Source organism: Polistes fuscatus, unplaced genomic scaffold, assembly GCF_010416935.1.
Source record: "Polistes fuscatus isolate 324 unplaced genomic scaffold, CU_Pfus_HIC Scaffold4, whole genome shotgun sequence".
In the NCBI taxonomy this organism is placed as follows: Eukaryota; Metazoa; Arthropoda; class Insecta; order Hymenoptera; family Vespidae; genus Polistes; species Polistes fuscatus.
This window is the reverse complement of record NW_025113118.1, coordinates 7,336,710-7,460,887: the sequence shown is the minus strand read 5'-3', so window position 1 is coordinate 7,460,887 and position 124,178 is coordinate 7,336,710. Positions and strand designations below refer to the sequence as shown.

The window sequence follows — 124,178 nt, the reverse complement described above, 5'->3', positions numbered from 1 at the left end:
GAGTTAAATTTCGTTTTGCTTAAGAATTTTTCCTTGAGAAAAAGAATGCTCGTATATATAGTACATATTTATCGTTTATAACAGAGAGAATATTTACATCGATTTACTTACGACCGATCGTTTTTTAATCTACACGAATTTAAAATCGACATCTTCGATGAGACGATGAAAAGATTAAAATTTGCGACACGTTTTTCATTCCCAATTTTTTGTTTGTTCCTTGTCATTTGAATTCTTTTGTTCCTTATTTTGGTATCCTAGTGAAAGGAATACGTTGTAACACACAAGCATAGGTTACAGACTCGTTATTTCAGAGTCCCGCTTTGTTACGCTTTATTACGGTGTCCCAGTTTTCCCGGGTACACGCGAGTTCACGAGTTGCGGTCGCGATCCCGTCATATTATGCCCGCGAGTCTTGACAAATGAATTCGTTCCCTTCACTCCAGATTTTCCCCTCGCTACTTTCCCCTGTTTCATATAATACACCAGCAGTCTCGTATCGCGTGCAGGGCAACGCTCGAGGGTTAATTCGTTAACTTTCTAAAGATATAACGACGTTTATGCTATTTATTTTATCGTCAATGATTAAATAAATGAACCGTTATACATGTATATCAAATTATTTTCAATTCGCGAAATTCCTCCTTTCACGAGAGTGAAAATATTTCATATAGAATTATTCCTAATTCAAAAATTTCCTATATATTTAAATAACAATACGTTAAATCCCTTTTTTTGAATATATTTTGCGTAACGTAGTTTGATTGTTATCGAATTAGAACGTTTCATCGATACGTAATATCTCTTTATGTAATAATATTCATGTTCGATAATAACGACACAGTGAAAAAAAAAAAAGAAAAAGCATCATTTATAATACATTAATGCATTTATTAATTCACGGATTATTTAATATGCATTCATCGATGGTCGGAGGTCATAAATTATGTAAAATATTATCCCATATTTTCAATTTCAATTTACGATTTATGAATATAGGTAATAATAGGTCATCGTTTGCGAAAAAGCTTTAAAATAAATATCAATTAACGTTACTTTCGTTTTCACACGTTTTCACATATCCCTGTTTATTTCATTACAAGTTATAAATATATACATACGAGAAAAAAGAAAAAAAAGTTCATTAGTAAAAATAACGAAAAAGAACTAATTATCGTTAATCCTGTTTCCTTACCCCTCCCTTCCGGAAAACTTTAGAACATTTATCGTACTATCGTGTAAAATATTCGTAGTTCTTTGTCTGCCATAGGCAGACACGATTATTATTATTTTAATGGCGGCTTAACTCAAGGCCCGGAGGACAAAGGGAGGGGGCGGGGGCGGGGGTGGGGGTGGGATGAACAGAGAATTCGAAAATCGTTGGTAGACGATCGGTTACGAGGCGTCGATAGCAGCGGTACGAATATATATAATCGAAATATGTCCTCCCTTAGCCTTTATGCGCACGCATGCATCCACGCACGAACTCGCTTATTCGAAAGAGAGAAAGAGAGAGAGAGAGGGAGAGAGAGAGAGAGAATGAAGAGAGTGTGCGAACGAGGATGGTCATGTCCAGCCGGTGTCCACACATTCTGAAAGCAGTTCATTGTGCGGACGTTCGACCCGTCCGTTATTGCCGAGTCACCCTCGCTGAAATCCTATCGTACTCTCCGTTTTCTCTCCTGTATCTGCAAATTTCTACATATGTCCTATACATGTATGTACCATAGATATGTATATATATGCATACATATAACGTCATTCGTATAAAGCTATTCTGTTGGCATAATATGTACAGAGAAACACGAAGAGTGTCTTTATTCGTAGAGAAAACTTATTCACCTATGTCTCCTCGCTCGCAGACTTATACTACTTGCTTTTATGAGTAATACACACAAACGTATCTTCATTCAATATGTAGTATAATATGTATACGTATATACGTTGGTCTCATTGTTCCGTATATCTGTACTGCTGCTATCATACATTCAGACGGAGCGTATCTCACTATTCGTACAAGTACCTATCTGTATATACATAGGTGTATATATATCTGCATCCGTAGAATTATATTAAGCTATCTCTTCACAGACGATATATGTAGATCAAGTGTGTGTGTGTGTGTTTGTGTGTGTGTTGGTTGGTTAGTTGGCGACGTTGACGAGTCCTCCCGAGAGTCCACAATTATCAGCGAGAAAAAATAACTTCAGACGAGAATAGAGTTTCGTGTCTGGATAGGAAATTATCGAAATTTCTAGGAATCTGTTTTGGACAGCGAGCAGGGAGCAGGACTCACATTGGTTGAAATCTTTTCGGTGAAATTTTAGTTAGGGTTTTGTGCCGACTAGGAACTCTTCTTATTCTTCTTCTTCTTCTTAATGATTTACGCCGAGTGGGCCGAGTAGGACGCGAAAGGAAAAATGATCGTTCGTTTAACGTGGAAACGTGCTTTGGAACTCTCAAGCCGGATGAAAAATTTCGACTTGTCGGCGCAGTGAAATAACTGCAGTTATCGCGCGCCCTGTTTTGTCACATAAAACATTTTACGGGTAAAGCGTTTTCCCTCTCACGAAAGTGGATATGATGTATCGCCGTGCGAGATAGAGATAGACGATTGAAATTTTGTCGTCTGAAAAATTTCCTACCGCTAGCTACCTCGTAAGAGGAACTCTCGTTTATTGACGTGCCACGGAATTATTTGGATGCGGAATCGTTACCATCCAGGAGGAACGTTTATTGCCGAACGAAACGACCGAACCGTTATTTCGTATTCGATCGATAAATGAAAAGTGTTTCGATTTGTTTAAGTAACACGTTGTTTCGTATAACGACATCTACGTCTTTTAATATTTTACATATATCTAAAATAGATCTTTGTTCTCTCTTATTTTTTTCTTTTTTTTTTTAATTTCTTTCATTCGATGAATATTACGTCAATCAAAAATTCACACACACACATACACACACGCGAATCTGTTACTTTACTTCCCATCGCAAAATTGAAGTAATTTAATACGCGTTTTCTTTCCATCGATAAGATTTCTCTTTTCTATTTGTAAGATAGTTGAGGAAGACGCTTAAAGATCTTCCGACGTTCTCGTCAAATATCAAGACGAACGTTTGGTAAATTTAATCCCTTGCGAAGAAAGCCGATGCTTGAACGTGTTCACGCGTCTCCTTGTCTCGTTAAATTCATTAACGATCGAGCATCGCGTCTTTGCCGTCGTTGTTGCGCCTGGTTCCTTCCTGAATTTCATTTTCTCTATAGGAAGGAAGGAAGGAAGGAAGGAATGAAGCAAACCGTGGATTTTCCTCGTCGTTACTTATAAATTCTTCTCCTCTTACCTATCCACTCGTTGTTTCTAACTATCTTCTCTTTCGCGCGACACATTTGACACTTCTCGTTGTCGACTTAAACGAACTAAAACGGCTCTTCTTCTTCAAAATTAACATTTCATTTAGAAAATCTCTGACAACAAATATAATATAATCGTAATACGTGGCACGCGTTTTTCCCCGTGACGATCTACTAATAAAAGAAAAAGAAAAAAAGGAATTATTTATTTCATACGATAAATACGCAAATAAATGGAGATATGCGTTTATTATACTAATTGAATAATCCATTAAGTGAAAAGTACAGTGAGAACAAAGTTTGCGGTGAATTTAAATCGAAGTTTCATAGGAAAACCTCAATAACCGATGAACCGTAAGTTCTTTCCTAGCTAGAATCGATATTAATAGTACATTTGAGAAACTAACGAGAGCCAAAGCTTCTATAAAGCACTCACGGTACTTAATTATCGTTGTAGGAAATTTACGGTGATTAGTTAGAAGAGAGAGAGAGAGAGAGAGGGAGAGGGTGGGGGGGGGACTATAAGAGAAGGGTTAAGTTTCGGTGGGAGTATGAGAGAAGAAGGGAAGGTGATGATTAGTACGGAAGAACGTTCGCACACGTTGTTCATCGATCATTTCTTCTATGCATATTGTAAGACCATATAACATTTAGAAATGTCTTATGCAGAAAAGGATATTATCTAGTCATTAACAGCTTCCTACTACTATATAATTTTTTTTTCTTTCTTTCTTTCTTTCTTTCGTTTTTACTCCATTTATTTTTATGTTCAATAATGGACGTATTCCGATACCTATTTAAAAAGAATGGAATCACGGTAAGATACCAGGGTATCTCATTTTAGAAACGATCTGAGCAAATACGTATCTTCGATTCCATTGGTTTTACGAGAGTGAGAGAGAGAGAGAGAATAAACGTTTCAAATTAAAATAATTAGCTTAATTATGAGAGGATATATAATATTTATTGCAATTATTTTTATACAGACAAATATTCAAATCGAGATAAAGAAAGTAATAACAATTTTTGTTGTTATAAATGACAATCGCGGTGTTTTTTTTTTCTTTTTTTTTTGTTCTTTTTTAATCTAATAAAAATTATAAAGAATATTAATGCGCGAATTCGACGATTATACCTTTAATCAATATTTCATCGAGTTACGGTATCCCGATATGTTTAACGAATTGTTTAATTGCTACAATATTCTTCATGACAGCTAAAGGATATCGCGCTTCAAATGATTATGACGTGAAAAATGTGTTAGAATAAAAATAAAATAATAAAAAAAAAGAAACAAATACAAAAGCAAAAAGAAAATAAAAAGAAAAAAAGGCAAAATGATTGATGAATTCATTGGTTTATCAGATATTTATAGAAAACTTGATGATATTGTTGCGATAACGCAGTTCGTTCAAATTTATAACATTTCTATAACTTTTATTGGACTTAAAATATCGATTTTTATCGATATAAAATTCATACCATTTTCCCCCCATTACAAACTTTTGTTTATCAAACCAATAAGGTTAAAGATATTAAAATAAGACATTTTGTATATGTATATCGAGAAAAATAAAGAATGAAAGAGAGAGAAAGAGAGAGTGAGAGTGAGATCCAAGATTTCTTTTCACAGCATTCGTACGAAGAAAACGAATCGAAAAGAGAGAGAGAGAGAGAGAGAGAGAGGAACAGGAAGGCAAATGGTGAATACTTCCAGACAAGTTCTCGCTAATTTTAATAACAGAGGTTTTCAAGGAATCATTAACGAATTCGCTGAGTGCGTCTTGTTAGAGCAAATGCCAAGTAGGAAAAAGAGAAAGAGAGAGCGAGAGAGCGAGAGGGAGAGAAAGCGAATAGGAAGTTAAAGAAGGATGGTGTTAGGGGGGATTGGAGAGGTGCAAATGGGGTGGTTGCCTGGGCCAGCAGCTTCATCGTCCAGACAACGTAGATGTGACGATGGTGCGGGCTGCCAGAGGCTTGGTTCCATTGTGCGAACTCACAATCAGTTTAGGTTTTGTGCTCTCGCATTCTTATATTCCCGGGGACCTCCGTTGTGTATAGCTTCAGATTTGCCGATACGGTACAATGGCGTCGTTAGCACGACATCGACAGCAACTATATATATATATATATATATATATATATACACGTATATACACTTCTATATACGTATACAAAGTATGTATATATCCTCTGAGAGAAAGATAGAGAGAGAGAGAGAGAGAGAGAGAGAGAAAGGTTTTGAATCGTGGTGGAACAATTATAACGAGCTCGGTGGGAAAAGTCTTGTCTGGAAATTATCGAGTTATATTTTTATACCGGGAGGAATATCGCGAATATCGTTATCCTCACGGTTTATAAAAATACTCGTTAAGAAAAGAATTTCTTCTTATAATACTCTCTCCCTCATTCTCTCTCTTTTTAACTTTATTTGTCTTTTTTGTTTTTGTTGTATTTTAATCGAGACTCCTTGAATCAAATACGTATGTGTGTGTTTGTTTGTGTATATGTATGCGAGTATAATATGTGGCAATAAGATAGAGGAAATATTTAGTTCTTATATCGATCGATAATGGTTTTTAGGTGAAGCGATATATCTCGTAGCGGCGCGGAATGTGACACTCGCCGAAAAGTGGCTCTAATGGTTTGCCGTCGTAAAATCGGTCGGTCGGTCCTCGGTTCGTTAGCTGTAGCTCGTTTCGGTCGAAAATCTGGTCGTTTATTGCGCCCTCTTAGAAGCAACGAACCTGAACGTGCCACCAACGTCCACACCGAGTAGTAATGCTAGAAGTAGTAGTAGTAGTGGTAGTAGGGTTACTTCCTTTTCTTTCTATTAGCCATCGAAAGTTTTCTTGGACGATCCTCGATAGTACGTACACTGCGGACTTAGAGATAAAGAAAGAAAGAGAGAGAGAGAGGGAATTATATATTTTTTGTTTCTAACACTTTAACGACTTAATACCCGACGTTTGTCTTTTTTAAACTTCTTTAACACTTCGTCACGTAATGGCGGAAAGCTCTGGGCATTCGATGTTGGAATTTGTTGTCTTACGTTGAAAGACAATAATTAATTGTACCCGAGTTGCAATTAATTCGAGTAAATGACCCAACCCAATGATAGCAATTTGTTCGAAAATATAAAACTCGTTGAATTCTCGCATCGGTTGCTTATACCCCTTCCCCCACTCTCCTCCGTTGAAAATCCACGCTTTTCGTTTTATCATCGAATCGAGAAATTATTCCGGGATCTCTTAACGTTTTTCCTTTTACTTCTTCTTCTTCTTCTACTTTTTCTTCTTCTTCCGTTTCTTTATTTCTTTTTTATTCAACTGTTTCTCCTCTCTCTTTCTTTCTTTCTTTCATACTTTTGAATATTATTGAAAGGAGGAGCTTTATGGCCGTTGGAACAATAGTATTTGATTCCACCTTGATGAGACCACCGTTACCGATATTTTCTTTTTTTTTTTTTTTTCAAAAAGGGATGGAAAAGTAATCTATCCTTTTTTCCTTTTTCTTTTTCATTATTTTTCTTTCTCTCTTTCATTCTTGTTGCGAGCATAGCCGATGTATAAATTTTATCAGGCATAATAAATAAAAAAAAAAAAAGAAAAGAAGGGAAAGGATTTTTTTGATTAAACCACGAAAAGTTATATCTTTTTTCTTTTCTTTTTACCCCTCTTCATTTATATAGTTTCCAGTTTTCTATGCGATAGGAGAAATATTATTTTATAGCTTTGTGCATACGTATAATAATATATCTTGGGATTTACACAAAATATCTGTTTTTTTTTTCCTCTCGAAAAATAAGATAAAATAAAAGTTATTATTCAAGTTAAAAATAAAACAAGAAAGAAGGGGAAGAGAGGAAATAGATATAGATAAAAATGGAATAGTAAAAATATGGTAAACAAAGTCGACGTCTGAAAGTTACAGGGAAAAGGGGGGAGGAGGAGGAGGAGGAGGATAAGGAGGTGGGTAGGTATGTACGATTCTTTTAAATTTGGAAGCTTTCTAACGTCAACAGAATCAAGCGATATTTGCGTTTCGACTTGAAAAATCTTGATTCGGATCCATCGAGTGTGTTCCGTTTAAATTTTCACCTAGACGGGCCCGTTCTCATATGTGAATTCTTGCAAATCAACGATGTTCTAAAGTTTCTTCCTATTCCTTTTTCTTTTTACTCCTTTTGATTCGATCGATTTTTGGGGAAACATGCTCTCTTTCTCGAATAATAAATTAAAATTATATCATCTGCCAAATATATTAAAATAATACGACGAACGAAGATTCCAGATATTTTTTGTTGTTGTTTTCTGCAAATATTTAAACAAAAATCTCTTCGAATTATTCTCATAGATTTGTGTTAAACTGATCTAGCTCGTAAAAAAAAAAAAAAAGAAACAAAAAGAAAAAAGGATTGAAAAGTTTCCTCGACGTATACAGGAGTGGGTGGGGAGTTAAATCCCACTTTCTCACTTCTTTTATTTCCCTCTCATTCTTTCTTTACCCTACTCTTTTCTCGCGGATTTAAGAGGACATTGAAATATAACGATGGTTTGCCTCGGGTGCGCATTAAAACGGGACAAATTCGCGATAAGAAGAAAACTCCCCCGTTTACCTCTCGAACTTTCAATCGTCATCGACTTTGTTGCCACCCCCATCCCTTCCACTCTCTGGAAACTTTATCGTTTCTCGGCTAAGATTCTGATAGAATGAAGGAGGATTCTCGGGGGACACTAACGAAGGGTCAAGTACGAAAAAGGGAAGTCTCTCTCTCTCTCTCTTTCTCTGCTCTCTTTTATCGATGAACCAATTATTCCGAATCTTCGCATCATTATTAATTTTCACGACGATTATTATTTTGTTCATCCTATAACCTTATTTTCTTTCTTATCTTTCGCATTTAAAACAAAATAGTAAACTTTTGTTCAATCGTCAATATTAAACCCCAATCGTATCAACAATTTTCTAACTAACGATTGCACATCGTGTGGTCACGATTTCAAACCCCGATACCTACCAGCAAAAAGAGTTTACTAGGACTCCTGACCGAAATTCTTCAGCTGGTTAGATTAATGGTTTACTCTTCTCTCACTTCTCATACTGAACTCGATTTGAAATCTCTCTCTCTCTTTCCCTCTTTTGTGCTGGTTCAGTGAACTCGCTACGCGAGTGAACATTTATTTGCTTAAGTATCTTTAGACTTTGATGGTGTTTGGTAAAATTGTGAAAAAGTAACAAATAAAAAAGACGAGAAGGATTTTTTCCTTTGCGAAAGTTAGTGAATATCCAGCAAGTATCTAGCTGTAGGTATATACTTTATATATATATATATATATGTACATCGTACTAGGACTCTTGGGATCATTAATATGGGGTAACTTTGGTCAGGTGTCCTTCTCTCTCACTTTTCTAGCTCTTATTTTGCGGAGTGGACGTGGTCATCTCCACTCTTGCGACCATTCTGGAACTCGTCGACAAGCTTTGCGGTTTCTCTGCACCGCACTATAGAATTCTAACCTTTATCTACTTCCCACGAGAAAGACAGTGATAAAAGAATGAAAATTCTCTCTCTCTCTCTCTTTCTCTCTATCTCTACTTCTGTTTTTTTTTGTTTTTGTTTTTCCCTGTGACGACTACGGTGGATATCTTTTCACGCATTTGCCAAGACGAATAACTCCCTCGGCGTGTTTCATCGTGCAATCTCCGCAAAACACGCAAAATCATTTGACGCAGTATCACATCCGAGTAGTAGGGATGTTAGCTTCTTCGTACTTTATACGAATAATAAAATTCCAATTTGTGAAGAAAAAAAAAGAAATCAATTGAAATGCGAGAAAAAATTCGTCGCGTAAGTAAAACGATTCGACTCTTGCTTGTTTCTTTTCCTTTTTTTTTTTTCGTCAAGATCACTATTACGGAAAACAAAGTACCATAATCGTGGTTTAAAAGTTAGTCGTTTTACTCGTTGGTAGAAACCGACTACTACTCACCTTTTACGAACTTTCGGAGAACAACGTCAATACGGAAGGGATTCGTTGAAAGTAGAAGAAAGTTCGTAACTTTTCACTTTATACCAAAGAGACACGACGATCTCGTTAAACGACTAACGTAAGAACAAAGAAATCAAGAGACCGAACAGGCTGGAAAGAGACGACACGAAGAAAAGACAAAGAAAATAAAAGCAAATGGATGATTCTTGGTGGCACGCAACCCTGAAAATCGAGCTTTTCTCAACAACTTCTCTTTCGCGTATTCCATTGTCGAGAGATGCGCGAGAAACAATGTTGCACTTTCAAACGACTTCGTTTGCCATGTTGAAAAGACACTATTATTTTTTTTTCTATCGTTTATTAAACTAAACCAAGTAAGAAGTAACGTGATATTCAACGACTCGATGATACTAATCTCCATGTAAATTTTAATAATAATATTCTCAATGTATTCCTTAAATAACAGAATAATACTTTGTATAAGTAACTTTTAGAAACTTTTTATTCTCGAGTTTATTCATTAATATAAATGTAAACGCGCGTATATACGTAAAAAAAAAAAAAAAAAGAAAGAAAACTTTGAAAATATTCTCGTTGAAAGTAGGAAAACTGTCTTTTATTACACGCGTATCGGTTATAATAAACATTTTCTTTAGCTTGCTTTTAGTATTCGTCGACCTCGCTAATGTTTACTTTTTGTTTTTATTCGAACGATTTAACTTCTTCTATGTTTAGTTCGTTTCCAACCGTCTAACAGTGTACAAGGATAGAACATCAGCTGCTGAATATTATCGACAACGATTTTTTCGTAATATTATACATTTTTATCTAAAATGAAATATTTTTAATCGTACTATGCGTTAGATTAAGTTTGACGTTTAAAGAAGGAGTAGAAGGGGGGGGGTGGTTTACGAATAATACTTTTCGAATCGTTTCTTCATTTCAATCTTGAAAAGCTAGCGTCGTAATCACTCGTAAGCCTTTCCCGGCACACACATACACATTTTGTAGTTTTGTTCCTTTTGAGGAGGAGGAGGAGGAGAAGGAGTGTACCGGTGCTCTTTTCTCATCCCTGCTTGCTCGTCGGTTGGTTCATCATTCAACGAGGTACAAAGAAGTCGAGCAGCAGATGCAGAGGAAAAGAGAGAAAACCGTTTTCCAGGAGAAACGGTAGCTTTCAAGTGGCAGTTAGGTAAATGGGATCGCGCATTGAGAGTGGTTGCTTTGTGAATGGAAACGGACTTTTGAAAGGTAGCGATATCTAGGGCCCATACACGAGTAGACGAGTGTCGTTGTTGGGGTGGCATCGATGGCTACAACGACAACGACAACGACAACGACAACGAAGAAGAGGATAAGGATGAAGGAACCACTACTATCATACACGTCACCAAAGCTTTACCTTGAAAAACTTTTGTCCTATTTCTATCCGTCCGTCTGCTTGTCCATTTCATCTTGGTTACTACGATCTCGTCATCGGTAACGATTCCTCATGGAAACTCACCTTTTGCATTCCTTTTTAGGTAACAATAAGATTTATTTCTTTATTCTTCTTTATTCAATTTGTATCGATACTCGAATGATATTTAAAAGTGCGTTAACAAAATTTTTCCTCTATTCATTGTTACGATTTGATTTTTAGATTTTTCCTATTTATTCTTTCATATTTTATTTATTTAATTTATTTTATTTTTGTTCTCTCTCTCTCTCGTGTATCGTTACGTTTCTATAAAATAACCGAATCATCTTGATCTCGTTCCGAATAACCGAATACACGAATGAGTATTAAAATATTGATTCCTTCATGAATTCGTAAATAACTTACAAGGCGATGAAAGATCGAAAGTTACGTTGTTTTTTTTCTTCTTTTTCGACCGATAAAAAAATTGTTTTTTTTTCCTCTCTCTCTCTCTCTCTCTCTCTCCTTTTATTTGCTGAAATTACATTTTATCGAAATTAATTATTTAAACCGATAAACAAGCGCCTGGTTGCAAACGTGAGATAAATTTCTGATGAAAGTCTTGCCGAGGAGGAGGGAAAAGAAGAAAAAGAAAAAGAAAAAGAAGAAGAAGAAGAAGAAGAAGGAGAGAGAACGATTAATTAGTTTCATCGAGGTTTTCGACGATTCTCTCGGAATGAAAGTTTCAGCGTTCTCGTCTTTAGCCGAGAGAGAAAGAGAGAAAGAGAGGATTGGAGGTAAAATTATCAAAATATTCGGCGTTGCGAGTAATCGGTGAGATTGCAAGAGGACGGAAGGAAAGTTTATGTTAGGAAAACGGCATGCGAGTAAGAGAGAATTAGTCGTAATTAGCATCCAACTGGAACAGGGGCGTATCAATTAAGAACTGCGTCTCTGACTTATTCACTTGCACTCACTTTGCCGCCCCCCCCCTTGGCCCCAACCCCCTTCTATTTCTCATCTCACAGTGTCGGTCGATCTCACCCTTGCTATTCCTTGAGAAAAGCATCAGACGCTTTTGTGAAAGTAGAAGGAAGCGAGTTTTCTTGCTTTTGTCCATTAAAACGTAGCTGAACATCGTCTTCTCTGGAGAAGAGAGAGGTTTCGAGACTAAAACGTATTGAATATAAGAGGAAAAGGAGAACAGACTCGTCGTCCCTTGAAACCGGCTTAAAGAAAAAGCTTTTTCCTTTTTCTTTCTTTCTTTCTTTCTATCTTTCTTTCTTTCTTGCTTTCTCTTCTTCTTCTTCTACCCTTTTTCTCGTTCTTTTCTACAAGAGAGGTAAAGACAAATGATGCGTGTGCGTGATTTGTTTCGTGGCTGGTGCATGTAAAAGATATTCCCGTGCTATTTCGTTAACGTCGGTGCATTAAACTGAAAGAACGAAAATGTTGGTAAGGAAAAACAAACTTTTACAATATAAAATATATTTTTCCTTGGCTTACAATATAAGAAAGAATATTTTTCATTGTATAAATTCTTACCGAGAGTTTTTGTATGGTCGAAAATTTTTCCCCGCGGATGATATTACGTGGGGAAACGTAAGTGGGGGGGGGTGGTGGTGGAAAGAATAAAAAAAAAATAAAACAAAATAAAAAAATAAAAAACGTCGCGGAAAATAATAGAGAAAAATAAGAATGTAACGTAGCCTTTTTCTTATCGCTAGATCCCGTTGGAACGTATCGAAAAAGACCATAGGAGCATATGTGACATTGAGAAATATTACGCGCGTAGGTTACTCGCGTAAAACAGGGAAACACGGTTTCCTATCCGACAATGGCTATCGATTCTACGCTTTACTATCTCGTCGTAAAATATATCGATACTCTCTTCTCGCGAATATGTGGATACTATCAGGATAGATATGTAACCGGGACGAATACGTCGTCGTAGAGAGGAAGAAAGAAAGTTGCATGTTCTGGGGGAAAAAAAAAGAGAGAGAGGGAGAGAGTGGGTAAAGAGATGACATCGTTTTTCGAGTCCACCTTCGAACGCGTGGTATAAGAACGTTTCTTTTTTCTTTTTTTTTTTTATTAACCTACAAATATAAAAACCGTTACCTTTTTCCATCCTCTCGTGTCGTCGACACAAATTTTATTGCAAACTTTTCAACTTTTCATTCGCGCTTTACTACGACTTTAAAACCCCGGGTTTCTTTTTTCCATTGCTTGTTTTTCCGTTCCAAAAGAAAACGAAATTTTTCATATATATACTTATATATATATATATTTTTTTTTTTCCTCTTTCTTTCTTTTACTTCGCAATTTATATATACGTAATATTTATTTTAAATAAGTGTTACGGCATCTGTGTATACGGCAGAAAAATTAATTTTACATATTACACCCCCCCCCTCCCCCATGTTTATATAATATAGAATGAACATTTGTTACGATTTAAAAAAATGATCATGATCTTTCTCGTCGTTTGTTTGATTTCTTTTTTAAATGACATATCGTAAGTACTTTACAGTCCCATATTATTATCACCTGGGGGTATGTTAATTCTTCGGGTACGTGTCAGGTACAGTCAAGCGAGATCGATCGAATGAGTAAATCGAAACGCGAGGACGTTGACAGCTCGTAATCGCCATTCAGATTTTAGCGAGCTTTTCGCGACGTGCCATTTCGAATAAAATCTCGCCTCGCCAGTTATTTATTATATACCGTACACTCTGGGTCCGCTTGCGGTACCACTTCGGTGTACCCTCTCTCGAACTCATCGTTCCGCGCGGAAAACGTCAACGTTAAATATGCACGTGTTTGCAGAAAAAGAGAGAGAGAGAGAGAGAGAGGATAGTAAAAGAGTAACGCACGATACATTTAGGAAGTCAAAGCGAGAATTTCGACTGTCTAATCAACATGCGTGTCTACCGAAACATTAACATCCGTTCCATCCATTCGTTTATGTTTCATTCGGTTCATCTCGTAACAGGATGCACTTTAAACGAGACTTTACGAGATTAAAGATTAATTAGAGAAGAATTGATATATGTATTATAAATGAAAAATATATAATATTCATTAAACACGTTCGTTTGTTTAAAACAACATTTTGCTTTGAGTGTACTTAATTCTATATATATATATATATATATATATATATATATATATATTTGTGATTTAATATTAAATATTCATTTAAATTAATTGATAAAACAATTCAACTGAAAGAAAGAACGTGTTAATGATAATGTCACATATGTTTTATCATTATTATTATTATTATTATTTTATATTTTTCACTTTCATATTATAAAGTACTTTTATATATTATTATCATCGATAATATATGTATAGAAGAGTTGATTTTATTCAAATGCGTATCTTCGATGCAGAAGAGACTCTAAAGTCATTTCAGGAGGGGTATAATTTGTTCGAGAATTGCAGGCATTGTCTCTTCTCATTCTGGTGATAGTAACCACCAACAGTAGTAGTACTAGTAGTAGTAGTAGTAGTAGTAGTAGTAGTAGTAGTATCACTAGTACCACTACCAACCAACCAACCACCATAACCAACAACAGCACATACCGCAATAGAACGCGAGGGCCTCTTGGAATAATTTCACCACAGATTTATCCTAGATTCTCAGAGATTCACTCTAATCGTTTATCGCTGCGAACCTTTCGATGGTTACTCGAAAGACTAGTAGCCAGCCAGCCAGCCAGTCAGACTGGTTTACGAGCGTTCCTAGCAGATTTAGTCCATTCGACCTGGCCCGGAAAAGGGTCTCGAGTGGAAACGTTACAGAAGATAGAAACAGAGAGAAAGACCTTCTTCTTCTTCCACGAACTGTGTGTATGTCTGTGTGTCTGTGTGTTATTTTCAGATTCGTGTTGGTGCCCTTAATTTATTACGAGCCGCGCGTGCCGTTTCGCATAAGGTTGTGAATTGCTTTCCTCTTGCGACGATTCTTCGTCTAACGATCGTAGGCTCGAGAAGAAAGAAAAGTGAGGTGAAAGAGCGTCGAGAGAGAAACCCCAGAGAGAGAGAGAGAGAGAGAGAGGGAAAGAAAGAGGAGAAGTACTTCGGAAAATGGGAAAACGTCGTTAACGTGTTTTCTTACCTTCTCGTTGTTTCTTCTCGACTGCCAGGACGAAGAAAATTGAATGCCCGTGAGCTTGCAAGAAAATGGCGAAGCTCGGCCTTTTAACACTTTCTCTCTCCCTCTCTCTCTCTCTCTTTTTCTGTCTTTTTCCCCCTCTCCTATTTTTTTTCTATTTCTTTCTCCTCTTTACAATATATCTTCCGTCAGGTTGGATAATGTTGCTTTTTTTGTGTTTCACAGTGTATAGTCTGAGATACTGGCGATATCGTTCGATTCTTTTCCATTCGACGACACAAACGAAACAACACCGTTGTCTTTTAAGTAACTTTCCTCCTCTCCTTTCTTATATCTGTGTGTTAGTATTTCTCTTTCCGTTTGCTTTCTTTCTATGTGTATATGTGTGTGTGTGTGCTTTCGTATATATATTGCTTTTTACAGTTTCGTTTTTCTTTGAGTTAAGTTTTCTTTTCGTTTCGAAAAATTGTACTTTATTTTTCTTCGAAACGGTCTCCTTCGTAAAATTTTTGCTTTCAGGCACGGAGATCGTACAAACAAAGTCTACGATGAAAAGCACAGTCCAATTTGTGCTTTACGTACGGTCAAACAAAGTGAATCGTTTGTATAACCGGAATTGATCGCTATTCTATTCGTAGTAGAGACATATGTGTGTGTGTGTGTCTGTATATACGTATACACGTGATCCCCGTTTTTTCATATTTACTCGTTTCGTTTTGTTGTATTGGTGAGAGGGATGGACGGAAGCGAAGAGAAGGGAAGAGGGGGAGGGAACAGCAAAAGGTAGAAAAAGAAATGTCGCGTATATCGATATATCAAAAGTAATTCTTTATTTCAAAACTGGAAACAAATAAATGCATTCAAATTTGTAAAGTTGACTATTTCTATAGGATAGATAGACAATGAGAAATAATTGATATCAATTACGTATGCAATATGCGATAGACTATAACAATATATATATATATTAACAATCATAATAATTGGATGCACGTGCATCGATTTATTGGAATTCTTTTTTACGCGACACACAGAAATACGGTTCAGAACGTTGAAAACAATTACCGAGGGTCATACCGAGGTTTTCAACTTTAGAATATGCGAGTTCTTTCAACGATCTTAATCGAATTATCTCATTTTCACCCTTGTTTTTTCTTCTTTTTTATTTTATTATCCCTATAAAAGTATTAAATGTATTTTGTTTTATTGCATAAATCGTTGTTTATTCCATTTAACTGAATTATTTTAAATGCGGCTTTAGAATATTGAAATTAATTTGTAAATACGATGATGAATAAAACAGAAAAGTTTCTCTCTCTCTCTCTCTCTCTTCGGGGAAATAAATAGCGATTTCGCTCGACAAAACATGTGCTATCGTAAGAGAACCGTTAAATAATAGTCAAGCGATGTATTCCCTCGGCGGTTGTATCTTTTAATCCGCTTAAAAATTGACAGCTTTGGTGCTGTTAAAAAGAATGAGGTAGTACTACTACGAGTTTGCATCGAATTATACCCTTTAAAATTATACCACAAAGTTGAAGAGGATCGTTCATTTAGATTGAAAATTCACTCTTAAATGAGATTACTCGAGGGTATACCAGCGTAAATTCCGTTCTTTCTTGCTTATTTCCCTCACTTTCTCCCTCTCTCTTTCTCTTTGTTTTTTCTTTTTCTTTTGTATTATCCTGTTTTAGTCGATAGGTCAAATTTAAATTTGAAAATAAATTTCTCAGCCGATCGAAAAACCGAGAGAGCCCATTATAGCGAAGGTTAAAAAGGCTACTAGGGGGAGAGAGGATTGCTTTTACATTTTAACATGGCTCTTTAAACACAACACGGATATTTCATAATCAGATTGAATATTCTATCTCGCTTAGAAGTTTAGTCAACCAACGGTTATATGTATACATATACATATATATATATATACAGGTAGAAACGTTCGAAATCAATTACGGATGTTGGCTTACTTTAACCGAAACGCTCGTTACTCGAACGGCTGATTCTCTGTACGAGCTGAATGTCTGTTTTGGTGTCGCGTTTAATGCATGTAAATTGTAATCAGCCAACGCGAGGCTATCGTTCAGACCACTGATACGTCGATAATGACTATGAAATGGTCGATACTTGTCGGTACTTCCTAGCTGAGTGCTGTAATTCTGCATGAAAGGGCGTGGAAGAACTGTATAAGGCTACGCGTAATCCACGTAAACGACGTTTCTGAAATTTCATCGAACGAGATCGCTGGATCGATCGTTTGACGCTGTTTTTGTTTTTTTTCCGAATGAATTTTTTTCTAACGATATAGTATAAAATAAAATTGTTATAGAAACAAGGAGAATTAGAAATTGCCGTTAGTCAAACGTTTGTTAATAGACCGAGAGGATTTTTCGTCAACGCCATCCGCGGTGTTTGTTGCAACAGTTTACGCAACTTAAAAAACATTTTGATCGAGCCTAAACGTTCACTTTGCTTTGATCCACGTAGATTGACAACAAAACCCAGTCTACTATGCCCCAACCCACGCGTTTGTTTATCCCCCTATTTCGAAAATAACGTTATTTCGAATGGCAGTAGAGTTTATCGTGTATCAATGTAAAAATAATGGAATAACAAGGATGAAAATTGTGCAACGATTCGCGCGTTACCGTTACCGATGATATAAACCGAACGATTTTATACGTCGAGATGTACATTTTGTTTTATTTTTCCAGCTCGGTTTTTTTTTTTTTAAATTGTTTTCTTTCAACGATCGATGACGATATAACGAACTAATTTTTTATTATTTTCTTTCCTTTTTTGCTTTTTCTGCCAAATATATATATCCCTCTTTATCAGTTTTGATTTGTAACACTTGGCGCGTACAATTAATAATTACCGATATTACTTATCCCCATCGTTTCCATCGAAATGTAGAAAATTCTTCAGTGGTTTTCACTAAGGAGCTTAGATTTATTACGAAATTCTTACGTGCACGAGAGAAACATTCCACGAACCAGCCTCGAGCGTTTCACGTGAATTACGATTCGTCGTGTTGCAACGAACACCGATATTAAGAATCTTTTAAAAAGCACGAACGTATATACACGTATAGACGTATTCTATTTTGTTGACGATACGTGATAGCTCGATCAGGAAAATAATAATACGAGTTCATTCAGTCCTGTTGATATTGCAGTTCATTTATCATCAAATAAACATTTATTCAAACTTTTTATTTTTCTTTTTATTTTATTTTTAAACGCAACTCTCTTTTTTTTTATTTTAATACAAATTTGAGATAAAATATTTGGTACAATTTGCAGATCGTATAATTGTTTAATTTTTCGCCAAAAAAGTAATCTCCGAATGGTATTATTTTCAAACGACTTGTTGGGATTGAATTTTAGGATTAAAAGATATAACAGAGTTAACTTCGTAACATCGATTGTCTTAACAAAGCAGAATTTTCAGGAAACGGTAGAAGTTTAGCGATAGTTAGCTTATTATACGTAGAATGTAGCTAATCGGTATACCGAATTGATCCTTGCATTCAGTACAGGGTAGCATCCCTTTTCTTGCAGAAGCACGAAAGGACCATTTAGCATAGGTTAAGTGCGTTTACTTAGGAGCATCTTAGGTTATTGTAGTAAACATTAGAATATCGTAATACTTAGGTACGCTTTTAGACCATTAAATGTTCGCAGCTAAAGTGAAATTTGGCGAACTGAGCGCAAAATGTGTGTGTGTGTGTGTGTGTAGCGAGAGAGAATCGTTTGATTATTAAATGAAATAGAATTAACCTGTCATTAACCGTTCCGATCGTTGACTCTTAATGACAACGATAATACAATTGATTTTATTAATGGGCAAAAATAATGAAGAGATAAACTTTTCACAAATGGGCATTTAATTGAATCCATTTAAATTCGATAAAATTATGCAGAAATGTGAATGAAGAAGAAAAAAAAAAAAAAACTCGATTCGTCTCTTTCAGTTCGATCAAAACGTTTGAGATCGTTGTCATTCTAATAATCGAATTTCTAATAAATATTTCCAGCCAATTGCACGAGAGCTCTTCCCCCCCCCCTCATCCTCCCACCTTCTCTGCACTTGACTTCATTTCGATGTATAAACGCGCGTCAAATTGTTATTAATAACAATGAAATTTTATGTTAAAAGCAATACCCATAGCGTCGTCGATAACCGCGATAATAATTAATACGCGTTAAAACAATTGGAAACACACGTACGTACGTACAATAAACATTATCATCTACGTGTTTGCTTTATCATTCACCGAGTTGTAGATCCAAGTTGGGAAAACTTGCAATTTCGTTTTGTTCCCGTATCAATCGTTTAGGAATAATAAAGAATAAAAAGAAATAATAATAATAATAATATTAATAATGAAACAAGGGGGATAAAAACAAGAAGTCGTGAAAGCCCTCCTCCTGTACCACCACCACCCATTCTTCGCGGCTAGATAAATCACGGAGAAAATGAATTCGAACGTTTCCTCCTCGCGATGTTCTCTTTTCTCTCTTCCTAGCATCATCGTGTCGATCCATCATAGGATTCGCGACACACGTAACAGCAGCAGCAGCAGCAGCATAGCAATCTACTCTCTCTCAGCGTGTGAAACAAAGTTCGAGGGAAAAGATGAAAGAGAATGTCGATAACATGTAGAGAAAGAGAAAGAGTAATATGTATGTATATATAGGTATACATATATAGGTATACATATATATAGGTATACGTTCAACATGGAATTTTCATTCAGGCTTAGAATACGTTCTTTTTTTCTTTTTGTCGATATTTTCACTTTAATAATCAGTGAGATTTATATATATATATATCCTATTAATCAACGACTATTATCTTACCTGTCTATAAACAACAATTTTCCAACGACTTGTCAATCTTGAAAATTTGTAAACCCCCACCATTCGTTTCAATTAATCAACGATATCGCATTTGTCGCGCAGGTAGAATATTCAAACGGGACGATCACAGGATTCTCTTTTGCCAAAGTTGCCGAGAGAATGAAGAGGAATAGGAAAAGGGGGGGGGTTTCGTTGGGGGAGAATTTGAAGGTGGCAGAGAGGCGGGGAGGGGAGGGGAGGGGGAGTATGGGATTTTAGTTGGTAATTTAACGAGGCAACTGATAGAAAGGGAGAGGAGTTGCCCGCCGATGATGCGTTTGTCTGCGTGGATGCGTTTCTGTCTGGGTGGTTAAAAGGGATACTGCAAGCGTCCCACGGTGTTTTCGACCAATCGCAAGCGAAAGGCAGTCCTAGGTCGGCGTGAAAATTGATTTCTACCTCCTCTCTTTTTATTTCTTTTTTTTTTTTTTTACTTTCTATCAGGGATACTCGCCATTTCGCGTGTAACGCTCCTCCCCCCCTCTCACTCTCTCCCCCCTCTCTCTATTTACTTCTATTTACATATATATATATCTTTCTATCTCTTTCTATCCTCTATCTATCCATCTCGTCAATAAACCTACCATCAGCCGCAGGTGATGAAAACGAGCAAACTCCGAACGCAAACCGTGACCACTTGGTTGCGCGTATTCCGACGAATGCCTACGCATACGACGCGGAATTCGAATCGATTTGTCATAAATCTCTTTTGCCCTGACGTTGTCCGTTGATGATAATTATCCAACGTGTGCAGCTCGACAAAGCGTGGAAAAGAGAAAGAGAGTACGCATACCTATACACACACACACACACATCTATATATATTTGTTGGTGAGGTAAATGTAAAGTGGGTGGGAATGTGGTTAAAAGAGAAAGATGAAACGAGAAATACGAGACGAGTAAAATGCCTTTAGAATTCGTAGCGTAGAACTAGTACCACCTCCTACCTTTGGAGAAAATTAAAGTCACGATATCGAAGGTAATCAATTAATAGAGAGATTAATTGGCCCTCGAGGAATACCCCGATCAACGGGAGGAAAAGAAGTGGGGGTGGGGGTGGGTAATAGAAATCGAATAGGGTTTCGTTAATGGAATCTTAAACATTTCCTTTTCCGATAATGATATCATCTTCCACGTACCTACTTTTTTTTTTTAAATGTACGTACAGATTTTCCTCATACACGTACCTATTTATTCACTTCGTTCTCACATTTTCTTTCTCATTTGATCTTTATTGCGTTTCGTTAGATATCAGGGGGCGGCATACATTATAATGTCGTCGGTTGGAACATATTTTTATAATGTTCGTAGTAACTGCGAAAAAAATGTCTTTCGTCTGATTACGCTTCTCCATTAACCCAATTTTGTTGGGGGGACAGGAAGGCAGGGAGAGGGGTGGGGTGGGCGAAGGGAAATTCATGCGCAATGTTGCGCGCTCGTTTCTCTCGTTAAAGTCGGCATCGCCACGGGCTACGCTCGTCGGGATAGATCCTTTATCCTTGGAACAAAAAAAGAAGTGAAATAGGGGGAAAGAGAGAGAGAGAGAGAGAGAGAAGAGGACGGAGTGGTGGTGGTGGGTGGAAAAAAAAAGGTGATTCGGGGCGATAGCCATTCATTATGTTACCGAATTAACGCTTTTCATGGTAGCAACGAGTTTACGCTAAAAACGGGGCGAGAGAAAGAGAGAGAAAGAGAGAGAAAGAGAGAGAGAGTATTTTCTATCTTTTTCTTTTTCCAACTTTGTCTCTCTCTCTCTCTCTCTCTCTCTTTCGTTACAGATACAACGTTAAAGGATCAATATTTATTTCCGAACGAGCGTGTACGATGTGTGTTTTTACAAAGCGTACGTTCTCCGTATTTTCTTTTCGTTTATCCGACCGCGAGATCCAATAAATTTGAAACGACTGGCAATACCAAAGAGAGAGAGAGGGAGAGAGAGAGGGAAAGAGGGAGAGGAATAGTGAAAATCTACAAACAAGCCGAATCTCTCGATGCCTCTTGAGTTTATAGCTAGGCGGCAAGTAAGTTACCGATTGACGTTAATTGGTTAAATTTGATCAGGTGGAAAAAGCCGGCCGGTACGATGCAACTGCTGCCAATTCCACATCCTCGCTAACTATCGTGTAACAGTTTGTTCTTTTCCCTCTCTCTCTCTCTCTCTTTCTTTCTCTCTTTCTTTCACTTTATTTCTCTCTACATTTCTCTTATACTCACTTATAGAATTCTACCTTTCTCGAAAGCATACTAGAAAACAACCATTCTACCATTTTCTATGTTCGTATTTCGTTCAATACCATTTCGCGTTGATACGCGTTTGCTTTTATTTTTCGAAGTCCTGAAAAGGTGAACCGCGAGAGAGTACCGATGCGTTTCGAATGAAGTCGCGCCCGGATGCACGTTCCACCGAGTCTAGCTAGAGCTTATACAAAGCCTGTCCAAACGGTATCTCTTTATATTCTTTTTTTTATTTTTTTCTATTTTTTTTTTTTATTTTTCCTCTTTCTCTCTCTAAGGCTTTTGTTATAGTTTTATTTTGATGCTTCTATGCGAACAAGAAATCGACGCAGAAAGCTTCAGGGAAGTTCGATCGCGACCTGTCGTGTCTTCTATTGGCTGGGGGGAGGTAAGGGGGCGGGTCGTTGACCCGTAACTTAAGTTTTCTATTAGATTGATCGATGATGAAAAATAATTAAAGGATTAATTTAAAAGTTCGCGAACGTAAGATTTGTTTTGTTTTTTTTTTAAGTATGACGATTAATTGATTCATTTGAACGAGTTCATTTGGAAATTATTTCGATACGATTGCATATTATTCGTTAATAAAAGTAATAAAATTGTTCGAGATAAACGCGAACATGGATTAATGGTGGTGGTATAGTAAGTCATATTTTTAATAGTGTTGTTGGTAGTATATTTTTGTCAACGATAGGGAATCCTCTCTCTCTCTCTCTCTCTCTCATCGGTGTCGCAACAAAGTGGAACTAGCAAAACGTCTAGCAATCTTCCTTAGACGAAATTCCGTCATCTTTCTTCCGACGACGATTCCATTTGCAAGAATTTCAATCGAAGAAAATCGGTTACCTTTATAGTTGGTCCAGATCTTGAAAATTTTTCTTTTATAAGATATTTTGTCGAAAAATCATCGGAACGGATGCGAATTCGTTGGTGGTGGTGGAGTTGCGTCTCGGAGCTGAGGTACGGGGGTGGTTGACAACCGATAGAAATATTTATTCGAGAAATTTCCGTCAGAATAACAGCCTTCGTCGTCGTCTACTGGTATTCTTTCCTCTCTCTCTCACTCTCTCTCTCTCTCTCTCTCACTCTCGTCACTCACTTGCCTTCCTTCGTCCGTTTTCATTGTGAAGTACTAGCTGACTTCGTCGATAAACTTTATGACGGAGGATTTCGTGCTTTCACGTTCTTCCTTTTCCTTTTTTTTTTTTTTTTTTTTTCTTTTAAACGTGTACGTAAGGAAAAAGGAAAACTATGACAGCGATTTATTTCTAACGTAGATATGAATGTGTCTGATAGATTGGAAGAGAAAGAGAGAAAGAGAGAGAAAGAGAGAATAAAGTCTTAAAAAATAATCTATTCTCGTATACCATGGAAAAACATCGTTGAAATAACGCGAAGCGTTCTATCTCTCTCTCTCTCTCTCTCTCTTTCACTCTTTCACTCTATTTTTATTTCTTATCTTTTCTCGTTCGTTCATAAACTCTATAATGATTCGCCGCGAGAGTTTCTAATCCCAGCTTTTATGCATGCAATTTTCTAGTCTCGTTTAGATATTTTCTTTTTTTTTTCATCTTCTTCTTCTTCTTCTTCTTCTTCTTCTTCTTCTTCTTCGTAATATTACGTTTATCTTTGGATAGATGTAACGAAGCTATTTCTCGTTAGTCGATTCATCGATATTAGGAGGCATTTTGAAAGATAACGTTCCAAATTTACGTTAGAAATTTCTTAAAGATAGAAGAAGAATTGTACAAAGCGTATACTTAGAAAAACGTGGAAATATTTTTCGAAACTCTAACTCTAACTTTTCGTCGTCGAGAATTGACGCAACGATAGGTGAACGATAGATTTTAGAAAATATTATTTTCATTCTTTATCACTCTCTTTTTTTTATACCACGAGTTTCGAATCACTTCTAATACGAACACTTTCTCAAACTTATCCTACATTATCCAAAAATTCGTATCTTTTATTCGAAGTCAACAGCACAATTGTATGTTTTTTTTTTTTTTATGGTGCCCATAATTACCGAGACGTAGGAGAAGAGAGGAAAATTAATAATTCAACTTAGCCAAGTTGTTAACGACTTTAGAAAATATCCTTTATTCGTCAAAGAAACAAAAGTAAAAGAAAAGAAAAAGAAAATAAGAAAAATGGTAGAGGAAAAAAAAGGGTAATCGAGGGGTGGGGGGGCTAGAGAGAAAAGAAGAAAGCTTAAATTCTTGACGAGTAATTCGTCGTTATATCGCCGGTACCGTGTCATTAATTATGGCTGTCGTCTCGGCGTGTTAGGGTAGATACTTTCCTAGGAGAGAACAAGGATGACTCGTGTCCTCGGTGATTTGACAGATGTTTTCATTAAATTTATTAGCAGCCTCGATGTTGTCTAACGAGCGTCGCCGTTGCACGGACACGAGCCTAATGTATTCCTTCTTGATTAATTTGTTTCCTTGTGCCTCGAGGAGAACAAAGAAAGAGAGAGAGAGAGAGAGAAAGAAGGAAAGAAAAGGTAGAATGCAGTTTCGTAATAAAATACTTGCTTGTATTATCTCAGTTATAATTGTGAACTCTTAATTAATCATCGGAAAAATCTCGACTCTCGAAGACGTACAATTTCATTATTTTATTATTATTATTATTATTGTTATTGTTATTGTTATGTAGTGACTGGATGCTCGACTGGTGCGGTGTTTCCTATTATCCCAACTCAATTAGCAACGAGAATGCCACTCTAAAATTGCCACTCGCTTAATCTTTTCTTTTTTTATTTTCAATTTGATGTTAATAATTATTCGTATTGTCAGCTACGTTTTTTAACGATCTTATTAATAACTTGTTTGAAGTGTCATCGTAGATATTGGCTAGCTTTCGTAATAAAACGAATATCGTTATCGTTTATATTCGTTGTTTTGTACATGTTTTACGTTGTATTTATTTATTTTCATTCGTTTGATTAACGTTTAATTCAATTTGTTTTATAAATAGACGTAATGTAACACGTAATTGTAGATTGTGACGTGTTGAATTTATCACGTTTATAGTAGATTTAGTTGATTAGAAGTCTATTTGCTAGTTAAAAGCGAATAATAGAATTGAACGGGGAACGGGGTGAACAACGATTTCCGTGGAGATGCATTGTGAACATAAATCGAATGTGGTCTAAGATGACAGGACTATTCTGTTTCTCTCTACGAACGGAAATAACCACGTAACGCGTAGCGTCATACTACTGTTGTACGATTTCCGTATAAATTACTGCGGTAAATTTAACGACATGAACTAAAATAAGAGTTTATTAAGGCAACACGATTAAAAACAATGTATACTTACTCCTATAATTTATGTTAAATCTATTTATCTTATTATTTCTTACGGTTTCTAACAATTATCTTTCATCTTCTCGTAATAATGATTACGGTTCTTTATCGAATTACCATAAAATATTCATTTGAAATATTTTACTTTTTAGATATTTTATTATCTCAGCGATGTAGACGAGAGAGAGAGAGAGAGAGAGAGAGATTGCAATTAGTTTATTTAGTTTAAAACAAGTACAAACCAATCTAGGAAAATGAAGTTTGTTTATAACATATTGTTTTATCTTTTATCATACTTCGACTAGGAGAGAAAATCGAGTACTATATCTTTTAGGTAGTACGGGAAACTACATACTTATTCGAGAACGGGACCGCAAGCTTGCTACACCAGTTCCATCAGTTTCCAGGATAATCTAGTTTTATGTTAGGAAGACAAGATTCGCTTTTCCTTTACCATCTCGAGCTAGCAGTTTCAATACGGCGTTATCGTTAGGTCTTCCAGTAATTTCACCCTATTCCGTGCTTTTCTCCACCTAACCTTCCCCCCCTTCTTCCCCATCCTCCTTTCAAAATGAGTATTACGCTAATGAGAGTTTCCACATTTTATTATTTTCTTTTGATATTGCGGCAAATTAAAGTGTCTGCTTGGTTGCTTGTTTGCTTACTTGCTTGCTTGCTTGCATTTGCTTTCATTTCTTTTCTTCTTTTCTCTTTTCTTTTCTTCTTTGGGGTTCTTCGTTAAAGAAATTATACGCGAAATTACGTTTCTTTGTTTCTTCTTTCACGACTATCTCGTTTTACAAGAGCGTACACGTATCGAAGAAAAAAGTGTATCTCTCTATGTCTCTGTACGCGTGTGTGCACGCGTATTTATAATTAAAATACAAATCCTCTGTTCATTATTACATTATTCCTTCTGAAAGTCATATTAATAATATTCAATAAAAGAATTTTCATAGAGAACAACGTGCCAGTCTCAAGGTGAATTTCGAAGGGGACGGTGCTCCGAACGTATACTCGGTGCTTCTAAATTGCAATACACATTTTTTTTCTATTAATTAATAATTATTTTAATACTCTAATGCACTGTACTTATCTTTCAGATTTTTTTAAACATATATGCATTCGTTTAAATATTATATACTTATTAACGTACTTTTAATATTAAATAACTTCGATCTGATGTTTTATTAGATGAAAATTGTATTCCACCTCTTCGAAGTCATCATTGCGCAAGAACATTAAAATAAATATACATTTATCGAAAGAATTACATACAAATGATAAAAATACTAAAATCAGAACGTTATAATATTAAATTCTATTAATTAGGTGGATTATTCCCTTTATACACATGCGCAACGTTCGAGAGGTCACATAAACAACTTTGAATAAAAGCATTTACGCAGAGGACAATGTTTCATTTCAACGGTGGATTTCGAAGAGGACGGATGCTCCAAACATATACTCGGTGTTTTTCAAGTACGATACACATTTCCTTCGATTAATTAACAATTATTTTAGTTACGTTGGACACTCTAATGTATTTTATTCATATTTTTTATTGTTTTGTTCATACTAATATACATTTCTTTAAACATTCGTATATAATAGTGATTTCTAGTTGAAAATTTTCATCTATTGAAATATCAAATTCAAATTATTTAATATTCACCAAGTATTATTAATAGATATTTAATTTTGTAATTATTCTTATTTTAATAATTTAAATAACAGATAAAACATAGGATGACCAACCAATCGTTAAACATACAAAAATCGGATTTTCTCTTTCCTTTTGTATTTTACCAACGAGTCTTCGAGGAAAACAATCTAATAAGTTTTAACTGATTGTACTTACTTTTTTTTATTATCATTATTGTCGTCTTATTCTAGATAATTTGAAGATTTTCCGTCGTTTATAGAAAAGTGGAATGGTTGTACGTATACGCACAACGAGCTGCATTATTTCGTTTAAACATAAATGTGATTTGTGTTTTTTATTTCGCTTTAACGAATTCATAGCGGTTTATGCGGATACGAGATGAATGCTTATAACGAGGAAATTTTACTTTTCCCCCATTTCTAACTCTTTTTCCTCTCTTTTTTCCTCTACTCTAATATTTCTTTGTTTCTCTTGATATAAAACGTTAATGTAAAAGAAAAGTATATTTGAGAGAGAGAGAAGAACTTTCGAAGAAAGAATAAAATGAAAGAACGGAGTAAAAGAGAATGGAAGAAGAGGAGGGGCGGGGTAGAACATAGTTAGAAACATAGACGTGTGTCGTTTCATGCAATTTCGTTGCATCAAGATTTTCTTTTATACCCGGTGCACTCGAATTCTCAACCACTTGCCCCATAACATTCTCCTCTTGCTTATTCTGCCGTTAGTTTCGACTAACGTTTTATTCTCTATCAAACAACAAAATCTCACCTTTTCTATTTCATCTAAGAATATATAATTGAGAATAAAATTTTCTAATAATCTTTCTACATTCATTAATTGATTTTTTTTTCCAGACAGATATGCATTTTTTAATAATAATAATAATATATATATAATATATTTTATATTTTAATAATAAAATATATATTTAATATATATTTATTATATATATATATTTATTATATAAATAAAAATATATATTAAATATAATATATATATTTAATAATAAATTATATTTTAATAATAATAATAATAATATATATATATAATATTGTCAATATGCTCAGCGTCAAAAATTATTATAACATATTTTATTTTTGTTTAAGATGCCATCATAATGATTTGTTTGAATTTATTAACAATTATTATTAATATTATAATTATAATTATATTTATTTATAGTTATATTTATTTAGTTATATAGTTATATTTATTATAGTTATATTTATAGTTATATAACAATTATAATTATTATTTAATTAATAATTATATTAAATAACAAAAGGTGCATCGATAAGCCGGTTATGCGAATAGGATTTGAAAAGTTGTTAAAAACGTTGCGTCGTTGAACATTGTCAATGACAGTTCAGACAGAAACAATAAAGAAATAATAAAAAAAAAGAAAATGTAAAGAAAGTTTACAGGTGTTCGCGAATAAAAGCATTAACGTGAACCACGTGCACGTAATTTCCTCTCGGATAACTCAGAATTCTTTCGGAATCAATCGAAGAGACATCAAGAAACACGGCTCTTACCATTTGGGAAATGGTGGAAGGACGATAAAGGAAAAGAGTAAAGGAGAATTTCATCGATGGACGGGTCGTTGCTTGTCAACGACGTTTTATCCATTTTTCTTCAAGAAACTGGCACGTAGCCGAGACTTTTTGTTATTTCTTTCTCTCTCTCTCTCTCTCTTTCTTTCTTTTTCTATAACGCGTGGTTTTGTTACGATCTTCTATACGAACAGGTACAACACACACACACACACACACATAATATATACATATACAGAAAAGAAAAAATTCGTGGGTTTTTATTCACAATAAAAATGTAACTGTAGGAGTATTTTCATCTGTACGAAAAGCCAAAGTGACTCGAACTGGGATCTGGCCGCTTACCGTCGAGGGTGGCAAGTTGCTCGTTTGTATCAAAAGGGCTGGGTTGCCCTTATATAGAAAGGATCTCCGATAGTACTCTCCTTCGAGAAAAGTGGAACTGTTGGGGCTTTTCTTAAACGGTGTCGTTATTTCAAATACACGTCTTGCATAAATTAGAAAAGGGTCTCCTTACTCCATCTTCATTCACGATCTATTCGAATATGAGGGAAGAAAATACGACTTCGAATTGATATAGAATCATTTTAAAACCATTATAGTCGAATCGTAAGATCGAGATTGAACGTTGCCATCGCGAGATTTAATAAATCACGTTCGATATTTGATGCCACCAAAGTCGGTACTCCCACGAGGACATTGAATTCCGTTTGAAAATATTCCGACGCGTTTAATCCTCCCTCCCCCCCCCCTACTTCCCACCTACTCTTCCTTCATTTTTTTTTATACGAGATATTAAAGGAACGAATTAGATATTTCTTATCTTCTGTTACGCCTCGTAAATGGTTTTCTCTCTCTCTCTCTCTCTCTTTCTTAAATGTTTTCTTTTTTTCTTAAGGTCTTAATCACGTGAAACGATCGTTTTTCATGTTACGTTGATCGTAATGACGGTGTCCTTAGGTAGGGGGAAACATTTTCTAGGCGATTTAGCACGCCCGTATCAACGGTTATAGCACATTTTGGCAATCACGGTCTATCTTTCTCTCTCTCTCTCTCTCTCTCTCTCTCTCTTTTGTTCATACAACTATCCACCTCATCAGCATTGCCACCAGAGACTCGTTCGAATTTTCGTTTCAATGAAAATCATCGATATTGTTATCGTACCAGGAAGATATGTAATTTCGTAGCATCGCTGATGAAAATGGATTAAATGCACTCGGCGCGCTCGTAAAATTATTCATTCTACTGTTGCAGGTAAATACCCGTTGCCTACTGTATACGTATATTACATACACATATATGTATATGTATATTTATATATAATATATATATATGTATATAGACTTTCAGAAAGGTTTTTAGGTAAATATAATATTTCGTGGTGTGTCGTGCTCGGGATTGCTAAACCATGTCCGAGTTATTAAAGCGTAGTTGAGCGTTACGACAAATTTTTTCGATGGCATGCCATGAGGTGAGAAAACGTACGACTCGCGCATAACTTTAATAAAGTCTGACGTTCTTTCGTATCCTTTTCAAATATAGTTGAGAATATACGGTGATATAATATATCGGTAAAATCAAGATATATATTACTTATGATATATTATATATATATATATGTGTGTATGTATTTGTGCAAGTACGTTCTTTAGAAATTGAATAGTTTCATATATCGATTCTTTGGTAGATTAAAATGGCGTTGAAGATAAAATCAATGGAACGAGTTAGAGACAGAGAAAATTAATCGTAATAGAAATCTTAGAAAAATGCGGTTTAGTTCGAATACAAATCGTATCGATTATTAATAGGAATCAACGTTTAAACGAATAAAGTTAATTAGCATGATAAATTATCGAAAAACCTTGGCTCGGTTCTGCTTTCGTGCGAATGACTTTAATGAATTGTCGTATTACTTCGTAAACGACGAGAAATCGGCATTGAACTAACGCACACTCACGCATCCACGCACGCATCCACGCACGAACGAATAAAGCAATAAACGTTGCTCGATTAAAATTAATAATTAATGTTGTTATCCGTGCACACGTGATATCGTAAAGGGAATACCGATTTACTTTGCGTTTCCCGAACGCCAGAAGCGTCGAAGATTTATCGGATTATCATTCGTTATTATTACGGGTCACGATTGTTTAACTTGAACGAAGCCATCGAAATGGGTAACCGTTGAATTGTTGGTGATGGTGGCGATGGTGGTGGTGGTAGTAGTGCAAGCAACTACGAGAGTACTAGAACATACTGGTATTAATTATATTTTGCAAAATTTTCGATTTTCTCTGCGTCTCCGCGCGTGCCACAAGCACCGGTTTCTCTCTCTCTCTCTCTTTCAGTTATACTCATTTCCCAATGGATAATCGCGGGAGTAAATATTAATTATTATACGCCATTGGTAAAATTCCTATAGTAATGCGTTAGAGCTCGGCAGTTTTTAAACGATAATAAATAACCAACTAGTGTTGCGTTGTGTCGTATCTCTTTTTCTACGACATATTTTGTATTTTTTTTTTATTTGTACAAACAAACGAACGTACGAAAGATGAAAAATTGTTTCAACCGATTTTATTCGGTTCTTTTTTTTTCTTTTTTTTTTTGTCATATACGCGTATTTGTTTAATATTTCGACGAAGAAAATATTGCATTTTACGTGCTAAACCTGTCCGAGTTGAATATAAAAGATTATGGTTTTTGACTATTCGATCGTGTATTCATATCAATTTGATAAATTTAACAGCGTAAAATGTTATACACATTTGCAATTTTGTCTTCTTGTTGATTTCAACCGTACTCATTTGAGCGTGTGCGTATATATATAAATAAAAAAATATACGGAATGTGTTTTCGTGAGAAATCGATCGATCGTTGTCATCTAGGTGGTATTTCGATATTTGAGGATAATGGGATCGAGATGATGATTTATGTTGAATAAAAGCTTGAGTAGGTGGCATGAAGGAGTAGTTTCCATCGGTTCTTTTTGATTCCGGATCGGTTCCTCTTACGCAAGAATGCCTCTATCGTCGTCTTTTCACGATTCCTCGCTTCTAAAACATTTTCCTCGTCCCCGTGAGGATCAAGACGAAAGAGAAAATGGAATCATTCCAAATGAGATTACGACTTGCGCGGGAGCATTTCAAGGATCGTTCTTCCTATCCCATTTCATCTTCTCTCGATGGACACTGATTTTCTAGCTTTACAAGGGATGAGTTACGTGCCTTACCGTTAAGTGCCATTTGTCGAAATACTTTCTCGAAAAAAGATCTTTCCGAACGGAGGGAAAATATTCGACACGTTTCTCGCGAATCTTTCAAGTATTTCGTAATCATTGGGAAACATGGGACAATAATTTTCCATCCTTGCGTTAGATTTTTTCATATTGATTAATGATAATTTCGGAACAATTATAATTAATCGTTTATAAACGTACAAAGTTTTACACCCTTTTCATTATTTTTTTTCTTATATCAAAAAAAAAAAATATTTCTAACAGAAGGGGATTTAAATTCGTTTTCAAAATAAGTGGAACGTCTTAGGATGGTAATAAATCTTGTTTAGATTTATATTTAGGCTCATAAATTTGTCGAGAATCGGGTTATACGTCGGCTTAAGTAAAAACGTACAGTTCCATTTAAAAAAAAAAAATAAAAAAAGAACACGGGTTCACGGATGGAAATGTTGGAGGCACGTAGTACCTACACTTGGAAAAGATTTGTTAGCCATTCCTGTTGAATGTCCTAGTTCGAAATAAAGTAAGTTATATATTTTGAATAAGGAATAATTCATGAGATAATTGTATGTAAAATTTTCTACGGTAGAGGATACTTTTTCTTGTTCTTATTTTTCTTCTTCCTCCACCGTGTCACGTTAGTTTGAGAAACTAGTCGCTAATTGGATCCTTGCGATTATTTCTATTTTCTTTTTTTTTTTTCCACTCTCTTCTCGAAGTATTTAATTTTGTTTTTCTCGTCGTTTGTCTCGTTCTTTCTTAGGATAAAGTTATCGCGCCCAATCGTTTCTTGCGAAACGTGAAAATGTACTACTACCACTACTACTACTAGCTTTTTAAGCGAGGACATTCCGTGGAAGTTTTAGGAACGTCAGACATCGCGAAAAGGGAATAGTCGAGAAGTCGTTGAGACGGTGGAAGGAAAGTGTGTAGTGCAAGGAAAAACGTAGAACTCGGTTGCTCGCATAATTTCCCAGTCCGCAAGTGCATTGCTCGAGCATGGTAAGCAACCTTTCTCGTACCTCTTGTATACCCTACCCTTGTGAAATTCAACGTACATTATCCTCGTGTTCGTGAATACACATGAGAAAATAGAAAGAGAGAGAGAATGGGAGAGAGAGAATGAGAGAGAATATTCGGTAGGTAGACTCCTTCAACGAAGTCGGAAGACAAGGAACAAGCAAGCTATACAAAGATGAAAAACGAAAGAGAGAGAGAGAGAGAGAGAGAGTGAATAAGAGAACCTATACATATAACTGTAGGTGCAGATACGGACTCTAATAAAATTGCTTCTACACCGAGCTTTCTTCAGCTGTAAAGTACCAGCTATAACTACAACCCCACCTCGGCAATCACCCTACTATTTTATTTCACGATGTACAAACACCGATGCTTCGTAGAAAATATAAACCTACCAACACGTTTATGTTATCTACTAAACAACAACACGTATAGGTTATTCACATATATGCACGCACTTATTTTCTTTTTTTTTAGAACGATAAATTAGTTGTTGTTTTTTTATTAATAATAATTTTAATATAATATATATATGTATGTTTATGGAAAAGAATTGGCAATATTGTGCGCGAGTTAGAAAATATTAATAAATTAATTCATTCGGAATAGAGTCGACGGGACTCGAACGTAGTCTTATCAACGTAGTCAAACAAGTTTAATTGATTTAGGCGAATTGCAATATGAATAGGAAGATTACGGAAATCCTTTATGCAATTCAATATAGAGATCTTATAGTTGAATAAACTGTGGAAGCACGAGTTAGATTTTGATAATAAAGTGTTTTCGTTGTGTGTATGCGCGAGAGGAATAATATTAAATATTAATATTTCGAAATGTAATTGGAAAAAAATTATTCTCAATTTTATTTATTTTTCTTTAGATTTATTTTTTCTTCCGGAGAAATTTGTTAAATGTAAGGAAGAAGAAAAAAATCAGAGTGAAGTAGAAATATTGGAAAATATTGGAAAACATTTAGACTCGAGTCTGTCATAAATTTTTTTCCCCATGGCAATGTGACAGTCACGTTTTTCTGTTACTCGTCAAAACCTTTTGTCTTGTCTAACTTGTCAATCAGGGTTTAACTGTCAGATCTTATCGGAGTACACACAGTTGTATCATATTGAAGCCTAACAAAACGTTTTACGATAATTTTATATTTTCTCTTTCCATTTTAAATAAAAAATATAATATTAAATATCCAGGATTTTGTTTAATCATTTTTACGATGACATATTACAGTTATACAGATGACAATCAGTTCGGAATAAAACGAATAGGATTTTCAACTGTATTTAATTGAATTTAATTCGTTATTAGTAGACCCATATACGAGTCATCCATGCAAAAGGGTCCGTTTGTGCATCCAACCGGCCTATATAAGGGTCGTACCATGCAACGATGCAAATATTTATCTGATTTTTGAGTGAACTTCGAATATTGAAAAAAAAAAAGAAAAAAGAAAAAAGAAACATATTGAATTATTCCTTTGTAAATACATTTAATATATATATATTTAATTTTGATTTTAATTAAAATTCTTATACAATTAGTATAAACTCAGAAATTTAATAATCAAATTGGATATAAAAATGCAACGAAGAAAGAGGTAGGATACAAGAAAAATTATCATCATATTCTCTTTCTTATGAAACTATTTAAAGTTTTAACCGTTTTATACGATAAAAAATAAGATTGGAGAGAAGACGAGAGAGAGAGAGAGAGAGAGAGAGGAGAAGACGGAGGGTGGGGAAAGGAAATGGTATCTTTCTTCCTTTGTTCCTATGGACTATTTCATGTAATTGCTAATTTTCGTCGATTGAGTCGAGCGTTTAATTACGAAATAACAGAAACGAGCCGTTCCAACGAAACGCTCGTACTTCTGGATTACGAGGGGGAACACTTATTTCCCCCCCTCTCTCTCTCTCTGCCTTTTCCTCCATTTTCCCTTTCACCCTTTCCCTTCGCCATTCTCTCATTCTCTATCTTCACCTCGACGGCACGCGACAGTCTGAGTCGGAGCCCCACGGAATTAATTACGACTTGTAATTGCAACCACGGGTGCACACTGCTACTACGCCGAGTGTTCCTTCCTTCCTTCCTTCCTTCCTTCTTTCCGGGGCTTCGCGAAATGCTGCATGCTTTATGCAACGAGGAAATCCACCACTTTGGAAACTTCACTAAAAAGGAAAGAAAGAAAAAAAAAAAGGAAAACAAGAAAAAAGAAAAAATTCAAAAGAATTTTCTCCTACCTAGAAGATCGAGTAATTAACGGTTATTTACTTTGGCTACGTTCATAAGTCGTCGTCGTCGTCATCCTCCTCCTCCTCTTCCTTGAATTTCAAATAATTAACGTGTCGCGATACGTAAATTGTAATTTTAATCCTATTTTCATTAAAAATAATATTTTTATTAAATAATAATTGATATTTCTCTCTTTAAGCGTTGCAATCGTTTATTCGAATGATAATTTTTCGACAAAATATTTATTAAACGTGCATAGATTACTTTTTTTTTTGTTTTAAAGATATTACTTACCTCGATCATGTTTCCCATCGACGATCATGACGTTACTGTCTCTCATGTAATATATTTAAAATTTCATAACGCATTCTCTCTAGAACATCGTAGATAGCAAGGGTTAATTTTGTTCTATACGTGATAGATCGAAACTGATTGACGCTGAGGGATAGAATCTATCGACCCCAAGTTAATTACGAGACCTAAGCGAGACCTCAAGTTCGGCTTTAAGCTTTAGGTCCGGCTAAGCTTTCATTATAATTAATTAATTAGTTGTCCGAGACGGCTCAACGGGATTGCTGCCAATTCGTTTGGAAATTTCATTTGCTTTCTGAACGGTGAACGGGCTAAATGTTAAACGTTTTATCGATAATGTATTTTGGTTTAGAAACGTAAAGTACTCGTAGAAGTAACTATAGTTATCTCTCTCTCTCTCTCTCTTTCGATGATTCTAAGTTTCGATTATGGACAACTTTCATGAATATGTTTGTTTTTTGTTTAATTATTATTTATTATTTTCGTTGTCGATATTTGTTGTCCTGAAAAATCAAAGCACATATTTTTCGTTATCATTTTTAGCGATAGGTGGTATTTAAATAAAAGTATACAATAGTAATAGATAGTTTTGACGAATTTTTATTAACCGAAAGTCTAGACTATAATAAAGAATTGTTAAGTGTATACATATTCTCTATCTATATACAATATACCGATTCTTCGTAACGCTTTCGTACACAGTCAACAGTTTTGGCAATTGATTACATTTTGTCTCTTACTATTTCTTTTTCTTTCTTTCTTTCTTTCTTTCTTTTTCGTTTGGCAGGAATCACACATGAACTTCGGTAATTCGTTTTAATGCTAAAGAGTTTTGTCCGTGTGTCCGGAACCGGAGATATTACCTTCGTTATTTTCGCCGTTAGTGCTGTTCGTAAGAACTATCGTTACGAGTAAGTGTTAATATTGCTTTCGCAGCACTATGTGGAAACGGAATTTCTTCTTACATATTTATTTATTTATTTATTTATTTATTTATTTGTTAGTTAGTTAGTTAGCTTTTTTTTATTATTTATTTATTTATTTTATTTTTTTTTTTTCCTTATATTTTTCTTTTTCGTTTAGATATATGCGTTTATTACGAAGAATCATTAATTCACATCTTTCTTTTTCATATTTCTTATTTTTCATTATTATTTATCATTTTATTTTTCATTAGATTTTATTTACAATGATTTTCATTTCCGCATTACCGTACAATACAACACCTTACGTGGATTTCAAATCGTAAGACGGGGGCAAGTATATGGGTATTTATGGATAATCGAATAATGGGAACCGCTTTTTTAAAAAATCAGTCTTCGCGCGCGATTCGAAGTTTCACGGATGTCGTTGCGTTGTTGTTCGGTAAGTTGATTAACTTGATCGTTTGTTAAATATTATCGCCTCTTATTTATTAAAAAAAAAACACAAAAAAAGAATGTTTTTATTGTAAAGTTTTTACTCGTTGGTAGATCCTCTCGACGGATCTCTCGTAGGATTGAAAAAGGGAAAGAGATTCGAAGTTGTAGCAAAGTTTCCGATCTCCTTTTTGGCACAGTTAGTTTTAACCAGACATCGTCCGAGTTGGCGGGTGTAAAAAAAAAAAAAATAGAAAATACGAAAGGGAGAGAAAGAGAGAAGAAGAAGGAGAAGAAGAAGAAGAAGAAGAACTTTTACGAGGGTCGTAGGAGTCTTCTGTGGTGATAAACCGTTTATGGTTTCTACGTTGACTTTCACGTAGATGAGAAAGTTCGATATCCGACTCGAATTTATCGACGAGTTCGGAAAAACGAACGTTTGGAGACACTTCGAACTGACATACGAAGTAACTTACGTACTCGTAAACGTTTTTATTTATTTTCATATTTTTTCATATACCCGTGGCGTATGAGAAAAGAACGTCCATTTGGTTTGATTTTGTATGCACCGATCATAAGAAGTAGAAGAAGTAGAATAAGAAGAATAATAATAAGAAGAAGACTCATGCCGAGGATTCGTTCCTTGACTATTCGTCGTTCGACGTTTGGACGGTCGTCGTTGTGTTCATTCGAAAACGAACGAACTAACCAAAGATACCCGTGTAAGTCGAAACGTTCTTCATTTCGATATCGTGCTCGCATGGTTCGCGTTTGCGAGACTCTTTTGGCTTGTGCTACGAGTTTAAGGGGGTGGTACCGATGTTGCTGATAAAGCTGGGACAAGGGTTCTCCGCTCGGTCGCCGCTTTGCAAGGAAAAGTGCCTGTAGGACATATACTCCGGTGGGTTAGAGGTTATCGGTTGATCCCTTTTAACGGCAGCTCTTTGCTTCTTCATTTTCATGTAACCCAATACTGAGATTAGCACTATAAAGACAACGAATCCCATGCAGCTACCGACTATCAAGCCCAAACGCCTCGTTAGAATATTGGTGAGACCTCCTCTATCGTTCATGGTACCATCGCCTACTATCGAGTCTGGTGCATCCAGTGTTCTAACCTCGGTGCATCGGCTCGTTGGCGAGTCGATCATGGCCGGTAACGTTGATCCTTCGATTAAATCATCATGAGAGGAATTCCATTGCCAGGCACCTATATCCTCCGGGATTGGTGCACCCCAACTGCCGAGACCTAATACGCAGATCAGGTATCTGGTGTCCGATGACAGCTTTGTCAATCTCACCGAGCGTGCTTTTGGATCTAATCGCTTACCGCGTACCTGTAATTCAACGATTAACCTTCGAATTCTATCGCAAATTTTCAATTAGAAATTTGTCTTCTTTTTCGTTTTTTAGTTTCAATCGATTTACCAAAAGGAAACACTAACACTCACCTCGGCGACGTTATCCAACGCGTGATAGGCCACTTGATAACCGTGAAGTCCCGAATGATTTCTACTCTGCCAGGATACCAATACCGAGAACGGTTGTATGTCCTGGATTGCGAGTTTCAGGACAAGAGGTGCAGAGCAGAAAGCGTGAGGATCCAAATCGAGAAAGACGAGTCCACGGAGCTCCGGTGGTTGCTCGCATTTCAGTAAACCACCCTCAACTTCGCCCACTCCTACACCGTTCCTTCCACGACGGTGACCACGACCTACACCACCGACCAACTTTTGATGATCCCTCAACCATTCCCACAATTCCTGCGATTCGCAGCCACAATGCAAGGGATTTTCTGTGAACGTTCAAATCAATTTACAATTTATCGTATTCGTTTCAATGAATTCTTAGATCGATAGGCAAAGATTGAAAACATTTAAAAACAAAAAAACAAATCGTGGATCATTCGTCGAGTTAGTTGTCGTCGGGTATTTGATAATGTCGCCTAAGAGAGATTATAGGAAACGTCTGTCAGGTCTTAAAGCACGGAACGGAAGATTAGCCGGCAAACTTTGATAAGAGGATGGAACAGGTCAGTAAAGCTGAGGCTTGTTTGATTGTCGTAATACTGGCTATCGATTCAAGACGACGGTTCGTGACTTGCGATATGATTGGATTGTGAATAAAACCGGTAACAAACTTTGTACGGATCGATAGTTGAATTCATACATACAAATGTACTGGAGAACTAAAGTTTAATAGAAATTCGTGAGAAATTTGGATTCGAGAATTAAATTGGGAAAATATTAAAATATGATTATCCTTAAACTGAACCAATTACGGTTGATCGAGTTCTCATTCGTAAATGATAAAAATAGGTACTCGTTAATTATTTATGCAGACATTTGTTTTTACAAATTTGTGTGAATTAAAATATTTGAGAAACGACACCGAGGAGTACTATTACTAATACTACTACTACTACTGTATAGATGTTAATTTATAAAACCTCAAATTACCTTCGGCACGAAGGCTTCTTATTTGTGTCTCAAGTGGCCGAAAAGCGTTGAGAGGAAGGTTCTCCAAATAATTTCTGCTTAGATCAAGAAGCCGTAGTTTCTTCAAAGGCTTGAATGCTTCACTGGAAATCGCGTTTATCCAGTTACCATAGAGATGCAACTCGACCAGGCTAATTAAATTCTTGAATGTCACTTTGCCGACGATACCGATCTGGTTGTAGGACAGGTCCAGTACTTGAAGTGACTTAAGATCCTTTGGAAATTCCTCGAGTTCCTTTAATCGGTTGTGCGTGAGATTTAACACTCTCAAATGCTCCATACCTTGGAGCCTCTCTTTCGGCAAAATCTCTAGGCTGTTCATTCCTAGATGTAGGGTCAATAGATTTGGTAAACTTCGGAATGCTCCTGGCGATACTCTTAGGATACAGTTCTGACCTAGAAAGAGATGTTGAAGAGCCGGGAAAGCTTCGAAATCTTGAGACGTGACGATGCTCAAATTGGTACCGGATATGTGAATCTCTTGTAGGATCGGATACATAGCCTCGGATGGTAAATCGTGGATTCTATTGAGAGGATTTCTCGTTAGGTTCAGCCAGGCGAGACCGGGAAGATTTTGTCCCGAGAGGGCGACCGCGGGTATTTGTCGGAATTTATTTTCCGATAGATCGACGCGCCTTAACATAGACGAATGGGCGAAGAAGTTGGCGGGTAAAGCGTTCAAGTAATTGTGACTTAGATCGACGAAGACCAATCGGGACAGATTGGCTATGGCAAAGCCAGACATCGTGTCTATCCGATTATGGCTTAAGTCCAATTCTCTCAAATACTTTAAACTAACAAAACTGGCCACGTCGACGTTAACTATCTCATTGTTGGATAATGTCAGTACTTCGAGGTTGAGGGCGTTTGCCAAGGCGGAATAGGGAATGTCCAGAAATCGGTTGCGATCTAAACGAATTTCACGAAGGGATAACAATCTGTCGAATATGCCAGGTGGTAAGGCTCGTAGAAGATTCCGATTGAGATGCAGTCGTGCCAAATTTGGATTAACAATGAAAATGTTTTGGGGTAATTTCGATATCTGGGCGTCGTCTAGGAATAGCTCTTGAAGGGATGGCAACCCGTTAAGACTTCGTTCCATGATGTGACTGAAATTATTCCCGGAGGCAACCAACGTTCGAAGTCCTGGCACGCGGAGACGAATAAGTGCGCCGGCGGTTAACAAATTATCTTCCAAATTGAGGTAAGACAAATTTAATAGACCAATGAAAACGCCGCTCTCTACGCTCGTTATAGAACAATTCTTCAAATTGAGCATTTCTATTGGTAGATCCTCTTGAAACATGGTATCTTTCAATACGTCCAAACGATTATTCGCCAAATCCAAGACTCGTAGTTTTTTCAGAGCGGTCAAAGCGTAAGGATCCAATCTGCGCAATCCATTATCCTGAAGATACAATTCCTCGAGCTTGTGGAGTTCGGAGAAGGTCCGTGCGGTCACGTGACCGAGCTTATTCATGCTCAACTCGAGAAATTTCAGAGCTTGCATCGGTTGGAACGCGGAATCTTCGATCTTTGATATAGAATTATTCGTCAAATATAGTCGTTCGACCAAGAGCAAGTCACGAAATAGTGGTGCTTGCAAGTGTGTCAATTTATTATGACCTAGCCACATGATTCTAACGGATGCTTGTCCGCGTAAAGAATCGTTGTGCAATACGGCCAATGCATTGCTGTCCAATTGAATCGACACCAGTGAACTCCCACCGGATGAAGATTCCGAGGCGGATAATTGAAATACGTCGCCTAACATCGTCAGTTGATTTCCTTGCAAGTTAACGTGCTGAAGACTGTTCAACGTTCTCAACGCGCCAGTTTCCATATCCGTGATCGCGTTGTTCTGCAGATGAAGTTCGAGCAAAGCCGGTAAAGGTGAAAACACTCCTCTCTTGACTTCGGTTATTTGATTGTCCTGAAGTCTCAATTCCCTCAATTGATGCAACTTAACGAAAGTACCCGGCTGCAGTTCTCGAATTTTGTTCCCGTCCAGGGACAACGAGGAGAGATTTTCGCAATGTTCGAAAAAATCTAGCGGCACCTTCTCGATGTAATTGTTGCTCAGATGTAATTGGATTAACTGTGTCAGACTGGCTAAGCCTTTTGCATCGATTCTCCTGATAGCATTTTGTTGCAGATAGACCACTGCGAGACCGACGCTACCGGCAAACGCGTCACCGGGAATTTCAAGAATATTATTTTCCGCGAGATAAAGTTCTCTCAATTCCGGTAACAACGCGAATACTCCCCCGATGTAATGGATATGATTATGGCTGAGATCTATCGTTCTGAGTCTCTCGTTTCCTCGAAAAGTAGTCACGTCTAGGAATACTATTTTATTGTGACTGAGGTCTATCGATTCCAAATCCTTCAACGATATAAAAGCATCCTTGTCGATATTTTCAATGGAGTTGTAATAAAGGGATAGCGTGTGTAATATCGGGCAAGGTCTGAAACAATTTTCCGACAATTTTTCAAAATTATTACTACTTAAATCGAGAATCAATAAGGAACTTAATAAACTGTAACCATCGTTCGGTAATTCGGAAATTTCGTTAAACGAAAGTCTAAGGGAGGCCAAACTTTCGAGTCTTCTAAGCGGTGCCATCGGAAATAACTTGAGTTTATTTTCGGCCAGGTCTAAATCGCTCAGACTATCCTCCAATCCGGCGAACGCGTATTCCGATATCTTGACAATTTGGTTACTCTTTAAACTCAATTTTAATAATTTTAAACCATAAAAACAATACGAAGATAAATCTTGTATCAAATTCGATTCCAGGTGAAGTGCATCGAGTTTTTTCAAATCCGACAACGCTTTTTGCGGTACTTGGGTCAAACGTCCGGACAACAGTGCCAAGGATTCTAAACTATTTCTCAGATTAGAAAATGCGTCCTCGTTGATCTCTTTCAGCGACGAATGTGATATTTGCAGATGCCTTATTTGCGTTTCCGCCGGGAAACAGCCTTTCTTCAATATCTCGATATTTTTATCCAACTCGTAGAAATTCAACGATTGTATTATCGTATCTGCTCCTGAAAATGTTTGTACAAAAAAGAAATTCGTTTTTTTTTTCTTTTTCTATTCAACTGCGACGAGAGGAAAAAAAAATTGATTGATATATTTTGTGATTTTTAATTCGGAAAATTCGTCAAGAAAAGGGGTCTCGTTTTTCGTAACACGATTAGGTCACATAATTAAATTACGTCCTTACCGCTGGCAGTTAGAACAGCTTGCAAAGTGCTCCGTAGAGTCTCCTCTGTGGCGCCATCGCATTCGAGGAATAAACCGTCCTGAAAATTATAGCAGGAACAACCTGGAATGGATTCCGTTGGGGGACATTCCGATGTTTGTCCTACTGCTCTTAAAATGCTCAGATTTTGTATTAACAGTGCCTGAATTATAATAGTCAGGCTTCGCCGACGCGCACCACCTTCTTGTTTCCGTCTTTGCGGATTTTGCATCATCGTATCGTCATATCCGTGATCGCAGTTTCTTTTATTCTCTCGTGTTTACGAGTTTCACCTGTAAAAAAAAAAAGAAAGAAGAAGAACAAAAAAAATCGCAAGCCGTTCGATTAAAATGCTTCTCCGGTAATCCCTTTTTTTCGCAAATAAAAATACCTCTTTCTTTCCCCCTCCCCCTCCCCAAACAAATTTCACTTTGAAATTAATCGCAATGTATAAAGCAATTATAACATATATTATTACATTTAATTAAATTTCATTTAAAATCATATTATTATAATTCGTTAAACGCGTAATAAAAAAAATAACATTATCAAGAGATATTATTTAAATTTAAATATTATAGTATAATACAATATCTCGTGAATATTTTTCATAAATAAATTAGTTCAATGTTTATCAAGCATTTAACGCTTCGAGGAAAAGGGGTATAAAATTATACAAATTAATCTAATCAAGCATACTTTCTCGTTTAAACTAAAACGTTTTGCATGGAAATTTTGTTTGAAGTTTATCGTACCTTTCGAAGTATACAGAGAGGAATAAAGAGAAAGAGAGAGAAATAAAGAAACAGGAGAGGGTTTCGGTTAAATGTAAAGATCACCTAAAGATAAAGAGAGAAAGAGATATATCGTTGGTTATAATTAAGCGAGTAAATAAGAAAGGGACGAAGGGTGGCAGGAAGGGCAAGAGGGGGAGACAGATAAAGAGAGAGAGACAGATAGATAAAGAGAGAGGAGGGGGGGGAGAGTCTTGAGCGTGCATTTCCATTATATTCTCGGGAGGGAAGATATACATACGCGTCGTTTATTTAATCTCACGGGGAAACACCCTATGGGGGAGGATGTTCGTTGAATAGTCACCCGCGGCGACATTGCTAACGTTGTAGACGTTAACTGTTCCCCGTCTGCGTAACGTCCGGTTTTGATGCAACGGAAACGTATAGCGTAACACCCTCCCTTTCCGTCCTCTCTCTCTCTCTCTTTCTCTCACACATACACTTTCTCTGTGTCTATCTATCTCGCTTTATCTATCTCTGTCTCAGTCAGCAAGCATGCAGCAATGAGTTTCGCGCCAGAGGCACATTAATTTAACTTTATTCTTGCCACTTCCGTACACGTATAAATATATATAGAGAGATAGAGAGAGAGAGAGAGATAGAAAGAGAACATGAACAACTGATACAATACGATGATTAGGATTATTCGTTATCAGTTAAGAGAAATATTATGGAACGGAATATCTGTGTTTTATTTATACGTTTTGATCATCGTTTTATTCGTTACCTATATATTAGTTGATCTTTTTTTAAATAGTTTTCTCTACTTTATTATTCTTTCTTTTTATTTCTTCGTAGTATAATGGAATTTTGTTAATAACCATAATGAAATAATTCCAACGTTATTATCGTGTCTTTTTATTATGTAGGAAAAAATTTTTCTTTTTTATTTCAGGAAGGAATGCGTTGATTATAAATGGTGGTGGTGGTGGTGGTGATGGTAGTACGCGAATAAAATAAAATATATAAAAATGAAAGATAAAATCTATATAAAAATTAATTAAAAAAAAAAAAAAAAAAAAAAAAAATATTGCAAATAACTAAATAACAATGTAAAATAGAAAGACAATTCTCTAATAACAATAGCAATGTTATTCAGCGATCCGTGATAATAAAACTTACAAAATTTCATGCGCAAGGTATTAAAAATATTTCTTTTTTTTTTGTTTTTTTTTTCTAGATAAGCGAAAGGAAAAAGTCAAGGGAAAATACACGGTCCGATAGTTTTTCGTTTGATCATTTTTCTCTATTTTTCGATTCTATTCACAGATCGCCGTAGTCCGGCGAGTTATAACATTGCGAGCAGTCAACTCGAAAAAGCTTTGAAGAAAGCACAGAAAGAGAGAGAGAGAGAAAGTGAAAAAGAGAGAAGCTTTAAAGTTCGATACACGTGCAAGTACAGTCAGTTTTCTCTCATGGTAAAATGTTTCGTACTTTCCTCGTGTCAGCTTCACATTTTTCGTTGGAGAAGAAGCATATTTACGGGCTCACCTCGTAAAGTATCTACGTAATGCTTCGATGTTTCTAGCGAAACGCGTACGAAAGGCGTTAAGCTCGTCTTCGGTAACGATATATATATATATATGTATATGTATGTGTATATATATAACGGGTGTAGTCGAGGGAAGAAGGCAGCTTCTCTCGGAAATCCGATTAGCGTGCATAAAGTTGATCCAACATCCTGGTATCATTCGCACCATGTCGTTTAGTTGATTTAAAGTGTTCCCCTATTTCGCGTTAAAATTATTTTTTCTCTTTTTTTTTTCTTTATCGGTTAAAAACGTCAAAAGGTGGTACGATTTTAATTATATTTTCTTTTAGGATCGTAAAACTCTTGTTTTGTATAAGTTTAATGCGATCGTATATGTAAAGGATTATTTAATTGATTTTTTTGATTCTCGTTCAACAGTTTCGAATTGTTGCAAGTTCGATCGATTACACGGAAAAAAAGGTTGGTTAACAAAAAAATAAAAGAAACGTGTTCGTTGACAAAAAGAAAGAAAGAAAAAAAAGGAAACAAAAATTCGCGCAGTGCCATTCGATAAGAGTAGATAGAATTAATTTAGGTATATGGCGGAAGAAAATCTCGGGGTGGACAAGTTCGACGTGGCCACATTTCTCGTGGGGGTTGGGGTGGGGAAAGGGCGTTTCCCATTAATTCGTGGATATTCGCCGTCAGTATAAATTCTCGGAATCGCGATCTCTCCAGAACGGAATATCCCGTCGCAACGATAGAAGCACGTAGAAAGTTGCAAGAGAGAGGATAGTGTGTGTGTGTGAGAGAGAGAGAGAGAGAGAGAGGAGAGAGAACCATTTTAAAAAAAGGGGTTAGTTCGTACTTTCTTCGTATGTTACCGCAACTCGGGAAGTCACCTTTTGTTGTGAAAAACTTCGCCATTTTGAATTCAGTTTGCAGAATATTTTATGGTTAGTGGGTATAGGTTTATATATAGCGGTCTCGCTCGATTTAATTCACCTTAACGTAGGAGAACAAAAGAAAAAAAAAGAAAAAAAAGAGCAAGAGAGAGAGAGAGAGAGAGAGAAGGGGGGAGGTGGGATGGAGTATGCAAATTTTTTTTATCGATTCAACGGAGGCTTTTTATGAGTCTCTCTTTTCCTAATTTGATAACGGACGGTGCGTTAATAAATTTTCGAGTAGGGTAAAAGTTTTTCCAAAAAAGAAAAAAAAAAAAAAAGGTAAGAAAGGGGTCGTAAAAGTTTCTTCCGTTCCCCCTTAGGATGGAAAGAAGGACATCATTCGAATGATGTAGTCACTTTCAAATTCTATTCTTTTCCTATCGTTTTACGACCGAGGGATATAAAATAGCATGAACTTTTAGCCCTTTTTACATAGGATTTACGAGTTCTTAAAGATACGGCAAGTATAATATATTTTATTTGATTCTAGTTATATCACTCGGATGGTTCATTAAATTCTTTTATTACACGACGATCGTTACAGACCACTTTTTCAAAGTCACTGTTCCGTGATTCCCTATTTTTATTCTCTACCCCCTTTTTATCACTTTTTATTTCTCCTTTCTCGTTCATTTTGCACGCCTCGAACGTATTGATCTTTTTATCTCAATTAATTTGCCTCCCATTGTTTTTTTTTTCTCTGGTTTATTTTTTTCTTTCTTTCTATATTTAATTTTATACCTATCCCATCGTTTAATTCGCGTTTTAATCCTATTAAAATTTATTTTTTTCATCTTATTGATGCTCGCTTCACATACGAAGGTGTAATAAAATTTTAGAATATTTTTCAATTACGTTACGTACTCGGTGGAAAAGAAGGAGAAGAAGAAAAAAGAGGGAGAAAAAAAAGGAATTTATTTCCCCCCTCCCCCCCACCGGTCGATATGATTTTTGTTAACGTTTTATAAAATAAATTAAACCACGATGAATCATTTTAAACGAAAACCTGTGTGTCTGTGTGTCTATATCGTCTATCTCTATATATATAAATATCGTTTTTAACAAGGAATATTTACTGAAGAGGACGAGAAAAGAAAAAAAACTCGACAAAAATTAGTTATTACTCCTGGGAATAGAAATATATCAGCATGGTGGGACGTTATGAGGCGAGAATTAAAATGCATCGAGAGAAAGAAGTGGTTAAGAATTCATCTTCCTTCCTTTCTCTCTCTCTCTCTCTTTATTTCTCTCTCTGTCTATTTCTCTCCTTCTCTGGCTCTTCTTCCCCCACGTGATAAGTGCACTTTACGAGGCAGACATCATTTTGATCTAAACGCGTGCACGGTAATACGTTCCTCGAGTGCAACGACCGGCCCTGTAAATTTTCTTGCGTATATACGTGTGCAAGCTCAGACTTTCTCACGCAATAGCTCGTGTGGTAATAAAACGAGGAAACGTTTTGCTTTTACGTGAAACGATTTTAACGTAGCGTCGAAAGGAACCCGGTTCTTATACATATATACAAAACAAACATACACATATACATGTACATATGTATATATTTTTCTTGGTATTTGCAATATTATATATATATGTGTGTGTTTATGTGTGTGTGTGTATATATTAATATGCACTCCATTTATATACAAGGATAAGTTGAAAAGTTTTGAGTTTATTTTTGTTACTAAAACTTTTGAGACTGTGCCGAAAATAAAGTTAATCTGATCGAAAAATACATTGTTTCTATGTTAAGATCAAAACTTTTCAACCTAACCCCATATTATATTATATATATATATCTAATTAAAAAATAATAATTAAATTATGCACTCTTTTGAGACGACGAAAAATGCCGATTCGTAAATTCGCGTGTTTACATTTTATCAACTCGGGTAGGTTTCGTAGATTTGAAAGAGCTGTAAAGTGGAACGCGGACAACTCTAATTCGTTAGAAATGATATAAACGAAAAAAAAAAAATGTATTTTGTCTGTGTTATGATTTATACCGAGATTTACTTTGATATATATTTTTTTTTACATATTATATACGCGTACGTTCAAACAAACATTCGTTTTAGAACAAAGGAAAATTGCAATAGAACGTTCTGTCGTTTCTTTTTCTTTTTTTTTTTTGTTTTTTTTCGTTTCTTCTCATGTGTGACATTTCATAAAACACTCGTTGCATGATATATATATATATATATATGTATACTTATACCTATAAGTATCTAAAAGCTCGGTTGTATTCGCAATACAAGTTTTCTTTATTTCTTTATTTCTTTTCCTCCCTTGTGAATCCTGACTGCACCATGAAAGATTATCCACCCTTTCCCCTACCCCCCTATCCACTAGGTATCTTCTTAACGTCCTCTTCGAGCTATCGCTTATGTGAACTGCCAAGGTTCTCTTTTCTTTTATCCTTGGCGTAACTTTGTACCTCGTGATATATCGCAACGATAATGTATCGTCGTCGACAAATGATCCTACCTTTCTCAGGATAATGAAGTACATCATTTATAAATATAACTCAATAAGTTCTTAATGATTAATATATTTTAATCTACCTAATATAATAAGAGAGAAAGAACACTTCTTACCTGCGCTATATATCGGTCAAAAGTTTTTAATTGCTATTGCAAAATTCCGAGAAAAACTGAATTATAAGGAAAAGAAAAAAAAATTTCTCTCCGAGTAATAATACAGTGAAGAATAAACGTGAATGTTAATTAAAGAATTTTCGTTGAACGTAAACGATAAGTAAAATATCTGTTCGGATAATAAGATTTAAATAAAAAAAAAAAAAAACATTAATTATGATTTACGTAAGATAGAAAGACGAATCAACTTTTACGAGGAAGAGATGTCTTTATATCTCATTTTGATCTTTTCTTTTCTTTTTTTTTTTTCTTTCTTTTTCTTCTTCCTTTCATTCGGAATCCTCCCAGTGCTTGAAAAATCCAGTAGCTCGCGGGTTATTGGCTTCTTTTTCTTTCTCTCTCTCTCTCTTTCTCTCCTTTTCTCTTTCTGTCTATGCATCGGCTTTTAAACGGTTTACCTTGTTCCATCTATAGCAAAGAGAAAGAAGAAACTTCCAATTTCCGCAAAGCCTATCCCCGTTTCTCAAACGTTTTCGCCCCCGGAGATCGCGAACGGAAGTGGCTCGAGAGAGGCTCCTTAGACCAAAGCTTCGAGTGAATCCATAGTGTCCCAGTTTGGATTACCGTCGACCCTACTTTTTCATCTTTTTTTGTCTTTACTACTACACTTGGCTTAAAAAAAGATGGTATAGAACAGTGGTTCTTAAAGCTTGCCTTTCGATTCTTACATTTCCAAAATTGCAACCTTTTTTTAATCTTCTGTTCTTGTTGTTGTTCTTCTTCTTCTTCTACATTTTTTACATATCACTAATCAAAATTATTATGCATAGTTAATAACGTTATTATTAATTGTTTCTTTTTTTTCCCCTATATATAAAATTCTTTTTACTTGTTGTTGTTGTTGTTCTTCTTCTAAATTTTCTACGTACCACGAATGCAAATTTTTACTTATAATTGATAATGTTATTAATAATAATTGTTTATTATTTTTACCTTTACATAAAATTCTTTTCATAATGAAATCAATTTTATTTCTATTTTTTGTTTGTTTCTTACGATTGTTCGTAACAGATTTTGTCAAAAATGATTTATTACATTTATACAATGTAGTTTATGTATACATATATATATATATTTTTTGCTATATCGGTGGTGCGGAGGGGAAAATCGTTGGAAATTTATAAATTTAAAATCGCGAAGGAAAGAAGTTTAAGAACCACTGGTATACAGGTTAAGGGGGGTAAGGAGAAGTCTTGTGAGAAAGAAAGTGTGATAGATAGTGATAGATGAAAAGACTGGGAAGAATACACCGAGAGAGAGAGAGAGAGAGAGAGAGAGAGAGAGAAGCGAACGAATAAAGATAGAAATGGAATCAAGAATATATTAAGAAAAAGGATAGAATAAGAAAGAGAAAAAGAGAAAGAGAGAGAGAGAGAGAAAGAAAAAAAAAAAGAAAATGAATCTTCCTCGATTTATCTTCGGTTCCTTCGTCAATCAAGGAATCGATCTTCCACAATGCAATCCAATCAAACTTACTCGTGATTCGTTACCGTCAAATGTATATATATATATATATATATATATATATATATAAAATATCTTTTCTATAAATGGAACCTATCAACGAAATTAGCTATTCATCTGTGATTTCGAATAAAGTACATATAGAGATTAGGTGAATGAAGTCAAGAATAACACGTTCTACCTAGCAAGAATTTCCGTTAGTCGATGACATGTGAGCATGAGAAATAGAGAGAGAGAGAGAGAGAGAGAGAGACTTGTCCTATGAAATGTCTGTCGTTTGAATTAGCTTAGACAGTAATACATTTTGTGAATTCCTTCGTGTATGCGACATCCGTCTGAAATATCTCGATTTAAAGGACGTCATGACGAGTGCGAACGTGATTTGAATGTTTCCTGTCTATTCAATCTTATTTATAAGATAGAGTGAAAGAGGAAGGAAGGAAGGAAGGAAGAAAGAAAAATAAAATGAGACGGTAGAAAATTCATATAATTTTGATTACACGCGACTTCTCGTGAATTTTTCTTATCCAATGTTTTATGGCATCGTATTAATATAAATGAAAATAAAAACGTGAGAGAGTAACGTTTTAACGTTTACACGTATCTATGTTATTTAATTATTGATTAATTATTAAAATATTTATTTATTTTAATTTGAAGATTTTGGTTCCCTTTAGCAGTGATTTTAAAACGGAAAAAGGAGAGCGTACGAGAATAAGAATAAAAAGAAGAAGAAGAAGAAGAGGAAGAGGAGGGAAAGAAAAAAGAAAAAAGAAGAAGCCCGTAACTTTTCTCTCGAAGACCAATCGTACGGCGGGAAAACAAATGCGAGGTATTTTGGTAGAAAAGAGGTAGCTTTCGATCAACGAAAGTACTTTCTTTTCTGTACCAACTGCAAACCTTTTCTGCGTAGCGAGAAAGAAACAGCGTTTCTGTTAAGTTTACGTATACATACATGTATATATATATATACACGCGAAGATTTATATGTTCAATGATCCTAACACGTGTATAGGTGTGCTGGTGGAAAATGAGCAGTCTCCGATTCTCGGATTCCAAGAGTATTGGCACATACGTAATCTCGTTTCGGCCTCGTTCACCGGAAATCGCTGATCTTCCAGCCGGCCATTCCTCCTCTGACATCGTTTTACCTAACTCAAGGACTCTTTCGAGTCCTTACGTGGAATAGTTTCGACCTGCTTCGACGTGATAGCTTCTAGAAAATTTACTGCTCTCGTTGTACGTGCAGTAACTTAGGCTAGGCTATCGCGAAAGGGATAAAAGGGAAGGGAAAGGAAGGAAGGGCAATACCTTCTCTTGGTTACGGCCGACTTAAAGTTCCAATAGTTTTCGGCTGACCAATCTCCTTTACCAAAGTTTATCTTCTTTCGAGATAAAGTTATCTCTACGTTAGGATCCTTATATACTATATTTTTCGTTGTTAAACTGATTTAAACGTAAATGAATATTATTTATTAATTCATTTATGCATTCGGTATTATCCCTATTAAAACTGTCATCGTGATACACATAAAAAGAGGTAGAGGAAGATCGTTTTAGTGGACATCGGCAAAGTGAGTACTCTTGTTATACGCATCCAACGTTAATAAACGACATTCCCCATTCATCGGCGTGGATCGTTGAAATATCAATTAGCCTTTTAAACGTAAAAATGGTACCGAGAATTATTTCGATGAAAGCACACTTTGGTAAACGTAACCGCGAGTGCCCGATGTGAAACGAGCTTTAAAGTTCGCGCATTTCGTTTGGCAATCGAGAAAAGTTTGACGGGCTAGCCGCACGCTAGCCGGTAATTCCACTTCTATCGAAACGCAGGTGATTTATAATTGCTCTCTCTCTCTCTCTCTCCTCTCTCGCAGTTTGTTCGTTGGATTCATTTTGCGAACGTGTGTGTGTGTGTGTGTGGTTGTTACACAACCGCGCTAACGTGGCTACATATTTTATGAAGTGAACGAAAAAACAAACCTTGTTCCTTTTTTTTTTTTTCTTTTTTTATTTTCTCCCACCACTACCCTTCCCACCCCCACCCCACCGTTACCCGACATTTTCGAAACGTTCGACATTTATCGATAAATTTAAGTATATTCGGATTCGAGTTAAATTATACGGAGACAATAAATTTCACGAGGTTTATGGTGTATCGTAATGAGGTCGAACCATCTCTCCTTCCTTCTTTTTTCCCCCTTTCCCCTTTCCCCCTTGTTCAAAATGGAATTTCAACTTGGCAATTTTTCCCGAGAAACGCGAGGTAGGTGGCCGGATGTAAGCACGAGTCCTCGGAATCGGTCACGACCCGATTCGGAGAGACGATTTCCTGTCCGGGATGTATCTGGATACGTCCGTGATCGGAAAATTTCTGTGACATTGGCAGATTCCCATTCAGTCGACCATATGCTTCGATTTCCTACCGTTGGCTCCTGGCTTAACACTGAAACTCTCTCTCTCTTTCTCTTTCTCTTTCTCTCTTTCGTGGATGACCCAAAATACGATACCCCCATCCGGTACTTTTTGATAGATTTCCAAATTGCGAATTTCTATCGGCGTAAAATTCAAATCAACGAAACGTTGAATTTTTAGAATCAGCTCTTTATTTCATTGTTCGATTATATTTCACGATTTATATTTCATAAGTCGTAAGCGTATAATCGAGCTTTCTCTTTTTAAACGTGACTTCGTTGAATAATATTTCTTTTCTCTTTTTGGAAATCGTTGTACTACTTTCTTTTTACTTTTTTTTTTTTTTTCCATTAACATTAAGATCGAAGAGCGAGCTTCCGCTATGGGCAAAGCTGTTGCAAATGGACAGAAACAATAGATGAACTGAAGCTCGAAGTATCGATTTGAGTGGTGCTTGAAAATTACTCTCGGGATTTGTTATAGAAAGTAGCCCCGATGCACACACACTCCTCACACACACACACGCTTGACGATAATAATCATTTATAATATCGGGTGCAGGGTTTAATCTTGGAACGACGAAGCGAGCACGATTCTCATACATCGACCTTTCCCTTCACGCCCCCCCACCCCCTTTCCCCTTCCTCTTTCCACCCCACCCCGACCTAATTTGAAGGTAAACGCCGAGGAAGCGTAAAATATTTTTACGCTTATATATACGCGTTGCCATCTAACCTTCGTGGAGATAGCTTTCCTCCTCCCCTCCCCTCCCCTCCACCCCTCTGCCCTATTGGTGTTTGGTATTCTCGCGAAATATTTTTTCATATTTTCTCGTTGACGGTATTTTCTCAATTACCGATTTTGAAAATCCCTTATTATTTCCTTCTTCCTTTCTTTCCACCATTCACGTTTTTCCTCGTAGAGAACTTTTCAAAGTTGAAATGAAATTATAAAATATTTTTTGTTCCCCTCTTGGAAGGAGAATTCATACGTGCACGAATAATAATATTCCTGACAAGAAAATTAAAAATCAGTGTAGGTAGGTAGGTAGGTAGGTAGGTAGGTAGTTAGGAGAAAAACGTAGTTTTTATTATTCGGACATGGAGTACGTTCCTTTATCTGATTCTAAAACTGAGAATATAGCGCTTCCCTCTTTCCAGTGCACATACATTATGCCCCTTTTCCTTCCTGCGTGAAAACCTTCATACACTGCATTTTCATTTTCGCTTTTCTTCCCCCGTTCCTTTCTCCGCGTTTCTCTTTCTTTCTATCTTTCTTTCTTCGTTTCAATGTCCTATTCTCTCTCTCTCTCTCTCTCTCTCTCTCTCTCTCTTTCTCTCTTTACGCGAGATCATGCATTTCTTTGTCGTCATCTTTTTTCGTCCTCTTCGTTACTCTTTTTTCTTCTTTTTTCCTTCTTTTTGCTGAAACAATTCTTAGAACAAACTCCGTTGAATAAAACCTTTTCGGTGTTGGGTGGGGTAAGGATGAAAGGGTTTTTTTTTCTCGAATTTATATCGTCGAAGATGGACGAGCGAATATTTCTTTTCACGATTTTTATCTTTCCCAAATACGAATACGTAGAAAAGGTGGCGAGTAATATACTAATAATAATAATAATAATAATAATAAGAATAATTTATAAATATAAATTAAAAGCCAAAATTGGAGATAATTTGGTTGTTTTTCTGGACGAAATCCAGTAATCGCATAGACGTGCACGCTGCTGGGTCATCACGAAATTCCACGGCAAAAGGGATTCTACTTAGCGGATCGGTTTATGTCTGTTGGATTAGTTGGGTTTACGCCAAGCGGACGAAAATGTGCTTTAAAAGGAAAAAAAAAACGAACAACGAATTTATATATATTTGTCCGTGTGTATATACATGTGTGTGTGTGTGTGTGTGTGTGTGTTATTATTTATATATTATAATTATTATCATTAGTGATTACGTGCCGGTTGATTAAGATTAATGACGATAATTTTTTTGAAATGTCGAATCGAAACATAAGAGAATTCTCGTCAAATCCCTGAAGTATCATTTGCATTTTACTTTTTACTATGAACCCGGACTATTTTTTTTCTTATTTTCTTTCCCTTTAAACATTATTTCTTATTAACTCGAGTCGGAAGGCACAGGTATACAGATGGATAATCACAAAGAAAAAGGGTTCAAACAAGTTGCGCCGCTACTCGAGGCTAACAAAGCATTCGTATGAATAAAAAATGCAATTACACCGCAAATAATGCTTGTAATCATTCGAATGTCGTTACTAAACAATGGGGAAATACGGTTTTTATGATAAAGGATTGTAAAAAAACATATTCAATTCTAACGTATTTTTTTTTTTTAATTTAACTTTCGATCAAAAGTATCAAGATGAACATACGCACGCAAGTGCGTACAAAGTCTACGTTAAATTAATAAAAAAAAATTATTATACGCGCGTTCATGTAAAAATAAAAGAACAAAGAGGAAGAGGCATGGATGGAAAAAGGGAAGAAACTAATAAAGGAAAAGGTTAAAGGAGGGAATAGTTAAAACGATCTGTCCAATAAAACTCGTGAAATTTCTTTTTTTCATTTGAGAGTATAATTAATGTTCATACGTTGTTGACTGTACGATGACTCAGTCTCTGAACTTATCCTCTATCTAACGCTCATCTTGTTCGTTCCGCTAGCTGTTCCTACGCTTTGTGGATTTTCATACTTTAATCAGAGAAAAACAGAGGGCTTAGCCCTTTGCGAAAGCTACACACACCCTTGATGTAACTTGTAGTTACGTATCCTGCTCAATAACCTCTGTGATATCCTATGGAAAGATAAATGGAAAGAGAGAACGAGAGGGAGAAAGAAGGAGCGGCGGGGAAGAGCGAGAAGGGGGGGTTGGGGGGAGGGGGGAGTTTAGTATACACACGTAGGAAAATTTAATGCCCAGTATTTCCTTGGTTAAAGCATCAAAGCTCAGGGCCATCGGGGGTATAAACGTCAAAATGTTTCTGCCGTTGGTTTCCACTAACGAAAACGCATGTTCGTTTCTCCTCTCCATTCGAACTAAACCCCCCTCCCCCTTCTCCTTCATCTCCCTCGTCTGGGCTGGGTGTTGCCGCCAGTTCACCATACCATTACTTTTATTTCCATCCCCACCCCCCTTTTTTTTCCTTTTTTATTTTTTCCTCGTTCACTTTGAAGCAATCTTCCCTGGATAGAATAGGCCGTCTAATCTTTGCCCGGGATTCGATTTTCACCCGCATCTTCTCTTTCTTTCTTTCTTTCTCTCTGTGTGTATTTCTTCTCCGTCTCCTTTTATTCCCCCTTTTCTCTTTTGGAAATTTTTAGGAGGAAGAAGAAACCTCCCGGTCCCTTTTCTTTATTTAACGATACTTCCCAGAACCATGAAATTAACCGGATGGTATACACACACAGACACATATAAACGAGTCGTTTAACTTTATCAACCATGTACACATTATATTTCTCTCTGCTAACATGAATGCGTTGGCATCGTTTTAACGAAAATAAATATCTCAGTTATTAGTGTTTTTTTTTTCTTTTACTTTTCAAATAGTACATCTTTCATTTTTGTCGTGCAATTTTATTAGCAATGATTTCTTCTTTTCTTTTTAATAGGATAAAATCATAAATGACGTATATTCAAAATATATGATTACGATCGAATACGAATGATCGGTGTTTTGCAATGTTCTCGATATTTCGATTAGTAAGTTAGTTCGTTATATTATTCGTTAAATCAAGATTGAGAGCAATTCTACGTTGATTTGTCTAATAAAGAAGAAAACTGGTGCGATGCCTAGTAGAGCGTAATGAGAATGCTTTTGTCTTGTAGGAACGGAACGAGTTTATTGCATGCGAATCGATAAAGCTAGCTAGCTAGCTGATGTCCGTTCGTAAGCAATAGGCAGCTATTTTACCGTGAAATCAACTTCCAGGATTTGATGTGCCGTTCTCGTATTGTTAGGGAAAGTGAAAGAGAAGGAAAGACAGACAGAGACATACGAATGAACCCACAGACGAATGGAAGGACAAAGGTGCATATATACATGTATGTGTGTAAAGAGAGTCAGTGAATGAGTAAGCGAGCGAGTGAGTGAGTGAGTGAGAGAGAACAAGGCCGATACTCTCGGTGCATTCAAAGAGACCGATGCCGGCGACTAATCGCGCTAAATTATTGTTACTGCGGTGCACTGTGGCTTACCACGTACTTCAGTTAGAATGGCGAATTGTATCGCAACGTTTACGTTGCCCTACGTACCTACCAACGACGAGCACAAATTCTCATCGTGATATTCCCCTTCGTTGCTTGAGTTACGTTCGCATAGAACATCAAGGGGTCTTTGTTTGAAAAAGAAAAAAGTCTACTGTTCTTAAATGTTTCATCAAAATCTAATTATGTTAGTCGCAGAATCGTAAGTTATATCAGAAAAGATGAATAAATAAATTTGTGATAAATTTAAAAAGCGTGTAGGTTTATATGTATATTTAAAATGTTACTGGCAGTATTATAGTTCGAGATACTGTCATCTTCTCAGTATACTCGAAGACAAGTCGGTGTGTGTGTGTGTGTGTGTAATGGTAAAACGTTAAAAGACAATAATAGACGAGGGGAAAGTGTTGAGTAGTTTAAGATTGAAATGATAATAGGAATAGGAACTTTAGAATAATAGACAACAGAAGGGTAGAAAAGGGAAAGTTTTGGGTAGGTTAAGGTAAAGATGACAGAGGAAGTAAGAGAGTTATAATAATAGAGATAGATTAGTTGAGAATGAGTTAATAAAAGAAATATTAATGTTAGGATGATTGTTAGTCTCTTTGGAAGGGGAATAATATATGAATAAAATATTGATTAAGTTAAGCCAGTTGTCGCGTGTGTAACAATTGTCGAGAATTCATTAAAACATTCTCGATATTATTTTCTATTATTTTGTAATAATTTGTTCAACTATGTAAATCGATATATTCGTAGGTGGGTTGAAAAGTTTCGAATCTAACATGGGAACGAATTATTTTGTCGGTCAAATACTCACAAAAGTCTGCCAATTTGTTCGACCTACTTTTCGAAATACTTTCTCCATGATATTTTTGTTTAAATAATAAATGAGTATAACTTTCTCGTCGGGTTATTCGACGATAATATTTTAGGAAAAATGTCGAAAGAAAAAAAGCAATGTTTATAAAATGCAAGCCCAATGGGTTTTAATGAAAATCCATTCGGAGAAATAATCGTTACACGGTCATCGAGCCGAAACTGTGCAGCACGTGCGAATTCCAGTCATGCGGGTCCGATCGATGCTATCGATTTCAGTTTTCGGCTACGAAATTGAAGCAAACTGCTTCGGCACCGTGAGCCTGCAGTTTCGAAGTTCAGCCACGTGCAACCGATAGTCGAAGTTTCGGATTTGCGAAAACAGCCGCGCATATTCGACAAACCGCCCGAACTTCCTATTATCAGAATACTGTATAACGTTCTCTGTTTTGCTTCAGGAGGAGGAAAAGGAAGAATATCCGAACGTTGTACCATGGTAACGATATTCCACGGAAATATAAACGTTTTCCGAGTACTATAATAATGGTCAAGGGAATACGATAGTTAATCGTAACTCGATAAACAAGATTTGTTGTTCTTCGTATTTATTAATTTAGAAAGTTGATATTTGACGAACGTAAGATATATAGAAAAATATTCCAATTGTTTGTAATTTCAAGTATTTCAATATCGCCAGTAGAATTGGAGCTTTAATGAAAAAGTAAAGAAAACGGGGTATCTTAAAAATAATTTTTAGAAGAGATCGTAAGACAAAGGAAATAAAAAATCTAGGTTCGATCGACAAGCTCTTTCCTTTTATCAACTTCGAGGCCTTTCAGAATCACGTTGAAGAGGGTTCTCTCTTGGATACCCAATGCAGACCTTCGGCAAATATACGACGTCACTTTGTACCTTGCCACGCATCTACTCACTCGTATATACCTACTACCTTCAAAACTTTAGTACCACCTGAGATCTTATCCGTTGTAAAAGAGTACAGGGTCAAGAGAAAGAGAGAACAATCGAGTACAAAAGAATTTTTCCAATCTCCGTATCCACTTGTATATCGAGCCCCGCGTATATATACTCCCCCACCCCATCCCTCCTCCCTGAATTTCCGTTGGTTTATTTTTCAAAAAGGAAAATGACCTTTTTCAAAGAATCGTCGTCTTCTACAAATTTCAAACTATTTTCGATAGAAAATATTTGAAAATGATCGACCGAAATAAAGAAATAAAGAGAAAGATAAGAACGGTTCGAGCGAATGCACAAGCAACTATTTGGTTAAACGCGAAGAAGTTGAAAATAAATAGTACAAAAATTCTCGAAAAGAATATACAAATACGTAAAATATAATTTCGCGTATATACGTACGGATATAAGTAAAAAGAGAAAAATCGTAATATTCCCGGAGTGTTTTTCTTTTTTTTTTTTTTCATTCGAAGAAAATCGAAGAAAAGAAATTTGTCGGTAAGAGGTAAGGAGAAAAAAAAGGGAAAGGAAAAAGTCTCATCGAAAATCTAATACGATGGTAATCAGGAAAAAAGGGCGCGGAGAAAGAGAAAGAGAGTCTTCTTCGATTCTTCTTCTTCTTCTTCTTCTTCCCCTCCCCCTCCCCTTTTACCAACTATATTCGTCGAAGATCCTTAGGTTGGCAAGTATTGAAAATTTATTAGTGCTCGTCCTCTTCCTTCATAGTTCTTACAAATCATCTGCCTTGGCTTTTCGATATTTTAATAATCCCTGCTGCTATTCTACTTGCCCTTTTCATATTCGTCCTTCTCTGTCAAATCACAATGCATTTGTCCTACATTCTGCATCATATCCACCCCCTCCCCCGAATCGGTCATTTTTGAAATATTAAAAATATTTACACAAATACAAATTTTAATCACTCGCGTAAATTTGCTCTTCGTTTTTTCTCGAGGAAACAATATTCGGTGTACGACGTTGATTATTCTTATCGATCGTTGTATGTTTCCTCCTCCTCCTCCTCCACCTTCTCCTCCTCCACGTTGGTCAGCAGAAAATAAAAATTATACAATTTTCCTCGGTTAATTTGGATTCTTTGCTTTTCTAGTCGTCGTTGACGTTTACCTCGACAGTTGGGGGAGGGGGGAAAAAAAAGGAGAACGGAATCTGCATAACGCGAAGAATACGAATATTTCTCTCCCTTTCTCTCTTTATCTCACTTTTTGTTCTTGCTTTTTTTTTATCTTTTTTTGCTAATGAAATCGCGCGTCGCAATGCGATACCGCAAAGAAAAAAAAAATACCTCGGAGCCAGAGGAACCCCACGCGTCTTGTTTTCTTCTTCGATCTTCTCCCTTCTCTTCGAAAATAATCTTCGCAAGAGAAAAAAACACAGGGGGAAACGAAATAGGGATAAAGATAGGAGAAAAGATTCGGTTCGATCTCCTTCATAAAGAAAAATAACAAGAAAATCAAGTATAAATATTTTCAGATATATATCCTCCCCCCCTCCACCCTCCCCACCCACCGTTGGTTTACTTATTTTATTTCTCATCGTTAATTTATCTCGTCGTTTACGTATTAATTAATACATCTTTTTCGTAAAAACTTTTTCGTAAGGAAAAAATTGATAATCGATAAATGACAAAAATTTCGTAAAATTATTTTCGATTGAAATTAAAATACGATTATTGTTAAAAAAATATTGTTTAAAAATTGTCGATAAAATATTAGTTTATTATAGTTTCGCATTAGAATACGAGACGAATAAAATTGTGTCAACGTAAAAGATCAAAGATAGGAACGGGAATAGGATGAAGTATAGATAACATTCGCAGATGAGTAAAGTGAAAAAGCCCTCGCATCTTCCCCCCTCCCCCACCGTTGGTTCACTTATTTTATTTCTCATCGTTAATTTATCTCGTCGTTTACGTATTAATTAATACATCTTTTTCGTAAAAACTTTTTCGTAAAGGAAAAAATTGATAATCGATAAATGACAAAAATTTCGTAAAATTATTTTCGATTGAAATTAAAATACGATTATTGTTAAAAAATATTGTTTAAAAATTGTCGATAAAATATTTGTTTATTATAGTTTCGCATTAGAATACGAGACGAATAAAATTGTGTCAACGTCAAAGATCAAAGATAGGAACGGGAATAGGATGAAGTATAGATAACATTCGCAGATGAGTAAAGTGAAAAAGCCCTCGCATCTTCCCCCCTCCCCCACCGTTGGTTCACTTATTTTATTTCTCATCGTTAATTTATCTCGTCGTTTACGTATCAATTAATACATTTTTTCGTAAAAACTTTTTCGTAAGGAAAAAATTGATAATCGATAAATAAAAAAAATTTCGTAAAATTATTTTCGATTGAAATTAAAATACGATTATTGTTAAAAAAATATTGTTTAAAAATTGTCGATAAATATTAGTTTATTATAGTTTCGCATTAGAATACGAGACGAATAAAATTGTGTCAACGTAAAAGATCAAAGATAGGAACGGGAATAGGATGAAGTATAGATAACATTCGCAGATGAGTAAAGTGAAAGAGCCCTCGCATCTTGACTTTCGTTTCGTTCGTGGAAAGAATGCGATAAGAACGTATTTCTTGTAGATAGGAGGTTCCGCTTTTTGAGATCGTACAGAGAGAGAGAGAGATAGAGAGAGAGAAAGAGAAGGAGAGAGCTGTTAGACGAAAGGAATGCAACCGTCTTGAACATTTGAAAGGCCGGTCACGTTTTGCAAGAGATAGAAACGAAAAGAAACACGAAGGATATCGTTCGTGACCGGTCGGGAAGCTTTCGTAATGTTAATCAAAGGAGTCATTATACTTAACGCGTATATATTATAATAACATGGTTTAACCTTTGACATTTTACTTTGCGAATTTTTAACAACGCGTATGAGAAAGAAAGAGAGAGAGAGAAAGAACAAAAAAAAATAAACCAGAAAGAAATTAAGTATAAAATAATGATAAACGTACGTTGTTTCGTTTTTCAAACGAGTTTTCTTTTTTCCCGCAGCTTCTTCTTCTTCTTCTTCTTCTTTTGTACGAGTACATTTAGCTATCACACGTGTCACCATTGTCCAACGAAAATGTTCTCATTACCTAGCGACGAATTTTTTTTTTAATTGGTATGGTTACCCAATGCATACATGCACGTCGCATAGTTTCGAATAATAGTCATTTCGTTGGTGAAAAAGAAAAAAAAAAAAAGATATTTTCTTTTAGCCACGAAAAAGCATCCAACGTCATATATACATTAATAGAAGCAAGCACGTCGCGTTGTCGTATTATCGTACAAAAGTGTGTATTCCACTAGACGATGGGGAATTTCGAGAGAAATATTTATTTAAAAAGATCTAACTATATATATCTATATCCTCTTATTTTTTTTTGTCCCCTCCCACATTCTCCAACAAATGTTGTTGCATAGGAAGATATAAATATTAATATATTCTATTACATATAATAATAATAATAATAATAATAATAATAATAACGATGTAAACGTAGTTTCTTCTGTAAATATACTATTTTATATCTATTCGAAACGATCAACGAAACATACGGAGTATACGTAAAGAAGGAAGTTGTATAATATAATATAATACATATATATATATATGTATATGTATATGTGTGTTGGTGCAGTCTTGTTTCATAGGTGGAGTTTCGTTGCGTTATCAGAAACAGAGCGTTCGGTGATCGGAATTAATATCGTCGTTTATTTAGACCATACAGGGTGGATGGCGGGATGGGGGGGGGTTTAAGGGGAGGAACAATTTAAGGGTAGATCCGTATTCGAGGGCGTTCGGCCGGCACGTCGTTTTCGTAAGTTGGAAACTGCAATGGCAAGTGGAGCGACTCTATGAACGAGACTTTGTTACTCCGGTCACGCCAATGCCTGGAGTTTCTCATTACGATTCCGTTGGCGTCAGCAATTGCAGTAAGTTGTATGGTTTCTCTCTCTCTCTCTCTCTCTTGCTCTCTTGCTCTCTTGCTCTCTTTCTCTCTTTTTATCTTTTAGATATATATCGCGATACTTTATTACTATTTGGTTGGAACTTGTAACTCTCGATCTAGTTCCAACAATTTTTTTTACTTTTTTTTCCTCCTTCTCCTCCCCCCACCCACCTACCCTCCTATCTAATTCCATCGAAATAATCTTTTTACTATTCGATAGTATTTCTTCCGTTTCTCTTTTTTTTTTTTAATCCAAAATACGCGACGTCGACGATCGTTGAATTTTAATTGAAACATTTCCTTTTTTTCCTCTTTTTTTTTTCTTTTCCAAATATATTTAGAAATCTATCGTAATTCAACTTTTGTTCCATTCATGGATCCATGGATTTAAAAATGATGACATTTTCTTAGATATAAAATCATTGCTCTCACGCGCGTTTACGTACGTAAGTAATATATCACACGTTTTTTTACCAACGTCCAGCGTATAATTTAATATTAATATTTAAAAAGAAACGAGAGAGAGAGAGAGAGAGATAAAAAAAAAAAATTGCGCGTCTCATACAAAATATAATATAAATAAACGACGATTGAATTAATCTAACATAAAGGAGAAAATGAAAGCGAGAAAAAAAGGCGTCGAGATTATAAAAGGGGGACGACGCTAAAAAGAGATATATATGTTTGAAAAGGTGGGTTTGCTAGGGGGGAGGGGAGTCTTTTAAGCTTGCGGCGAGCGTGAGTTTGCAATTAGCTTTCGGCTTTTCGTTTTGATACGCACGAACGATGCGCGAACGACGACAACGAGGAGAAAAAAGAGGATGAAGAAGATAGAGAAGTAGGAATAGGTAGGTGGTTGGTGGTGGTGCTGAAGGAATTGAGGTGGGACTGTAGGAGGGGGGTGGGCAGAAGGGGGCGAGATAAAACGGGTGACGGCAATGAAAATGGCCTCGGATTTGTATTGTTCCTACGGTTGGTAATGATGCCCTCGAGCACGGGAGAGAAACGTTTCGTCGAGTTTCCTGAGAACGAACGAACGAACGAACGGGTTTGCTGTTGCTGCTGCCTAACGCAACGCGTTCCCGAGTTTTCTCTCTCTCTCTGTGACCTGGAGAAAAAAAAGAAAAAAAAAATAGAAAGAAAGGAAAAAGAAGAAGCGTCAGCCAAGGTGTGCTAGGGTGAGGTGGGGGGCAGGTGGGCAGATGCGAATCCTCTTTTTCCACTCTCTTTTTTAATATTTTTTTTTTTCTTTCTTTCTTTCCCTTTTCTTTCTCTCTTTCTCCTTATTGGTACCAGGGGTGGTTCTGACAATAGCTGGCCGATTCACTCGTCACCTAGAAAAGAAGATATCGCTTATTGCTGAAAAGCAGCGACGCGTTAGAAAAGTGCCAGAGCTCTTTCCTCGCGCCGGTAACGAGGTATAATATCAAACCCTTAACCCCCAATCCCCAACCCTCCCCCCACCCCCACTCTTCATGACTCCTCTAACTCTTTCTCTTTCTATTATTTCTTTCTTTTATTTCTTCTTTCTACTTCGTGAAAAATCCCTGCAATGTGCTCGATCGCCCAACGAAACTTTACTCTCGTCTTACCCTCCCCCATCATTTTTTTCCCCTCTTCTTCTTCTTCCTCTTCTTCTTCTTCTTCTTTACTCGCGATTGCTTTTATTTGTCTTTTACTTTTCCTTCCTCTTCCGCTTTTATTTTTTTTGCTTTCTTTTCTTCTTTCTTTCTTTCTTTCTTTTTTTTTCGTTACATGTTATATGGCGTTCTCCATAGGATCCATTTTGTCCTATCGTTTTTCATCATTCATGCGAGAAAAATGGGCGCAGCAACGTCGTTACGAATCGATGGAATGGAAAAAGAGAGAAAGTTTCCTAGGCAATCTCGCGATGGTTACTTCAAAAATCATTTTATGTCATATATATATATATAGCAATTCGTTTTAAGTGTTATATCGTAACGAGGAAAATGGTCAGAACCGATGACTGAAAAAGATTCGCAAAATCGAATCTCGTTCGTTCGTTCGCTAGCTCGCTCGCCCGCTACTCGTCAACGAAGTTTTCTTTTTTTTTTTTTTCTTTCGAACGATAAAAGTTCGAAACGTAGTACGCTCTACGGTGCAAATTACTATCCTTCACGGTTCGTATTCTTCCGTTGTATGTTGAACGGGGGAGGAGTGCAAGTTAAACGTTAACTTTTGGAAAGTAAGTGCATCGTTAACGAAGTCAATTTTAAAGTTAGCGCGCTTGAAAAGTATATCCTTTCATCCTCTTGTCTATTTTCCACCTACTCTCTCATTTTCTATAAGGTTGGTAGGTACCCTCTCACCCCGTGCTGCCCCCCACCCCCAACCCCCAGCCAGGAGAGTTTCAGTTTTAATAACTTAATGACGAGAGCACCTTTTTCGCTTTATTAATTAATTTGCTCGTCGTCGTTGATCGTGGTTGGTCGGTCGGTCGGTCGTCCTACGATCTTTGAGTTTTAGAAATTTCTTCGAATAATCTCTCCCACACTCTTTTCGTCTTATTTGACGAACGATATGATGATAGAAATAAAGATAAAGTGAGAATGGAAAAAGGAAGAGAGTAAAATAGCTGTATCCTGCGAATTATCTTTTACGTTGACGCGAACAGTAAGAGAAGACTCTTCGTGAAGTGTCGCGTCATAGTACTCGATGACTCCCAAGGTCTAAAGCTGATCGAGAGAACGATTTGCCGGAGCTATAAATTATTTCGAGTGGAGGACGATCAATCTCCCTTCGTTGCAATCTACGAAGAGTCTTCCCCACCCCACCCCCCCCCGTCATCGTCGTCGACGAAATTGATGCCAAGGGCGATTTTAAGTTTAACTTCTTCTTTGGTCGACGATATAGGTAACGTATCTACCTCGAATCATTTTCATCATCGCAAAATAATCACGCGAAACAATATCTCGATAAACAACGACGACGACGACGACAAGAAAAAGTTTCATTCGAAGGAAAACACGATCGATATGATTTTTGTTTGTTTATTAAATGAGATTAAAAAGAAGAAAAGAACAAGAAAAACGGAAAATCAGATCCTTGGAATTGTTAATCAGTAAGAAGAAGAAGAAGTTGTAATTGGTTACGTTAAATGATATCAGTGTCGAAGATAATTAATAACTCAATTATTAATTAGAAATGTTACAATGTTATTGTGCAGTTTAATTAACGTTATTTTGTTTCTCCATTATCCTTTTTTCTTCCAACCCGACGAATGAGAAAAAAGATGAGGAAAAGGGAAAGAAAACGAGGTAGGTGGTATATTTAACTCGTCGATATTTTCATTTCTTTTTCTTTTTTATATATATATCATCGAAAAGGATAGTAGTAGTCACTTGTATTGAGTGTAGATGCAATTATGATGTACACTATGTTATTAGTCTTAGTTTTATTATTACGTTGGAACGAATCGATCGTGCGTGGGTAGTAATACCATGACTGGGATAGATAATTGATTCGGTTGGGACGCAATTAATTAACGCGAGTCGTCGGCATTGTAGACCCATTGTTATTCCTCGTTAATACGTTTACCTTCTATTCACTATGTAACATATATAAACGTTATACGAATGATTGACCGTTGCATCAGTGAAATTCCATTTCTCCTGGGTATTAAGCAGTACGCGAAATTCTTCGAGGAAAAGACGTGGATAATCGAAATCGATTTATCGAACGAACGATCGATCGATCGATAGTTTGACAATGATGTAACACGTGTTGCAAGATCATAGATGATATCATATCTCTGGTTCCTTTCATCGAACATTTATCGTTATTTCGAATTTATCGCTTACCTCTGAACGCGGTTGTGTGTGTGTGTGTGTGTACGTGTATTGGTATGAGGAGAACACAATATCTCCATAGAATATTCAAAGGATTTCGTTCCGCCGATAATACGATAATTCTCGCGGTGTTCGCATTAACACTACCGTTGCATACAATGAATGCATTAGTGTGAAACTACGTACATATATTAAACGACGTATAACTCTATGGTTAAAATATTCAATGATCATTAATCGTTCGAATGAACAATACGGTGGTGATGCTTTCAAAAGGATCAAAGAATAAAATGTCATATTAAATTGCGATCATTATTATTATCATCGTTATTATTTTCATCGTAATGCGTAATATTAAATACCTTGACGCGGAATGAGGGGAGGGGAGGGGATGGAAGGCAGTTTGTCTCGTAACGCGAAAAAAGTAAAAAAAAGAAAATGACATTTCAGTAGTAGGGCAATAATAAAACATTTGATTTTTCTCGGTGTAGTTTTTTGCGGGAATTACACAACGGGCGCTTAATTTTCGCATAGAAGGAAGCTTCGTTGCGTGTAGAACATGAATATGAGGAGGGAAATATATAGCAGACGGAAGGATTTTCACGTAGGAACGTCGCATCTGGCGTGGTGCGTTATTTCGGAAAGGTTATATCTATGTTTCCCTCTCGCGTTCGTGTCGTTTCACGACGCAACTGTGGAACGTTCGTGCTCGTGATGCGCGCGTTGGCCCAGCTGTTAATGAGAACAAGGATGGTCCATTTCAAGGAGAGAAAGAGAGAGAGAGAGAGAGAGAGATATTACCTCCAGAGTACAAACACACACCGATAATTCCCTCTACTCGTCGTCTACAATTTTTCGTATCCTTCTTTCCCTTTACTTTTGCCGTTGAATTGATTTTTTCCGAAGCCCGTACACGGTGTCGCCAACACACGTATTTTTCACTCTCGTTATTTGCGATCGCGAATCGCGATCGTTGAATATTCCGCTTTTCGATTTTGAAAAAAGAGAGTATTTTTTTTTTTTGTCCTCTTTTATTCTCTCTCCTCTTTTCTTTTTTTTTCTTTTTCATCCTATTTTTATACACTTTTTCTTGCAACTCTCACCGACGACACGTATTGTCATCACTCTCGTGTATCCACCATCCCTTGTCGATCTCGTTTTTTTCTCGATTTGTCATCGCCATGACACGCATTTCCGATATTTGTCGTTGCGAGGAATAGGACGTTAGAGGAAGTTGTTAACGCTCAGGAAATATTTGTTCGTTTTCCCGAAGTTTACCCCTTAAGTGACTATCGATTCTAAAACGCAAAATCGTTTTTGCTTACATTCGCCGTTTTATTCGTTTACGTTGCAAATAAATACACGCATTTATCTGTCAACCATAGTGGATACAACAACCAAGCGAGAAATGTTTTATCGAAGTTTCCGATGCAAATAAACGTAATTCGCGTGAGCTGCGTTAAAGTTTGTCCGTGACGGCTTTAACTTGAAGAGAGAGAGAGAGAGGAGAGGAGAGTAGAGAAAAGGTCTCGTTTGGATTAAATCTAGGAAGCTGTAAACCGAAAGTAAATTCGTCATTGCTAGCAACCGGTAAGAGTAAAGTTTCACGGGAAGAATAAATTGTGTTTAACTTTTATTTTTCCTTCTCCCCCCTTCACCCCCGATGCTAGGAAATTGGCCGTTCTAATTTTGTTTGAATTTTTCCAGCAAAAGTTTACTCGCGGAGTCGGTATTCTGCATACATATATATATATATACTACTGTATATATGTGTATAGTTGATGGTCACTCGGACAACTCTTGTCTATCTCTAAGGACCCTCAATATCAAGTATATTCGAATACTCCGGAGAATAAACTACGTTTCTCGTGATACTTTCAATTCTTAAACGTATCGAATATTTCTAAGAGATTAGAATTATTAAGAAGATTGTATGTGCATGTATGTGTGTATGTTCGACAAACCAATTATTTTTATTTTTCGTAAGAGAAACAAATTCTAGATAAAATTCTAGATAAAAGAATTGATTATTATTTGACGTTTCTTTGAAAGCAGCTCTCGTAACCACGTTTGACACCTTTAACATATCAAGTAGAATTTCCAATCGAATAACACATCAAGAATCGATTCTGTTAATTTGCCAAACTTGCTTCCTGTTTCTCGGAAATTCTCTCCCACTCTCTCTCTCTCTCTTGTTTCTCTCTTCTTGTTTATTCTCCTGTAACTATAGGATTGTACTCTGCGACACGATAGTCGGTACCGTCATTGAGACAGAAACTACCTTGTGTTCCTTAACGCGATAAGTGGTGGAACCTAGGAGACGAAACGTTGCAGGAATATGTACACGGTCGAACGAGTTTTCGAGAGAAGATATCGATTCTGTGGATATGCTTGGTTAACGTGCTAAATTTCCGAGTTTGTTTGATCAAAGGCTACCCATCGTGTTAAATGAATAGTTAATACCACAAACATTTCATTCTATCTTCTCTTTGTTTTAAGACATTTTCTCTATACTAGTTTTATTCTAAATAAATCTATGAGTTTCTCTATGATATTTACAAGAATAGAGAAATTCATTTTAACGATTTAAATGGGTTATGCTAAGAACACGTACATAATATATCTCCAAATCCTCTCTTGTGAATATTAAAATAAACGTGTATATGTATATATAATATATGTATGTGTATATGTGCAGAGATTGTAGGAACACTCGAAGACAAAGAGAAATAACGTGCAAAGAGAGCCTGAGGGTAATCGAGGACATCGGATTAGCTGTCATGCGCTGCCCATGGTATTCCCTGTTTCCAACTGCAGTTGCATTCGTCCCTCTTGCTACATTATACCGCGTAACACTGCGGGATGCGCCATTATTCTATGCTTATCTCAACCAGTAAGCCGAGATTACGTTTGGTATACCTGTGTGACTCGCAATCATTTTAATTAATTCTTTCTTTGTACTCTCGTAATTCCTTTCTCGCTATTTCCCTCCTCCTCCTCCTCCTCCTCCTCCTCCAACACTCCCCTTCCTACCACCCTCTCTCTTTCTCTATTTCTTTTTTTCTTCCGCTTTGTTTTTCGCGTCGAATTAAATTACACATTACCGAATTTTAAACGAACCTCTTCTGCGTTTACCGATGTTACTCAATTTATTTTTTCTTTTTCCCCATATATAATCGCGAATAATTTAAGCAACAGGTTATAAAATTGTCTATCTTATTCTTTTTTTTTTTTTGGTTTTTATTGTTATCTTTTTTTTACTCTCTTTCTTACTTTCTTTCTTTCTTTCATTCACAGCCGACAACTATAATATTTGACAAGGTTAACTCTCATTCGTGGGATGTAACAATGACGGTATATTAATTGAATAAATCACAGATTTAGCGTTCTTTGTAAGACAAATATGGAAAGGGTGAAAGGGTGAGATAATAAATTTTCAAATTCAACCGAGAAAAATTTACGATCAATATCGAGTACCGTTCGCATCAGAGCCCAGTAGTTGGCAATTTGTCATTCTTCGTTCTTCTCCCTGACCCCCACCACCCATTACCCCCTCTTTTCTTCCTCCTTCTTCTTCTACTTTTTCTTCTCTTCTCTTTATTTTTTTTATTTTTATCTTATTATTATTTTTATTACATTATTTAACGAGATAAAAAATGAGATTAATCGAACGTGACCTATGATTAAACGTTACATCGTAAAAATATGGGCGGGGGGGGGGTGCCTCAGAGGGGGTGTAAAAGAAAAAGAATAATTACGAGAGGACGGTGTCGTCAATTACTTTGTTTCTTTTATCAAATTTTCTTTTCTCTTTTATGAAAATTCACGCTTTGGGAGAAAAATAAAATCGAGAGAGAGGAGAGAGAGAGAGAAAGTGAGGAGAGGAATAACGTTGATAGAGTACAAAAGCGTTTTTTCCTTCCTTCCTACCTTCCTACCTTTGTACCTTTTTATTATTTTGTTTTTTTTTCTTCTTTTTTCTTGCATCCTAGGATCGGTCGAGCGATGAGTTATTATCGTGGTTATTTTGCTAGGAACGAGAAAAGGATCGCGAAGGAAAGCTTGTTCAGTCGTCGGATAAAGTTCTGGGTAAAGAGAGAAATAGAAAGAGAGAGAGAGAGAAAGAGAGAGAGAGAGAGAGAGCTTAACGTCTAGCATCAGCGTTAACAGGGTAGTCTCTGACTTTACCTAAGTGATCTTTTTTTCTTACATTTTGTACCTTTTTTCTTTCCTCCCCTTCGTGACAACGAGAATACTTTTCAGTGCATCGCTTATTCTTTTCTTTTTTTATTTTATTTCTTTTTTTTTAATTCCACGAAAGTCAACACTTGTGGCTCAACCGTGTGAGGATTGTCGTGTCGCGTATGTTAATTCAAAAATATATATGTACGACGATATATTATTATATTTTGTTACGTATAACGCGATATTATAAGAACGTAGAAAAGTACTGCGATGTTAAAGTAATAAATAAAAATGAAATTTTTGTTCATAGAATATAAACGCGTGCGCGACGATGGATATTAACTTTCTGAAGAAATAATTTATATTTCTTTTGTTTTTTGTTGTTGTTATACACGTTATGGGAGAATAACGTTAAATGAAATAGAAAAATGTTGTTTTTAATATAACGTTCAAATAGATAAATTATTATAATGCAATGACATTAATATTGGCTGTTTTATATTTGAATTTTGATTAAAAATAAAATTCACTTTTTACGTTAGGGGTAATAAATATGCAAAAAGAATAGAAAATAAGAATATCGTCGTTCCTTCTTTTTTGTGTTTTTTTTTTTCTTTTCTTTTTTCTTTTCAGAGTGGATCGTATTTCGCCTATAACGCAATGCGTTTTATATCCCGCTTTGATTCAAACCCTGGATGGTGTTGTTATGGTAAACCTATTTTCTTTTTTTTTGATCTAATCGTACCGTAGGGAAAAGAAAAGTAAAATCCTTCGTTGGGAAATCGCTTTTAGGTGGATATGTTTCGGGAATATTACGAGAAAAGCTTTCTTTTAGCTTTAGATCGGATATATCGATCATCCTAAAATTTGACACATCCTATTCGAAGTTAGGGAAAACTTTCGGAGCTAGAGAGATAGGTAACCATCAAAAAGTTATTTACGTTTCGCAATTTAATGAATAAATAATGATGCAATGTGAGAGCGATGAAGAAGGAAGAAGGGGGTGGGGGACTGATCGATCACCATTAACGATCAAATAATCAAAATTGATTTAAAACTGAATGAATGATGCCATTGCAGTATACTGTTAAGTCTTTGTATAAAAATAAAAATGAAAAACAAGAATTTCACACACACTCACTCTCTCTCTCTCTCTCCAGGTTTCTATGAAAAAGTAATAGGGCTCTATAATCATAGGATTCGTCGACATTGTCTTTCTATTTGCGTTCGCAATATCGATAAGGTTCAAAGAGTAGAAAGAATCTCGCGCGCGTGTCTATGTGTATGTGTGTGTATACGTACGAAGTTCTTTCTTTTTCCCCCCGTCTCTCTTTTTCCTTGGGTTTCTCCTAGCAATTCTCAATCCGCTATTCGCATTCGACCAGAATTTTCAATTTCCCGCGTATTATCCGGGATTAGCGGGCAGACACGGCATTTTTTGGGATTCTCCCGTAATTCCCAATAGAAATGGGGTGGGGTGGGGCTAGGGGTAGCAGTCGAAGAGGATTAATTCGAGTGCCACGTTACGGGTATGACGTGTCCGTCACACTTGCGAGCCTGAATACCGGGCCAGCCACCACCTGTGCCGTATTCCACGAATTCGGATAAATAGTCCGAAAGCTTTTTTCATAGATGGTACGTTCGCGAGCACGCTTGTTATACTACCTTCCCCGAAAGCTTTAGGTTTGGAATGGAAAAAATGGCAGAGCTTGCTAGACGGATCTTTTATTTCTCTCTCTGACTCTCTCTTTCTCTCTCTCACACACTCTCGTTTTCTTTCTCTCTATATTTTTTCCCATCGATAGATGCCGAACAGACGAGAAGGGTAAATACCCTTGATCCCTCTCGATTATTACCCATCGTGCTATGAGCTTTCGTTGCTAATAGTTCCATCTTCCTTCCTCTCGCGTTTCGTCATTCGATCGACACTCTCCCCACCCCCACCCCCACCCCCCCGTCCCTACACCCTGCTCTGCTATCTTGTTATTTACGAGAAACGTTTATTATATGCTTCCGCCCCTTTTTCCTCTGATTTTTCTTCCCCGTTGTAACTTTATTCCCATATTTTCCGATCAAAATCCTCGATATTTTGTGTTGGATGATTATCAACGAGAATAATGGATGTATACTTAGATTTCAATTCTACCAGAAAATTGACTTTTATTATTTTTATTATTTTTTTTCCTTAAACTCGTTCATTTATTTCCTAGCATCGATAATTCGAAACGCGTATTTTAATTCGATCGTTTAATCGTTTCAAACGAAATGTATACTTTTCCTTTATCGCTACTACACCTCCGATAGAAATATTTTTACTGCTTTCTTCGTTTTCTATCGTTTTTTTCTTTTTTTTTTTTTTTTTTTTTTTTCGATAAAATACTTTCGAGACACGTTCGCAAAGGTGATAAAAAAGAAATGAAAAGAAAAAAATAAAAAAGGTTTTTCCTCTTTCGCTTCGGGAAATGATATTTGTCGCACAAATTTACCTAAGGTTTTCTACGATTTTCTCGCTCGGCAGATTTCTAGACGATGATAAGTCGAGTGAATCTCTCTCTCTTTCTCTTTCTCTCTTTCTTTTTCTCAAAGCAAGTCTTTCATCAAGCGTGGTGCGTATCCTTTTAGTGCGTATCTTCTTTTTCCCTTTTGCTTTATATCGGAACGTATTGGAGGGTCGAATGATACTGACAGATGCTTCAATAAACTCTTTATATCAACCAATAACATAGTAGTCAGACCAAATTACCAACTAAATATGGTAGAAGCTACTTTTTGATATTACATGCTCGTTTCACATCATATTATTGACATGCAAACATCAAAACTCGAGTCAAGACCTATATTCGAACGAATCTCGTTTAATTTTTATATCTCGATGGTTTGCATTCGAAAAGTTTGCTATTTTAACATTACGCGTTGTTAGCTACTTGCTCTTAACTATTATTTGACCATTTTTTAATAGATTTGGTATTTCGAAAATTATTGCAAATTGTCAAATATATATATATATTCCAACTATGTTACCCCTCATTAATTTCATTTTACGTTACAAACAATGCTTTCCTATAGAACAAATAATATGCTTAAAGCACATTGCAGTATATACCGAAACAACTTGTATATACAATAGACTATCGTATAATATTGTTACATTATGCTAATATAGATTGTGTATACATTTGAAAATTACGTATTTACTAAAGAAATGATATGAGAACCAAAAAAATCTGGGTTGCAAATATTGAAGATGCGATAGATAAACATTTAAGAAACGAACACAATATAATATTACAAATTATAAATTATTCAAACTCAAAGTTAATGAACGGAGTAAAGAAAACCTTCTACAAATTACGTAACTATTATTCATAGTTGTTATTTCTGATATAGGTGAGAAGATTTATGCGTTTAGAATGCACATCCGTGATAAATTGCATTGTTGTTTTTATTGCAAAAGGAAGTAAGCATCGACAGTGATTTTAATGCGATTAATATTTAACAAAAAAAAAAAGAAAGAAAAGAAAAACCTTATGGACTCGATTTCAACGAAAAAAGGAAAACGCGAAATGACCGCGAGTAGAAGAAAGTCGAGTCGGTGGGTGACTGGGTGGGGGTGAGGGTGGGGGGGATGGGGGAATGCAGATTTAATTAGAAAAGAAAAACGCGAGTCCCCCGGAGGTTTCTTTCATTTTAGTTGAAACAACGGCAGGATGAATTTAAACGTGCCGAATCTTCTTTGATTTCGTTCCTCGTCTTCTTCCTTTTTTTCCCGTTTCTTTGTTCATATTCCTTAATTTTTTATTTCATTTTATTTTTCTTTTCGCCAACGTTCGGGATTACGAGTCCGTTATAAATAATAGAAAAAAAATGAAAAAAAATGAAAAAAAAAAGAACGTAGTACTCCTATCCCCGTTAAAATTTCTTGCTTTATGAATCGTTTTTCTAAAGGCGGTTAAAAAGTTCCGTTTTCTGGTGTTCGCCAGAGATAAAGAGAGATAGATAGAAATAGAAATAGAAAAAAGGAAAGAAAAAGATCAAATCTTAAAGAAACATCTTTCCCATTATGTTTTTCATCGTTTCATCTTACTCCACTTATCCCCCACCCTTGTTTCTTCGCCACCCTTTTATCTATCCCAGAACACTGGATGCTCATTTTGTTTACCATCTACTTCGCTTCATTCATTTATTCATTCATTCGTTCGTTCGTTCGTTCGTTCGTTCGTTCATTGTTTATTCGATCGTACGGTTTCCGATTAACTGTCCATTTTCATTCGTTCTTGATTGCAATCGCAATAGTTTTTTATCATCAGGACGTACTAGCGAACTTCTCTCTCTCTCTCTCTCTCTTTCTGTGATTCATTGAAATTTTCGTGTATTCAGAGAAAAATCGAGTGAATTGCACGCACGGACTGAAAGAGAGAGAGAGAGAGAGAGAACCGCGCGTGCGTCCTAATGAAATCAAGTAGCTACAATAGACCGATGATTGTATCGTCTACGGGTAGGTAGAGGAAAGGGGGGCTTGGGGGAGGAGGGGGGGAGAGGGGGGTGAGGGGTTTCCGGTATATAGAAAACAGGACACGCGCATCGAAATACCAATTTCTATTTTCCGAGTGTAAAAGAGAAATTGATCGAAGGTGGTATACAGTGTACTTGTTTACGCGATATTTTCCTTTTTTTTTTTTTCTTTTTCATTTTTTTCTACGAGTAATTTTTCCCCTTTTCTTTTCATTCTTTTCATTGTGTTCGATTCGTTTCAATTTTCTTTTTTTTTTCTCTTTTTCTTTGAATAAATTGCACCGTGTCTCATCGAATTCTTCGTAACCCTCGTTTCGTTCATTATTTTGTCTCTCTCTCTCTCTTTCTTTTTTTTCTTGTTTTTGATTATTTATCATCAACCCGGGTCAACAATTTCCTTTTAGAGAAAAGAAATTAATTATGTTCGATGCGATAAAGCCGTAGTTAAACGCGCATTAATTATGGCCCGTAAGCAGGCGCGCGAGTTCGTTATTTTATCCTCGTTAGGTGCCGTCTCGTTGAGATTTTCTCTCTCTCTCCTTCGCCAAAGAAAAGAGAGAGAGAGAGAGAGCTTAGTATTTTTACGTCGTCATTTTTATTCCCCTTTTTTTCTCCTCGTTGTCTCCCCCGGTACGACGACGATGACGACGACGACGTGAAAAAGGTGGTGAGAAAAATTAAAAGGGTGGGGGGGGGGAGAGAGAAAGAAAAAAACAAAAAAATAAAGGAAGATCACGAGAAGAAGGTGAGTTGTGGAGATGGCAGGGGGGATCGAAAGGTATCAGAATTTGTATCCTCCAAAGTGAATATTGTCTAAGTTGATTAGCCGAACTCTCGATGGTTGGGTTTATTGAATTATGGTCGATCCTTGGTTTGGAGCGGACCACAAGGAGAGAAATACGGAAATTCCCTCGTTTGGGGGTTATAAATGAACTTAGGAGGAAAACTATGATACGATATATAGGTATATAGAATTTTTTCGATAAAGTTATATACTTCGGAATCTCTTCGTGGTATATATATATATGTAATTCTAATTATCATTCGAGTTTTTAATTATCTTCGTTATCTTTTATATCTTTTTCTTTTTTTTATATCTACTTTCGAGAGACCCCAACGAGAAATCTTTTTTGCACATAAAAAATGAATACACACACATACACACGCACACGCACACACATACACACGAAGAAATCTTCGAATTCCCGGACTTTTCCTATTTCCCTTTACGAGTTTCTTCTTCTTTTTTATTTTTTTAGTTAAAATTGCTGTTGAGGGAGAATGGTTTAATCCAAGTTTTCCAAAACTTTACACAAAAGTGTCCAGTAGATCGAGGATGAATTAGACTTTCTCCGTTAGAGATGTGTACGTGTATATCTATGTACGCAACATTGTCATCGTTGTTGGTTGGTTGTTGTTGTTCTTGTTGTTGTTGTTATAATTTCTGGTGAATATGAAAAGTCTTTCCACGAGTGATACGACGTAGGTATAAACTAGCAACGTATATTACGATTTATGATCCATAGAAAAGTTTTTCTTCCTCCGCGATTTCCATGGAAATCGTGAATGAATTTGCCCTCTGTCTCCCTGTCTCGCTAGAACGAAGAGATATCGTCCGGTTGGTGCTAGGTTCCCGTGCGTTATTATTGTTTACACCGCGTATATATGTCCAGTGCGTATACAAATACATGGAAAAATAGAAAAGAAAAGAGAGAAAGAGAGAAAGAAACGAAAGCTTGAGAGAGAGAGAGAGAGAGAGAGAGAGAATGAAATTGGAGGAAGAGTACGAAGATTCGTAAAAGTGAACGAGAAAAAAAATACATGGGGATACCTGTGTAAGCGAAGTCAGGATTATAGTTTAGATCATATATCACGCATATCAATCGATTTTCGAAGCGTAGCAAGCTTTCAATTTAAACGGGAGTTTTCTCCACCCTCCCCCCTCCCTCCCCCTCCCACCCCCCCTCACAACGAGAAATGGATTTTACGAAGAAGAAAGAGAGCGTTCACCGATAGGAAAATTGAGACTCGTGAACACATCCTGGAGATGTTTCTCTGCGAGGTGAAACGAAGTTTCGTTATTTCCCAGTTAAATTCTTTTTCTTTATTTCTGTCTTCCCTTTTTTTTTTTTTTAATCGAACGCTACGTATCCGCAGTCGAATAATTGAAGTCGGAATCGAAGTAAATTCATCGAATTTATTTACGATTCTCCGTAGGGGTTTTTGAAAATGTTTTCAACCGCTAATCACGATTAAGAGTACGCAACATTCCAAATTGGGAACACATGCGATACTGTAAAGTGGTAAAATGGATCGCGAGATTAGTGTAATTGTGGAATTAAATGAAAGATATATATATATATATATATAAATCGAATTGATGTCGTTGTAATTAAAAATCAATTAGACGTGATCGTATTTAAACGAGGAAACTCGGTTTATTTCTGAAATTTGTTTAAGCCGATTTTTCAAATACGTTTCATACATTTTGATTGATAGAAAAAAAGTGACAGAGAGAGAGAGAGAGAGAGAGAGAGATATTATCGAATATATAATTAATAAATTATTGAAATATAAATATATACGAGAATGATTATTAAAAGATATAACTCGTACGTAAGATAAAATCGAACCATTCTTTCTTAATATTTTATTTCCTTCAACGCACACGAAATCGAGTTTGGATTAGTAGAAAAACCAAGAAACAAATGTAAAAAAAAAAAAGGAAAGCAAAGGCCATTATCGAGGGATCTGGAAATGTTTGCGATGTTTCCGTGCCGAAAAGGCTTCGTTGCATTTGCAGTGAATGGGGAAAGTCCGTGGGTGGGAACAAAGAAACGATAGAGGAAAATAACGAGAACGATTGATCGAGTCGTTAGGAAAAGTGTTACGGTGGAATGATGGAAGCGGCAGTGGCATTGGTGATGGTGGTGGTGGTGGTGGTGGTGGCGATGAACGAAGGAAGGAAGCTGGATGCATTAAGTTTTTGCATCGGTGCTCGGAAATCGTCTGCAACACGGTACATGAAGAAATACTACCAGAAAGATTTCTTTCCTCTTCTTCTTTTCCCGGCCAGTTCGTTACTCTCACCTTCTTTTTCTTCTTCTTCTTCTTCTTCTTCTTCTTCATTTTACGTTTTTCCATTCATCTCGCGTTCAACGAGTTTGGAGGAGTATTCGTCTCTTCTCTGCGAGTTTATTGCAAAAAGAAATTCTTTCTTAACTTCTTCTTACCTAACCCGACCCCTTCCCCTCCCCCCCCACTCCTCCGGACGAAATACTTTTTCTCAATTTTTCTTCGAGTCATTAATTCCGTGTTTTTCTCTATAATATATTTTTTTGTCTCCTTCTCTCTCTTTTTCGGTACGTTTATTTTCTTCTTACTCAAAAAAAAAAAAATAAAAAAACAAAAAATAGAAACACCGACATAGATTAGAATTTTTCTAAGAGAAATAGAGAGACCGATTATAAACTCGTCGAGTAACGGCCAAAGAAGTTGTTGTTTTGTTTTTTCTTGTTTAACTCTTACGAGAATTATCGGATAAAACGTATGTATGTATATATGTATGTATGTGTTTCCCTTTTTTATTCTGCGTTCATTCTCAATGAAGGGTCGTCAGCGTCGAGAAACTCGAAACGATACGCCGTTAATGGAAGCCGCGTTATCAGATGAGAGGGCGGTGTGTTAAGTACTTTTGTAGCTGGGCTGCTCGAGAAACACCCCGTAAAAAGGGAGAGAGAGAGAGACAAGAAATAATTAGTCCGGTCGGTTGGTCGCTTGCTTCATTTTCTCTCACTCTCTCTCTCTCTCTCTCTCACTCTCTATCTCATTCTCTCTCTTTCTCTCTGTGCGAAACGAGTAAAACTGAGCGAACGAATGAATGAGAGAGACAGAGGAAATCCCTTAGCGTAACGCAAGCTCAATTTTTGCACAGAAATTCAAGCGAAACAGGGTGTGTCCTCGTGTCTCTGTCTTCTTTCCCCCCTCCCTCCCCTCTGACCCTTCTTCTTTTTCTTTTTTCTCTTTTGGTTATCAACCTATCTCCACCACTGGCTTCCCTTTTTACGCGTTACCTGTTTGCCATTTTTGTTTCCCTCTCCCGAGAGATGTGTGTATAGAGAGAGAGATAAAAAATAAAAAAGGAGAAAGAAAAATTTTGGATTTTGTGTTTTAATTTGGAACTTGTAAAGAGTAAAAAATAAAGTATAACACCTTAGATGATTAATATTTAATTGCTACGAAGAGAAGTAACTTTGTATAATAATACATAAATTAGGATTATTTGGAATGTTTCAAAGTTTGTTCGATAAGTAACAAGAGAGAGAGAGAGAGAGAGAGAGAGCGAGTAAGCGTGTTCTAGAGGCGTGAAAATTTATTCGCGATTTTATTTTAATTTTCTAACTTTTCACGATAAAACGAAGCACTTTTTCGATGAACGATATTTAAACTCTTCGCACGCTGTTGGACAATTCGATTGCTGGGACAATTGCGAATATTTTTGTTGTATGATTTTTCTTCAAAGCGCGTTACTTTTATAATATTCGAACGTAAATTATAGATAATGGTTAAAAGAAAAACGCGCATAGCGTGGAAAATAACTTTCTATCATAATATCTATCTACATTACGAGCGTGTAGAACGTTTCAAAGTTTATTCATTACGCAAAGAGTAACAGAAAGAGAGAGAGAGAGAGAGAGAGATTAAAGATAAAGTGTGTAGAAACGTTAAAGCATCATAAACGTTTGTTCACAATTTTATTTTATAATTTCAAGCTAATAAGTTGTTAAAAAAACAAAAAACAAAAAAGTATAGAAATAACACATTAGACGATCGATAAACGTATATAATTACGATTAATATATTAACATACAGTGAAAATAAATGAATACGTAAAACGAAATATATTATTAGCATAATAGTACGCTTATAGGAAAATTATTCGAACGTTTATAGAAATAATTTTTCTACCCGATCGTTAAACGTAACAAGCAAGAAACCACCGAGGAATTTCTCGTGTGCGCAGGGGTAGAATATTCGAGGTTTATTTGTTGGGAGAGAAATCGGAGGATGATGACGACGAGGAGGAGGAGGATGACGAGGATGACGACGACGACGACGACGACGACGACGACGAAGAAGATGAGTAGTACGTAGTCAAGGCTTTTTGTCCATAAAATCACATTAGAGCGGTGGAGTTTGGTTTATGGTAAGCTCGAATGGGAATTACCATGCGGACCTTCTCTCTGGCATGTATTCCTCGCGCGTGAGAGAGCAACAACGGCAGCTGATCGGACGGAACGAAATGCCGTATATTTGCGGGCTCGTTGCTGACACGCCGAAAACGAGGCCGCGTACGTTCATCCCCTGCAACTGCAACCTGCAACTGTGTGTAACCTCTTCCCCCAACACACTTACACACACGCGCACACACATATACGTACACCAACTCTGTGTGGTTAGAGGCAGTATTCTACGTTGGTAACTCCGTTGTTTGATTTGAGTTACTGTTTTCATCTCCGCGCATCTCCGATACCACCACCACCACCACTACCACCACGAGTACCACCACCACCACCACCACCACCACCTCTTTCACCCTCTCCTACTCATCTTCCTCTTCCTCCTCTTTCACGTTTATACTTGCAGCATCCTCCGCAGCTGCGTAGCCCGTGGGCTAAATCCCTGAAAGCAAGCTAATGCTGGATTCTCTACTTCGTTATCCCTATTGGATCATCCCTGAGCTCAGGACAACGTAAATTCTCCAAGTCAACGTATACACGCACACACATACACAGGGTTATTTACTGAATTTCATACCACCCATTGTCTTTTTATTATTTATACCATCTCCTTTTTCATTCTTGTCAGATTTTTTTCTCCTCGCATAAATCTGATTTTTGTAATCTCGCTTTTACGGAATATCGCGTATTTTCAAATGTTGCGAGAGAAATTTTTCGATCATTACACATTTTTTCCATCGAGAAGATATACCTTCTTGATATTTATTCGATGATATTTTTCTTCGTATAATCCTTGGTTAGAATTGTAAGAATACGAGAGGGGAGGAGGATACTAATTTGCATGTATACCACAAGGTAAGCTATAAAAACGAATGGTATATATCTTTTATTCGTTACGTAGAAAACACAAATCGCGATGAAGTTTGAAAGGAGTTCTTTGTTTCTCTCTCTCTCTCTCTTTCTCTTTTTCTCGAAACTAAAAGCAAGCACAGTCGCGAAATCTAAAATCTCTTGGTAACAACCTCGAAGAGTTTCCAAAGGATTTTTCTTATTTCTCTTCTCCTGTGTTTCTCTTTCTCTTTCTCTCAATTTCTGATCTTTGCCTATTTCTCTTTCTTTCTTTCTTTCTTTCTTCTCGAAGAGTGTCGTCTAATTTAATTCCAATAAACTGCCGCGGTTTAATGGGATCGTCTTTGTTTCGGTTCAAACTTCAACCGAGGAGCAACTAGTTATATAAGTGGGATAGAAGTACACTTTTCTTTTTCCATTTCTTCTTTTTTTTCTTGCTTTATTTCTTCGCTAAAACGAGGAGAGAGAGAGAGTGAGTAAAATAAAAAGTATTCTTCGTACGTACTCAAACACAAAGTACTCGAAAGTCAAAGCGAAGATTTCGTTCTAACGCGCTTTATTTGACGAATTTTAAATTAAACTTCATCCCCTTTTATCTGTATTCTTCGATTTTCGTGATTATAACATCGAAGTTATAGGACGCTTTCACTCGGCAATCGATCGAATTGCTTTTATTTTTGATAAAAAGAAAATAAATCTCAAATTTATGGAGAAAGGATTAAAATAAGATCGAATAATTAAAAGAATAAAGTAAATAATATTATACAGTGATATACACGCGTATCATTTGATATCCATTAAATTCATGATATAATTAGGAAAAACCCCGTGAAATAATTCTATTTATTTGTTAAAATAAAAAAATGAAAATTTGATCCGTAGATTAAATCCGATAGAACAGCTGCGGCTAGCTGGCTGGTATCACGGAATATTGGGTTTTCGAAATAACAGGAAGAAATATAAGAACGAATAACTATGCGAGAGCATTGTTTCATAAAGAAAAATAGATTTGAAAATAGATATCCAATTTCAATCTGATACCTTAAACTACTTATTGCCACTTCGCGAATACACATATTTTATCTAATTATTATCTTAATAAATAATTTCGAATGTATAATATAATTGAAAAATGTTTTACCTACAAATCTTTATTATTATTATTTCGCGTGAACTCTGAGGTTTTATATCGCGATTGTTTTAAATATAAATGTTTGTAATAAAGTTTATTCGAACACACGAATATTTGTATTTCGCTAATAGCATTTGGTGGTGACAGCAAAGCTCGGAGAGTAAAAGAACTTCTCGATACGAAAGGATACGTTTTCGATGATGTGCTATAACGTGTAGATAGATAGGTATACGATCAAACAGTGCTAGCTAGTACTACTCGACAATGTTCTACTCGAACAAAGAGTGTACGAGCGCTAAACTCGTGCCATTGTGCCGATGTTTGCTCGTAGAAACGTTCGATGGAGGCTAACACGGTGCTTGCCCAGAGCGAAGAGAGAAACATGGATGATAGGTCGGATAGTCCGTTGTTTCCGGTGAGAACACACTGAGCAAAGAAGAACCGGATTCTCTCTCATTGGGGGTTTCTTTGTGCAATTTTAAACGAGAGACATATACCGAGAGTATGTTTCCCACTTGTATAATTACTTTGTCTTTTTTCTTTTCTCTCTCTCTCTCTCTCTTTCTCTTGCTTTGAGGTATTAAGTCAACGTTGTGAGTAGTATAGTCGTTCTTCGAACGTTTACTTGATTCACTATCATTTTTTCCCCCTCTCCTCTTCACCGAGTTGGTACGTTTAATTCTTTTTGAATAAGAAAGGAATGACGATAACGTTACGGTCAAATTTCTATTATTTGAAAACCCGTTATACGATACTTCTATTATACGAATGAGTGTGTTCTTCTTACGGTACTATAATTGAATACAAATATTATTTATCCATTGTCGAAGACAATCATTTTACAAACTATTCTATTTCAAAATGACGTATGAAACGTATGAAATCCTATTGTCTTAAATATTTTATCAATCGTAAAATATATATCGAAAAAATATTTCGCGAAAATAGAAGTCAGGGTGTTGTGATTCATCCCTTACACAATAGGCCGAAATGTGTTAAAAAAAAAAAAGAGAAAAAAATAGGAAGCGGAACGTCATTCGAGAGGATAACAACAGTTCGAGGATGCTGCGAAGGAGAAGGAGGAAGATATAGTTGAGGGATGATATGTGTTGGGTGAAAAAAAAAAGAAAAGAGAAAAAAGGAAGACGATGGGAGGTTTGCGCGTGCCTTTTTAAAAGTTCACCAAGAAAGAACACGTTATAACGTGTCTTCTGCTTCAGCGAGTCACCGTTACCGTATGTGGCTTACACGTTCCAAAGCTTCTCTCTCTCTTCATCCACTTCCTCTTCCACCTCCTCCTCCTCCTCCTCCTCGTCATCCTTCTCATTCACCCTATCCTTCCTCCTTTTAACACCCTACACTCTACAAGAGATATAAAAGTGCATTCGAGACTCGGCACAGCCCGTAGGCGTTCTGCTAGACCATGGAAATACATACGAGAGTCTTGTAAAAGAACCTACGAGGAAAACTACCCTCCTCCCCTCCTCCCCCCTCTTTTCTTCCCTATCTTCGCCTCTCTCTTTCTCTCTTTCTCTTCTTACCTATTCGGTATGTATATACATGTATGTGTATATCTCATTGTTCATTGGTATTCGGTTTATATATGCATCTCTTTTCTTCTCTCACTTTCTCACTATCTCTTTCTCTCTCTCTCTCTCTCTCTTCTTGACTTTTCTTTTCTCTCGCCCGAGCATTGGTACGCGGTATTCGACGTAACCGAAGATTTATGATTCACTCGAGGCTCCTTCGAGACGAAGATACCCGCGAGAAAGAAAATTACTGCAAAACGCACGAATTCGAGAGAACTCTTTGAAGAAACTTCCTATCGATTCCTCTCTCTCTCTCTCTCTCTCTCTCTTTTTTTCTTTCTCACTTACTCTTTTTTCCTATTTCTTTTTCTTTCTTTTGACTCGGCCCGTATGTTTTTCTATCTCGTCGACTCTGAACGAAATGTTCTTCGCTTAATATCAAGACGATGACGACAACGACGACGACGAGAAACTATCTTTCGAGAGTTTGTCTCTCTCTCTCTCTCTTTCTCATCTTTCTCTCTTCATTTTTACAAGATACCTCGGAGCTATCGCTCGTACGTCACGTGGAAATTTTTATCACGGATAAATTTTATCGAAGAGAGGAAGGAAGATCTTTTCGAACGAATGAATTTCCACGAGCAACCAAACGCTTCACACTACTACTTCTACTATTACTACTACTACTACTATCTACGTAGTAACGTTGCTTTATTTTCTGGATTATTAAACCATTTTAATGTTTCTTTTAACCTTTTTTTTTTTTATATACCCCACCTCTTATCTTTTTTATTTTTTTTTCTGTCTACCTTACTCCGTTTCTTTCTGTTTCCATTCCTATTCATTTCTTTTTCTTCCTCAGTATTCTCGGATTGTACGATAACACGAATTTTGTACGCCGACTGAAGCTTTTTTGCATTACCCCTTCGTAGAAAAAAAGAGATTGGCTTTTTATATTATTCGTTTTCCCCCACCACACCTCCCCCCAACCCCTTTCCTTTCCTTTCCTATTATTTTTTGCGCGACGCTGGTGGTGCATCGCGTATATTCGTTTTTATTACAATAGAAGGACGAATGTATTTTTGTTTTATTATATCGCCTCAATTAATAACTCGTCTTTATTTTTCCGAGAGATTTGTGCAAAGTTTTCTATGGCATCATACTGCGTATTAACGTATATATATATATGCATTCTTATGCGTTTATATATATATATACAGGGTGTTCAGAAAAAACCATTGAATATTTATACAGTGAATAAAATACGTTATATTGATATAAGTAAAAGAATCTGATTGATTTACTGGCTTCTTAAAAGTTCATTAAATTTTCTTGAAATTTCTCGACTGTGTAAATACAAGATGCCAAACATGTATCTAGAAATGGAAGAAAGATATGTAAAACATCTGTTAATTGAAAACAAAGTTGCAAATCAATCGTAACATTAACGTATCTATGATACTGGTTGCACAAATATTGAATATCTTTGTTTCTTTGTTGCGTTTGAACACCCTGTATATGTTATATTGATATAAGTAAAAGAATCTGATTGATTTACTAGCTTCTTAAAAGTTCATTAAATTTTCATGAAATTTCTCGACTGTATAAATACAAGATGCCAAACATGTATCTAGAAATGGAAGAAAGATATGTAAAACATCTGTTAATTGAAAACAAAGTTGCAAATCAATCGTAACATCAACGTATTTATGATACTGGTTGCACAAATATTGAATATCTTTGTTTCTTTGTTGCGTTTGAAAACCCTGTATATGTTATATTGATATAAGTAAAAGAATCTGATCGATTTACTGGCTTCTTAAAAGTTCATTAAATTTTCATGAAATTTCTCGACTGTATAAATACAAGATGCCAAACATGTATCTAGAAATGGAAGAAAGATATGTAAAACATCTGTTAATTGAAAACAAAGTTGCAAATCAATCGTAACATTAACGTATATATGATACTGGTTGCACAAATATTGAATATCTTTGTTTCTTTGTTGCGTTTGAACACCCTGTATATGTTATATTGATATAAGTAAAAGAATCTGATTGATTTACTGGCTTCTTAAAAGTTCATTAAATTTTCATGAAATTTCTCGACTGTATAAATACTTGATGTCAAACATGTATCTAGAAATGAAAGAAAGATATGTAAAACATCTGTTAATTGAAAACAAAGTTGCAAATCAATCGTAACATTAACGTATCTATGATACTGATTGCACAAATATTGAATATCTTTGTTTCTTTGTTGCGTTTGAACACCCTGTATATGTCATATCGTACAGTAACACTCTCGTTTTCTCTAGATTTTCTCTTTCTCTTCTGTGTCCTCTTCTCAACCAATTCCGTCTGGCCGAAGAGATATTCATAGAAGAAGAGGGGTCTTCGTAGGAACTTACAAGCTATTCGTGATTTCCTGTAAAGATCTAGGGGAAATGAGAAGGGGAAAGGAAACAGAGAAAGGAGGAAATAGAACAAAAAAAGGAATAAGAGAACAAGAAGAGAGAAAGAGAGAGAAAGAGAGAGAGAGAAAGAGAGAAAGAGAGAGAGAGGAGAGAGAGAGAGAGTAAGTGTAGAGAGGAGGAAGTGTATTTTTAAACCGGACTGACTCCTCGCAAAAAGAGGAGGATCCATTTTCAGGCTTGAAAGTTAGACTTACGAGTATGATGCGGACCCCACGCGAGAGAGAGAGAGAGAGAGAGAACCTTTCCCCGTTATTATATAGTAGAAGGATTATCCTCGTTTGTATACTCGAAAAGTTCTTTGTAAAGTTTAAGAAGATATGCTACCCCTACATCTAATTAACTTTCTACTCTCGAGTAGAGACGATATCAAAATTCTCTCTCTCTCTCTCTCTTTCTTTCTTTTTTTCTTTTCTAAAGGTACTTCGTAAAGTAAAGCTTCGAAAAATGAACATTCTATGAATAATTTATCGAACCTTTTCGCTTAAGATCAAATAGAAAAGGTATACCTAACGTTATTTTTTGTTGTTGTTCTTATCTTCGGACGGTTAAAGGTTTTACAAACAAGTGTTAAGTGTCGTAAGCTTGGCAAATAAAGCGTGCAGATGGATCGTTTGCCGAATAAAATCGAAATACGGTGCACGTAGTTTCAAGTTTTTCTTCAGTAGTAGTAGTAATGGTAGTAGCAGGTGTGTTTAGAAAAATGGCGTAAGAAAAGTATGACGGTTGTTAAGGGATAACTCTCATTAACTCGATTGGTTAATTGACTTTATCGGTACGTCGACTAATTGACAAAGAAATTTCTTTTCCCTTTGGCGGTCATTATATCACTTTTTTATTTCTTTTTTTTTATTGCGTATACTCTCATTCTACTTACACCACGTCGTCTCTTTCGTCTCTCGTCGTTCCTTTTTTTTCGTTTTATTTTTTGATTTCAACGAATAAACAACGAATGTCACTCGTAGTTTTTACTCATCTTCTTTTTCATTTTTTTTTCTTCTCCCATTTGCTCTCTTATAAATACACTCTTTAACTTTCTTTTTCTTCTTCTTCTTTTTCTATGTAGCTGTTTGGCAGACGATGATATAAACGGTGCTTCGTTTATAATACTAAGTACTTATGAGCACTTAAGAGAAGAAATAACACGTACGTGGACGCGTCTGAGAGAAAATAGGACTACGTTCTTCAAGTAACTTGGCTCAGATATACTTATACACGTATAATACAAGCGAGAGGAAAACCCAAGCGAGGAAGTTGACTACGAACGTTACTCTACGTCTTCGAGCATAAAGATAGTATAACTACGAATATCTCAGAGCTTTTGAATAAAATATAACACGGATCCTCGCGCCTTTCGTTTATAACTCGAAAACTTCATTTTACAAAATATTATCTCGACGAGTGAAATGTAACGCGCGTATAAAAGATCAAACTATTAGAAGAATATAATATAAATATAATAAATAAGCAAAGCTCGCGTAATTATACGAGCTTTCTTCTTTTGTTTCCAATACTTTTTTCAAAAAAAAAAAGGAAAAAAAAAGAATAAAAACAAGCCTTGGTAATTTAACGCTAAGAAGATGTCTCAACGAGAGAGGTGGTAGGGGAGAGGGGTGAAGGAATTCACGAGTCCGTTAAATTGGCCATTTCTCGTAGAGATAAACGAATTGAATTTCTTCTTCCTACCACCGCGAGACAGAAAAACGAGGGAAAAAAAAAATAAGGAGAAGCAGAAGAAGTAGAAGTAGAAGAAGATGATGATACAATTTAAAGACCCAGCTGACGTTTGCGAGGCCCCCACCACGGCTCGATTGAAAAATTCCGAATAAATTCGACGTTAGCTCGTAATCGAGCCGTTAAATTTGCAATGTCGCAATATTTCCCTAGCTAAAGCACGGATCGGGGTAATTTGGAGAGAGCGGATGAGCTTCTTTCCTTTGCTACCTAAGATCCTCGAATACTGTTCACTCGTAGGAAGGGGGGTTCAAACCCGGATTGCTACAGGGTAACCAACCCCCTTGAGAGACGTTGCAACCTCTGAGCAGCGTTCGGTGAATTCATCCTTTGGCTGCCGAATCAATTTCCGGCGAAGCTCCATTAACGATCGGATGTGTTGGCTGAGAGTTCAAGATGGGTTGGTTGGTTGGTTGGGTGGTTGCTGGGAGGAAGAGTGAGTGAGTGAGTGGGTGGGTAGGTGCTTGTGCTAAGAAGAGGGGTTCGAAACGAAGGAGGGTGGAAACGATAGTAGTAGTAGTAGCTGCCTGCGTTTTGGGTTTCGTACTTTCGACGGGAGTCACTTCGACTACGCGAGACCCTTCGCGAATTTATATTCGCACGAACGCCCGGCACGTCGCCGAGGAATTCCATTAATCGACGCGAAGGCACTTCGAGAGAAGGACCGAGCTAGCTACCGGCTTTATAAATGGTGGTAAACGTCGTTTAAGCTTGGATTTATACGAACAAGAGAAAGAGAGAGAGAGAGAGAGAGAGAGAAAGGGGTATTTGGGAAACGGATAAATTCCGCAAAAGCGAGTTTCTCCTCCTGTCGTTGACGACGCGATAATTATTATTCTTGCTTTTCGCGAAAGCTTTGCCTTAGGAAAGATATTCGAGTATTAATCTTTCACTTTTTTTCCGAAAAAGGAAATCTTCATTTCATTTCTTTTCTTTTCTTTTCTTTTCTTTTCTTTTCATCCTTCCTCGTCGTGATGCAAATGTCCAATCATTTTCTTTTCTTCTTTCTTTCGCAAATAATAAGAATTGAATTGGTAATGTTTTTTAAAGTATGATCTACGATTATCGATATTTGACAAAATGTTTCTCAGGGTGATTCTTAGAATGATCTTTTCCTTCGTTCGTTCGTTCGTTCTTTCAATAACGCGAAGAATTTTTGAAAAAAGGGTAATAAAAGTGTGGGATGCTAGCACCTCCAAGCCAAACACTTAAGTAGGCGTTCGTGAGGAGATTGGACGGTGGGCCCTGGATAGCTCAATTGGTTAAAGAGCAGTTTAATTAAGCATTAAGAGCCCGGAAAGCGGAAGATCCGGGTTCGAGTCCCGGTCCAGTCTGTCCAACGGCCCAATTTTTTTCACGAATCCTACAAAAGTATATTTAAAACGGACGAGTTTATCTTAAGTTTTTCTCATCGTAGTGTTTTCACTCGTAAAATGATTAGAAAAAACAAAAAAAGAAGGAAAAAGGTTTCTCGCCGGAGGTAATAATCATCATCGAGTGAGTGGCTTTTTGTTGTAGAGAGTTTTCTCGGTAATTGGTGTGCATCAAAAATTTTCTCGATTCCAGCAAACAAACATGCAAGCAAGCAAGCAAGCAAGCAAGCAAGCAAGCAATGCTCGGGAGATGCAACGGCACAACGCAAAAACTTGTTGCATCGACGATCGACGCGAACTATTTGCCGCGTTGGCCGCGCTCAGTTCGAGAATTAAATCACCGATCGAACAAATCTACTCGTTCGATTCCAAATTTCGACTCTCTTGTTCTCGTATTACTCGGGAGGTTGAACCCGCAGGCTTATTCAGAGAACACTTCATGAACATTGAATCTCTCTCTCTCTCTCTCTCTCTCTCTCTCTCTCTTTCACTTTGACATTTTATCTTTTTCTATCGTAAAACCGAGTTCGCAGGTACAAATTCATTCAGCGAATTAATCGGAAAGAGGATTTTCCGATTGATGTGAATCGCGGAACGTATTTTTTAATTTTATTCTATGAGTTTTCATTATCCGATAAAAGAAGGATATTCATTCAATATTTTTTCTCTCTTTCTTTTTTATTTGACAGAAAAATTTGTATCTTACGTGAGAAGTTAACTACAACTTGCCATCTAATTTTTGTTTGTTCTACTTTTTCTTCCACTCCTCCTAACGATCTACTTTTTTTTTTTTTCTTAACGATAAATAATTCATTAGATTAATAATCGGTTGTAATTTCTAACGCTTCTTCGATATATTAATCATTATTATTCCGAAGCAAAAGGTAGCTTTTCCCTAGTCTTTTTTTTTCTTCTTTTCTTTTCTTTTTTTTTTTTTTCCAATCACCATTTTTCTTTGACCAACCGTGTAGCAAACTTATATACACCGGCCACCAGAAAATGTAATTTAAATCACGTCTTCCTTACCACCGATACGCGTTCAATATCAAAGGAACGTCGTAATTCCATGCGAGTACGCGAAGTTTTCTAATATAACTTGCGAGAATGTTTCTTTTTTCTTTTTTTCTTTTTTTCTTATTTCTTTTTACAGTTCATCCCTCACGTTCTTTTTCTTTTTTCCTTTTTAATATTATATATATCTATTACAAAGGGGGTTGCACGTTCTTACGTTGTTCATTTCCCCGATATCTACCAGTTTGTATATTAATCGGTAAGTTCTTCGAATGTAAAAAGAATAGTAACGAAAAATAAGTTTGGGAAACAAATAAAAAGCTCGTAATTTGAGTAAGGTGAATAAACTTTTAAGGTGGACGACTACGACGACGACGAGGACGACGCATCTTGCTTGCTTTCATCGTCGACCAGCTTTCTTTCTTTCTTTCTTTCTTCCTTTTTTAAGACATGAAAAGGGGAGGAAAATAAAATGAGAGAGAAAAATATAAGATAAAAAGAAAGAGAGAGAGAGAGAGAGAGATTTGAAGATCGCAGTTCCTTTGGATGGTCCCACAGAGTAACTCCATTCAGTTCTCCCAGTATGAAAGCCCACGGGAGAACAAGGCTGCCACGAGTGAGATAGAAGTTCATGCTATGGGAGAATGAGAAGGATAAAGAGAGAAAATAAAAGGATGGAGTCAAAACGGATGTTCCGTAAGAAACGAGAGTGAGGTAGGTAGGCTGGGATGTAAATAGAAAAGGAAATTGCTGCGAGTCGAGTTGGGATTTAACGATCACCGAAGTGAAGAACGAATATCTTGGATGGAATATGATGTTACTAGTTCTTGTCGTTAAAATCACTAGGGATATCTACACGAGAAAAATGATTTTCAATGAATTCATTTTTATTATACTTGAGGATTTATTAATTAATTCTTTTGAATTCTTTCAAATACATTTATGCGTTTTTAATAATTAATTAATTCCGAAGAATAATATTTTTATTCGTTATTCGATTAAATGTATAAAATTACGATCGTAATCATTTATTTTTAATTGCAATCGATATATTTTCGAATCAACAGAGTTCGCAACTGTGAAAATGTATTTAAAGCTCAAAGGGTTAAATAGGGAAAGATAGAATTATTTAAAACGTTGTTAGGTATACATTTTTTTCTTTATATTTTCTTTCTAATTTCTTTTATCAAGGGATTTAACGATCACCGAAGTGAAGAACGAATATCTTGGATGGAATATGATGTTACTAGTCCTCGTCGTTAAAATCACTAGGGATATCTACACGAGAAAAATGATTTTCAATGAATTCATTTTTAGTATACTTGAGGATTTATTAATTAATCCTTTTGAATTCTTTCAAATACATTTATGCGTTTTTAATAATTAATTAATCCCGAAGAATAATATTTTTATTCGTTATTCGATTAAATGTATAAAATTACGATCGTAATCATTTATTTTTAATTGCAAACGGTATATTTTTCGAATCAACAGAATTCGCAACTGTGAAAATAGATTTCAAGCTCAAAGGGTTAAATAGGGAAAGATAGAATTATTTAAAACGTTGTTAGGTATACATTTTTCTCTTTATATTTTCTTTCTAATTTCTTTTATCAAGGGATTTAACGATCACCGAAGTGAAGAAGGAATATCTTGGATGGAATATGATGTTACTAGTCCTCGTCGTTAAAATCACTAGGGATATCTACACGAGAAAAATGATTTTCAATGAATTCATTTTTAGTATACTTGAGGATTTATTAATTAATTCTTTTGAATTCTTTCAAATACATTTATGCGTTTTTAATAATTAATTAATCCCGAAGAATAATATTTTTATTCGTTATTCGATTAAATGTATAAAATTACGATCGTAATCATTTATTTTTAATTGCAATCGGTATATTTTCGAATCAACAGAGTTCGCAACTGTGAAAATAGATTTAAAGCTCAAAGGGTTAAATAGGAAAGATAGAATTATTTAAAACGTTGTTAGGTATACATTTTTCTCTTTATATTTTCTTTCTAATTTCTTTTATCAAGGGATTTAACGATCACCGAAGTGAAGAAGGAATATCTTGGATGGAATATGATGTTACTAGTCCTCGTCGTTAAAATCACTAGGGATATCTACACGAGAAAAATGATTTTCAATGAATTCATTTTTAGTATACTTGAGGATTTATTAATTAATCCTTTTGAATTCTTTCAAATACATTTATGCGTTTTTAATAATTAATTAATCCCGAAGAATAATATTTTTATTCGTTATTCGATTAAATGTATAAAACTACGATCGTAATCATTTATTTTTAATTGCAAACGGTATATTTTCGAATCAACAGAATTCGCAACTGTGAAAATGTATTTAAAGCTCAAAGGGTTAAATAGGGAAAGATAGAATTATTTAAAACGTTGTTAGGTATACATTTTTGTCTTTATATTTTCTTTGTAATTTCTTTTATCGAACTGATTAATTCTCTCTAGAGGTACGAAAGTTTAAGTTAGATTTTGCTAATTGTAAGTAAGAAAATGTATATATATATATATAGGATGTATTTTACGAATCGAATTAATAAAGAACTTGGTTCGTTTTACGAAGTTTTCAAGACGATTGGTTCGTAAGTAAAAACCCTTTTTCGAAATTATCTTCGAAAGAAGTTTTACAATGATTGCGTCGACAGCTGCGTCACTTTTTCCTAATAAAAACGTTGGATCTTACATGGAAAATCTTTTTCGAATCATCGAGAATAAAAAAAAGTGGAAGGTAAAAAATAAAAAACAAGGATCGATAATGCATCAAGTTTTACCAAACATTATGTGATTTTTTTCTTCTATTTAAATTAATATCCCGAATATACCTTCGAAAACAAGCATTTTCGTTCATACGTTTAACGTTACCATTAAATAATTTCGTTTTAAGGGGCTTCGAAATTGCAATCCACGATGTATAATCCAGTGAATTTAACTTGTAAATCATTTTAAATGTTATTTATGTCAGTCAATTTTATTCAATATCGGTTATACGATTACGCGCGTGTAAGTAAATACTTTTTAATTAAGTTTATTAACAAATTTTTGAAATTTATCAAATTACGAAATAAATATAATGCGAACGAAATGTTGTAACATATATATATATATATATATATATATATAAATGTATTATATTAAATATCAATTAGGAGAGAATATGTAGTGATTGATGATCGATAGGATGAGAAAGACAACGGTAGAATTTTCTCGTCAGTGAAATTTCGGCTTTAACTGGCTCGCATCGTTGAAAGTAACGCCGCTGGTGGACAAAACGGTGTAATTAAAGCGATAATTACTATCGCGGAGAGACCGAGAGGGTGGGAGGGTGGTAGAGAATAGAACAGAGTAGTAGTGAAGGCGACAACAAGCGTGAGAGTAGAAACGTGATGTTGCTCGCGTTGATCCTGGAGATTCGCGATAATTGCGATAATTACTCAGGAACGTCTCTTATTACACGGAAATCGATATCAAATGAAATTTATTGATAAATTGTTGGGATATATTATGTTATTTGATAATATCTCTTTATCATTTTCCTTAGAATTTCCAATTACATTAGTATAGAGTGGAATTTGTCATTTAATTCATGCCAAAATCAAGCTGTAAATTATTTTCTAATTTTACGATAATCGTTCGTAATAATCAAATATTTTCAATGTATATTTATTTGTACAGGTATTTATAATACCTGAACCAATTCGATATTTCTATTTTTTTTTCTTGAAGATTCTATTATTTATTCGATTTTTATTAGAAGTAGAACTCGAAGGATCCGTACGAATTTTGACTGTCAAGGTATTTCTTCCTTCTCAATTTTACTTTACACGCTTGAGAATTACTCGGTCGTATGTCAAGCAAGCCACGGAATTTCATTTCACGAGTTTCGCGATCGTCGAGAACGTGCGAGTTGTAGGAAAAGCGATTAACGATGATACTCACGAAATCATTCTACATTATTTATAGAAATATTTCTGATGCACGTGCTCGCGTTCGTGCCAACGTTCGTGCCCGCGAGTAAATAAGTGAATTCGTGTCAAACGTTCTCGTCGACATTCTATTTTATGGTTCGTAATAATCGAGAATATTGAACGTGCTCGGAGTCATATCATGTTTAATACATATTATTTATAATCGACGAATTATCTGAAAATATAATTAACCCGAGGCTCTTAAAAGTAATACGGCATTATTATATTTTACAAATATTTTTTTTAAAATAAAAATATAATTGACTATCGAATAAATGTAATTGCACACACACAAACAACAAAAAAAAGAAATAATAAAAATATACGTCCTCGTCATTTATTTCGAACAAAAATTGTATAAATCAATTACGCGGCATCCCTGTAAATATAAATCATACTGGCAATTAAAAATGCAATACCAATATTTTTCAAACTAAAATAAAATAAATATTTATATATTAATTGCTGTCAAATAAATTATTACGGCAAAAATAATTAAAAAAAAAAAAAAATAATAACACCCCACCGTCGTATTTTATTTAATACAAAATTTGTGTGAATGGATAATTAAATTGCGTAAATCAATATTGTCAATTCGCGTAGGAGAACACGCGTTACACATAATTTATTTCGAGAGAGAGTCTGCGAAGCGTAGACGGGAAATAAAAGGGAAAAAGAACAAAAAAAAAGGAAAGTCTTTTATTAAAAAAAGTGTAGAAAATTTTAACGAGTTAAAAAAAGTTTTGCATCGACGTATTAAACCTTCAAATTATACGGTCTAACGAGCCCGTCTACTCTTTGACATTATAATATTAATATAATACTTTATAAATCCTTAACCGTAATTGTTGAATAAAAACTGGACACGTGACGCTTTCCTTTATTATTCCAAAAAAAAAAATGATGATGTCAATTAGATGTCATTCGAGGAACGTTGAAATAAAACAAAAAATTGTATAACTGATGAGATTGCATCGGTTTCTGCTAGGATAAAATTCGTACGCGTGCATCAGCCTGTGATGCAAGCTCGTAAAACACGCAAACGTATCCGGCTGCTGGTTCTTTCTTTCTTTCTTTCTTTCATTCTTTCTTTCTTCCTTCCTTTCTTTTTATTTCTGACGAGTCGTACGCGTAACTACGTGGCTCGTGGGAGTATCTATCACATCGGTGGACAATGCGCTCACAAGCATGGCCGAATGAACGAACGAACGAACGAACGAACGGTTACTTCGCTAGGACAAAGGTCCTGACAGGAGGGAAAAAAATTCATCTCCCGAGAATAGACGAGCCTAGGTCAGCCAAAGCTTACTACTACTTCGCGAACACACTTCTCTCTTTTTCTTTCATCCTTCTATCCTACCCCCCTATCCACCCCACCCCCATTCGACTGACCATCACTGGCAAACTTCCAAATATCTCTAACCAATCGTGCTTGTTCGATAGTCTGCGAAACACATTGGTCCAATTCGCGATACTTTTCAATCGACAATTTTTCTCTAACATCACCACCATTAAACACCCACCCACCCACCACCACACCCGTTCCCGTTAAACAAAAATGATCAAAATCAATTGGAGATGTTTTAAATGAAATAATAATAATAATAATAAAACTGGTGTGTGTACTTATGTACGCACGTAAGAAGTTATACTTCTTTGCCGTACCAAAACGAACATAACCTCAATAACCTCAAAAATAACTTCAAAAAAAAACTTAAAAAAAAAAAACAATTATTATTATATATATATATAAAAAAGAATAAAAAAATATCAAAATATAGATATCAGTCCACACTAAATATAAGAGAGATATATTGGATTACTTGACGCGTCAACAGCCATGGCGCGGTTACAGCATTAGTTCCCACTTCGATCATTTAAGTAAAGCAGCGCTGAGTACGATTAGTACTTGGATGGGTGACCCGCTTGAGAAAAAAAGGGGAAGAAGAAGAGAAGACAACTTCACGCCGTAAATTTGAAATCGCTTTGCCGCGCTTTGTCGTAAATACCGACAAACTTCATGGTGTCGTTTTTCAAGACGCTCAAAACAAAATCACTCCCCATTACATTTTCCCAAACGCGCCAAAAGAAGTATAACTTCAAAAAGACAAAAAGTTGTTCGTTGATACGAATGAGTAATTTGGTAAAATACGCGAGAAAAGATTCAAATTAGATATATTTCCATTGGACACAGAGATGGAATAATATTCGAGGAAAAAGAAAGCTTCTTCTCTTTTAAAGACAGCACCGATCGTGATCGAGATATCGGCTTTACTTGCTTTCCATAAGAGCTTCGAGTGGTAAGAAGAACGAAGGAAGGGAGGTGATGGGATGGAAGGAATGAAGAAATCCGTTGAGACCATCGAGAGAGAAAGGAGCGATCCATCAAAATCAAAAAACCTTCAGGAGTATGCGGCTTCGTAGTAGTCGTAGTCGTTTTCGTAGTCGTAGTTGAACTATCTTTTCTCTCTTCGCGTTACTTCGTTATTCTTCGGGCACGTATTTTCTCTTCCTTTCGATGTTGTTGTGTTGTTGTTGTTGTTATTGTTATTTTGTGTTGTGTCGTGAGGAGAAAGAAAGTAGATAAAAAGTGTGGAAAATAAAAAGAAAATGAGGAGGAGGAAAAGGGAAGAAGAGAATGAGGATAGTGGAAGAGAAAAGTAGAGAAGATGAGACAAAGAAGAAGCCACCCACCACCTTTACTTATGTTTTTATTTACTATAATATAAAACGGATATACACAAGGAGGGTGGATATGCCTGTCGTAGGGATACTTTAAAGAAATAAAGAAGATAAGAGAAAGAACCTGTCCTATCTTTTTTCTCTCTCTTTTGCAGATAGAAGCATCAAGGGGTGGGAGTGGGAGGAGAGGAAGAGGAACAGGGAGAGACGATAAATGGAAGGGGGAGAGAGTAATGGATGGTAGGCTCGTAGTGTCATGTGCAGTATGCCGAAACCACGCCGTTCACACTCTCTCTCTCTCTCTCTCGTGTTCGTGTTAATCAAACGACGTATATACGGGAGCCCGAATCAGGGAAAAAGAGAGAGACAACGATAGGTGGATAAAGAAGTAGATAGACAAATAGTCAAAAAGAGAGGGGTGGGAAGATTGGAACGTGAAAGAATGAAGAGAATGTTACTATGATCGTAAGGTCAAACGCAAGGGTTATAGAGAAAGGGACGTGAAACGATTTAAGGGAGCTTCTAGGCTAACCAATGTTGTCTGTTACCTACGTGAACGCAATAATATACATCTCTGTAGTATCGATTTTGAGTTTCCTCTGATGCGAAACTACGATTCGTAATCCTTGGATCAAAGATATTCTCTCTGTTTCTCTCTCACTCTATCTCGTTCTTTCTTTCTTTATGATACAATGAAGTGTACATATTACGCGTTTTAGAGAGGATAGAATTTTTTGAAATGAGAAATCCAATCGCTAGAGGGAATATTACTGAATTCTTTCGTCTCGTCGGTTGTACAATACGCGAAAATTATATATATATAAACGCATAATATAAATAAATGAATATGGCATATATATAGGAGAGAGAGAACACAGAAAACAAAAGAAAATTAATATCGCTTTCCCGTTTTATTCATATTATTTGGTCGACGAACGTTTATTGTATTTTTTTGTTGAGCAACTACTATACATATGTACCTATAAAACACACGCTAAAATTGTATATCGTTACGTATTGCGTTATTTTATTTTCCTACATTCTTTCGTTTGTTTTATTTTTCATAATATATAATATAATAATATAAAGAAACGCGTAAAATTAATTATACATCGACGTAGTCGAGCACAAGAGGGGGGAATTCGATTCGGAGATGATGGGGTGGTGGTGGTGGTGGTAGTGGCGATGATGGTGAAGGTTTACGAACTCGATAATTATTATTGTTATATTTTAATCATTATTCCGAATGGAGGAAAAAAACGTCAAAGTTGTTCGTTTTGAATTGGAAACTTCGACGAAAATGTTCGGAGGATTTTTTCTTTTTGACTTCTTACTTTTTTTTCCTTTTCTTTTTTTTTTCTCTTTCTTTTGATTTTTTTTAGTTAAAGACAGGACGTTATCGTCGCGGGAATGTTATGAAACACGAGTGGCTTATCGTAATTAATGACCCGTGTTGAGGGGAAGTCGATATTGGAGGACGAGAGTACGAACTCTCTCGGTTCGTATCGAGACGGTGTCGATCGGTCCTGATTGAGCGTCGATGTACCATTGTTATGTACCTTGTAACTCCTCTTCTCTATCTATCTATCTCTCTCTCTCTAATCATCGTTGAATAATAGCCTTCGTCGGTACATGTATACATCATATGTTATTATCATTATCATATCGATCATAAGTCAGAACAAAGTTTAACCTCGATCATGTTTTATTCGATTTACATCAAACTTTTCGTTGAAACGTCGAGAAAATTCTCTCCCCTCCCCTCCCCTCCCCCTCAGCCCCCCCTCTATCTTTTTCTACTTTATTTTCGTATTCAAGTTTTAATTTGAACAGTTTTCAAGCTGCAACCAACCTCTTGATTGATGAAACTCATCTTAATCTCTTCTATGGAATAAGATGTTTATTCATTTGAATTTATTGAGATGTTAAGTTAATTTATTTGATAATATTTGAATAGAAAGGACCATCGATCGTGAAAAATTCTTATCGTCGACGATAACATTCGGTTTCAATCGATAATTCAAATACGTTTAAGTTTCTTCCCGTGTTCACCGTCCGTCCATTCCCAATAAACATAACTCAGGGAACAACGTTCTAGTAGTATCTACCTAATTCGTTACACAAGTAACAACCGAGTACTGCTACTCTCTGGTAGTTGATCGAAGAGACGATCGAGACAGCTGTCGCGAATTAATTTGCCTTGCTCCTGTCAAAGGCAGAAATCGTTGAGAGTCGGTATATGCAAGAGTAGTATACATATATATATATATAGTATATATATATATATACTATATACACGTTGGAAAGAAATTTATCGACGATTTGCCTGCAATATTCGTGCCATGAATCACCATCGTTTCGTTCGACGTCGATCGCTTTCGTTTTTTTCCTCCTTTTTCTCCCCTCTTTTTTTTCTCTTTTTTTTTTCTTTTTTCCCCAACATAGGAGAAAAATGTTCGTTTCTTCGCAAAACGAGCACGAGCACGAGTACGAGCACGAGGCAAGCAAACTCTCTTAACTTTTTTAACGAGACCCGTTATATATGCACAGATCGCTGTCATCATCTTCGATCGCGTTAAAACGACGATAAGGAAATGGGGGAAAGAAAAAAAAACTAGGAAGAAGAACAAAAATGTACGAGAGAGGTTGTTCCATCAACGGATTACAGGCTACTTTTATTCATTCCTCTCGGAATGTTTTACGAATACTTTGAAATATTCAAAGAGAAGAGATTTGAGCTCGATTACACGCACGTTTGCTATCTACCTACCTACCTATAGGAAATTCGGTTTGATACTCGTCAATCGCTAATATTCGTGGTCAGCATGGAATGCATGTTAACCCTCCGATAGGATCCCTTTGCAATACACATAACAGGAATTTATGAATCAATGCAATCGCGTTCGCGTAACGATTCGTGCTAACCGATACACGATTTTCAGAGGCTAACGCAGTGTTCGTGTATTCAAATCTTATCGATGTTTAAGAATAGATATTTTCTTTATAAAAGAAACAAATATCTATGTATACAATCGTAATAATAATTTTGTTTAAATCCAAAAATTGATAAAATTTCAAATAGAAATAATTTCCCCAGATAAACGTAAAAGTTCAAGACGTTATCATCGAATGAACAATAAATTCGTTAAGATGAATATTTTTTTAGAATATAATGGAAAACGATATTTAATTCTCGTTTATCCTATCTCATATAAAGATAATCGATTCCATTGGACGATAAGAGTAATCACGTAAGATCCACATCAGTCAACGAAACCGTCATCGTCTCGCAAACGATTGGCCAGTTCTAAAGCCATGTCATCGGCACACAGACAAACACACACATACACGTGGACACATACGGAGCTTTATGCTGAATTGCGCCCGTGGTGCAAAGGGTCAATGCTTTGCAGTTTGTGAACGATCAAACGGGTATAGAAACGCTTACGAGAAAATGAGAGAAAGAGAATATGTAGCCGAGTATAGAAAGGAGAAAGACAGAGAGATAAAGAGGGTACAGAATGGAAGATAGGAGTTTGATAATACTCACTTACGTGTTTTAGCAAGCTTTGTGGGTAAAAAAAAAAAAAGAAGAAGAAGAAGGTTCGTGAAAGGTGACGAGCTTGCTACGAGATAAGCGTGGGCCATAGAAGGAAGAAAAAAAGAAGAAGAAGAAGAAGAAGAAGAAGACGATGATAGGCACGTCCCTAACCTGACCTTAATCCTTTTCTCCCTTCACCCCGTTCCCTTTCCCGAAGAGACTCATATTCTAGCACTGTTCGGAATCATTCTTACACGCTCACACAGCACACATCTGAACGATAATATGTGTTCAGTGAACGAGAAGGTGGATGTAAGGGGAATGAAACTACTAACATTTTCGATCTCAGCAACAACCGATTCTACTCTCTTTCTCTCTCTCCCTCACCCCGTTTCTTTTTTTTCTATTTTTATTTTATATGTAAATCTAGCGAGAGACCAGCCATACCGTTGAGAAAACTTTCGAACGAGGTGGTAGCAAAACTAGCCAGCTAGATGTCCATGCTGGTCGATCGGAAGGATTCGAAAAAAGGTGTCTGAGGTGTCCCTTTCTAGTATTTTCTTCTTTCTTTCTTTCTTTCTTTCTTTCTCTTTTTTAGAGTTCGCATCTTGAAAACTTTGAGATCGTATCCTCCAGAGAAATCGCTTATATCTCTGAATCGCGTTTCCCTCTCGATTGGTCCATGAAAGATGAGAGTACGAGTATCATTCCCAGATCTGATCTTCATCCTTATCGTTAAACGCCAAGAGAAGAGAAGTTATACCTCCTCGATTTACTTTCTCTTGACTATCTAATTCTAAATCGATTGATCTCTCTCTCTCTCTCTCTCTTTCTCTTTCTGTTGAAAGCATCGATAAAATTGTCTCCTGCATTTTCCCCTTTTTCCTCCTATTTTCCTACCGTATTTTTCTTATAACAACAGCAACAACTATAACGGTTTAGATTCGATTCGTTTTTTTTCGAGAATAATTCCCTCCCCTCCCTTTCTTCAATCCTTTTACGTTAAGAGCTTCGTCATTCGTAGAAAATGAGAAAGAATAAAGAGAAAATAAAACTCGCGAACGAGAAAACGCACGTTTTTCGTTTGGGAAAAAGTCAAGCGAGACGCGGGACGATTTTTCTTTTCTAACCTTTTTTCTCTTATTTCTTTTCATTTATTTTTTAAAGAGGCAAAAAGGCGACATTCGGAGGCGTCAGTCGATATGCAACGATTCCTTCTCTCTCTCTCTCTCTCTCTCTCTCTTTTTCTGCGTCGTTTTTTTCTCGTTCGTTTTTTCATCTCAACAAGTTCTTCTCGCAAGCACCGACGAACATTTTCGAGTGGACTATTAATCGTTTGCCAGAACGCTTAATTGAATTTCTTCGGCCTTCAAACGACGTTTCACTCGAGGATAAAGATAATCGCTCTTGATTCTTTCTTACGTTTAAGTAAGCGATATTGTGTCTACTGCAAACAAACAAGCTTGCGCTGTTAGAGAAGAAACCAACGAAGATTATACAGTCATGCGTTTGTTCGTAGATTAAATTCGTAAAAGGGGAATTATTTTCTCGTTAGAAATCTGCCGAATCTGTGAAATTTTCTCTTCTATTTTTTACTTCGTCTCGATTACGTTCGAATAAAATTAATTAATGAAATTTTTATGATACAATTATTACAAATTGAATGTTCCATTATAATCGTATAATTATTCTTCGATCCTTTTCGATCATTTTATAATTAAAACGAAACGAATCAAATTTATAATATCGAATTTATCGAACATTTTTCTGACGTTAAAACGCGACATCGACGATTTCCTCCCCCGCCCCCTTTTTTCCGGTTCTTTTCTTTCCTTTTTTAATACGAAAAAAGAAGGAAAAGGATAAGGAAAATAAAAAAGGGATAAACTACACAGGATACAGGATAAGAGAAGGGAGAAAAATAATAGAGTAACGATAGAATGAATAAAACGGAAAACGCGGAAAGTTTGGTGAAGCAGAACATTAATTCCAAAGCCCCGGAGAAACACGCTTGCGAGAAGCAAAGAAAAAGAAGGAAAGGGAAGTTAAAGAAAGAAACAAAGAAATAAAGAAAGAGAGAGAGAGAGAGAGAGTTTTTCTGTTCAACGTGTAAGCGTTACCGTAGTAGCTAGCGTCAGGTGTTACTACGAAAAGAATTTTCGGCGGAGTAAACTAGTACCGTCTACGTAGAGACTATTAATTGCCGGCAACTGCTAATTGGAGTTTGTATATTCTACCTACCCCTTCTGGCTAGACGAGGAAACAAAAAGGGAAACGAAGAAACGAAAAGGGAAATGAAGAAATTTATCCGTGGTGTTTGTTCTTCCTATACACCTATATATATACACATATACATATAAATTACATATATATATAGATGGTGTTGGTTTCGAAGAGAGAGAGAGAGAGAGAGAGAAACTAAATTTTCGTATCCGTAGAAGCGAAAGTTGACCGGTAGAATGAGTATTTCGTTGCAACGGTAAACCGGTCAGAGTTGTATCCACTGTGGGACAAAATGACGGAGGAGGAAGGTTCGGCGAGAAAGGATGAGGAGGAACGAGGAAGAAGAGGACACTAGGAGGGTGGTAAGGGGGTACGGGGGTGAGAGAGAAGAGAACAGAGCACTTCGTTATCGGATTGTTCGCGGCAAATGCCGTGTTTACACCGAGCTCGCGGATTACGTTTGCTCCTGCTATCGGGTATCTGTTATATGTATATATACCTATCTCACTCTCTCTCTCTCTCTCTTTTTATCTTTCGTCTGTCTCTCTCATTCTTTCGGTATAGTTTATACTAGGATCGAAACGCAGGAAACTCGTCAATGCCTTTTTTACGCCGTGGAATCGTGCGAATTCGACGATTGTGCTTGTACCCGCCACGTAACACTGATACTCGACATCCCATAATGTTGTATCCCGTATTTGCTATAACCCGTAACAGAGAGAGAGAGAGAGGGAGAGAGTTAGAATAAAGAGAAAGAGAAATAGGAAGAGAGAGAGTTAGAGAAACCGAACGACCGACCGGTCAAATGCAAGTTTCAAGCTATTTTTTCCGTCGACGGTCTACGATTTTGTCCCCCACTTGCATTGTTTTTTTTTTCTCTCTCTCTCTCTCTCTTTCTACTTCTCTCCACTCACCTCCACCTCCTTTTTTGATTTTTTTTCGTCCCTTCTTTCTTTCTTTTTTTACGAGTAACCGCGCATGTTACGAACATGAATTTCGTTGCAGTTTGTTCGTTGCCTATCGGATTTTCGTTCCTCTCTCTCTCTCTTTTTATTTCTACCTTTTGTGAAAGAGAAAGAGAGAGAGAGGAGTAACCCGGTTGTTAAAAGAGGCACCGAGGGATTAAATTTTGGGAGGATCTATCGGATCTAAATCGAATCGATCGAGATTGCAAAAGCATCGAATGCGATAGATACAGAAATAGAAGGGAAAGAATATAGAAAGATGGAGAAAATGATGGTCGTTTGTCGCAGTTTTACGACTTCATTAAGGCGTCGTTACGAGCTTTATACTAACCGGTCGAACAAAGTGAGTACTTATGTAGCCCTTTCACGATAAACCATCGCCGATTTATGAACACCGACGGAACATTAATGGCCCTTACTAAATAATTTTTCGTCTACCAAAGAGAAAGAGAGAGAGAGAAAGGTATAGTTGCTGACGAAAATGAGATAGGGAGCGAATGAGGAAGTGGAAGAAGAAAGACAGACAGATTGTGTGTCTGTGTCCGTGTCTGTGTGTGTGTGAGTGAGAGAGAGAGAGAAAATGTTCCGGACGAACGACTGGGCGTGAGAAAATGACGTCGTAACCGACCGAGTATATGTTATAGATATATTTCTCTACAGTTCTCTGATGGAAATTTAATTCTCGATACCCGCGATCTCTCAAGTCGAACGACGACGGACTCCTCTTCCCAAGCCCATTTTAAATGCGAATTCGCGACGATAACGGCGAAACGAGACGTTCTTTTCTCTTCTCTTTCTCTTTTTTAACTCTCGTGTGCTTAAGATCGATCCCGGACAAAATGTTTCCAACCCCCCCTCCCCCCTCCACTCTTTCTCTCTTTTTTTTTTTTTTCGTCTCGTGATTTAATTTCCTATCGGCTTGGATAGATAAACCATTCTCCGTTGCATGAAAGTAATGTTTCGAAACGGTAGGAAAAATGTTAAATATTATATTATATTTGTTTGGAGAAGAAATGAAATTAAAAGATATTAAGCAAAAGGAAATTTGATTTATTATAAATATATACGTGATAGAATAATTTGTTTAATTATAGAAAGTTTGTTTGAATCGTTTTAATGGAATAATATGGAATAATACGAATGTGCGCGCGCGCGCGCGCGCGCGCGCGTGTGTGTGTGTGTGTGTGTGTGTGTGAATGGAGAAGAAAAAATCGATTCGGATATATTTAACTTTTCAATTGGAAAAACTTTGAAGTATGATTTTTAATAGAATCTAACTACGATTGAAATCTATGTACGATATTCGTTACATTACCGAAGTTTTTTACTTATTATATTTAACACTCGCAAACAAATTATGTATGGTACTTAAATTTATAAGTAAAAATATACGTTTGAAGTTTAACGAGACGACACAAGAATCGTATTTTAAACCGATGATAAATATTTTAAATATTTCGTGTAACGAAATGTCAACATTCATCATGTGTGTTTCATAGTTCTAGCAAATAAATATAATTGGAGTATACTGTTAATAGTTAAATCGTTACTTGTAAATTCTATAATTTAGGAAACGTTGATTTGAAATTCTCACGTTTGACCTATTTTTCTTTATTACATATGAAATATTCATTCCCGACTATTTTATCGTAATATTTTAATTACATTTTGTATATATATATAAGAAAATAATTATTTATTTTCTTCCCTGTATTTTTTCGTGAAACGTAATTACACAAATTTGACGTTTTATTTGAATATTCTGTTCTCCTTTACGTTTAATGGCGATGACGTAGGGGGTTTCTATTTTTATTCTTTTTTTTTTTAACACGAAACACTTTTTCCTTTTCCTAAAATCGGTAAATAAAAAGTTAGTCCGTGTAGTTGATCTCTCGTCTATGCGCGTATATTTGTGTGTTTGTGTGTGTGTGGAGCGTGAGCGAATGTGTGTGAAAGAGAAACGAACGAGACGAATACGCCTGGGAAATCCGTTCTGTTCAAAAAATGCCGCGAAAATTTGGCCCGTCAAGCTGACTGCTCGGATTCAACGAATCTGTCAGGACGATTAAGAGACAGAAACAGGAAACAGAAATAGAAATAGAAGAAGGATAGAGAAAAAATATGTACCAACATAGGACGAAAACGAATATCGATCCTCCTCGAAACGTTTATCATCGTACTTTTGGCTTTAAGCGCAAATAAATTCTGCCGAGGAGTCTACAAAATAAAAAAATAAAAAAATAAAAAGAATAGGTTAGTCATCTGAGAGAAAAGTATCGAGTTACAAGTCAAAAAAGTAACTGTACTATTCGTTAAAAAAAAAAGTTACCCCATTTTGATTTCAACCAAAAAAGAAGAAAAAAAAAAACAAAACTCACGTTTCCGTTGTTTCAAATATACATCTCGTTCGATTTTTTAAGATGATTCAAATTTATTTTTATTATATTTCTTTCACGTTTCTCGTACGTAGAAAACTTTGCGTTTATCCTGACCTGTATAATTAAAAGTTAAGCTTAAGGCTTGCACATCGGAGTTACGTTGAAAATTCTGATAGCGATCGATAAATAGTTAACTCCGAAGTTTGCGAGAGAGAGAGAGAGAGAGAGAGTTTCTCTTGGACGATAGGTTTTTTAACGTCGGAGAGAACTAGCGAGTTCAAATATAGAGAAATTACGTTTAGTTTTATTTTTCTTATCTTTTATCTTCCTTATATTTCTTTCTTTTAAATAGATATAGATTTCTTTTCTGTTTTTTATTTTCTTTTTTTTTTTTATATACACTCACGATCAAAGTTTGCAGTACTTCATAGTCTTGACTTGTCCATTAAAAAAAAAAACAAAAAAACTAAATGAAATGAAACGAAACGAAACGAAAAACGTGGAACGAAGTGAAATAATATAAAATAAATTCTTGGCGAATAAGATTTTCTCTTTCTCGAATAAAAATCTCGAAATATTAAGCAAGCGTCGTGGATAATGAAATAAAATTTATCTATAATAACATATAAAACCAATGAGCGCATATAGGAATTTGAAACAATGAATTTAATTGCGTATCAAATTAATCTCGAAAACGTATACAAAGGAGAAAGAAAGAAAAAAAATGATTACATCGACGAACGATCCCAGTATCATTTCACGTTTCCAAACCATTATGTTAAACGATACGGTTATGCATATTCATATCTTATTCGCGTGTAAGCTTTGTCTCATCGCTTCATTATGGCCACCACAACTACTTTCTATACTAAGTTTGAAAATGATTCTACGTTAGCACGACCCTGTGTTTCTTTCCTAACGGAAAACGCTAATCCTTTTCCGATATCGGATTGTTCGGGAGACGAGAGACGAGTTCGAGACGTTTGAAATTTAAATCGATTTTATTTGTATTATTTCATTATTATTATTATCATTGTCATTATCATTATTATTATTATTATTATTATTTTATCGAAAACTTTTTTAACGAGCGTACGTACCTATATAATAAAAAGGAAGGAAAAGTAGAAAATAATAGGTAGGAAAAATCGGATGTAATTACGAACGGGGAAAAGCAACCAACAGCAAAAGAGCACAAGCAGAAGCATCAACAACAACAACAACACAACAGCAACACCACGCGCCTATAACTCGCGCGCGCACGCCAGAATTTATTTCGAATGGCGTCGCGAACGTTTTTTCTGCAGTATGCGGAACTCTCTCGGTTCGAATTCTAATGCACCGAGAGTTGTGCAAGAGAGAGAGAGAGAGAGAGAGAGAGAACACGTTGGAAAAATGTTCACGGTCTTACACGGCGTTTCTATACGGGGAACGTATTACACGCGTATATTATACGTGTATATATACGCTTGTTCTTTTTCTTATTTTTTTTCTATTTTACCCCATTTCGAAAAATGGGGGAGAAGGTCGAGGAGCTTTTTTTGAAATAACGAGAAGTTCGGTGGTATCGTATTCACATTTTTTCTCGTACGTACAGATATCATCGAATATATATAATATTTTTATTTTAAATAGACCGAATACGGTACAGTGGCGTTCAAAGTCTCCCCTCCCCCTCCCCCTCTACCCCGTTGACGACAAGCTTTAGTAAAGAAATGTTAACACCCTCGTACATTTTCATGGATTTTAACATGCGTTAGGCGGGTACACCACTTCGAATCCTCGATTCTCCAATTATCTAAATCTATGGATTATTCGATACGAAAGAGAGAGAAAGAGATGGAGAATAGGATAGAGTCAAATAGATAGAAAGAGACAGAAAGAGAGAGAGATAGAGAGAGAGAGAGAGAAGGGCTTCGATATTTAGTTACAGTTCGTGAACATCGATAGGTACGAATGTAAACTTCGTTATGGTGTTGGAAACTTTGGCAATTACCTCGGGTAGCATCGTGTGAAACGAAACGTTTGTTCGCGGTGTCGACGTGATTACACTCAAATATCGGATGCAAGTGGTAGAAGGGTGGGAGGGAGGTAGAGAGAAAGGGAAAGGGAAAGATAGGTCGAGGGTGGTTGGAGAAATCCGGTGGGACAATACAACGGCATAGAAAGCTGGTGATAATGTTATCGCCGACAAGAATGTGTTTTCAATAAACGTTTCATTATTAAAAGTCACCTATAAGGGATGATGTGTAGTTTTAGATGTTCTTAAGATGAGTCAATATATATATATATATTATATTATATACATGTTCATATATATATATATGAACACTCGATACCGATCGATAAGTAGAACAGAATTCGAGTGATACTGCGTAAAAGGAGAAACATCTTCTAATTTGATACAAATGTAGGCTAATTAAACCCGGAAAGCTTGTGTGTTACACGAATGAAGTACTCTGACGTCTATTAAGTGAACGCATCGAAGCTACTAGCAGCATTCGATGATATTGTGCTGTTGTAACAGAGTACAGTGATTCGCTATGCATAACGAACGGTGTGTGTCGCGTCATTCATCGAATATAAGCGGTCACGGTGACCATAATTTCTAGCCAATTTGTCCACTTATCGGAAACATCGGGAAAAGCTTGCCGCCAAAAACCACTTTCGATCGTAACCACCCACCCCCTCCGGCCCCGCAGGTAACAACGATCCATGTAATATTTTCGTTAGTTGGTTCGTCGGGAAAGCTTTTGTTAATAATTTCGTGGTGTTGGTTTTATGCGTGCGAAAATTATTTTCAAAAGAGAGAGAATTAGATAGAGAGAGAGAGAGAGAGAGTAAGTGAGTGAGTGAAGTGCATAACTAAAGGTCATTAAGTACCTTCGATTTGGTAGCCCTCGTAGCAGTGAACAATTGCTCTCGTCGTATCCATTAAGTTTTCCCTTTGATTCATCCGACGCGTCGCCCCATCTCGTTCGTAGCTTGCGGTCACACAGTGGCGGACACACGCTTTTTATAAAATAAAAGAACCCTTCTTCTTCTTCTTCTTCTTTCGTTGAGTGTAATTTTTGTTTTGCTTTGTTTTTTTCTTTTCTATCTTGATTAAATCACATTTTTTTTTTCTTTTTATATTCGACGAGTATACTATCGTATACCCGAAGGATAAAAGGATGAGAGAAAGAGAGAGAGAGAGAGAGAGGAAAGATGGAACGCGCGCTTTTTCCTTTAATAGAGAGAGTGTGATAGAATGTGTGTGTGAGAGAAAGAGAGAGAGAAAGAGTCAATCGAATCTCGAATGATCGAACGAACGAACGAACGAACCAACGAACGAACGAACGATACAACACGACACGTCGAGTATCGGAGTGTTTCGATGAAAAGCAAGAAAACTCACTCCCGACTGGTATAAAGCACCGGATAAAGCTCTAACGTAATAAGCACGCGGGACTGCTGTTGGTGATATTTGAAAGAAAAAGAGAGATGGAAAGAGAGTAAAAAGAAAAAGGAAAATAAAACGAGGGAAGAGTCACGATTGCACCCGAATTTCACGATCGGAGAGCTTTCGGAATTTAGGAAAGAAGGAAAAGAAAAGTGCTTTGAGATGTTGAAAAATTGTTCTTCGACGTGAAAGCTTTCCCTCTCTCTCTCTCTCTCTCTCTTTGTATCACTCTTATTCCATTTTTTACTCTCTCTCTTTTTCTCTCGTATACTCACACACATACACACATATACAGGCGCACGCACGCACGCACATACACACACCCTTTCTTTCTTTCTCTCTCTCTTTTTCTTTCTCTTTTTTGTTTCTTTCTCGCTCGCTTGTTCGAAGGGTTTACACCGCGTGTAAAGTTCCTTTAGTCGCGTGACGTATTAACGGATGGGATACTACTACGATTCGGCCGACGTTTCATTTATTTTCGTTCACTAAAGAAACGTGACACCCGGCAAACGGTTAGAAGCTCCGAAAGCGTCGCTCCCATCGAAGAGTCGCCGGTGGACTGCGAGAGAGCCTGCCGCCTAGCCGAGATGTGGGAGCGCCGTTATTTCTCTCTCTCTCTCTCACTCGCACGCACACTCGGAGAACGACGAGCACGCGCGAGACGACTATCGGAAAAGGACGAACGATGCCATGACGAGAAGAAAACCGGGGGGAGGGGGGGTGGAGGTAAAAGGAAGGGGTGACTCGTGCGAGTTGCGCAGCATCCTCTCTCACTCTCTCCCTCTTATTCTCTCTTTCGATGTACCTACGGTCTGCTCCGTCTGTCTCATTTCTTTCCATTCGTCGAACATCACTTTTTTTTTTCTTTTTTTTTACGAGAGAGAGAGAGAGAGAGAGAGTGAGAAAGAGGGCTCGTGACCGCTCTCTTCGCGGCTACATTCTCGCGCGCAAGCTCTCCGCAAACGCAGGGGGAGGGGGTTGTTTGTACTAAAACGTCGGCGGTTGCTGCCCCGAAGACGTCGTCCTTCGATTCCTCTCTCTCTCTCTCTCTCTCACTCTTTGCTTGTTTCTTCTTCCATGTATTTTGATTACGTGTCGGAGTCGAACGTGTTCTAACGTTTCTGAGCTTTTATTTTCTTTTTTCTTCTTCCCTCACTTTCTCTTTCTTCATTTTCTTCTAGAGATACTTCATTGTAAATACGGGGGAAGGGAGGAGAGGTAAAGGTGAAAAAGACGTCCTTATCTTTCCAATTCTAACTCACTCTCTCTCATTCGTGTAATTTATCCGCAGGTTTTTTATGTTATCTCTGTCTGTCCGTCTGTTTCCTTTCTTTCTCGGTACTTCTATCGTCTTATTTTTTCTATCCTCTTTTAGAAGAAGAGATTCATGATCTACGTCAATCATAAGATATAACGCATTAACATTATTTTTTCATTAGGACAATATACAACGTCTTATATTTCGTGATAAATGAGTATAGAAAACGCGTTGAAACTTATTGGATTTCATGAAAGTAGTCGAGTTATATTATTAAGTAAAATAAGAAGAGAAAAAAAAGAAAAAACGTTTGGATCTAATGTAAAATGGATATACGTGTAAAGCTTTTGAATATGTGTATCGTAAACGTCGTTGTAAATAATAACAGGTAGAGTAATAAAGTTAAGTTAGAAGTGATCGTCAGTTACTATAATATTATACACTTATGGGAGATAAAATACGAGATTAGTATTAGTAACGTTAACTCATGAAGAAGAAGAAGACGAAGACGAAGAGGAAGAGGAAGTGGAACGGGGAGAAAACGGGGGGAAGGAAGATATAACAGTGGGCGGTTCTTAAGAAAGTTTCTCGCACTAAAGTGTGCGTCGTTAAGCTTCGTTAAGAAACGATATCGTAAAGGAAAAGAGAAAGAGAATGATAGAATGAGAGAAGAAATAGGCGATTGCAAAATGATTTATGATCTGTAAATTTGAAGTTTAGCAATTTCAACGAGTATTATATATGCTAAAAGAAGAGAAAGAGTTAGAAAGAGTGATAAAGAGAAAGAGAGAGTGATGGGGGGAAAATAAGAGAAGAAAGAGAGAGACGCGTTGTTACGCAAGAGGAGCAAGTGAACGGAGCTTTTAGGAAATACTGCAAGCACGACACTTTCTAACGTGAGGTAGGTACCTTCCTCTATACAGTTTTCCTTTTACATGTTGGTCGTCGTCGTCGTCGTCGTCGTAGCTGTCGTCGCGTAGTAGACGACGATGTACATCAGTGAAACGAACGTTCAAAGACAAGAACTTAGAACGGGGATACTGTAGGTTTCGAATTTTCTCTGAAACGCGGCTCGACTGAAAAGCTTCGTTGAGATTAGGTCGACTGCCAATTTCCACGAGCTCAAACTCTCTCTCTCTCTCTCTCTCTTTCTCTCTTCGTTTTCTTCTTCACGTTGCTATACACAACACGCTTTTAAAGGTCCAAAGAGAGGGAATCAAATTTAAAGCTTTCAAATTCAAAGACCAAACTTTGGCGGTCTCCGGTTAGTTATGTGTATTTTCTTGAATATAACTACGTGTGAGAGTGGGATACAGTATACACACACATAGACATATATATATATATTTATATGTAAGTATATAGAAAGAAGAAAAAGATTGTAACGTACCTTCGATGAGGAAGAAAATATACTTTTGAGGAAAAGGGACGGGGAGCTTTCGAGACGGCATCGCGAAAAAGACCGTTCGTAACCGCGAACCCACTCCCTCCTCCTTCTCCCCCGTTACTCCCCTGCCCTTTCATCGTCGTCGTCGTCGTCGTCATGTTCCTTTGACTAAAGTACGAAACGCACATTATAAACCGCTGCTTTCCTTATTTCTCTTCTTTTTTCTATTTATTCTTCTACTTCTTCTTCTTCTTCTTTCCTTCTCGGTGAACCTCGAAAGTCAAGGTACGGGTCTTTCAAATGAAAACGAAGCTTTCTAACTTCGAAAGACTCTTTTCTTGCGAGAAAAGAAAAACTACGAAAGCATCTGACGTTACGTTATTTCATAAAGTCAATGTTTCTCTTTTTACCTTTTAACCGTGTAACTTATATTTTTTTTTATCACGTCGAATGAAGAAATATTTCAGTTACCGTAATCCATTTTTCTAAGATTTAGGTTTCTTTCAATATTTTATTATATCAAATTTTCCTCGTAATTACTATTTATTTTTGTTCTTGAAATAAAACGTGCAATATAAAACAATCATAATTACGATAAAAAATTCATTTACTCGTTCTTCGAGTTATTTCACATTCGATAACATTTCATTCGTAAAACGTAATACGTGATACGTTAGGCAAAAAGGTTCGTTCGGGATACCCTCGGTTGATTCGAGATCGGCCAACCGGAAATACCGAACGCCGGAGAATGAAATACGGTTTGAAGTACTCTCTCGTTCGTGTATCTTCGTAGTGGGAGTCAAAGGAGTAGGAGGAGTAGGAAGAAGAAGAAGAAGAAGAAAAAGAAAAAGAAGATTCGCGTTCAAAGTCGCGATGCCGAAGAAGTACCAGCTATGGGATCGTCGAGGTCAGTTGCACTTGCACTTGCACTTGCACTTGCGCGCGCGCCCACTTCTTCGAGCACTTTTTCTCCCCTCCCCCGTTTCGACCACCCCTCGGCATCAGCCGAGGTTACGTTGCTTTTGTCAGCCGGATATCACGACCGATTCTAGTTATTTACGTTCAGCGATGAATAACAATGAATGGTGGTAGCACCGCGTGTTGCTGTACCACCACGACCACCACCACCACCATCACCACCACTGGCTATCTATAAATTTTCTCGCGTATTCCTCCGTGACAATTCGCGGGGAACGGGGTAGTAACGGGGATGAAATGATTTCGTGAAAATCGCGAATTCGGGAAAAGAATTGATCGAGCGTGCTGAATGTAATTTGTTACTTAAAGTCTTTCGCGCAATGTTTCTAAAGTGAATTCGTTATATTTTATATTCGTTCGTTAATTCGTATAACGAAATCGTAATACAACGCGTAAACGAACGAATATTCCGAATCGTATATGGTTTTACACGCGTAACTGTTGCGTGGATATTATGTTCAATATAAAAATAACAATACAGGGGAAACACACGAATATATTCATATGCGTGTATCGATGTTGCAAGTCAAAACGTGTTATTTTTATTTATCGTGCACATCGATTATAGTTGTAGTCCAGTTAAAACGTTAAATTGTATAACCATATCTCATTTATATATATATGTGTGTGTGCATATTGATCTTCATTTAAAGTTTATATTCAAGAAACGGGAATTTTTTTTATATATTATATTATATGTATTGATATTTGATACAAATGATCTCATCGGGGAATAGAATTGTAACATATCAGATGTGGACAATGAGTGTTCCTTAAAAATCGTACACCGTTACGCTTTCGTATGATTTACGTAGAGATAAAAGAAAAAAAAAAAAAGAAAAAAAAATAGCACGCGAAATTCGTATATGCAACTTCGAAATCTGTATGATCTTGTTTAATATGATTAATCAGGAATCAGAAATATTTTCGAAATAATCTCGATAGAATACACAACACGTGCTTTTGCTATGGACATTATTACGCGATTTTATCGATCCAATTTCTAGAAATATATGCACGTAGATGTGCTTTCTCGATAGCAACGTGGCCGACTATAAAGCAAGAAATAAAGTAGGAAATAAAATAGATGGAGGAGGAGGAGGAGGAGAAGAAGGTGGAGAAGGGGGGTGAAGGAGGTGGAGGACGATGTCTCAGGGGATGGCATAACAATTCTATCTGAGTCGCGATAGCATCATTATTTTTTAATGCCAAGGAACTGCAAAAAAGAAATGAAAAAAAAGAAAAGAAAAAAGAAAAAAGAAAAAAGAAAGAAAAAAAAAAATACGCCGTGTAAAAATGTATTCTTTCCATCATCTCTTCCCTTTGATTTTGTTCCTTTCAGATTTTATTTATTCCTTGCCGTGTGACATTTACTTATTCTCGAGGTGTGCGTTCACGCCGAACAATCTTTTTTCCACGACGCTGACAGAGTTCCGCGAATAAAATAATAAAGCACACGGACGACAACTACTACATTTACGTTTTCGCTTGACTATAATATAAATGTGTTTCATTTATTTTTGCATTATCTATGTATACACGTATATACGATGTAACTGCATCCAATATGGAAAATCCTTGCAAATATTGGCAAATAAACAACGTAAATTATTAACAACCGCGAGGGAAAATTGCTTTAATTTTGTATAAAAAAAGTTACATTATAATTATTTGAGCTTTGTCATTCTCCAAAAGTTTATCATTAAAAACGAAACGTTATTGTGTTCGACAGTTTACACAAATTTATTACGCGTATAAGTCGCGTAATTAAATATTTCAATGGAAAATAGTTTTATCGTTAAAAATGTTTGCATTTCAATATTAAAACAGAAATCTACCGTACAATTAATTTGTTTTTTTTTTCTTTTTCCATTACGATTATTATTATTATTATTATTATTATTTCTCAATCAGCACGTTAAATGTAATTAATATGAAACATCAAAATTACAGATAATATAAGCGATACCGAATGTTGATTATTTTATGATAATTATAAAAATGATAATTACTTTATTTACGATTCTTGTAAATTTCCTAAACAATATCGGAGAGAAAAAGTTGTTACGCGTAAAATGTATACTTTTCTCCGGGACCCGATTTTTCTCTCTCAATAAAAATAAATTCGATTAGCGATAATTCGGATTAACATAAATATCGGTGAGTGATATTTGGCTAGACATAGACGATATATTATATCACGAAAAATAGAATGCTATTGTACCGATATTAATCCGGGCTCTTGAAACGTTTACGAAGCGTTACATTGTGAACCCTGTCTCTCCGAATCCCCTTTTTACCAGGTGTAGTCCGATTTAGCCCGTCTACGTGCCGTTATTACTGGCATAGCTTTCACGTCGAGCTCTCATCGCGAATTGCACCGTAGAGAAAAAAAGAATTGTAAAGAGGAGGTATTCTAATTCGTGCATCAGCGTACAAATTTCTCCCGTGATGGGAATGAGGGGTAGTATCCTATATGTAGTATCTATTCTACCTAACTACGTGTTGAACGTATCCCACTTTATCTTCCGTGCTATGAAAATTTGATTTTATTCTAAAGAAATGAAATGAATGGATAAAAAAAAAAAAAAAAGAAAGAAAGAAAGAAAGAGAGAGAAAATAAATGAACGCAAAAACGAATTAGGTGAAAAATGTTGGTTATAACGAGTACACGTACTATAGTCGATTGTTAGAAAAGCTCAACTAATAATACATAGTCATTTGTTTGCTGTCGGTTCGAAATCTCCATCCTTTGGATCCAAAAGCTCGTTTGGTTCACTTTGTAGATACACAGAAGTGTAAGGGTGCATGTTATGGTAGTAGTAGTAGTAGTAGTAGTAGTAGGGTGGGCGTCTAATAATAAACAGGCGAGTACCGAAAGCTTCGTTGCGTCCGTAATATTACGTTGGATCATGGGGGTAGATAGTGGGTACCAGTAGTAGTTTGGGGTAATAATAGTAGTAGTAGTAGTAGTAGTAGTAAGAGCAGCAAGTCTCCTCGGCTCTTCTTCGTCTGGCAAGTTCCTTTACTTAGCTGGCTCGTCTCGCCCTAAGGGCGGGCGGCTTATCGGCGTCGCTGACTACAAACCTCTCTTAGAAATTTCTACGTAGGAGAAACACGCCTACGACTTTAACGCGCAACTCGTCCGTTCGTGAGACCAAGTTTCCGGGAAATCTTCACTTCTCTTCAAGAGAATTGCAATTCTCTTCCTATACCTTTCTCTCTCTCGCACTCTCTCTCTCTCTCTCTCTCTCTGTTCGTAGTCACTTTATCTTCGTTATCTCTATTTTTCTTTCCCATCCCCTTCTTCGTTTCTAACTCTTGTTTCTTATTTTTCCATACTGGATATTAAAATAAATTTCGATTAAAATCTCTCTGTGTTAATATATTGTTCGATTATATGAATTTTAATCGTGTTTCAAAATTTATAAAAAAAAGGAAGAACCAAGTCTGTGTTTTTTTTTTTTTTTTAATTATTTATAGTTGTAAAGGTTTCATTATATATGCGAGCTCATAGTAGATGCTTGTTATTTTTGCGCTTATAAAACTCGAAATAGTTAAATAATGAAGTATTTGAATAGAAACGTATTATCACGTAAAATATTTTGTTAGTAACAATTTACTTCTACTTTTTCTTTACGATTAAATCATTGCCGTAATCTTTAATCAAAGAAAGAAAGGAACAATTAGAGGATTAAGATCGTGTCAAATAAAAGAAGGGCTTAAAAAAGGGAAAATAAAAATGGTAGCCAGAATTTGACTCAGGAAAGTACTCATTTTTCTGGCATAAAATTAGCGTCGAACGAAGGCGTGAAAAGGGACGACAAATGTTGGAATGCAACGACAAAGGGAATGAGACTGAGAGAGAGAGAGAGAGAGAGAGACGTGATTCGGCATAAATTAACTCGTTTTCACAATGGCGCATTATGCGTCGTCGTTTAACCCCTGGAGCTGTGGAACCATTGGAAGCATTGTTTGCGACCGCAAATGCAATGACGACGGCCCTACGGAAAGGGTTGAGTTCGCCGTACGTCGAAACCCGAGCGTATCGAAAAGGGAGAGCATAGTATTGTGCATCGTTATCTCGTTAGCATTGTTCTCGATCATTGAAATAACCTAATTCTCGTTGCAACCTTTCGTCAAGTCAACGTCTCGTATCAATTCGATTTTCGTTAATTAGAAACTTTCGTTTGTTGTTCGTCCATCATCTGTGAAACACATTTGACTTCCTCGTCATACTTAACAACAATTTAATAATTATTTATCAATAAGAAATAGAAACAATTAATATATTATCATCTATAACGGGGGGGGGGGAATAGATATAATTAATTACATAGATTGAATTTATTTTCGTAACATTGTAATTTTGTTCATAGAACATATTACTCTATTGTAAAATATAATAGACACATATTTGAGAAATGATCGAGTCCTAATATATTTGTGTTTGTGGTTTTTAATTATTAATCCAAATTATAATCGAGAAATGAAGTATTTAATATTTCCCAATGACATTTAACATCAAATATTCCAAAATTGTCATTCGTTAATCGTTACTGCATTCCGATTTCGATAATTAATCGAATCAGGTAGGTAGGTTGCTCTTTATACCATCAAAGAATGAACGTAGGGACCAATACGCGTATGTGGACATCGAACAAACAAGTCGCTTTGTAAACTGTAATTTCACTGCGTGCGTGGTTATTTGCCGATGTCACCCTATTTTCCTTCAACCCCCCCTGCTCTCTCTCTCTCTTTCTCTTGTTCTTTATCGCAATTTCTACGATTTCTTTCCACGTACTCGAGGAGTCTCGTTTTGAGAACTCACGAATTATCCAGCCTCCTGAGCACGTTCGACTATCCGAGCCAAGACTTTCTTACGAAAGAAGAAGAAGAAGAAGAAGAAGAAGAAGAATGGTACTCGCCAAAGTTCGGGAAAAAGCTCTTTCGCGAAGTTCCTTTTGAAACGTGTTGTTGCCGACGTTAATAACTTCGAAGATCGTAATTTTTCTCGTGCCTTTTAAAGAACGATCGAGAAACTCGGCCGATGCTTTTCAGTTTTACGCTGGTGATTCTTGAAGTGGCGTATAAAAGTGGAATAAAATAAGTCTTCCCGTTCGGGGGGTTGATAACGTTTAAAAGGGCTGACGAGGAGGAGTAAGGGGTGGGGGGAAAAAGGGGTAACGAAGTACGACAGGAATTGTTCGAAATTATGGAGGAAAAAAGGGAATTAAATCATAGACAATGAGGGTAACAACACTTTGTTCTACCCCGTCCACATTTCTTATCTTCTTATTCTTATTCTTCTTATTCTTCTTCTTCTTCTTGGTTTTCTCTTGTTAGGAAAATATTTAAAAAAACGGAGCAACGAATAGAATAAATGAAATAATCAACGGTAGTAAAAAGATAAAGGATATTACCATGGCATTTTTTTACTGAGCCCCCCCCACCCCGCCACTATTCATATCTTACGTTATTCAACCCTTTTTTCTTATAAAGATTTATAATCAAATTTTCATGACAGAACAGGAAGATTGTCGCCAAAGCAATATTAACGTGTTAATATGCCCATGTCTTTATCATCTATCCACCAAAATTCTATGATAAGTAAATAAATGATTCGTAATTCTATCACGTTATATTTAATATCCAATACTACAATATGAATACAATAATGTAAATTATTAAAACGAATTTCCTTTGTGCTACTTTATTTGCCAATGTAATATTTAACAAGTTAGTCAAAAAAAAAAAAAAAGGAATATATTGATACTCTCATGTTGATTTAAAAAAAAGAGAAGAAAAAAGATACGAAAAGATATATATATATATATGTCTCTTTGATGACAAAATCGGGTATTCGGTGTAATATTACATAATGGTAAAAAAGAAAGAAAGAAAGAACGAGGAGAAAAAAAGAGAACCGTGAAACGTGAGTATCAGCTAGCAAACGGGTTGAGCGATGACAGTGATAGTGGGTAACGAGGTAGATAGTGGTGGTGGTGGTGGTGGTGGTAGTAGTGGTGGTCCCAGATTACTCGTACGGAATACCGGAAAGTGAAGGAGCCAACTGTTTCATCGCTTCCCTCGTAATAACTCTTCTGGCTGGTACAATTAGTGGTTAGTCTCGACCGCTCGTACGCCGAGCACGTCTGCGAATGCTTCATAAAGCGTTGCTGCACTCACGAGTCCGAAGAAGAGTTTGGTCTGAGGTATGCGGCTCTTTCTCTGTACCTTCGAACCTTACCCTCATCCCACCCCACTCCCCGTTCCTCCCCCATTCTGCCACCATCTTGCATGCTTTCACACGTGTTTCGGATCGCTCGGACTCAGTTACCAACCCTTTTCCTCATTTTCTGACTTTAACCTGTTAAAATTGTATGAGAATGATAAAAGAATATTATATATATATAGGGTGACTTTTAGGTATAACTCTAACTTTCCATTACATTTCTCTGTTCAGATTTGATACTAAATTTGATGACTAACCTCGTGTAACGGGAACCACAGAGTATCTCATCCCACCCTACGCGACGTGCCCCCCCCCCGTGTGGATGGGTTCTTTCGAAATAACGAGGAAATAATTATGAGTCAACGCGTCAAGATCCTTGGTAGAGAATCACCGGGTTGTATTATTTTCTCGTTGGTCGTTCATGAACTGCATTAGATGTACCGGAAGGTAACCTCGACCGAAGTTTACGGTGATTTTCTTGTTGTTTTTTGTCGATCGTTTTCTCCAACCTGTTCGCTTCTTACGTTGTTGTTAACTTTTATATAACTTTTTCCTTCTTTTTTTTTCTTTTTTTTTTCTTTTTATCCAACTTTTATTTTCCTTTTTTTATCTCGCGCAATAGGATGTCAAATATCGTGCAGTGTTTTATTTCTCCGTACAAAACGATAAATCCTTTTACGAAACGATAAACACACAATGTTATAGGTATAGTTATTATACGCGTCTTGTCAGATTTTTAAATCGTGAAAACAAATTATCTTTCACGGAGATTCTCCTTTATTTCTATCCCCCCAGTTTTTTTATTTCTCTTACCCCGTACACGCATATATCTTTATACAGTGAAAAGAAGAAATGGCATTGCGGTACTGCGTGTTCTCTTAATAATGTCCGTTTAATAAGCATTTCCAAGCCTAATGCCATTTTATATCATCACCATCGTTAAACGAAACGCTCCTCTGCGTGAATTACGATCACTTAGGACGAAAGAAAACAATGGCACTTAATAATAATTAACGCGAAAATTACCCAACTAGCTACGCGGGTGTTATAATAACGTAAATAAAAATGAAACGGAGAGAAAAAGAGAGAGAGAGAGAAAGAGAGATACGGAAAGAAGAGTCGCTGTTTTTACTTTCCCCACCCCATCCTTTGTCCCCCCCTCCCTCCGTCCCCTTCCTTTTCCCTTTCCCGTCGTTTCTTTTTAGCTGAACCTTTGTCAGTGGTTATCTCGCGACCACCACCAATCCCCGGCTCCTTTCGTCTGGAACTAACGTACTCTTGTATTCTGTCTCTGTCCTTTGCTACCCCCAACCCCCCAACTCCCAACCCCCAACCCCTCATCCTTTCCTTTTAACCGCGATTTATGTTGTGCACGCGCCCAGCTACCAAAAATTCGCCGATTCCGTACAAGTTTGCTTGTCCAGTCGACATCGTCCAAAGAATTAGTTCCTCGTTTTTCTCCATTTTTCTTTCCCTCTTCCTCTTTTGTCTGTGTGCGTTTACGTATGTCTGTATCTGTATTTCGTGTTTGTATGGTTTCTGGATTTAAACGGAACATTCCGTACGTGTTTCTCTCACGCAAACATTCTTACAATTGTATTTTAATTAACCGGTAACTCGTTGTTATTTTCTTTGAAAAAGTGTTTATTTAAATTGTGCGTGTCGGAGAAATGAATCGATGGATGACGAGTATACTCGTCGTCAAGCAGAAAATACGCGTATTAAATAAGCTGTTGTAATATTGAATTAAGAGACTTTTTCTTTATGACTAATATACTTATAAATTAATAATATAATAATATAATAATACAAAAATCAAAGTACCAGAGTTCTTTTAAAATATCGAAAGATATGAAATCTGTGTTAAACGTAGCACAACTCGTGAAAGAATATAAATTGAATGAAAAATAATGAAAGTAACATTAATAATAATAAATGAAATTAAACGGAATGTGTTAATTATTCCCCAAATGTTCGTCTTCTACCCTTTATCGATCCAATTTCTCGAATATATAGAACTGTAAAGTCTCTATAGAGAACGTCTGACAGGATACGCACTCGCGTACGAAGGGAGTTTTGTGAAGATGCCACACCGAAGGTACTTGTTTCGTAATTCGATATACACGTTGCAGCCTAGGACCCACGTAACTCACGTAATATAAACCTATTAAGGTGAAGCATAATTTTGAATGAAATCAGCTTGATACGACACGATCTAATGCGAGCTAATTTAAACTGGTAGGAGGGGAGTGGGGGTGGGGGGTTGCGGGTAAGAGAAGTGGGGAGAGAACATGACACGTACATAGAAGGTGAATTGTAAGGAGAAAATTAGTTGGTGAAATCTTATCAAACGACGTTACGAAAAATAGAGAGAAAGAGAGAGAGAGAGAGATAGAGAGAGGGAAGGAAGAAAAAAAAGGAAAGATAAAGAAAAGAAAAGATAGAAAGACGGAAAGATATGGAGGATAAGGTAAAACGTTAAGAGTAGATTTTTCTTGTTCTATTTTTCTTTTTTTTTTTCTCGAGTCGACTCGACTCGAGATTTACGAAGTCACCGCGTTCATGGTCGATGTACCTCGAATCGATATCGAAGCGAGTAACTTCCGGTCGGTTAATGCGGTTCAATGACCGTAACGGACGAATATAAGTTTCTTCTACTCGCGATGTAACTCGTAATGATGATACCAAGCGTTAATAATTATCTTAAAGATCCTGGGATCTTGCCGAATTTCAACACGTAATCTGGAAACTAGGAGTTGTTCCTTGGGTCCTTTTATTCGAAAGAAAAGGAAACGTAAGTTTCATACGAACAGACTGATTTTAAAATATGATTAAGAGAACAAAACCGAAAATAAGAATCATAGCTTTTGTTGATCAAATTATATTAGAAATTGAGAATTAAAAATATAAGAAAATCATTTTTGGGACGGATGATCCTTGATGCTGAATCCTTGTTTCGTCAAAAGTATCATCCCCCGTTGAAATAAGGATCAAAAATCACTCGTACAGTTTATATGCAACCGTAAATACGTTTCCCGTGTACAATACGAATACGTGTCATTAAATAAAACGTAATTTAATTTTGTTATAATACTATGTGTACAAATCACATTCTTCGTTCTTTTTTTCTATTTTTTGTCTATTTCCTATTCCAAAGCTGTTTCGCAAAAATGATTGCGATCGGTAAGAATGTATTTAAGAGTAGGACCTTTCTTTTGACGATCAAAAGGGGGCTGGGGGTGGGCAGGGTGGGGAGGGGGGAGGGGTAAAGAAGAAGCTCGTACCGCAACTATAATAGTCGGGTAAAGGAAAGAGGAATAACTGGTAAAGTTATCGAACGATCGTGCTTGCTGCGTTCATCCTCGTATTTACGAGAACCGATTTGGCAAAGCATCCCGCTGGCTGCAGACGCGAAGGAGACTACGCAGAGAAGTTCAGAAACTTTCGTGCCATTTTATGAGGACACCGAGGAAGACGAAAAAATATATATTCGCGATGATGAAAGAAAAAGAAAGAAAAGAAATTATATTTATATACATAATAATTCGAATTTCATTTTGTTTACTCTTCAAATATCGAATAATAACAATAAGAAAAGTAAACGAATTATATTTTATCGTCATTTGTTTGTTTGTTTGTTTGTTTGTTTCTTTCATTCGTTTTCTTTTCTTTTCTTTTGTTCTTTTTTTTATAGAAAAATATCGACGAACATGATCGCGTTTAACGGAATCACGTGTTTTCGGATTAATTAACGATGATAGGAAGGAATCGATGAGCAACCGTAATGATCATCGGCCAACTATCACCATTCGTCTCTCTCCTACGTTCAATTAAGAAACCGTTATGGTTAGTTCGGAAGATTAATTTATTAAATTAATGTTTCCTTCGGTTTTCGAGCCATTCGATTCTCGATTAAAATCTACTTTACTTATTATATACCAAAGAAGAAATTATCAACGGTGCTCTTTTTATACGTTCATCGTTTTTCCTTGATTAAAATTAACCGATAAAGAGGATCGTTAAAATTGAAAAAGAAATAAAAATAAAAGAAGAAAAAGAATAGAAAAGAAAAATTTTCAACTATAATTATAAATGACATTCGAATTCTATAATAATAATAATAATAATAACAATAATAATAATATCCTTTTTATTCTTTTTTTATCATTTTAAGATCCAGATAAAAGTATCTCTATACGATACGTGATTTTTGTTCTGCCTCTATTTAGCTCAAACGACGATATCTTCGTTTAAAATTGGATCATCGATCGGTTAGCGTAGTTATATTTCTCATTCGCACACCATCTGCGGATGGCGTAATAAGAGTTAGACGATAACATAACTCGCTAACTATTAACAACGAATTTATTAGATTAAAATAAACGATAATATTTAACGCATTCGCGTTAAATTTGTCGGCAGACGTTTTGATTAGCTGAAGTCCCTACCTCCAATCATGGGGAGGGGGGATGAGGAGTGGGGGGATGATGATAGTATTCGAGGAAAGAGATAAAAGGCAGAGAGCAGAAGGGAGGATCCAATTTATCAAGGAATTTTCGTAGTTAATCGAGAGGAAATGATAGACGTCCGAAGTGCCCATCAGCTTCTGACATTTTTCGATGCCCGGGTAGGAGTTTTAAATCCCGGCGTCGTTCTCTTTTCACGGTTTATCGTCCCAAATGGTTGTTGAAGAACTAAACTTTCGCGTATTGTTCGTTCTTTCTTTCTTTCTTTCGTTCGTTCGTTCGTTCGTTCGTTCGCGAAAAAAAAGGGGGCATGGAAAATCTTAGCGGTGATTTTAGAATGAACGAAGAATGAACGAACGAGTTCCAATTTTCGCGTAGTTACGCCGATAATCGTTCCCCACTTTACAGCAAACTGTTACGGGATCGAATGTCTTTTCTATCTCGGCAATTCTCTCTCTCTCTCTGTTCATTCCACGTCTCTTACGGATCGTTCGGAAAGAAAAGAAAAAGAGTTAGAGAAGAAGGGGCCAGAGGGAGGCTGGGGGGGGGACGGGGAGGAGGAAGATA

At 36.3% G+C, this 124,178-nt stretch overlaps 1 protein-coding gene and 1 long non-coding RNA gene across 2 annotated transcripts; both read right to left on the bottom strand.

Moving 5' to 3' along the window:
* Nucleotides 1-34,910: 34,910 nt before the first annotated feature.
* On the bottom strand, nucleotides 34,911-35,130 carry LOC122521250. Its single transcript, XR_006304704.1, has 2 exons — nucleotides 35,050-35,130; nucleotides 34,911-34,977 (listed from the first exon to the last, which is right to left on the bottom strand). It is a non-coding gene; the product is annotated as an uncharacterized LOC122521250 (long non-coding RNA).
* A 2,053-nt stretch (nucleotides 35,131-37,183) lies between these two features.
* LOC122521249 (chaoptin-like) lies at nucleotides 37,184-109,495 on the bottom strand. The gene is made up of 5 exons (XM_043641807.1): nucleotides 108,729-109,495; nucleotides 42,443-42,753; nucleotides 39,171-42,263; nucleotides 38,163-38,506; nucleotides 37,184-38,048 (listed from the first exon to the last, which is right to left on the bottom strand). The coding sequence occupies exons 2-5, from the start codon at nucleotides 42,693-42,695 to the stop codon at nucleotides 37,506-37,508; spliced, it is 4,233 nt and encodes a 1,410-aa protein (XP_043497742.1). The 5' UTR covers nucleotides 42,696-42,753; nucleotides 108,729-109,495; the 3' UTR covers nucleotides 37,184-37,505.
* Between the last annotated feature and the right edge of the window lie 14,683 nt (nucleotides 109,496-124,178).

Excerpts from the sequence above, each read along its gene's own strand:
- LOC122521249 (XM_043641807.1), bottom strand. The coding sequence starts at position 42,695 with ATGATGCAAAATCCGCAAAGACGGAAACAAGAAGGTGGTGCGCGTCGG. Across the intron at positions 42,264-42,442 it reads AGCTGTTCTAACTGCCAGCG|GAGCAGATACGATAATACAA; the intron begins GTAAGGACGTAA and ends AAACATTTTCAG. Across the intron at positions 38,507-39,170 it reads AAGAAGCCTTCGTGCCGAAG|AAAATCCCTTGCATTGTGGC; the intron begins GTAATTTGAGGT and ends GAACGTTCACAG.